General features: G+C 44.1%; 2 protein-coding genes across 3 annotated transcripts; one reads left to right on the plus strand and one right to left on the minus strand.

Annotated features, from left to right (window-relative positions):
* Positions 1–2,967: 2,967 nt before the first annotated feature.
* Positions 2,968–37,962, minus strand: CLIC6 (chloride intracellular channel 6). The gene is made up of 6 exons (XM_009932716.2): positions 36,598–37,962; positions 10,417–10,526; positions 8,731–8,856; positions 7,421–7,527; positions 6,283–6,464; positions 2,968–4,869 (listed from the first exon to the last, which is right to left on the minus strand). The coding sequence occupies exons 1-6, from the start codon at positions 37,960–37,962 to the stop codon at positions 4,708–4,710; spliced, it is 2,052 nt and encodes a 683-aa protein (XP_009931018.2). The 3' UTR covers positions 2,968–4,707.
* Positions 37,963–52,930: 14,968 nt separating this feature from the next.
* RCAN1 (regulator of calcineurin 1) lies at positions 52,931–95,540 on the plus strand. 2 transcript variants are annotated; one of them, XM_075432346.1, is made up of 4 exons: positions 52,931–53,241; positions 88,442–88,615; positions 89,623–89,782; positions 92,781–95,540. In XM_075432346.1, exons 1-4 carry the CDS (start codon positions 52,948–52,950, stop codon positions 92,942–92,944), a joined length of 792 nt encoding a protein of 263 aa, XP_075288461.1. In that variant the 5' UTR covers positions 52,931–52,947; the 3' UTR covers positions 92,945–95,540. The 2 variants fall into 2 exon arrangements, with proteins under 2 accessions (XP_075288461.1, XP_009930970.1); XM_009932668.2 differs by lacking the exon at positions 52,931–53,241 and adding an exon at positions 86,161–86,323.
* Positions 95,541–130,632: the final 35,092 nt, after the last annotated feature.

The following is a 130,632-nucleotide window of genomic DNA, read 5'->3' on the forward strand; positions in this document are numbered from 1 at the left end:
TTTGATTTGATTTCAGCTTGCTTTTGGAAATACTGCATTGAGCGCAAGTAGTGTTTCACCATCCGGTTGATGGGTCATGCTGAAGATTAAGATACTGAAGCCGAGAAAGAAACCTTCAAATCATGAAGAGTTTTCTACACAAGGGGTTGAAGAGTAATTAATAAAGTAACTGTCTGACTATATTTGCCTTGCATACAATAGGTCTTTAAAAGTGACATGCAAAAATTGTATTTAAAATGATAATATAAAAAGCATTTTTTGTACAAGCAACACCAAACAGATGACTACTTGTGCTAATAAGCATTTGGAAATCAGTAGCTTTATCTTCACAAACATGCCTTTAAATAGTGGAACATGATCTCTGTCCTGGCATGGGATCAAGCACTACAAATCTGTGTCTAGATAGTACATCTCACTGCATGTCAAGGCCACTCAGACAGCTGGTGATGCCATTAACACCACAACTTGCTTTCTCCCTTTATCTCATCTGATTTGTTCTCCAGTAAATTGTTTAAAAAAAAAATTTTAAAGGTCTTTTAAAAATAGAATAACTCAAACACGGACAAAGGTATTGTCTTAAAATACTGTTGGATTGTGTGGACACTTTGGCTCACCCCATCCTGGGAAAAACAAAGCGACTTCGGTTTTCTGATAAGCTGGGACATTTCTGTTACATCTCTGCCCACATTTTCTCCCTGTGTGGCCTGGCATATGCAAACACCAACCATAACGTGCTGTTTTAGGTAGCATTATGTGTGCCCAGCAATCCATCATGGAGGGCTGGAGCCATGAACTTTTTTTGCATGAGTAAGAGGAGTAAGGAAACCACAAAACATTAGGTTTCAAAGCTACCAGTGGCCACAAGCATTTAATCTAATATCCTTCCAAGCAATGTCAGATTTTAAGGAAAAAACCCACCTGTTTGCTTTTTCCCTTCACCTGACCATGCTGAAAGCGCAGGCATGTGGTTCTGATGAAGCCTTAGAAAAAGACCTCAGGGCGAGGGAGGTTAAATGAACGATCTAGAGGCAAAAAGAAGTTTTGTGGTGCCTGTAAACCATAAATATGGGCACAGCACAAAGCGGCATGGCGTTTCAGGCAGATGTGTCTCTTGCCCTTTTCAGTTTTTCCCCAGTTCAAGAAAGATGAGGAGCTACTGGAGAGAGTCCATCAGAGGGCTACAAGGATGGTGAGGGGACTGGAGCATCTCTCCTACGAGGAAAGGCTGAGGGAGCTGGGCTTGTTTATCCTGGAGAAAAGAAGGCTGAGAGGGGACCTTATAAATGCTTGTAAATATCTCAAGGGTGGGTGTCAGGAGGATGGGGCCAGGCTCTTTCCAGTGGCTCCCAGCAACAGGACAAGGGACAACAGGCACAAACTGAAGCGCAGGAAGTTCCGTCTGAACATGAGGAAGAACTTCTTCCCTCTGAGGGTGACGGAGCACTGGAACAGGCTGCCCAGGGAGGCTGTGGAGTCTCCTTCTCTGGAGATATTCAAGACCCGCCTGGACGCAGTCCTCTACAGCCTACTGTAGGTGACCCTGCTTCGGCAGGAGGGTTGGACCAGATGACCCACAGAGGTCCCTTCCATCCCCTAACATTCTGTGATTCTGTGATTCTGTGATTCTGTCAGCAAGGACGAGTGGTGTTGGGCTGCCACTGAGCCCTGGGACTCTGGCTTTGAACACGGACACAGGTGCTGCCTTCGTGTTGGGAAAGCAGGTGCGGGCAGGCCATGGGGCGGTTGTTTCCATGGGTCCAGGGGAAGGAAGGCGGTGTGGGTCCTTGCAGAAGAGAAGGGTGATATTTTTTCTAAAGGGCATGTATCTTACTCGCTTCCAGTGTCCCGTGGGCCATCTGCACCCAGATGCCCGACCAGGTAGTCTGTGTGTGAGGTGACAGGCCAGTGCCACTGGCTGTGGAGTCCTGACACAGCTCTTCGGTCCTTCGCTGGTGACAACAAGCTGTTTTCTGGATGTCCCTTTTATAGGCCCTAGGGATCTGTCAGGATCTCTAAGTCACAGGCAAAATTCCTGCTTCCCGTCGTTCCGTCGTTTTCTTTATCAGGACTTTTTATGGCTCTCCTCCTGTTCCTCCTTGTCTCTTTATCTTCGCTTGAGGCTTCAGTTTGTTCTTTGCCTTCTTGCTGTCAGGTCCTTTGAACAAATTTACTGCCACAGTGCCCTGTAGTGACTAACCTATTCCTTTATTTAACCCTTGTTTTTCTGTTTCTTCTAATGCTTTCACATGCACATCTTCATTCATCTTCACCAAACTCAAGACGTGTCTTACAAATACTCTGAGCTATGCCAAAGAGCGTTGCTCTCATCCATGTCCAGGCATGATTTGGAGACAGGCACTGTTCTCCACAGCCAGCATGGCCACCCTTCTTCCAGGAGGTAGAAACGAGCCATACGAATATGAACTGCACATTGCTACGTGCTCTGGGGGCCAGAGAATACCCGAGGCTCTCTGTTGTTTGTTGATGATAAGCAGCCATAACTGTATATATGGTGAGAAGTAAGAGAGGGCCAGAAGTCTCATGCATTTGGATTGCTCCAAGAGCTGCTGAGTGGCGCGGACAGTCCCTGGCTGCTTTGGATCATCCCAAGTGGATCTCCCCAAGACCAAACAGTTACAAATGTGGCCAGCCCCAAACCAGAGTGGATGTGGGACAGTTTGGGCGAGGTAGCTTGGCGGTCAGGGATTACACCCCGGCCCTTTGGGTTTTTATTCAGCAGTAATGGGCACAGCCAGTGTGTATTGCTCCCAAGATCTCACTGCAGGTCTGCAACATACATGATTCCTCCCAAATCAAAGCTGGGTTAAATTTTGCCTCTTTTTTCTTCAAATCCAGGCCATTGTTGAATGCATCATACCAGCAAATTAACAAGGAAATAAAGAAAGAACACTGTTCAAATTACTTATGAATTTGTATATTTTCTATTTAAATTTGTAAGGCATATGAAAAGAGTATACAGATTCATTTTTTATATATTTTATATATATATATATATGTATGTATTTGAAAATACAAAGTAACAGTTAGTAATGAGTGACTATCAACCCCAGCAGGAGTTCACAGTGGAGGGTGGGAGGGGAAAGGTATTGTGTCTGTTTTCTCTAAAGGCAAACTAAAACTGCATATTGAACAATGCTTACAAATAACTGCGATGATAGCACATTTACATGAGAACTGTGTAGTGTGTAAGACGAAGACACCGTGACATGATATATCTGACACCATTACCATTAAGTAATGCTTTGTTAGAAAGCAAGCGCATGTTTGACACGGACAAGGACAAATGACTAGTCTGTAACAGTCTTTTTGTGGATATAGTTGCTAAAAAGGCTATTTTTAGCCATTTTCAGATCTATTTTGTACATACAGGAAGAATTCATCAGAAGGAAATGTCCAGGTGACCCTATGACTAAAGCTTTGCACCCTCTACTCCTACGTGCTTGCTGAGGGCCTGCTCAGCAGAAAGCAGCTGCGGATGTCACGTTTTATAGTCCATACATCTCTAACAGTGCAGTCCCTGATGCCAGGCTAGAGGGTGTTCCTCACAAGCACTGGCTGCCTTGAACAAAGACTCATGCAAGGCTGGAAGGGTTCATCTGATCCAACCCCTGCCTAATGCAGGAGGTAGGTCTGCGTTGTTCCTGATACCTATCTGATCAGCTGTAAAGCTCTCAGCAACGAAGTCCTAACAGCTGCCCTGGAAAAGTCAATATGCTGTAGCTCAACCAGGAAAAGCAAGTATAGACTGACTATTTCTTTCTTAGACCCTCTCCTCCTCTTTGCTTTCCAAAACCAAATGCGAGTCATGGAAGGATAAGAAAGAGAGATCCTACATCAGTAGGACCGCACATCTACATCACCCATTTCTTCTGTCTGCTGTGACAAACAAGTGCCTCCCTCATCAAATATTTATAATCAGACAGTCCACAGGGCAGTGACAGACTGTGCTCCTCTCTTTGGCAGCATCAGGAGGGAAGTTTGATGGGTTATGCGGCCCTGAGAGAGAAGGCAGGAATTTTCATTTATTTATTTAGTTTTAACCCCAAAGAAGACTCACACAATGTGAAAAGGAGTTGTTCTTCATTGACCTGTCCTGCAGGTCTCTAGCACGGAGGAGAAGGTTTCTGAGCCATCAGGTGTGGTCCCACCTCCAGGCTGGCCCCTCTCCTGGGTTAACCAGGGGGCTGCATGGGCACCAGCTGCTGGCTTGCAGCCCTCCGAGGCTTGCAGAGAAGCAAACAGAAACCCTTCTGGTAACTGTGAAGTTTGGCAACAACTGTGAAACAGAGATCAGAGGCAGCAATAATGACAGGTTAAATGTGTGTTAGGAACAGGGCTATTTCTTCTCAAAATTCAGCAATTTAGCATAAGTCACTAGTCTGTAACATTGCTATTATTGTGTGACCTACACTGTCCCCTAAATTCGACATATGCTTTAATATTGACTGATGCCTTTAACTTGCAATGCACAGCAGACATTCATGTGTACAGACATCTGTACAGACACACAAACATACACATACATAATTTAAGAATGAGCAAATAGTGCCATACAATCATTATAAAAGAAGGATTGGCCAATAGCAGAACTTAAAATTACACTGCAGAATGTACGCTGGCTTTTGTTTTTTCCGTCTCAGCTGATGCCCATATCAATCTCAGAAGTAAGAAAGAGGCATTTTCTGTTTACTTCATTCTCTTTGCAACATCCAAATAAGCATATTCAATTTCTTGATCAGCAGGACAAGTATTTGTAAATTCATCTCTTGCGTATGCATTGTTCAAGTATCTTGAAATCCCCGTCATTTCAGGTGGAAAATCAAAATTTCTGTATTTTTTTGCAACAACCTTTTATTAAAAGAAAAAAGAAAAATATCATTACACACATGATCTGGAAAAAAAACCAACCTAAATCTACTTTTTATGCACATTTTTAATTTTCAGTGTGTAAGTCTGTCATCACAAGCAACATAGAGGGAAAGGAGAAGGAAAGACAAAAAACACCCATCAGACAGGGGATGAAGAAAGCTAGCTAACAAGCTAACTTACTTCAAAGGATTTCTTTGGTATAAATATCCTGCTAGAGCTATGCAGAGCTATGTGGACCAGTAGACCACACCTGGAAGAGATGCAGCTCCAAACAGCAAAGGAGCTAGCATAAACCAGAATCAACAGAATAATCTTACAGCAATAAACCAGCCCACACTTGGGTACTTTCACCGAAACAGAAAGGGAAAACCTGAATTAAAACACTAAATTTCAAATGGCTAGGGAAAACAAGTATTGGCCGATTCCTAATCCCTCCCTGTTGGCCAGCAAGGATGGTGCAATGTTCACCCTCCGTCACCCTTCAGACATGCACCCGACTTAAGGCGATTCTCCCTGTCCTGGCTCTGCTGACCCTGCTACCTCTCGCGTGTTGCTGTGCCCGAGCTGTGCATGGGCGTGGGAAAGGGCTCACTCCCTTGCTGCTCTCTCTGGAAAAGGTCCAAGCAGGACATCTCTGGGGAAAAGTCTTCGCTTGAGGAGGTGTCAGGAAGCAATTCAATCCACTCTTGCTCTGACAAAATAGTAGTCAAAAAGGAAACTTTCTGAAGTGACCTTGTTTGTTTGAAAACCAGGTGAATTTCCAGTGCGGCCATTTCTCTTCGAGAGCCTGGTTGGCTTCAGAGTAGCCCAGGGGCAGGCCGTGACAACACCCAGACATCTCGGTCACCGGGACTGTGCGGTGGGTGTGGATGCTCCGCAGCCCTGCAAGAACAGGCTGGGAGCCTTGGCTGGAAGGCAGTGGCTGGTGGCTACGCTGCCAGCGTTACTGGTACCAGTGGTGATATCCAGCAAAGCAAGCGTTTTGGATTAAAGGAAGGCGAGAGACAGGTGCAAATTTCAGCTTTTGCTGGCTGCTTGAATTGGCATGGACAAAATCTTTTAATCTTATTGGTTCATGGCACTTTGCATGTGAAATGCAAATGAAAACACTTCTCAACAGCACTGAATATAGCCCTCATTTAGTATGTGTGAGAGGCTTAGCATGTACAGTCACAGCCCAGATACGAAACCAGATATTCTAACTCCAGAGCCATCAGTCTGAGGCTCTGCTTAGCTGCGCTGTAATGAAACGGCCTCGTGCATTAGCACTCCGTGTCCCTACACAGCTACTGCGCGGCCTCAGAACAGACAAAGGATTCCTCTGCCTTTTAGAAAAGGACTTGAGCTTCTGTGTCGCCCTTCTCTTCAGGAAGCTAAAAACCAAACGCCAACCTTGATTATATGGAGCTTTGGTAGGAGGTTGCAATCCGCTAAGGTGAGCTCATCTCCGTCCAGGAACTTCCGGCTGGAAACAGTGATCTCCTCAGTGCTGTAAGCATCTATTTCATCAGGCAAGGGGCTATTTAAATAGTTGTCCAGCTTCCTCAGGGCTTTAAGCAAAGATTTTTCCAAATCTAGGTTAAGACAATAAAAAGGTCATTCAAGCCTGTACCAACGTCTCTCTGACACCGAGCAGAAAGGCGACTCCGGCATCCTGTCTCCTGGCACCAACCCAGCTCGCAGACCCCCGGCCATGCCAACGCCTGCAATTCCCTTATCCTAAGCTTAAAACTTAATGCTGGGATAAGAGCTCTAAGCAGCTAACGGGGGTTCTGAGAAAAACCAGGCTGGGGCTGCGTTACCAGAAACAGCTCCTCAAACGCCTCTGCGGGGTGTGCTTTTGCAGAGCGGCCCGCCCGAGCAGCCCTGCCTCCACATCAATTCCCGCCTTGGGAGCCCACGGGCGGGACAGCAAGGCTGGGGGCAGCGATGGCGAGCCACCGGCATGCGGCTTTGGGGTGCGCAGGAAACCGGCCCGCGAGTGCCGCGCTTCCGGCTGTGCGCCCAGGAGTGGGGTCGGGGCAGCAGGGGTGGCTGGGGGGTTCGTAGGCTGCTGGTGCCCGTGTGCTGCTGCGGAGAGGGGAGGAGGGAAGAGCAAAGGCAGTGGAGCTGAGAGCTGGAGGACAGAGGAGTTAATACACGGTGGTAGTGAGGGTCCTGCTCTGGAGAGATGTGCCACGGGGCTGGAGTCCTCGCTATTTACAGAAATGGAGGAGGAAAGTAAGGTTCAAGCAGGCTGTGCTTTTAGCAGAGCTGTGGGGAAGGTGCAGTTACAGGCTTGAGAGCTGAAGAAATGAGGAGGAGCTGGAGCTGGTGCTCCCATGCTGACAGTGGTATGTGGGTAAACTAACTTTGGGAATCCTCAAATAAGAGAGTCAATAGGCACAGATTTCCACAGCCTTTCTGCTCTGGAAAATGACTGTTTAACCTAAGCTGTAAATGGGATATCTCCAGCACGGTGTGCTAGAATTGTATAGCTCTAATCTCTTCCAGTAACTACCAGGGCTGACGAGAGCACTGCAGCACATACTTTCATTAGCATCTTTTCTTGGGTTCTTTATGAACGCGGAGAATTTTGCAAACACATCATTTCCTGCAGAGTTAGACTCGGGGTGGTTTGGTGCGAGTTTGGGATACCTGAGGAGTTAAAAGAAACAAAAAGAAGTTACACGACTAGCCTTTATCTTCATCTGCGCTAATTGTTTAATACACATTATTTACACTGCAGCGTGACAACATATGGCCACACCGGCCTCGGAAAGGGAACTACCCTGAACTAAAAATCACTCAGCAAGTGCGCATTTAAATCATAGTTAAACTGTGTGGATGATTTCCTTTTCCCGAGGGAGATGGGAAACGACTGTTATCGCTGCGAAGGCTGCCCGGACATCTCAGCGCCTCTCCCAGGCCTCCTCCTGGGGCTGGAGGCAAGGCTTCCTGCGTGGAGCCTGGCTCCTGCCATGAGGAGGAGCGGAGGGAAAGCCCCTCTTCAGGAGAGCTGGCATGGGCAAGCTCAGAGCAGCCGGTCCAGGGGCAGATAGGAAGGGAAATGTGGAGGGGGGCAGCTGCCTGCCCAGTCTAAGTCAGTTTGGGCTGCTTGGGATGGGAGCGCTGCGGGGGGGGAGACACTATGCTGCTGGGGGTGGGATAGTGGGGTTTGGGGAGAAGTGGGAAGAGCTGCCAGGGTGGGGAAGGACAAGTCCAAAAAACAGACTCCGCTGTGTGCTGAGATAGGTCCCCCCGGCCACTCAAAATGAACCCCAGCACGTCTGCCGTGTGGGAGGCTTTCACTGCCCTTTTCTTCCAGCTACCTCCTCCCCGTAAGCGTAATTATTTGTACAGTGTGAAGAGGGAAACCTCAAACAAACACAAGCGGAGGAAAAGGGGTCAGGTTTCTGCAGCAGCACGCAGGATTCTGCACACAAACGTGTGCTGCGGCAGGGTGGATTTCATGCCTTGGGAACGACCGCAGCGCAGAACACAGCGCGAAGGTGAGGGCGGCGGGACGAGGGCAGCCGGCGTCTCGGGGACACCCCAGGGACACCCCTTGCATGGTGCCAGGCTTCAGGCATTGACGGTTGGACTTGATGATCTTAAGAGGTCTTTTCCAGCCTTAAGGGTTCTATGATTCTGTGATTCAGCACTGTTTGACGCCGGTCGGAGATACCCCTCCCCACAAGCTCCACCACGGGGCGGCTGGACCAGCCCCCCCCCAGCCTCCCACACGCGACCGTAACACGAACACGTGCGGCTCATCGAGGGGCTGACCCGCCAAAACCCGGGGGGGGGTTTGGTCACTGACCCCCGTCGAGGGCCTAAAAGCAGCCAGGAATACAGTACCGGGGCGGCGCTAGCTTTTCTTCCAAGAACTCCTCAATTTTGTTGACATCGGTTTTCACTTCGCCGTCAAATGTCATGAAGGGGGGGTTTGTTCCCGGGGCGAGGTTCTGCAGGTCAGCAGGCTTTCTGAGGGGAGGAAGGAGATGGGGTTAATCACAACAGGAACCACATTTGCAATTTCTACAGCTAATTGCAACAGTTTCACCTTTAAAACAGCAGGCTACTTTACGTCTTTCTTACATGACAAAATTTATCCAGCTGTCTCACACTAGCGGTGTGCAAATCCACTAGCCCGTATCTGAATGTACTCTGAAATGCTTAAAAAACCCCAAAACTTCTGTCTCATGTTACACAGACCTACTGCAAGACAGATTAAAATCTCAACTGCTTCAAAGGAGTCAGCCCACTTTATACTAGTTATTATGGGTTTGCGTGGCAAGGTTTTGGTAGCAGGGGGGCTATAGGGGTGGCTTCTGTGAGAAGCTGCAAGAAGCTTCCCCCATGCCTGGTAGAGCCAGTGCCAGCCAGCTCTAAGATGGACCTGGTGCTGGACAAGGCCGAGCCCATCAGCGATGGTGGTAGCGCCTCTGTGATAACATATCTAAGAAGGGGAAGAAAAAACTGCGGTGAAATGGCAGTCAACAGGGAGGAGTGACACGATGTGAAAGAAACAACTCTGTGGACATCAAGGTCAGTGAAGAAGGAGCGGGAGGAGGTCCAGACAACAGAGCAGAGAGTTTTCCCCTGCGGCCTATGATGAAGACCATGGTGAGGCAGACTGTGCTCCTGCAGCCCATGGAGGTCCACAGTGGAGCAGATATCCACCTGTAGCCTGTGGAAGGGACCCCATGCCGGAGCAGGTGGATGCCTGAAGGAGCTGTGACCCCCGCTGTGACTGCCAGAACCTGTGGACCCATGGAGAGAGGAGCCCACGCCGGAGCAGGTTTGCTGGCAGGGCTTGTGATCCTGTGGGGACCCACGCTGGAGCAGCCTGTTCCTGAAGGACTGCACCCCGTGGGAAGGACCCATGCTGGGGCAGTTCATGAAGAGCTGCAGCCTGTGGGAAGGACCCACACTGGAGAAATTTGTGGAGAACTGTCTCCCGTGAGAGGGACCTCACACTGGAGCAGGGGCAGAGTGTGAGGAGTCCTCCCCCCGAGGGACAAGGAGCGGCAGAGACAACGTGTGATGAACTGACTGTAACCCCCATTCCCCATCCCCCTGTGCCGCTCGGGGGGAGGAGGGAGAGAAACGGGAGTGAAGCTGAGCCCGGGAAGAAGGGAAGGGTGGGGGGAAGGTGTTGTAAGATCTGGATTTATTTCTCACTATCCTCCTCTGATTTGATTGGTGATGAATTAAACTCCCTTTTCTCCCCAAGTTCAGTCTGTAAGTGGTGAGTGAGTGATCTCTCCCTGTCCTTGTCTCGACCCTCGAGCCTTTCACCATATTTCCTCTCCCCTGTCCAGCTGAGGAGGGGAGTGATGGAGCGGTTTTGGTGGGCACCTGGCATTTATCCAGGCTAAACCAAAACAGTAGTGAACCATGAAGAGGAATCAGGAATCCTGACTGTTAACATAATGCTAAGCCACGGTGCGCATTTCAGATTCTATCAGAAGAGAGTCACCCTTTAAAACCACCGTTTTGGAAAAGCTGTTCTGAAAATGAGAACTCCGTTTACAGTCTCACCTTTTTAGATCCACGGTTGTGACATTAAATATGACACCTTTTAGCCACAGAATCATAAAGAGACGCTGAGAGAACGGGCAATTTCCAATACTTTCCCCATCACTGCCAGCCTACAATTAAAAAAAAAAAAAAAGATATACATAGAATCATAGCATGCTTTGGGTTGGAAGGGACCTTTAGAGGTCATCTAGCCCAACCCCCCCTGCAGTCAGCAAAGACATCTTCAACTAGACCAGAGCCCTGTCCAAACTGGTCTGGAACGTTTCCAGGGATGGGGCCTCCACTACTTCTCTGGGCAACCTGTTCCAGTGTTTCACCACTCTCATCATGAAAAATTTCTTCTTTATATCCAGTCTAAATCTACCCTCTCTTAGCCTAAAGCATTGCTCCTTGTCCTATTGCAACAAGCCCTGCTGAAAATATTTTCCCCATCTTTTCTACAGGCCCCCTTCAGGTACTGGAAGGCTGCTATAAGGTCTCCCTGCAGCCTTCTCTTCTCCAGGCTGAACAGCCCCAACTCTCTCAGCCTTTCCTCATACGAGCGGTGCTCCAGCCCTCGGATCATCTCTGTGGCCCTCCTCTGGACCCGCTCCAATAGCTCCATGTCCTTCTTGTGCACGGGGCCTCCAGAGCTGGACGCAGGACTCCAGGTGGGGTCTCACCAGAGCGGAGTAGAGGGGCAGAATCACCTCCCTCGACCTGCTGGCCACGCTGCTTTTGATGCAGCCCAGGATACGGTTGGCTTTCTGGGTTGTGAGCACACATTGGTGGCTCATGTCAAGCTTTTCAATCACCAGTACCCCCAAGTACTTCTCAGCAGGGCTGCTCTCAATCCCCTCATCCCCCAGCCTGTATTGATACTGGGGGTTGCCGTGACCCGTGAGCAGGACCTTGTACTTGGCCTTGTTGAACCTCAGCAGGTTCACACAGGCCCACCTCTCCAGCTTGTCCGGGTCCCTGTGGATAACATCCAGTCCTTCTGGCATGTCAACTGCACCACTCAGCTTGGTGTCACCTGCAAACTTGCTGAGGGTGCACTCAATCCCACTAAGTCATTGATGAAAATGTTAAACAGCACCAGTCCCAGTACGGACCTCTGAGGAACACCACTTATCACCGGCGTCCATTTGGACATCGAGCTGTTGACCACTACGCTCTGGCTGTGATCTTCCAACCAATTCCTTAGCCTCTGAACAGTCCACCCATCAAATCCATACTTTTCCAATCCAGAGAGAAGCATTTTGTGAGGGACGTTGAAGGCTTTACAGAAGTCCAGATAGATCACATCCATAGCTCTTCCCTTGTTCACTCATGCAGTCACTCCATTGTAGAAAGCCTCTGGGTTGATCAGGCAGGACTTGCCCTTGGTGAAGCCACGCTGGCTGTCTCAAATGACATCCCTGTCCTCCATGTGCCTTAGCATAGCTACATAATTCTGTGATGACAGAAAATTTTGATAGTAGATGCAGCAGGAAAGCAGAAAACCCAGATCTGCATGAGTAGGTAAAGCATGTTACTCATCTCTACTAATATATATTTTCATGTGAAGTTTCTTTATATCCTTCTCCAAACATGGACATAGATATGATGAAGAATCCTGTCATCTCGGAGACACAGTTTTTCATTAAAATGCATAAAGAATATTGCTGTAAGTTAGAAAATAAACTTGAAATCACAGCAGTCCTTCCAAAGGAAATAGTCTCCACCTCATTTGTCTATGTGAACATAAATCTACCAAAATCAGTGGGAGATTAAAACAAGTTTAAATCAATTTACAATCACAGGAAACAAGCAGAGAAAGATTTTCCAGCATAAATTAAGATGTAATGTCCAGCGCACTTAAGGGAATAAACAGAATAAATCAAATAATTAGGAGTTTCAAATGAGACAACCGTGGTGGCCACAGAGAAGGAGGGAAGTTCGGTTGTAGCCTTGCTCCAGCTAAACCCACCAGTCTCTGCGCTTTTCTGAACTGAGGACTAACGAAGCACAAGTGCCCTGTCCCCCTTGCAAATCCCTGCTCGTTACAGACCTGAGGCACTCGCTTTTGAGACTGAAGTGTCGCCGTATCCAAGTCACGTAACCTCTCTTTCTGTGCACCCCTGTAATGATGGTCTTTCATTTTTGGCTAAACAAATCACTAGGTGCTACCTTAAAGAACGAGAGGTGCAACTCACCACAGACGTGTTGCTCTGGGGCACTTTGTATTGCATTTTGTTATGAGGCTTCGTTAAAATGAGGCAAAGTCTTGCATAGTTGCTATTGGTTAAGTGAGGCTTCATGCGATATTGTTGGAAGAGAGCAGAGGTCTAATTTTTAAGTCCTTCATATGATTATCTTAAAGCGCAGTTTTAAAACTAAAGATTAAATGTAAGGGTGAAGAAGTAAAAAAACCCAGGTGTCTCATTTACTTAGTCAACAGGTTAGTTCATTAAGGTTTGCAGACCTTATAACCAAACAACACACACTAATGAAACCAGTTCTGCTTGATCTTTCACCTTCCTCAACACTATCAAATGAATCTCAAATATAGTAAGAAGTCCTCCACAAAAAAACATTGCCGTTGGATTGCTTTACAGCGCTCACCTTCACAAAGAGCTCTATGTCTGGAAACGAGCACCTGGTCTGGAGCAGGCAGGTCTCTGCCATGGAGCTTGAGGGATGCAGAAGGAGGGACACTCCTGTGGCTTGATAGATGGTCTAATCCTCCCTGTCAACCCAAAGGATTCTCCTCTGATAACTCTCTGCTGCTTTATGCCTCTGGTACTGCAACAGCCACTGGCTTTCTGGGTGGAGAGAACCAGAACAGCCTATTGCTTCAAACACTGCCAGGGGATGAAAACTTTCAGAAATGCTAAAACAGCTGGACTGCTGTGTTAGAAGTCTTGTTTAGTAGGCGGCAAAAATGAAAGCTGGTCAAAAGCTACTATTGTATTTTCCTTCCTACTCAGGGCACTGCTTTCCAAAGCTGCACAGTTTACAGTGACAAGAAGATAGAAAACTGCTGTGTATTTTGTAAAAATGAGACTACAAATGCTGCTAGCATGTGCTTAAAGCAGAGCGAAATACATGACACCATCATTTTGTCTTATCCTGCCTCTTATCTCAAGTTTTACCCACCCCCCAAGGAAAAAGGGGAGCGAAGGGTGTTACTGTGACCCCTCGGTGCTAGCAACGGGCACCCCCACCCTCTGTCAGTCTGCGGGGAGGGGAGCGGCAGCAGCCTGGGGACATCGCTTCGGACGTGCCGCGTCTGGAGGAGGCAGGCAGGCACATCTGGCTACGAGTTGTCTCCCACCGGCTCCTTTCCAGCTGCCCCTCGCTCCCTGGCAGTGGAGGGGCTGCCGCAGCCGCCCCCCAGCCCAACGCCCTTGCCCAGGCTGGGCTGCCCACAGCCACTGTTCACCCGAGATGGGCGCTCAGGGAAAGCCCTTGAGCGGGACACTGAGCAGACAGCAGCCCAGCCTGGCACCAACCTGTGCTTTGGGGTCTTCAGCAGTTTATTACAGAGGAATTTCAACCATTAAGCTAAGTCAGTGAAGAAATACTCCTGCAGTAACAGGTTGCTATGGTCTGGGGAAAGAAAGAACAAGCGTCCAGAAAAACAGTTCCTACAACTGATTTGATGTTTTCATTCAGCCTTTGACAGGAAAAAGTATGATATCTCAGCAGGGTTCAAGTATTATTTGGAGAACATTCCAGATACCTCTGTGGTCAAGAAGAGCTATGTGATCAAGAGTGACTGCAGGGTGGACTTTTCCGGATCAATTACTATCTTCTGATGGCCACTACATAGTAACATTTTGGCTCCCTCTAACTTTTACTGCTGGAGCTAAGGAAACGCGGTTGTTGCTTCATTTTGTCCCCCACCACGTTGACGACTACATTTCAGGGGGCCAGACGCAGCCCAGCCTGCTCTTCTGGGGAAACACCCTCAGGTAGAGTCAGAGACCCAGGTCAGGACGGATGCGTTACCGTCACAAACGCAGGCACGAAGCAGGCACTGAGTCCCAGTTTGTCCTTAACTGGAATGACATACAGGCAACCTGGAAGGTGAGGGACTGGCAGCCCTGGAAATGTTACAGAAGCAACCTCCTGTCTTGTTTCCAAGTGCAAACTCTTTAATGACCATACCTACTTGGGAGGAAAATTTGCTACAGGACTACTGTTTTTCTATTTTGCAATGGATAAAATAGCAAACAGTGAATCTTTCAGCCTTTTACCTTCACACCTCTCAGTCTGCTAGCAAATTTTCACAAAAAATAAAAGATAACCATTGGAACACTGAGGGATTGAATAAAACAGGGGATTAAGCATCACTGATTACAGCTATGCTCTGCCAAATGTAATGACTGAGATGATTATTTATTTGTTACTTTTTGACTACTTCTGTGGGCTAGTTCTGATGGTGTTAAATGCGCCGAAGAAATCCAAAAGGCATCTGACCTTCACGTACTGTGTTGTCTCCCCTCCCGTGCTGCCTACAAGGAACATTAATGGTGTACCTCTACCTTAGCTGTGTTCCATGCAATGCAGGTACCATGGTCTCTAGAGAAGTGTTGCAATATTTGCCCAGCTTTGCTGTCTCCGGTGGTTATGGTAAGCACTTCTTTTTACAGCAGAAAGCGAATTCACAGAGACTAGGATGTTTCCCCATTTCTAATGTGGCCATGACCCTTCTCACAGGCTGAGGAGGAAATCTTCTGAGCAGTATCCTTGTGAAATCATTGCTGTACTTTATTAATATAAACCTATTCTAAAAGCCCATCCTATCCAGGCTGTGTAGTACATCCTGACGTCTAAGACAGGACCATGTTCCCTAGGGTTGCTGTGCCTTGGTTGATAGTTGGTAGTTAGTCAAAAGCCTCGGCTGCTGAGGTCCTACGGTACAGGAGGCAGCAGCCGTTCAGGTAGGGACAACTGGTGAAGCGGTGAGCCACGTGGACCTTTAGGAAGCTGAAAGCCATTTAGTCTCCAGGGGCTTGAGATCTGGGTGGGAGGTGAAGGGAGGACAATTCCCTAGACTAGCCACGCCAGGGCTGGTGGTGGATACCTCCAGGTTTCCTGCAGTTCTGCAGAGCTGGAGGCACATTACAGTAGCCCACACAATAGCACAAGTAGTTGTTCAACCTTTCCCTACTAGCAGCGAGAGAACCAGAAAAGACTTGCCTGTCCTCATCCTAACACCCACAGAAGGAGGCACAGCTAGGGGCACCGCAGCCTGGGAGCAAGTCTCCCTGTGTTTTTCCCCACAGCACCACTCATTGATGTGTAACTTTGAGCTGCGCTTGGTACACGCGCAGGTTTAATTACACTGCCTCACTTCTGGGCTTAGCAATGATGCAGGGTGAAATCTTAACGCCAGTGAAGTCAGCAGGAGTCTCTTGCTGCCAGTTCCATGGAGGATTGTGTTTCCAGACTGGTCATCATCTGAATAACCAGGCAAATGCTGCTGTCATTGTAGGTAATGCTGCAAGTGGGCGTCCACCGGCAATTGTTGTGACGTTCTCTTAACATCCAGATCTTGTGGGTGAAGTGGGCCAAATCCTCAAAACACAAAGCTGGTTTTTATGCTCTTCTGCTGCTTAAATAGATGGCTAACCAGTGTCTTGAGTAAGTGGCACTTAGGTTTTAATTGTGATCGGTCAGGGGGTCAATATGCTTTTTCTAGTAATACTGGGATTTAATGAGTTCATTTATCAGACAATTAGGACAGCCGTTGCTGCAGAGGAGAAAAGTGTCAGGCTGTGCATAGCAGCTTTCATTCAGAGCCTTCAGAGCCCTAGGCAGTGATCGTATATTGTGACAATATCGACTTATGACAGCTCTCTGTAATCATGTGCCATTACTTAATGGGATTATTAGCCTACACTCCCTATTTTCATTCATTTTTCACTGTTCCACACTCTCTTGGGTCTTTTTTGTTGTTGTTGTCGCTGTTGTTGCGGATCTTACTCAAAGATCTTGAGCAAGGGAAAAGCTCTCCACACCCTTCTTTTCACTCCTGCTTAAGCTCAGAGGTAGAAGCACCATCATGCCCTAGGCTGATTTCACTAGGCAGCAACACCTTATGCAGAAGATATTAAAGAGGGTCCCAAAAGAACTACATTCAGTCTTTGGAGCTGCTGCGGCTTGCCACCTTGATTCAGCAGCTCTGCTTTTCTGAGTGGCCTTGAAGAGGTCATTTGCCTCCACAGCCTCATCCATAGAAAGAGGATAATCACAGTGACTTTACCCAGAAGTCACACACCATATGTCATTCTTAAGGCAGCAGTTTGGGCCCTCCCTGAGCTGGAGTTGCTCTGCCTCTGGAGCTGTTATAAGAATTTATTTTGTAAAGATTTCTGCCCAGACATCTCAGGAATCAGGTTTTTGAAGGTTCTTCTGTTGACCTCAAATGTTCTGTGCCTTCAAAATCATGATGAATTTGCTTTTCCTGGACTTCTTGTTTCCTTCTGAAGGTTAAGCACGGAAGAAACAGTTCAGAAGGAGTAGAGAAAACTTTTTTTATTTGCTTTCATATAATTATATAATCCCTTTGAAGCTACAATAAAAAGGAGAACAAGGAGCTTAACTTTTTTTGCCAAAAACTGCACTCCAATTCCATTTTCTTTCTTCGACACAAGGGAGCTAAGTTACCTCCTTTTCCATATTTATGCTGGCTAAGAGGCAGGTTTATCCAGCAAGTGGAGCAGAACCTCTGCCTACTGGGAGACAGTGAACCTTCCAGTTGGGACCAGCATCGTGGATCTGCCCCTGCCTGTTCTGCTGAGCTAGCTGTCTCAGGCTGAACTGGGACTTTCCTCCAAGTTTCCTGATTCGATTCTCATCTGTCAAGCACTTTTTGTGTGCTCTTCCTTCTCATACCACACCAACAACTCCCCTCTGCTTTTGCACAACACATTTGATCTCCTGTCGAAGGACAGGAACCACAGCAACTGGCTCAAGACTACTGCCTGAAAAACTACAAGGAGCTCGCAAGCTTGGGCCACCTGTGGGAAGCAACTTTAAGGCTGGGTGCGACTTTCAAGACCAACAGCTATTGTGCTTTAATTCCTTCTACAGACTCATTTGTTCTGCACTGCCACGGATTAACTGAGCCCACTGCATTCCTAGCACTGACTCTTGCCCTGACTAAGCCCTGCAATGCCAGCCTGGCTGCAGTGGCTGCTGTGAGTAGCTACCACCGGCTCTGTACACGTAGCGGCAATGCCAGAAAGGCCCCTATAGTAGACAGCTCTGCTTCACGCCCTGCTGCACCGCTGGGACCAGTCACTGAACTTGGCTGCACGACGGCCAGGGAGAAAGGGCAGGGGAGATCCCAGTGCCTCCCCTCTCCTCCTCACTCCTGAGAGGAAATCTCACCACGCTCTGTTTCGCCATGGAGTGCCCAAACCATTTTTTTTAAGAGCATTTTTTGAAGATCACAGGCAGAAACATGTAACGACATTAAGTGTGCTGTGACAGATGTGTTGTTTTAATTTTAAAAGAAAGCATCTACACCTTGAGGATACAAAGTGCGTCTTACATTCTTGATGCCTGCTACAGTAGTCATGCAGATTCCTATAGTATTGCAACACTGAAAAAAAAGCAACATTGGCAATATTACTGCTGTTACGAATGCAATAAAAATACAGTTATAAGTCATTTTCATTCACTGAAGGTAACTATAATGCCCTTAACAACAGATGATATTCTGTGCGAGGCACAGAAGCACCACAGGCATGTCGTCTGGGTCAGCCCATGTTCGAACCAAAGTTTTTTGCGAGGAAGAGACAGATCACCTGGAATTTACCTAAGCACCGTGTTCATTTTGTGGCCTAGGGCTAGGGCATGAACACCCAAACACCGAATTTTAGAGAACTCTTTTGATGCCACCTACTGGGCTTGGAATGGAAATCTTGACTTCTGCTCCTGGGCTGAGCCGCGGCAGCCTCAGACGTTAGCACAGCTCATCAAGAGACGTTCTGCCTCCAAGACGTGTCTGCAGCAAAAGGCCGCGTTTTCTGCTAAGAGCACTCTTGAGAGTACTTGAGATGCTGGTATTGTACTTCCAGGCTAAGTTTTAAGATAAAGCATCTGTAATTTAAAATATATTTTAATGGGCAAAGTAAAAATTTTGCTGCCAATTATTCCAATACTTTAAACAGTCATGTAGCTCTGCCTATCCACTAATATCCAACACTTAAAACAGATGATTCCAGCTGCTGTTTGTCAGCCAAATGGCAGAAATACTCATATTTCAAATGTGGCTTGTAGTTGAGATTGCTGCATATAAATAGTATTTTCAGTACTTGCAAGGGTAGACTCTTGCTGTGTGTGACATTCCAAATAGCGAAGTTCAATGAGAAGGCAGTGTTAAACAGCAACTGGACACTTCTTCAGGTAAAAAAATTAATTTCCACTTTCCTTTTTCTCTTTTTTAAAGCAAAATAAGCACCTTGATATTGAAAGTATGTCATAAGGATTTTTGTTTTAAAAGCAATTTCTCTTATTTTATATTTAGAAATATTAATAACATGTATCTATTGTCTTGAACAGTATTACAGGGTTCAGAGAACACCAAACATACTTAAAGGATTACAACTTTGAACACACAAGTTCAATAACAAACTTTTTGTCCTAAACCCTAATTAAGCTTTCAGGTTAAGGAAGCAACAGTAAACGTAACAAGTATTCTGCTAAAAATAGCTTCTTTCTCTTTTTATGGTGCTAAGACAAAAAAGCACGCAAGGGAAGCAGGGAGCAAGTATACTAAAATGTTTTCTCTAAAGAATGGAGAGGTCGTTTGACTTTTACCGTCCTCTTCCACGGTGTCATTTGTAAGGCCCCTTTTTGCTGCTGAAGCTGGAAGTCTGCCCTTGCTTACTCAGATGCAACTGGGGACAAACCCTGAGCACTCTCCTTCCATACAAACAGCTTCTAGTAGTTGAGTAGCTGCGTCTTTGATCAGAAGAGTGTCCATGGTGAACTCCACCCCTGTAGGAAGCATGGCCCTTTTCCACCTGAGCAGGAAAGAACCCCTTCTCTACCCACCACCCCCTACATAGGAAGGCTCCAGTTAGGGCTCCAAAGACCATCATCACAGCTGCAGCCTTTTGCTACACCATAGACAAGTTCTCACTCTACACAGCCCTACTCAGGCGTGTGTTTGGGTGGTTCAAGATACAGTCTTAGTAGTGAGATCATTCAATGCAAGACTGAAAGGATCCCCATGACTACGCATCCAAACTAAACCATGCCGACGTGTTGCAATAGATCTTACAGGGCACGCAAAACTAGTAATCTGGACGGTCGGCTGAAAAATGCACCCTGGGGCCTCTGGATGTCCTTCTGCCCTTTCTCCCACCCCTCTTTCAAGTCACAATCAGTCAATGCATTTAGGCATGCCTGTAACATTTAAACACGCAAGTTGGCCCACCAACTGCAAATAGAAGGACGGGTCCTTTAAGTTTTGTATCTGCTAAATATCCTCTTGAATGACAACCTGAAATGCAGCTAGTTGTGTTGGCTCAAGTGGATTTAATTTTGTTGTCAGAATAAAACAGACTTTCACTGTAAGTCCTGTGCACTCAGTAGGGGAGGAGAAATGACAAAGCAAATCATCAATTGACTTTACCTCTCAATAATCCAGCCTGCAAATTGAGGCGCTTTGGTAAGAGGATATGTAAAAAAGGGTAGGTGCCCAGATCAGCAAGCTGCACAAAACCTGAAGACGGGTGCAGGCAGAACTGCAGGAAGGAGACTAACAACTCAGTTTGTCTGCACTTGGCTTGACCATGACCTCCTACTGCCCCGGAGGGAAGAGCCTGGTTTTTTCCCAGAAACATGAAGCCCTCTCCATCCAAGTCAAGGGATGCCATGTGCTACATGGAGAGGTAGCAGCGCAGAGTCCCACTGCACAGAACAGAATGCGATTAACCAAAAAGCACGTGTCTTCTAGAGCACCAGGGTGGCTGGAAGTTGTTCAGATCACTGGGTACACTGGTTTTCCTGTTCTCTCCCTCCCCCTCACAAAAATGAAAACGTGCGCTGGTCCAAGAGGGAGCCTTGGAGGTCCTGCCTGGCATTTCAGCAAAATGTTAAGGGCGAGCTTCACTCAGAGAGATGCTGGAGAATTATCTGATGATAACAACCAGACCTGCAGATGGAGCCTGCAACCCAGGAGGCAGGAACGGCGACAGCACCACCAGTGATTTTTGGAACGGACTGAATACCCCACAAACTGATAACCTTCAGTGCTGGGATAATGGGAAAGCAATGAAAATCGGTACGAACTGTTATGTTACACACTGAAGCTGGAAGCCACCTCCCATAGAGTCAGCCAGAAAAAAACAAGTCTCTGGTCAGTAGAGACAGAGAGAGAGAGAGAGAGAGATTCCTAGAGAGAGATTCCTTGAGAATTCATCATCTTATCTCAGGATGACATGCTCTCTGGTAGTGCTGCTTTCTCTGAGTACAGCCCTAAATAGTCCAATGGAGTTTAGGCATCTAATTTAACTGAAGTGAGCTGAATCCCACCCTTGGAGGCTACTTCTCAGCTAGAGATAACTGCTGAAAAAAAAGACCAGTGTGTTACTGTCAGTGTGTCTGACCCAACTGCCCGATGGAGCTGTAGGGAAAAGGTGGTGTTGCCTTAGGTTACACCAAACCTGGCACTCCCACAGAGGCAGGGCAGCATCCAAGACACAGCACAAGACGCTGTACAGGGTCCTGAGGGTGCCTCTGCAAAAATGTGGTCCTCCACCTTTGTGAAAGATTCAGTCAAACTCAGCCCAGTGCTACTAGGATGACACTGCGCATGGGGAACCTATTTCACAACAGAGGGCAGGAAAATCTGTTCCTGTTTGGACTTGCAAAGCAAAGACCAAGGGAAGGTATGATTACTCAGTGCAAGTATCATTTTTTCCCAGATAGCTGGGGGTGATGCTGAAACAAAAACAAATGGGTACAAACTGGCCATGAATGTTTCTAGCTGACAATTAGGAGGGCTCCTAACCACCGCAGCATCGAGGTTTTCCCACAGGATTAACAGGTCTATCAATACGCACGTGCGTATGCAACAGCACAAGAAGAAAAAACACCATTTTCTCTCAGGATGAGATTTGATCCCTTTGAGCAGGGACTTGAACCTGTTCTCTGCTGGGAGGTCCCTTGCAGCCCGTTGTTTCTTTGCCCACAGCACGGGCATCACTCCAAGGACAAGACAATGGCAAGTGCCGTGCTTTGGTATTCCATGCCACTGAACGTGTCCAAGTGAAAACAACGCACGTAGCAAACTCTGGGGCAGTGATGGAAGGGAAAGGTACTGCTCAGAAAACAGCAGCAGCTATCCCCAACAGAGTTTACGTTCTAAAATAACAGAATGATTCCTTGGAAAAAGAAACTGATGATGGATATGGATCATATCATATCATGGACAGATGTACGCTTGCTGACAGCAAGCTCCATCCAGACGCCAGACAGAGTAGGATGCTGTGGGCAACTAAGAGAGCCCATGAGTTAAGACCAGCCAGACAGGAGAAAGTAAATGGTGCCAGAGCTTATCCTCTTCTGCGGAAGAACAGGAAAGCAGTTACCACAAAATGGCATTTTTTTTAAAGTGGCTTGAGCAAATCACTGGAAATCTAAGTGCTGACACTATGTTTGATGGATGCTTACAACTAGGGACAGACACGTGCTAATCTGGGCCAGTATTTATCCACTGGCCAGGTACAATGGCCCAACTTACAGAGGGTAACAAGCAATGAAACGATGGATGGCAACTGGAAAATACCCCCACTCTGCTCAGCCCAGTCGCCTCACACAGCATTGGCAAATGGCAACAAAGTCTGAGCTGCAATGGGACACAAACCTTGAGGCAGCTACGGGATCCAAATGAAACCTGGGATGGTTGCAGCAGCAGCATCCTCTCAGACAGTGAGGGCATTCAAGCAGGTCAGGCCTAATGGAGGCCAGGAGAGCTCAGGAGGTATCTCAGACCCCAGCTGGCCTGATAATGGATAGTCATCAAAAGAAGGTATAGGCATATATGGTACCAGAATGCAGCAACAACAGATAGGGAGACAGTCTCCTACCTGTGAAAGCAGTGCTATTGAAGGGTGGAACACTGATTCAAAGACGAGCATCCCTGGAAGATTATGAATCACCAAAAGGTTGGTGGTAACGAGTGGTAACTTTCAGACAGGTCTAAGTCACTGGAGTGACTGGTCCAGACATCAGGAGGATGCTCTGGGTGCTTGGGGCTGGCTGCTGCTAGGGCGCAGCATGCATGCAGTCCGTCCTCTTGTCGAAGAGCCAGATCAACTGCTGAAACCCATCGGCAGCTGTTTGCACCCATCAGATGCTAATGCCCACCCACACAACGGGCTACGAAGATGAGATCTTAGGAGTCCTGCCTTAAAGTGCGGTCAGGAGGTGGTGCTCCAGGGCGCAGAGCAGCTGCAGAGCAGATGCAAATACAGATCTATCGAAAAGGTGTGGCTAGGGTCTTCAGATAGGAGGATTTCTTAACCCAGCTTTCTTTTCTTGCTCATGGAGACAGGGAAATGTAGACCTTTATAGTAGCATCTAGGCACCATAAATGAAGTACTGTGCAAACACAGAATGAAAAGACTGCTACTAACTTAAAAAACAAACAGAAAACTCATATGTAGACCATTAGCGGGGATGGGGGAATGTCAAAGGATTTTTGGAAGTATTTTTATAAAATGCTGCATAGATTAAGGCTTTTAGCCAAAGCTAGGCCAAAAAGAGATGCCAAGGGAAAGAGAATGAAAGGAAATGAGTGTAGGTGCAAGTGGTAAAAGAAATTAACTTTTCACCTGCATAGCTTGAACTGACCACAGTACACCATTAAACTGGTTTTTGTGTGACCATGCATTATAAGTAGTAGGCTAAAGGTTGAGTTTACCAACCAAGAGGACAACAATTCAGATATATCTGTCTACTGTGGTTTTAATGATGCAGCTGTACATTAGTGGTCATCTCACTACTAGTTATTTAGCTATTATTGCTGATAACAGAAGACGGTCTCTGTCATGGAGCAGGGGTCTTCTGGCACTGAGTATGAGTTCAGGCTGAGCTCCCACCTTGCAGAAAGAACAAAATCCTTGCTACCTCACATTTTAACATCTGAAGCTTGGGCAAGATTTATGTCTCCCGGACTGGCCACCTATTAGCATTTCATAACATCTTCTAACAATTTCATTATTTAGGCTTTTCTCATTCTGTTAGGTTTCTGAAATTATACTATACTGTCTTTCATGTAGTGTGTACATTAACTTACTACGATTATTTTGTTTCATTAGATTTCATAATTCATATGTTCAGTGAGGCTCTTTGCTAGAAATGGTTCTTTGAATGCTCTCGGTCCTCTGTTCATGTTGAGAGATTAACAGTGTGTTGGAGTTTCTTTACGGTGTATTTCCCTTGACCCTGTTTTTATGTAGTGAACAGTGGTCATAGCTTAAAGGGGTTATACACATCTGGAAATTCTAATCCTCTCTAGATGACAGAAAGGAAAAGAAGTTTGAAGCTGCAATTTCCTCCTCTCTCTCCCCTACATGCCAGCAGCCATTCCAGAGCAGAGAAAGCCTCCTTTATTCTAACTTTTTCTGCATTATTTACTTACTCACGGTCTGCTGGGTAAGTAATTATTGCTGAAATTAACTTAATTACTTAGTAAGTAATGAAATACTTTTGATGCATAGTAAGACATTTTCCTTCATTAAGAAGCAACTTTGTAGCAATAAGCTTTTTACCTTTGTCCAGTTACTCTATAAATAATAAGAAACAAAAGGCCCAAACTCACTCCTGTTTCTTAAATACCCATTTACTTTTGATTTCAATATCACAGTCTGCCCAGTACTTCTACTGAGCAGTGGGTCTGCCTGCACCCTGCCCTTCAAATTCTGAGAAAGATTATAAATAAATGAACCATTAAATGATAATTCTGTAAAATGGACAAAACACAAGAGAGTGCAGGTGAAAATTAGAAGGTGCAATATCTTGTAACCCATTTATAGAGGCTATGGTCTTACTAACATTCACTCTCATTTACATTAAAGAATTAAAGATTAAACTTATGTGTGTATGCACTCTTACAAAAGAGAAAAGTAAGCCAGTTCCGCCATGTTACACACACTGCTGTTGCCAGCCTTGGGCAAGGCCCTTTGCGCTACCACAGTTATTTTCAACCCCAGCGGTGGCTCTCCACAGGCCAGTTTAAAGGCAGTCAACAGGTGCTCTTAAAAAATGCCTAAAATCAAACAAAATTACAAAGGGAAAGTGCAAATTACACCTCTCTTTCCTCAGATACCTTACAGCTCCCTATACCAGGTCTGCAAATAAAGCCGCTGTGGCAGCTTTGGTATTTAGCATAACCTGGGAGGGTGCTGAGCCCGGTTTCAGAGTGAAACCATCGGTGCCCCTCATGATGGCAGGCAACTAACTAAACACAGAGGCCGCTCGCATCGAGCCACCTGCCCTCCACAGCACAGTGAGCGTGCGGTTATAATGCAAAAGCAACCAGCTGCCGGGCATCCACTGCTCCGCGGGCTCAGCAATAATTTGCTTAGGGAATTAACAAATGGTTCGGGTAACAAGGCCTGGCCATCCCAGGCAGTGCTGTCTGAAGGAGGCTCCTTGCACGAGCAGGTCCTCTCACACTACGCTGCCGTGAGGGGCAACGGGAAACCGGACGCTCCTGTGGCAACACCAGTGTTTGGGGGACACTGGGAAGAGCCTTCCCAGGGGCTGCTCGGCCTGGAGGGGACATCTTTGTCTCCCACCCCTGCCCCTCAGGGACGCCCAGCCGGGCAGTGGCCGCCAGTGCTTCCCATGCCGCATCTCCCACAGCCGGGCACCGAGCGAGGGGAGCAAGAGCCCTGGTAGAGAGCTGGGCGAAATTCAGCATTTCCCCGGTTTCCATCTCCGGGTCATAGTGCAGCAGTCATGCACAGCCTTCTCTTGGCCAGATACTAAACGTTTTAAGGCAAAGTAAGCGTCCTGTCTACTGTTTGTTAGATGCCTGTCCCCCAGCAACGATACATGAATACAGTAACCCGTTGTGACAGTTTACTTTTTTCCCTAAAATAGCTTGGAAAATTATTTCAACAAATTGTACTTTATCCCAGTCATAACTATCAATGCATTCTTATTTATTTATCTATCTCTTATTTTACAAGGCTTACTTAGACAACGGTGACAAGCAAGCTTCCAGGAACTGCACGGCAAGGAGAACAGAAGCAAGGCAAGGAAAATCAAATGTAAAAATAAATAGGAAAATTAACTTGTGGCTAGCAAACACTGAAAAATTTCAGCTACAGTTTAATAGGTTTCAAATTAATCTTGCCTAATTTAGGAATATCATTCCCCTACACAACTCACTGTCCTATTGCATGAATTATACTTGTTTTAGGTCTCACTCAGAACAGCATTACTTTCAGTCATTGCTATTTGCTTGCTTTTTTAGTACAAAATGATAATGAATTTTATGTGTATTACTTGTGCACAATGACTAAGACTTTTCAAAGCAATGTAAGTAATCATTGCCATGCCTCCAAAATTGAAGCCTTTTTATTTTAATGGGAGATGTGACAAAATCGCTACTGCTTGTAAAAAAAAACAAAAAAAAACCAACAAAAAAAATCAAGTGGTTTATTCAGAAGAGAAGGTTTTAAGCAGAGGCTGCAGAGGTGCCCCCATTCCATTCCCCCTGAAGTGAGGAGACTGAATGCCATCATTCACTTTAACCACAACAGAAACTTGCTGGCTAATTAATAAAAACACACAGCCCTCAAAAAGATCACTCCCTCTAATCCTTACCCACTCTTTAAGATTCAACACTGCTTTCAAAAAACACCTACAGACTAAGAAAACTGAGAGCCTTTTAACTAAACACGGGTGAAAATCAGAGCTGGGAAACGCCGCCCAGTTACAGATTCACTGGCTTAATCTTATACCAACTAGTTCAAAACATGAATTTCCTTCTGTTGTGAATTCTGCCTACAGAGTTCATACCGTCTGTGTTTGTGTTAATGGGAACATTACCAGGTCACAAGCGCACAAGCAGCAAACCAAATGCTATTAGCTATTTATCCTGTTACAAGAATTATGTTTAAATACCTCAATGCTATTTCTAATCCGTATTTAATAACATGGCAAGATGCCACCTGAACATTCTACATGGAGACAAAAATCTTATATCCTTTTTAAATTCTTACAGGGAATTACTTCAACAAAAGAGCATTATGTTCTCGAACACGTTATAGGTCTGGGAAAAACAGATTAACGGGTATTTCAATTGACACATCCTGTTATACACTTCACCATATGATACTTAACCTGTGACACACAGCCGTGCTGTTTCAATCTAAACGCAAAAACTATATGCACATATAAAATGTCCGTGATTTGTGTTGTAAATGAGTAAGTAAATAAACAAGAAATACCCAAATAAATAAGCTATTTGATGCAGCTTCAGGGAGTAAGTCGTTGAAGGCTCGGCGAAGTGATTGAAAAACTGATTTGCCAATGGTATTCCTAATTCTGACTTTTAAATCAAGAGGTGAAAGATGAAAACATTGTTTTTGTGGTTTTTTTTCCCCTCTAATAAATGTGATATTTTGGTCCAAGTAGAAAATAATTCAAATGACCAGGTAAAATATTACATAAAAAACCTGTCAGCTCCAGTAGGAACTGGCAAAGATGTGTCCTGAAGGAGCAGTTAAAAACTGGGCACAAATACCAGCAAAACCCCATTAGCTTGACAGAGACGGGGCTGGGCTCTACTCCCTTCCTGGTATAAATTCAAATTTAAGGCCATTAAACCTGCTTTCCCTACCACCTCACTTCCACTCACAGGCTTCAGGAAACTATGAGAAACACATTATTGCTAATTAAAATACAGTTTTTAAATAAAGATATACTGCATGAATCATACTGCAAACAAATCAGCCCCAGTATTAACAGCTATAACATGGATATTCCTCAAAGCAAGGATCATCCCTGAGGTCCCAGCCCCTGCAGTACTCGTGGCAAAAAGGAGGCTGATGGTTTTGCCAAGGGGCTTGGTAGCGTGTTCGTTTCTGTAGGCAGCATACGCCCCCAGATTTTCAAGTCTTTGGGGTATATTTGGATTCTGTTTTGAGCTTCACTTGCCACCACCATGGAAACAAACTTGATTTTTTACAAAACACTCGGGTTCTGTAATGCTTTTAAAAATAATTTCAGAAATGACTACCAGGTAAATGTCAATGATTCTCCAAGACACAAATGAGATTTGTTTTCTGAAATCTGAGTAAATGTTTAACTTCTTTGCAACCATGCCATTTGAATAGTTTGGGAAAGGGTGTGCATTTCTGACTCCAGTCGCGCTGCAGTTTACTTCGTTCTGTAAAAATTATATTTCTAGTCTATTTTGAATATTCAAATATATGCTAAAATTTCGGTACATGAACAGGGAAAAAATGAGATGGGAAATACCCCCTTTGTGCCTCTGCCTGCCCAGGAGGCTCCGCAACAACCATGTCCCGGCGCATGGCCCACCCGGCAGCCCCCGGCTCCTCGCAGGGAGGGGGCTGTGACGGGCACCCTCCTCCCTGGGAAAAGCCTCCGACGGCCGTGCCGGTGGCAGGCTGCACGAGCTGCCGCTGCATGCTTTGAGAAGCTCAAGATTTTTATGAAGGAATTAGAACACTTTCCTGCTGACAAGGTGGATGTTACTGAAAGCAACTGGAACAGAGTCACTTGACTTGTTCAGGCTTTTATCGGTAAATAATCAGACATTGCAAATGGAAACGCATGCAAGTCCTTATCACAGTGTGACATTTTAATATCTGAGCAAGAAAATAATCATATAACCTTCACACAGCATTCACTTACGCTCCTTGGTCAGAGTCAGAGGAACATGCAATTTCTTACTTTTTAAAAGAAACAGTAGGACCTCTTTAGGGGAGAATTAGCTTTGGCTGAAAAATGAAGACACAGAGAATACAGTCAGCGATGGCACAGGAGTAAGTCTGCATGCTTCACTTCCCCTTGCATAAAAAAAAAGTATACTATTTTCTTTCACTACCTTACTCCCTTTACTGTCTCTGGAAGGGTCTGTCTCTTGCTAAAAAATATACAATTGCCAATTGTATACAATTGCCAAAAGTATACAAATGCCTACTCAAAGCAACTTCACCTGAGATAAGCATTCTAAAAAACTGTGGACGTATTAATAATTTCCATTATCACTTTTGCTTCACAATAATTTAACTTTTAAAAAATAGCCATAAAAATGATTTTGCATGGATCCACACAGTAAAGAGCGTAAGACGGTAAGAAAGGCTAAAACGCAGAGTCCCTGCAATGTCTAACCCTGGCTGGTACTCGTCAAGGTGAAGAGCCCAAAAAGGCAGAATTGTTTGTGGAAGTCGAGCAATCACAAGGCTGCCAAATGCTCTTCCTGCCAACAGGGTGGCAAAGTGCTGGAGAGAACTGGTTTCAAATGCAAGAAGACATGGAAGAAAACACCGGTTTAGTATTAAAGATACCTAATAAATAGATTTTCTTTAATCAACACAAAATGGTTTATTTTTACTATTAGGGATGTTAACAAAACCAAAATCCATATTTTCAGGTGGACTAGGCATGATTTGTAACACCCATGCTGGGAAAGGGACACAATACCTTTTCATCTTGCTAATGCCTGCCACGTTCTGCTTTCTCAAAGCACGTGGGTAACACATCTCTTATTCCACAAGCAATCCCAAAATCCATGGGAACCAGAGGGTACTGAATACCATTCAAAATCTGCCTAGTGTTACGATAGGAAATAACAGCAAATAAACCACACATTGCCTAAACATAAGGTTGCTGGATATGCCTGGCTCCCTGCACTTCATCTTTCTGATGCTGTCTCACTTGGCGGGTAATTATTACATGTTAATAGTGTCAAACAGAGAGCAGGAATAACTCCATAACTCTGTGTCTATGGTACCAGCTCAGGCGAGGGATGCACAGTAATCTTCAACTTATGCCCCAGGTAACATCACAACCTCAGTCACCTGCATCCCACATCAGTGTCCTAAGTACAGCGCTAACGATGCAGCTACTGCTGCCTCCTCCGTTTTGGCAACTGTGCCTAAACCCCTTGTGAATGAATCTAGACCTAACACTGACAAGTAATATTTCCTCAGAAAAGCTCTTGATTTTTATTTAATGAAGACCATTTCCAGAATTTCACCTGAACTTATTAATGAGTATAGTCATATTTTTCAGCTAATTGGCCAAATCCCTTTCCTCCCCTCACCCATACAGTCATTCACCACACTCTAACGTTTTATATTTGTGAATGCCATGAGTCCTGTAGACTGGCTTCTTATTCATCTGTATACAAATATGAATCAAGCTTCGAATTAAACAGACAGCACGAAAATTCCCAGGCACAGCTGCATGGCAATCACCTCCTGCAGCAATCATCAACGTCTCTGAAGAAGGCTGCAGCTTTCCAACAGGATTTATGAAGTGAAGGTTCCCTTCAGACAGAAGGCAGAAAGCAGACAAGGAAAACTTCCATCCTTGCCCCTGGTCTGTGATGACCACAGGTAAGATCAGCCTCCTAATGAAGACAAAACTCAAGGAGCAGAGGCAGTATGGTTGAATTTTGGGCAGCAGGCTAATCTCACGAGAAGTTTCTGCTGGTTTCGGCCAGCAGGAAATATAGGATGTGCCCCAGGAATGAATCAGGAAAGTGTCCCCTGTTTAGCGAAGGGCTTAAACAGCACGTAACTTTAAGCTTATGCTTAAAGTAAAACACATGGTGAGGTGTTTTATTGAATCAATATGCTGAGAGTAAACAAAAATAGGAAAAGATCTAGGAATGTAGCTTTGAAGATGTTTATTTCAAAACTTTTTTTGCCTAAAACAAGCCTGCAAACCACAGATATCTGCAGTCACACTGTGAATAAACAGATGCTTAAGGCTTGTACAATCCTGTGTGCACATGCAGTTTGAGGACTTCCAAAGCACGGACAAAATGAAGACTCCAAGAAGTATGACTAGATCATACCCCCAAAAAAAATTTAAAAAATTAGATGTAACTTCACATTTCCGATCACTTATGTCTACCTGTTGTTTTGTGTCTTTCTGGAACCAGACTTGGCCTGTCAGTTGTCAGAACTGACACTGGCATAAGCAAACAGAGCACGCTATTGCTCTGTTAAGCACCCCTCCAGGAGCAAAGCAGCAAAACTAATTTCGGTGTGGTTTTCAATGCTATTCTTCAGTCAGCAGCTCCAAGGAACCTTGTTTCTTTTTAGCAGTCTAAGCTCTAAAAAGGTGACAACCTGAAGGGCCAGAAAGGAAAGCATGAGAAGTAAAAACAGAAAAAAGATTGCACATTCAAAAAATTTGCATAGCTCTTTCAGAAAAAGAGATTGCTGTCATTGCCTTTCAAATCAAAGTCTCCCAAGCACAGTTTCACCGGAGACTGCTGGAAGCCTACTCAGCAGTCAAAACTGCTGCAGGTGCACCCGGCACGCACAATAACCTGAAGAGGTATGAAAGGAATTTGAATGCCAGTTCCTCTTAAGCTGCATTAGGGAACTTGAAATTGCCATATTCCAGCTGAAAAAAAGAGCAACTGAGAAAAGGCAAATACCCACGGGAAGGGAGCCAGCTTCCTGCTTTGTACGACAAAAGAGGGAACAGGGAACAGAACCACAACGTGTCTTTGAACAAACACACCTCCGCCGAGACGGTACTTTCTGTACGGCTGTATGCAGTCAAAGAATCAAAATCACCGTTCAAACTGCTAATTACCCAGGAGCCAGAAAAGCGAGGCTGTGCCGGTTTCGCTGGGCAGCCCCACAAGGCTCAGTCCTGACCAGCTGCTTTTAATCCATAAATACAAAGCTAGTGTAACTCCACACACACAAATCTTTACTTTCCCCTTCCTGAGGTCATCTAAATACTGGGCTCCTACAGTGCATCTGCACTAAAAAAAGACAGTGAACACCCGTCTACTTGCCTTTTGATACAAGATGTCAGCTGTTCTCCCTACAAATCATACTAAACTAACTGATTTACCGACAGATTGCACCAATGAGCAAAAATCAAGACCTTAAGCACAAATACCTACTCGGTGATTATACTGTAAACATTTACATCCAGCATCAGGTACAGCGCCAGAGTCCACTGAATGGGAATACAGGCTGGGAGGTTTTTCCAGGGATCTGAGCTCCTGCTGCCCACAGACTTCTTACCTACAGCACTCCAAGCCCAGAATTTCAGTTTATGCTTTAAATGTAAGTTATATATAAACCACAGACCCATCACATCACAGAAAATGACATTCTTTTTCGTGCTCTTGTACAAAACAACCATTACCAATTCAGTTGGATGCATTAACTGTGGTGTTTGGAGGCAGAGGCAAGCACCCATTATTCCTATGTCTCTACTCACAGAAAAGTTTTTACTTTCTTGTTACTATCAGCACTTTCAGTGATTCAGCGCAGCTCTAAGTATGTCAAGTCAGTCAAGCACATCTCAGGAACGGTGCAAGCAAACTGCGTATCAGTAAAGTAACCTTGGTCCATGTTAGGAATGAAGTAACTCTCTGAATGAAAATAAATAACTTTGCTTTAGAGTCCAAGAATGTCACAAAACTGAATAAAGCCTAATACTTTTCATTGGATAAAATCTATTATCTTAGGCTCATGGTCAGCTTTTACTATACGCCATTTAACCCAGAAACTAAGCAAGAATTGTTTTCAAAGATGAGCAATCTCAGAGAAGGCCTTGTGCTGAAGCTGGGTTGTTTGGCTGACTGTGTTCAGCACTTACAGATAAATCACTATCCCTAGAAATCTTTGGAATGATGAAATCTGCAGTCATGATTCTGGTGTTTGGGTTTTCTATCTGTAAGAAAATGTAAAATTAATTGGTAAGCAACCTTGGAGGTTTGGGTGTTTTGTTTTTTTTTTTTAATTTAGAAATAAACTCTTAAATCTTACATAAATGTTTAAATTGCTTAAAATTAACTGAGTCATTTTGGTGAGAGTTCTGCTGTATTCAAATAGTAAGATAAATTTATGTAATTTACAGACATCTTCTGACAAATACAGGGCTTTTGCCACAGAAGAAAAGAAAAAAAAAAAGCCTACATATACCATTGACCTTAGAAGACCAGCTAGCAAGCTTCAGCATCCAGAGTGTCCTACCCAAGGTGCCAGACATCCTTAGCTGGATTACCAAAGACTGATCGGAAAGTGTATCTGGATGACCTTTGCAAACACTTGACTTTGAAACACCAGAAACATCAAATATTACTATCTAAAGGAAATTTATGGTACATGTTGTTTCATGGGAAAATTGATATCCACTAGGCACCTAGTCAAACTCTCAAAGCAATTTTGATACAGTTTTGCTCTTACAGCCAAGGAGTCTTACGTAGTTCAGCTTCATTAAGGGCACCATTGAGTTGCTCACAGACACCTGCTGTCTTTGGAGATGCCTTACTGTAGCCTGTCTGGAATCAAGCTCCTGGTCCAGAAGGACATTATCTCTCATAGATGCTGCTAACCCTGCTGAGTGCTAGAGTATCTCAGATAGCACGAGACCTGAACGTTGAACCCTGAGTGTCTGAGTTCAAACTAAACAGCATTGCATAGCAACCCAAATCAGCTTAAAAGCACAATTGCTGGTACCCATGCTTGTGGAGCTAGCAGGAATTTTGTCAGCCACCTCACCGTGGGAGGCACGAGGTGACACGATGTTCACAATATTCAAATACATATACACAAAATTAAATGAACTAATGCAAAGCAGCAGGAAGCAGAAGAGGAAGAAAAAAAAAAACAAAGAACAATCGTGATAAACAACATTAAATACAACACTGCTGTTGTACAGTTACATCTGAAAAGTTTCTTTCTGATGGTGATGCTTCTGTTTGTTTTTCTCAAAATGTTATTACTGAAAGACTACCGAGCACTTTAATATTAGCCAAGTCTAGTGTAATGCTCCCTAGCAGGGAAACTGTGAGGATCATTCAATCACTCGTACTGCATTATTTTCTTGTGAGTTTTCTCCTATCATGGGACTTGCTTTTAACATTTCTCTGTATTTGTATAGTGCTAGCAAGTCCTGGCACAGACCTCCTATCTCTAGCATTGTGCATGCAGGCACAGATAACAGCAGACAACCACCTTGACCACTTACAAGTAAGCCAAAAATCAAGAGGCAGGTAGAGCAAACAGAAATAGGGATGACAAAGAAATTATGGTCACACTGAACAGGACAAACAATGATCTCGGTATTTTAAACAGCCTAATCACTGACCAGTTTCCAGTGGCATTACAAAGGGTGGAGTTTTAAATAGAGGTTTGAAGAAGGTCAGGGAGCTGATGGACAATATACTTCCAAGGAAGGCCCCAGCTGCAAGGGAGAAAGTAGCCAAGGTGCTTGCTCAGAAACGCAGCAGATGGATGAAAGCTGTCAGCGGCACTTGCAAAGCAGAGGTGGTGTCAACATCTCAAAAGCACATAATCGCTTATAGGCAGGCACCGAATAGTGACATAATAGAGCATAAAAAGGGTGGTCACATGCATTAGAAACATGCACGTGAAGGGAAGTGTTTCAGGCTGGAAACAAATGTTGGCATTCAGTTGTATCGTCTTCTCACTTCCTTAACCCTTGAGTGTCAGCCCTTGCGCAGGAAGGAGCATTGTGTCTGTGGACCACATGCTGTCCTCAGATATAGACACTCAATAATCCCCAAACACCAGAGTTCACACTGTCCCACTTTGGAATCCACTCTCCACCTCTTTCCCGTCAAAATACATCAGCACCTATTTAAGTATAGTGTTATGTATGTGCTCTTAAAAACTGCTTTAAGCCACCACAGAGAACTTCCAGTCTCCCCATTTTTATATCCCCTTTCCCACTGCCAAGAGAAGGGTAGAAAGGTAGTGAGCTTGTCTCCAGGCGACAGCAAGAGCAACATGAAGATGAACTCTGAGGACAGCGGGAAAGAGAAGTGCTGCTCATTTCCCAGCACTGTGGCCTGGCACATTCTGGTGAGTGGGGAGATGCTGAGCTCTCTAGTAGGCATTTTCTTCTTGCATGAAACTGAAGGAACTTGTGCCAATCTCAAACTGAGAAAAAAAAAAATCTAGCTCCAGATGAGGTAAAATATTCAGGCTTTATAATACTCCTCTGCTGAAATCATTAGAAGAGCAGCTGTAGTCTTTTCAAGGTGTTCCTAAGTTACTAATCCTAAGTAAATCATGAAAATGTTCCTTCTTCTGTCTTGATTAATTCACAAGTATTTTCAGAAAACATGCTTAATCCTAATATGTGGGGACTACAGAGTCACAACAGATGCTCTTATTATAGTCTGCTCTCTAATTTTGGCCAAGCTCTTCTTCCATAAAGTGTGCACCAAAGCAGTAATTCAGAGGTAGCCTTTATGACTTTAGCCCTCTGGCACTCTCTGGCATTCCCTGGTGGATCTCATAGCATAAAACGACAAGAAGTAAGTTACAAAAGTGTCCCTGCAAAGGGGGCTGTTGATCTGTGAGCCAGAAAGTCCATCCGTCATCTCTGCCAGGCTCAACAGTAACAGCTCCTGCTGTTTGACACAAAATCACCGATTTTGGCTCCGGCGTTACACATCTAGCTACTGTACACCAACCTGATGTACTGAGTTGCCTTGAGACCACAGAATCCATCCCAGCCTGCATTCTAGGGAACTGCTTAAACTGGGGACCAGCTGGGCAGCGTTCACTGACATCAGCCATTATCATTCATCTCTCCACTATGGCGTTACCCAGCACGTCCGACACTGCTATGTGTACGCCTCAGAGCATTCCCCAGCCTTTTTCAGGTAACAACACTTCACAGGAGGCTCAGCCTCGAAAAAAAGGAGCGTGCGCTGAGGTGGGGTAAATCAAGGCATACACATTGCTTCAGCCCTAATTCCCCCTCACCCGGAGGGCTGCCAAGGAGTTTTTCTTGCACGGTTCATTCCGGCTGCTACAGAAGCGGCCTCAGCCAACTCAGGAGGCGCACTGTTTGCCTGGGAGGTACGGCTTGTAGTGAAGAAGGTCCCAAACACCTTCTGCTTCCCTAGTTTTAGTTCCTTAGTTATAGATTTGCTCCGAGAAAAATATCCCACCTGGCTCCATGCTTTATTTTGTCCAGAAAGGTCAGAGAAGAGGGAAGAAAAACACCTTAGGATGGTTTCTAGGCATAGAAATTTCACATCTGGTATTTTGTCTCTGTGGACAGATGCTGTTTCCACACCAAGTCCCACTGATATTTGTGGGATTCCAGGCACAGGCAAGAAAGAAGCTCTAAAGCTCTATACTATAAAATACCAGAAACTAGTTTTAAGACCATCACAATTGTTCTCTTTTTTGTCCATTTCCCTCTAACCTAAAATTTCCCTGCCCAAACCTGCATGAACTGGACAAGGGATGCTACACTGCTGGGCAGTTTGCTGACTCTCTGAATCCAGCCTTGCCAAACTTCAGGGCACTTACCTAAATGTCAACCATAGTTCATGTCGGAAAATCCCAGTATCACATTTTAAATGATATTTTCCAGTTTCTTCCACCTCAGCCTCCATGATGTGCTGTGAGTCCTTCTTACTGTATTCTGAGGATCTTAAAACCCCTTGAGAACTCCTTGTGCCACACAAGTCACTGCGCCAGCGATTCCAAACAGATGCTGCTGGGCCCCAGCCTCATGGTGAGCAGAGCACAGGAGACCCCCAGAGTCCACCAAAACCGAGATCCCTGCACACCCTTTCTGTTTAAACCTAGAGAAACCTCAACCAAAGCAACACCGAGCCCGAGAGGGAAAACTATGGGGGAGACCACCTTGCAGATCAGGTCTGCGCTTCTCTGGGTTCTGGGCTGAGCAGGGTCACCAGCTCCCAGGGCCGAGGAGATGGGCAGTGCTGGCCTTCGGCCACGACATGGGAAGCCCCATCCCATCCCACCTGCTGCCCGCAGAAGGAGCGAGGAGCCAGGGGCAAGTTTATTTTGGGCGTTAATAATCAAATCACCTTAGCCAGGCTGGACTTTTGCCTGCCGGGTTTAAACGTCACCCGTCCCAGAGGCTGCCCAGGACTCCTGGAGGAGGGGAGGGTCGCGAACCCAGATTCCCCCGCAGCCCCTCACACCCTACCTTGACGAAGAGCGAGATGTCGTGTTCCTGCTTCTCTTCATCCTCCTCCTCCTCCTCCTCCGGGGCGGACGGCGAGCCCATCTCGTCCTCCTCGTCCTCCTCCCGGCCCCGCACTCCGTTCAGGCTCCGACCCGCCACGTCCCGCTCGCCGCCCTCGGGGCCCGGGGACCCGCTGCGCGGCCCCGCCGCCGCCGCCCCGCCGCCTTCCCCTGCCCCCGGGGCCGCGCTCCCCGCTCCCGCCACCGCCGGGGCACCGGACCCCCGCTCCGCCCCCGCCGACTCCGCTCCGTTCTCGCCGTCGGAGCCGAACGGAGACCGGCGTCCGCCGTCGGCCTCCCCGCCGGCCGGCACCGCCGCTTCCCCGGGGCTCTCCGCAGCCACCTCGGTCGCCGCCGGGGCCGCCGCCTCCTCGGGCACCGTCCCCGCCGGGGCTGCCTCCCGCGCCGCCTCCTCGGGGTCTGGCCCCGCCGGTGCTGTCGCCGCAGCCTCCTCCGGGTCTGTCCCCGCCGGGACTGCCGGCCTTAGCGGCTCCTCGGGGCCTGGCCCCGCCGGGGCTGTCACCTCCGCCTCTTCGAGGTCCGTCCCCGTCGGTGCTTCCTCCCTCACCGCCTCTTCGGGGTCTGTCCCCGCCGCCTCTTCGGGGTCCGTCCCTGCCGGCGCTGTCCCCGCCGCCTCCTCGGGCTCCGTCCCCGTCGCGGCCATGGCCGCGTCCTCGGCCTCCGTCCCCACCGGGGCTGCCTCCTCGGGTTCCGTCCCCGCCGGGGCCATGGCCGCGTCCTCGGCCTCCGTCCCCACCGGGGCTGCCTCCTCGGGCTCCGTCCCCGCCGGGGCCATAGCCGCCTCCTCGGGCTCCGTCCCCGCCGGGGCCATGGCCGCGTCCTCGGGCTCCGTCTCCACCGGGGCTGCCTCCTCGGGCTCCGTCCCCGACGGGGCCGCCGTCGCGCCCCCGCTGCCTGCCGGCGCGGAGCCCTCGGGCTCGTCTACTCCCTCCGCCGTCTCCCCTCCCGGCAGCCCCTCGCCCGCCGGGCCGCTCCCGCAGGTCTCTCGCCGCTCAGCCCCCGCCGGAGCCTGCTGCCCCTCGCCCGGCCCGCCCGGGGTCTCCGCCGCCCCCCCGGGGGAGCCGCTCGCCGTCCCGCCGCTGTCCCCCGGGGAAGCCGCTGCCGCGCCCGGCTCCTGCCCCGCCGCCGCCTCCCCGCTCAGCCGCGGCGCCTCGCCGGGGGAGGGCCGGTCCGGGGGCTCCGCCGCCCCCTCGGGGGACACCGCGGGTCGCGGCTCCCCCGCCGCCGCTTCCCCATCGCCTCCCTCCCGCGGGAGGTCGCTCCCCGCCGGCGGCCGGGCGCCGGGCTGCCCCGGGCCCTCCGCCATGCCGGCTTCCCCGAAGAGCGCAGCGGGGCGGGCGCGTCCGGACCAGCGGGGACGAGCGGGGACACAGCGGAGCCGCCGCCGCCGCGCCGGGGATCAGCGCCGGGCACCGACGGGGGGGACGGCGGCGCCTGCGCACGGCCGCCCCCGGGCCAGCGGTGTGCGGGGGTGTGCGTGGGAAGGGGTGGCGAGGGGGCGGCAGCCCCGTGTGCACGCGCTGCTCCTCCTCCCGCGGGGCCCTCGCCTCCCCCCCCTCCATCGTCCCCGCCGGGGCTGGCCGGGCGCTCCTGCTGAGCTGCCCGCCCTGCCCGGGCCTCGCCTCCCACCCCGCCGCGCCCCAAACCCGTTCCTGCCCTTGCTTTTCCCCTCGGCCGGTGCTCACGGCGCCCCGGGGGCCCGGCTGCTCCCCCCAGCCACCAGCCCGGCAGCCGCAGGCCCGGGGCCCGCTGGGCAGGGGGGCTGGCACCCACCGGGGGCTTGGGGTTCGCTGACCGCCGCAACGAGGAGAGGGACGGCGTTTTCCAGGTCCGGGTTTACGAAAGGAACAGTCCCGACAGCCTTGCACGGTTTCTTAAAAATGCAGGTCAGCCAGTAACTTCGTCTCAGCAGCTACGTAGTACCTGGGACATATTCCCGAGCTGGCTTTGGGCTGCACCAAACACTGTTAAGAAAGGGAAATGTGTCCTTGCCAACTTGCTAAAGTTGTAACAGGGAACATCCTAACACTCTGTAAAAAAACTATAGTTGCATACTTTTAAGTAGCTTTCACACGGAATCACAGAATGGTGGGATTGGAAGGGACCTCTGTGGGTCATCTAGTCCAACCCCCCTGCCAAAGCAGGGTCACCTACAGCAGGCTGCACAGTACCACGTCCAGGCGGGTCTTGAATATCTCCAGACAAGGAGACTCCACAACCTCCCTGGGCAGCCTGTTCCAGGGCTCCGTCACCCTCAGAGGGCAGAAGTTCTTCCTCATGTTCAGACGGAACTTCCTGTGCCTCAGTTTGTGCCCATTGCCCCTTGTCCTGTCACTGGGCACCGCTGGAAAGAGTCTGGCCCCATCCTCTTGACACCCACTCTTAAGATATTTACAGGCATTTATAAGGTCCGCTCGCAGCCTTCTCTTCTTCAGGCTGAACAAGCCCAGCTCCCTCAGCCTTTCCTCGCAGGAGAGATGCTCCAGTCCCCTCATCATCCTTGTAGCCCTCCGCTGGACTGTCTCCAGTAGCTCCTCATCTTTCTTGAACTGGGGAGCCCAGAACTGGACACAGTACTCCAGATGTGGTCTCAGTAGGGCAGAGTAGAGGGGGAGGATAACCTCCCTTGACCTGCTGCCCACACTTTGCTTAATGCACCCCAGGATGCCATTGGCCTTCTTGGCAGCCAGGGCACACTGCTGTCTCATGGCTAACTTGTCCACCAGCACTCCCAGGTCCCTCTCCACAGAGCTGCTTTCCAGGAGGTCAGTCCCAAGCTTGTACTGGTGCATGGGGTTGTTCCTCCCCAGGTGCAGGACACTGCACTTGCCCTTGTTGAACTTCATCAGGTTCCTCTGCACCCAACTCTCCAGCCTGTCCAGGTCACGCTGAATGGCAGCACAGCTGTGCGGTGTATCAGCCGCTTCTCCCAGTTTTGTCACCAGCAAATTTGGTGAGGTTCACTCTATCCCTTCATCCAAGTCATTGATGAGCAAACTGGACAAGACTGGGCCCAGTACTGAGCCATGGGGAACACCACTAGCCTATGGGCCTCCAGCTGGACTCTGCGCCACTGATCACAGCCCTCTGGGCTCTGCCATTCAGCCACTTCTCAGTCCACCTCACTGTCCACTCATCTAGCCCACAATTCCAGAGTTTCCCTATGAGGATGTTATGGGAGATGTTCTCCAAAGCCTTGCTGAAGTCAAGGTAGACAACATCCACTGGCCTCCCCTCATCTACCTAGCTGGTCATGCCATCATAGCAGGCTGTCATATCAGTCAAGCATGATTTCCCCTGGGTGAATCCATGTTGACTACTCCTGATAACTTTCTTTCCCTCCACTGTTAACTTTTCCTCCTGATAACCTGCTTTTCCTTCATATATGATGATGTCAAACACCATGCACGTCAGTGAGAGTTCGCACTGAAGTGTGATGAGAATCACCGTGTTCTGTACAGAGCAGGCAGCTGGTGTGAAAGAAGTGGTAACTTTCAGTTCAAGTAAGGCAGCTGCAGACTCATCCTGCAGGCTGCCTTCTGTTCCAGATAAAAGACCTCTTTTCACACTGTTGGTAATTTCTCCGGCTTATGGAGGCACTTTACACAAAAAAAAAGACAATCAGCAAGTTCTGGTGTGAGGATACGCTTCAGTAGTTTTGCTTGTAGGCAAGAAGTCATTTTTTAGGACATGCAGTCTGCTCTAGTCCCACTCTTCTAAGAAGTGATTTATGTGAAAGCATTACTTACACTATTTGAATGGAAAACAGTCCTAGTTTTCCAGGTGCAGAGAGAACAGTGGATGGAAAAGTTAGCTGACAGGAGTGAGGTATCATATTTTAAAACCGTGCAGTTAAACAGTTTTATGTCTGTGTATATAAAATCAGTTTTTTATATTTGAGAGTGGAAAGAGCAGGGACAGACTGAATACAGGGTTTTGGAATGGGTGGGAAGGGAGCAGATGCAGCCAACAGGAGATGGGAAATACTACAGAATAAATCATTCCATCAGGTCAAATACCTGCTCTGATAAAAATAAACAAACAGAAAAATAAATGAACAATCCAGCAGCTATTTCTCATAGAATTTATGCTTGTCCAGAGGTGCGTTGCCAGTAAGACAGAAGAACTGGGGCAGTCGTGGTCAGAAGGGATGTTTCTTGAAGATTTAGGAATGGAGGCTCAACGTCTGGCAATGGAGGTCTCGCAGCTGGACCTGTCGTAAGGCATCTATTTCACTTCTCTCTTGTGGGTTCTGATGCATTCTGATAGAATGACACATCTCAGTCATCTTTATTTATACATAGATAATATTGGTTTACTCATCCTAATCCTTGCTGAAGTGTTCTTAACCCTTGGCCTGAAGGCTAGCCACATGCTCCAGGTCCAATACAAGTCCCATCTTACAGAGCTTTCAGATATGAGACAGAGCTGTCTTCAGCTGTGCAGACCGTCCACAAGCACTTCCATGTTGTCTCTTGCCCAGTGGTGGATAGGACTCTGGCTGGAAGGAAGAAGGCTCACCTCGGGTTTTCACGGTGGGAATGAATAGCAAAGCAACATCCATGGCATAAAAGTGGGGGAAATTTGGCAGGACAAATGGTTGCATGTTATAGACACAACCACTGAAGCCAGCTGGCTATGTTTACATGAAAACCGTGTTTGGCTGCATACCATGAGAAACCCTCTCCTGCTCCCAGTCCCCATGAGCTCAGCTTTGCTCAGCTTTGGTGGGTGATGCGCCCCGGCAGATGGGTTCCTTCTCACTGCAGCCCCACGTGGCATAGCCTCCTCTGGCTCACCGGACCTGCCTGCTCTTCAATGCCTCTTCTTTTCAACTGTCCTTTGGATCTGCACCACTTCTCTAAATACCTCCTTTGGGTATCAGTTTCAGTTTTTGATCCGGTTGTGAGTTTCACATGGGACTTGCATCCTGCTGATGTGATGGAACTACACGAGCGGTGATTGTCTCTCACCTATACCTATTCATTGCAGAGCTTATTCATTAGCACCAGTATCCTATTTTTCTTTATTTGCCTATTCCTTGCTCTGTAGCTCTTAGTACAAAACAAGGTGAGGATTCCAAGGCCAGCAAAAAAAAAACCCCAACCCTTTCAGTGATAAACACAGCCTAATTATTAACACTGAGCAATGTTTAAGCATAACAAAAGATTAGCTCTTTAAATACTTATGGGAGTCTGACAAAGGCAGAGCAGAAAAGGACTAACAGCTGACATAGCCACGTTGTTAATTTTTTTTATCACCCTGCTGGGATTCATGCCTTGATGTCCCCGTGCAAGCAAGAGAGACAAAGTAGGAACTCAGAGAGCTGGGAGAATGGGTGAAGAGGGATGGGGTGGGCACACTGAACTGTGAGAGAGCTGGCCAGTCAGCCCAACATTGCTCCTTGTCACTCTTCAGCATCGTGGTTTCACAAAGGCAGTTTTGGAAATACACCATTAAAATGAGATCCGTCCCAGTGAAATCCCAGAGCTTTGGATATCTGTTGTTCTGTGCTCTCTGCATTCATCCCTCTGCCCCTCTGTCTCAATTACTTAATAATTAATCTCTCCTGCTTCACACTCCTCCTGTACGCTACCTTCAAGCTCTTTACACCCCATCTGTTTCTAAAATAGGCCCTCAGCTAATAAATATTATTTTCTCAGTTCGGCTTCAGGAAGGATTACTGCACACCTTCTTCATTTAAAAGATGAGTGCAGGTAATTAAATATCACAGATGTTAGACATTAGTGGACAACATGAAGATCCCTTTATAGTCTTTTAGCGAACAAGTTGTATCCCTGGGGGTTAGCAATTAGGCTGTACTTGCTCGGATTATTGCAACTTCTTTTCCTTCCCTGACTGTACAGGGAGTTGCAGATCAAGGCTGTAGGTTTTGTGGCCTGAGGTAAGGAAAAAATGCCTCTTGCATTACAAGGGTCTCTGAGAAAGCCCTCCCCAGTGTCCAACGCAACTCCTGGGACAGGTGAGCCCCACCGCAAAGGGAGCAGACCGGGGTATTTGTTCATGCCTCCTCAACTCCAGTTCACAGTCCTGTGCGGCGCCAAACACACAAATGCCAAATATTTAATGGTTTGCCCTAAGTGAACTGGGGTAATGGAGCCAGCAAGGCTTTTTTTGTCTCCTACAGAAGCCTGCTCTGCCTGTTCCCTGGTGCCTGCTCTGGCTGAAGCTGTCCTGTTTCAGCAAGCGCCTGCACCTGCTCTTCCCAGCTTTTGCCACATTTCAGAACTGGAGTTACACATCCCCAGGCCAAAAGCTGCCTGCACGTGGTTTGAATTCTGCTTGTTTCTGTCAGACGCTGAGTAACCTGTTTTGTGCTGAACTCAGTGGGAAATAGGGGTGAGCAGAGCCTCCAGAAATCGGGTGGCATTTAATTGGGTTCCCCATCATGGGATGGAGGGAGAGATTTATCACAGTAAACCCAGGTACAAACTGCATGTCTGCAGAGCATAGACCCAACAGAGATCTAGCGAAATGATTCTTCTCATCCCAAGGTAGATGTCTAAAGCAGACCAGATGGTCCTTGACAGAAAATTGCCTATGTCTCTACCCTGACAGTACAAGGACCTGAGGGTGACGGGCTCAGGAGTACATCTCTGCAGAACACATCTAACCTGATATGAGATGAATCCTGTCCCAGGTGATTCCCTTACAGACTGAAATTTGAAAATGGACCGTCAGCAAAATGTGGGCCAAAGCCCAATTACTTTTTCAGCTTTATTGCAGCTGGTGGTTTAACTGGAATCTCCACAAATTACTTGCGGTATAAAACATTATCCCGTATAAGAATATGACTGCCTAGCCCTTTGTGGTAGAAAAAAAGAAACCAAAAACTGTATTAACGTTTGTATATAAGCCAGTTCTGTATTCTCCTATATAAAATATCTTATTTCAACTATGGAAAAGACAAAGTTGCAAGCAAAAAAATGGTATTGGAAGACTATCATTTTTGCTACTTTCAAAACTCTTGCATGTTTGCTATGTTTGTTCCTGGTTTCTTAAACCTCTGGCAAGAGGTCAGCATGGCATTCTGCTGCTTCGTGGTTGAGAGGGTGTTCGGTCCACCCAGATAAAATGAAGAGGGAGAGATGCCTCGCTGAAAATCTCCGTGGCATGTTGCCTGTTGCGGGGGGTGATGCCATCTGTATTTAGTGTTCTGAGCTTCCCAGCACTAAGCTGATTAGGGGCAATCGGCTCCCTTCCCAGCTGCTTAGAGGCAGTCTGCTTGGGAAGAAGGTGGGGATGTAGACATGCAAGGGGGGAAAAAGCCCGGTTGCTGGGCTAGGAAGTACAGAAAGACAAGCTGAAAAGGCAGAGAGGAAGGGTAGATGCACCTTCTTGCCGGATACTACCAGTCCCTCTCTTCCTTCGGTTTGTTATTCAGTTACCCAAAATCCCGGCATCCCACAAAGCTGCAGGCACCAAAGCAGCCTGTACTTAAATTCTGAATGAAGCATTCTGCAGTGTGTTAAAAAAATAGAAGAATATCAGTAACAAATCTTTCAAAAAAATAAACTGTACTGCTTACAATTTTTTTAAAGTACTTAAAATCTGCTCGTTCTCCAAAAGAGTCTTTGACTTTCCTATGCTTATCTTTTATTTTTGTTAAGGAGTACTACTTTAATGAAGCAATAACATCCTCCATGTGCCGCAGGCAAGATAACAAATAGAGTAGTTGTATATATGTATTTTTTAGGTATATAGGTAGTTTTTTATTGTGAAGTATCATATCTAATTCAATAAAACAGTGGTTTGGAATGAACTCTGACAGTTCCTCAGAAGCATCAAGGTCCTAGAAAGTCTGATGGCTGTCCTGGAGGCTCATATCGTCTCATTTGCTAGCTAAATAAGTCCAGCTCAGCATTCACTGAACTCCCTCTCTCCATCACTTTCAAATGCCTTTTAACCATTCCTGTCCCCTGCCTCATGCACCATTGCTGAGGAAAGGGCGTGCACACAGCACTATTTAAAGGACTACCTTGATTTGCACATGATTCAATAGGATTACTGATATGTTTAAAGCTAAGAGTCTTTGCAAGGATCTGGGTCTTATTAAGAAACTGTGATTTCATTATTGTCATCCTCATCATTCGTCCCTCCCTCTATTTTCTGACACATACTCTGACACTGAATTTGGGGCGTGAGTTTTCAAAAGTAACGACCTGCTCCCACTTCAGCTGAATTCTAGCTGCTCAAGGCATCTGAACACGAGTCCTTAAAATAAAAGCTCTTCAGAGAAGAAAACATGCCGCTACTTGTTTTGCAAAGCGCCCTGGACGTATTTATACTCAAAACTAAATGGATAAACTGCATATGGTGTTTCACGTTTTCTGTGTTATAAACGCTGCTTTTCTCACACTGACCTGGTTTACAAAACTGTATATGAAGTCCTAATTAGATCCTTTGGAGCATTTTACTGTGGAACCTGGAAATAACTCAAAGCTTTTTCTAAGGTGCAAGAGATTTTCTTCACTTTTAACACAGTGTTCAAATTTTCTCTCCTCTATTGTTTTAATGCCTATTACATTGAACTGTCATTTATTCTAAATTGGTTCCTATTTTACTGTGCCCGTTGCATGTTGAAATAATTTCTTAAAATACAGTCCTTAATCACAGCTCATTTTATCTTATTCATACTCTTATTTCTGTTTTAAATTTCAGTTTACCTTTCATAGCTCTTAAGAGTTTTTTTTTCCCATGTAAAACAGTCACTTTCTGTACCATTTCCACTTGAACTTGACTTTTAATACAATTCTCTGCAAAACTTGGACAAATTTTTAAATCAGAGTTTTTAAAATAATTACAGATTTTGGGAATAAAACTTAGAATGTTCCAAAATAGTAATTTTTAGAATTACACATAATTTATTCTGCATGGGGCCAGGCCCATTTTTCACTAATATTCATTTTATTTTATTTGCATGCAGGTTATGCCACAATCTCCCTTTCCTTTCCTTTCCTTTCCTTTCCTTTCCTTTCCTTTCCTTTCCTTTCCTTTCCTTTCCTTTCCTTTCCTTTCCTTTCCTTTCCTTTCCTTTCCTTTCCTTTCCTTTCCTTTCCTTTCCTTTCCTTTCCTTTCCTTTCCTTTCCTTTCCTTCTTCCCTTCCCTTCCCTTCCCTCCCCTTCCCTCCCCTTCCCTTCCTTTTTTTCTTTTTTCTCTCTTTTCTTTTCTTTTCTTTTCTTTTCTTTTCTTTTCTTTTCTTTTCTTTTCTTTTCTTTTCTTTTCTTTTCTTTTCTTTTCTTTTCTTTTCTTTTCTTTTCTTTTCTTTTCTTCTTCTCCCCTTCCCTTCCCTTCCCTTCCCTTCCCTTCCCTTCCCTTCCCTTCCCTTCCCTTCCCTTCCCTTCCCTTCCCTTCCCTTCCCTTCCCTTCCCTTCCTTTTTTTCTTTTTTCTTTTTCTTTCTTTTCTTTTCTTTTCTTTTCTTTTCTTTTCTTTTCTTTTCTTTTCTTTTCTTTTCTTTTCTTTTCTTTTCTTTTCTTTTCTTTTCTTTTCTTTTCTTTTCTTTTCTTTTCTTTTCTTTTCTTTTCTTTCCTTTTCTTTTCTTTCCTTTTCTTTTTCTCTTTTATTTAATTTTCTTTCTCTTTTTCTTTCTCTTTTTCTTTTTCTATTTTCTTTTTCCTTTTTTTCTGTGTATCTTTTATTTTTGGTTTTCTCTTTTTCTTTTCCCAGGTTTAGGAAACCAACCTTATTCTTTCTGTTAACAGCTCTGACACAGTTTTTCTTGAAATTGTATTGTGTTTATTGTTTCTTTTCAGAAGTGCTTACCGACAAAACCCATTTGTTCTATAGCACTTGTAAATGAGCTCTATGGTAAATCAGTAACCAGGCTTATTACTGACTGCTCCTGAAATAAATGACTCTTTTACCTCTACCATGTATTACTCTTTTCTCCCTAATTTAGGAGATGACTTACCAGAGCGTAGCTTAAAAATCAGTAAGAGGTACAAGGTAACCTGCTGTGTTACTGTAATGAAAAGCGTATCGTGTGATCTGGGGTGGCATCCAAAGGTGGCAGTGACCTTGAGAGTCCAACCCTGCCAGGCACAGTGCAAATACAGGAAGATGCATTCCAGAGCAACTTACCCTCTGACTGAGAACAGCGGCAGGGAAGGAGCATAGCAAACAGTGGGAGAAGGGGGAGACAGGTATAAAAGAGAAGAGATTGTACTGATAGAGATTTAACAAAGTGACTGATTGGAATCAGTTACATGAGCTTTGTACATTACCTACCACTTCAAAGTCTCCTTAACAAGCCTTAGCTTCCGCACCTCAAGCCTTTTTTTTAGCCTCCTACCTGTGCCCACCCAAGCATGAACACAGCATTGTACTTTTGCATCTGTATTGCTTCCTTGCCCTTCTAGACATACTGGTCTTAATTATACCATGCAGTAATCATGAGGAAAGTTATGGCTTAAAATCCTGTGTGATTAACATTATTATGGCATCTGCACTATTCCTTAAGTTCAGTTTATTAGGGGCAGTTGGTCTGTCTGAGTCTTACTTATCTTAATTGGTATGTCATGTTGGCTTGTTATCCCCATATACCAAGGTAAATAAACCTTAGCTTCACTGTATTTATTTTGATTTAACAGCATTTTGTTTGTATGTTTCTTCTCTGCCCTGGGACAACTCCTACTCTTCCAAATACTAGCAGTTCTTCTGAAAAACACTGCAGATAATCCTACCTCTCCTGTTGGTGCCAGGTCCTTCTACAAAAGACCCGTCTACACAGTATGCGACAGAGAGGCTATCACTCTGCTTTATCATTCTCACTACGGTGATTTTGAGATTAAGAGAATCAGTCTGCGCAAGTTACAGATCCAAAAAAAACTCCAGAGGATGGCATATTGTAGTGGCAAATGCAGTGCACCAAACTGCTATCAGAAATAACCCTTCAGGTTGTGCTGCTAAAGACGTTTTGCTTTGAGAACCAGTCATGAGACATTTTCAGTCAATACAGCTGGAAATAGCTAACGTAGATGGTTGATACGATACAGGTTGTAGCAATTCCTTGAATGCTGTTGGCTAGAAAGACCAAAAAACATACAGAAAAGTGATCTGTACAAATTATTCTAAGCCAACAAAAATATCAGACCTGTGGTAACAGTGTTCTAAGATGTGTGTTTGCCTTGGTAAGGGTTGAGGAAGGCTGTCAAACTGGAGTGAGTGCGCTCGGGACACCTGGTTAGGGTGGTTGCTGCAGCTGTCAGTAGACAGAGGCCAAGCTAAGCAAGCAGCTGTGAAGACAGCAGGCATCCAGGAGGAACGGCAGGGTGGGGGAATGATGCTCCAGAGGTAGGGCAGGAGCTCGGCAGGCAGCACTGGATGGCATCCAGACCCTTGGAAGGCAAGAGTGATGATACTCTGAAAAGGGAATCCCTTGGGAAGTCTGGATTAAGTCAAGGGAAGGAAAGGGAATGTGATGGGGAGAAGTATGGACCAGGGGTGAAATCACTTTCTGCAGCTCTAAGAGGAAAAACACTCTTGAGAGATTTGCAGGACTGGATCTGCTTAGCTGAACAAAAAGAATAGTGAGGAGGTACTCCAACATAAAACATCAAGCACTGAGAGACTTCATATTACAGCAGAGAAAAACATAACAAGAACAAATGGCTATCAGCGAGAACCAGATAAATTTAAGCTAGAAATAAAACATGACTTTAACAATATTTAACATCAGAACAAACTGCTAAGTAAGGCTGGGGATTTTCTCTGTATCTGTTTTCTTTTGTGGGCATGTGCTTTGCTCAAACTGAGTTTAAAGTAAAAGCAGTGAGATTTTGTGTACTTTATATGTCCACTTTAAGATGACTGGCTTGCTTGAAGAGGGTCAGACCTCTCTCTGTCTGTGGGAGGCTTTTTTAAGGGGAACAAGTCAGTCTGTGAGAAATTAACCCAGAGGGTCTGCTTGGCTGACAATAAGCACTTGAAAGAGCTAAACTGAAGACTTTACCAAGTAGGATTTTCAGCAAAACCTCCTAGAAAACAAGGCCTTCAGGATGGCTGTAGGAAATGTAGGAGGTAGAGCTCTTTGGGCAGCCTGGGAAGGAGCCACCACTGTGTGGAAAGGTCCTCCTGGCTCTGCGGAGGATTCTGGAATGGGCATCTCCCCTCCAACAAAAGGACTGGAATGAGCAGTGATTGGCATACTTACGGTACGCCCTTCCACACGGGAGTGAGAACCCCTTCCTCAAACCTTGTTCATAAAGAAGATCCCCGCAAGTCAGTGTTGTCAAACCAGTAAGGCTTTTATGAAGTTTGTATGATCTAACATGAGAAATGAAGTAAATCTCTAAAATGCCGTACCATACACTGGTTTGCCACGCTTGACTATGGGGAAAGTATGAGTATGGATCAAGTTCTTTTGACCATCTTTTCGATTCAACTGGTTAGGTTGCTTTGAGCTTTTAAGCCTGTGAATGTGTTGCACATCTGTTATGGTAAATTTAGGAGGTTATTTGGTTAAGGTTTAAGGAATCAAGATTTTATGTTACATATATATACTCAAATAACTGATAGTACAAATATTTCAATGTCAGTGTAAGGAAGCAACTGAGGACAAGTGCTTTTGTACTTGCAGGATATGGGAGCAATTAAAGAAAATTCATTTTAATGAAAAAACTGCGTTATTGACAGCCAAAATTAATCTTCAACGTTAATATACACATATTTTAGATATGCATATCCTTTGTTAGGGTCTACAGCCAAAGGAACAATTGCAGTACTGTCTTGTGAACAGGCTTCTATGCAGGGACAAAACTCAGTCTTCTGAAGTATTGTCACTGATACCAATGCCATGTGTTTAAACTGCTAACCATGTAGCCATTAAATAGGTGCAATGAACAGCGATTCTGAGGAATATTAAATAAGCTGGTGGTTTAAATGAGTGCTTAGGAAGTGAAGTTGCCCATAGGGCTGCATGTTCAGTCTTTCTCCAAACATTTTCATTTTAAATATAATCAAGTTATGTATGGTTTGATTTTTTTTTTTCTTTCTGGTTAGCTACTTTTCACCTGAGAAGTGAGGATTTCTGTTGCAGATGCATGTAATAAAAGTGGCCCTTTTGAGAGTCTCCGTGCTTTTCTTTCTGCCACTAGATGGTAGTACGTGTTTAAAACATTTCAATGGCACTGTTCATTCACAGTATGCATTCAGCGATTTACCCAAGCAATGTTTTTTTCCTGAGTGTAAAGAAATCATTATCGTTAATCATTGTCACCTACATTGAAAGATATACTCTGCCCCAAAAGCTCGATATTGGGGTGAAGATCTATTTTTTCTTGGCTTAACAGCTTTTCCAGTCAAAAATGTACGTCGCATTCCCTTCATAGATAACAAAAAGGAAGGATGAATCTGTCATTAAACCCTAAGATTAGAGAGATTCAGGCTTAATTTTTCTTCTGAAGTCTATGACTGAACTAACGACGAGGGGTGGAATTCAGAGAAAGGAATGCTTGCTTTCTCTGAATTGTCTGTTTGAACTTCTAAGCTCTGAGGGTGGATAGGTCCTTTGGCTGTGGAGTATGGCAGCGCTTGGTGGAATGTGATAATGACTTCAGTTCAGCTTTAGGCACTATTACAACACAAATATAATTAATAACTTATTTTCACCAACAAATCTAACACCTGAGTTACAACAACCAGCTGGGGGCTGGCTTATGCCATTAGACCAGTAGTGGGGAGATGAATATTTTTCAGTGGCTTTCACAATAGTAAGATGGCAGGCTGCAATTACAGGAGTTTGCTGACAGAAGGCATTGCTTCTTTTAAATACGTGTAACATCAGATTTCCGTTTAGATTCCTCAGGTGGGATTTCCATAGGGAGCTAGAGTTCTTGCTGCAGAGAATACAGACAGATAACTTCTTCTCAAAGAGGCAAGTGTCACCACTTCTGTCAAGAAGCAACTCTGAGATCAAAGAATAAGGTTAAAAATGGCATTATAGCTTGTCTGGAGATTTTAATGCTAATTTAGCATTAAAAAGTTTCAGCTTGTTCACATATGTGATTTTTCTTTCAAGATACCATTTATTTGAATTTTTGTGAAAAGAGGTGTGAGAACATACAGACTTATGTCACTTAGCACAACAAAAACATCCTGTGTCTTAGATGTGAGCTTATTGCTCCAAAAAGAGCCTAAATGGTTCAAAACAGATTAGAGAGTCTGAAGAAACTTCTGACACGAGCAGGGAGAAGGCAAACGATTACCTCCTTACGTGGTATTTTTCTCTTTCTTGTTGTATCCTGTAAGACCTCATTAAAATTGACTGTGACCAGTAATTCATCAGTTTAAAGTCTTTGATCTGTTGGGAAAAAAAGGTCAGCAGTGCTAACTTAAGATAAGGTAACAGTGCTATCTCAAGGAGTGGGGCTGTTGCCCCTGCTGGAAACTTGGCACAGATCAGTAGGTGGTACAGCATCTGCCAAAATTAATTTTTCACCTAGTTTAGTTTTTCATTTTGCTGCATTTTGGAAGAAAAGATCTGTAAGAGTATTTTACTTTGAACACCATTGAAAATACTTGCTGTACCAGAAGAGACCCCTCTTAGCCTCCATCAGTGTGTGCACAGCCTGGTTACAAAATCCCATCCTGTCTTCCGTACAGCAGTGTTTTCCAAGTGTGCACTAACACATGTTATCTACAAAAATACAATTAAAAAATTGTGATCTAGAATACCGGACATAATGAAATGAAACATTTTTTTTTCAGTCTTTGGATAGATGACACCTGATGACAAGATCACCATGCGTGACGAAACATTGTTTTCTAAGTAAGCCCTGGGACTCTGAGCTACAGCATAACTGCCAACTGTCTCCTTATTCATGCCCTTAAGAAGTTTCTTGTGACTGGAAATGAGAATGCGATTAGCCCCTCAGGGGCTTTCTCACGATATGGAGGAACTTCCGTATTTTGCCACCAGTTCTCGTTCTTTACAGGAACTCAAGTACATTTTGCTAGTAGCTGCGTCTTTGGTATGGAACGGGTCTCGGGTGAGAAAACGGGTTTTTGACTGATGGTTCTTTCTGCTTTTCAGGCCTCATTCTTTCTTATGCAGCTCTGCAGGTGTAGAATATTAGGTTAGTACTTTGCCAACTACTGCCCAGCATCCTCTCGCTCCTTACTGCGTTTGGCTATTCTGTGTTATCCTTGTACTAGTATAGGACATTTGAGGTGGATGTGTGAATGTCACAATAACAGAAAAACTGTGACCTCTGAAGCTCACTTTTGGGCCTTCCCCTGGCAGGTGATGCCATGTACATGTACGTAAGAGAAGTGTTTGTCGAGGTCAGTTAGGTCAGACTAACCAGCTAAGCACATTAGGTGAACTTTATTCTTTGACGTAGGAATGCCTGACACAAGCAGCTCCTCGAGTGTAACCAGGGAAGGTGCAGTGCTCCTTTACAGCCTTATTGACACGGGTAAAAAAGAATGGTTTTAAGGAAATGTCTCCTTCATGTCCAAAGTAAGGAGGAAAGGACACAGACATAGCTTTACGTGACACCTTTCACAAATTTTAGTGTCCAAGCACTTTTGGTCTTGGCCCAGCAACAAGATACTTTCAAAAAAAGTACAAAGAAATGGTGAAGATTAGCTGCATCAATTGCCAGCAAGAGGAGCTGCAACTGCCCAAACATCATGGCTTTTTTTTTTCCTTTTCTTCTAAGCTTCCTTTCTGCTGTTTGTTCAGCGAACTCTGCAGAATGTTGGCTTGTCCATGAGGCAGGTAAGAGAATTAAGATGTCCACGACAGCGACTTTCTGGATGATTTGTAAGTGTTGGAGTCAGGGTTTTTTTAATTCATCTGCTTGTTGCATAACACCCCTCGCCCTTTGAATCAAGACGCGCTGTTCCGTGCTCCAGCCGCGCTGTAACGCAGCGGTGCGGCCGCAGCAGGCCTTGGCCAGCCACCTTGGCCTGGGGCTGCGGCGATCACCCGCACCAGGCGTGTGCCCAGCCTCAGCTGCTGAGGTCACCTCGCCCCCACCCCTCCCTGACGGCCGGGCCGGTGCCGCTGCCCCGCGGCTGCCCGCCCCGCGGCCTCCCGCACACCCCGCCCGCCGCCCTCACTCAAGATGGCGGAAGCAGCGCCTCGCTCGGGCGGCCCACCTGTTGCTGCGGCGGCGGCTTCCTATTGGCTCGCATGGCGCCGCGCGGGGGGGTCAGGAAGGCGCCGGTTGAACCGACGCGGGGGTTAAGGGAACAAAAAGGGCTGCGGGGGGTAGGGGGGGGCTGTAAGTTTTGTGGGCGCGCCAAGGCGGGGCGGGGCGCTCGATGTTGCCTCGGCGGCCGCCGGGCCCCGCCCTGCGGGGGCTCCGCTCGCCCCCCGCCATGGAGAGCGGCGGCGGCGGCGGGAGGGGCCCGGCGGGGCAGGAGGAGCCGCCGCCGCCGCCCGGGGAAGCGGAGGAGGAGGCGGCGCCGCCGCCGCTGCTGCCGCCGCCGCCCGAGGCTGAGACGCACTGGAGCTTCGTTGGCGGCGAGATGGAGGCGGTGGCGCTGCGGGACCTGCCCACCGCCACCATCGCCTGCAACCTGGACCCGCGCGTCTTCCAGGACGGACCGTGCCGGGTGAGAGCGGCGGGCAGGGCAGGGGCAGGCCCGCCCCACGCCGGGGGGCCGCGGGCCGGGCCGCGGCGCTGGCTCCCTCTGCCGGCGCGGAGCCGGGGCCGCCGCCGGCTGCGCCTCCGGGGAGCAGCGGGGGCGGGCGCTGCGGGCCAGCGCCGGGAGGCGGCAGGGGGCGGCCCGCCTCCGGCCGGGGTCCGGCCGACGGCTCCCTCAGGAGATGGCGGGGGGGGCTGGCCCGAACCCCTTACTCGAACCCCTGGCTCGGGTCGGCGGGGTGCCTGGACCGGGAGGGGAACGCAAAACTTGCCCTGGCCCGCTCTGTCGGGGGCGTTGCGGTGATGGCTGGGCGAGGAGCCGCGGTCTGTGGGCGGGCAGGCGGCGGGCAGGGCGCACAGGTCTGCGGCGCGGTCCCCAGCGAGCCGGCCGCCGCTTTGCGTGGAAAATAAATCAGAATTTATCAAAAAATAATAAAAATTTTCGTCCTAGAGCAGAGAAGGGCAACAGCAGCTGCCAGGAGAATTAAAGAACGAGCGAGGCTAACTTTCCTCGTGGTGTCCGTAGCTGGTTTTGCTGTCAAGCTCTTATTTTCTGGCGCCTTTGATACTGAAGGAGGTGTTTAGCTTTTAAACAGATTGAAACTGAATGAAATGGACTTGAAAAACTAGGCAATAATTGTGCTGGGTTTAAAATCCTCTTAACATAATTGGCTGTCTCTTTGTGAAAAACAGCTTAGAGTTGTTGTAGTCGCAGTCCAACAGCTCAACCCTGCTAACAGTTATAATGCATTAAAAATGAGCTAGAAATAGGAGATGCAGCTACGTTGTATCCAGTTACTTTCTAAGGTTATATAGCTTTTAAGAGCAATACACTTTCATATCATTCTGGGCACCTTTATTGGGATTTACCCTATTTACTTGAATTCAAGTTCACTCCGAGTATGCTTAGAAAAACACCTACACTCAGTTCTATGTAGCATCGTCAGTTGCATGGAGTAGTAGTATTTTCTCAGATGGATTCTTTTGACCTTGAAGTGCATGTTTTTAAACAGCAGTTAAATGGATGACAAAGTATGCACATAATCCCGTGCAAGACCAGAAGGTATGTGAACACTTAAACCATTTTTCTGTCTTTCTGTTTGGATTCCAAAGAATCCCTGTCTCCAGACACTTAATTTACACCATGACAAAGTCTTATGTATCCTTAACACTACAATAAAAATTTTTTCACTACTTTCTTTTTTCCTTGCCAAGTGCTGCAGCAAGAAGAAAAGCAGATTACTTAACGTAATAACAGATTTATTTGAGGTTAATCATCTTGCCATAAACTGTAGTATCTTAGCCATGGATGACAGCATGTACAATGACTGCAGCATTGCTGTTGCTTTTAAAATTTAAATTCCTAAGGCAAAGAATGGAAGAACTATCTTGAATGAATATGCGTATCAAAGAGGGAAGAAAAGTCTTTCTCAAAGTTTTATAAATAAGGCAAAACAAAAAACAGATGTTGAGGTGCTTGGGACCTGGTGTTTTATGAATGTGGTAGGTGTACACAGACTTTTAATAGATTGGAAAATCAGCTTAGGTTTTTGCTAACTGAATCTTGGCCATGGAAATTAATAGTTTAGCTTATTAACTTAGGCAGTTAATACAGTTATAGCGATGGCAAGAGTTAACTCTTTAAAGCTGGAAATGTACAACAGCTGTGCAGGAAAACAGCAGATTCATGGACTGGATACATTTTTAATGTGTTCTGTTGGCCAAATGTCAGGCAGTTGCAAAGAGAGAAAAGGTGGGATGAGGCACTAAGGCTGGGTCTCGGACTGTGTTGGATGTGTGAAAGGTGGCTTCACCATACTGCTGTTGGATAGTATGGAAAGAACAAGGTTGCATTAAAAGAGGGGAAAAGATGACAGCGTCTTCCATGCATGCATCCAATTTTACCTTAGCATTTACTGCTTCTGGTATCCAAGAAAATGAAGGTGTTTTTTTTTTTCTAGCGTGACAATGTGGTGTCTGAAAATTAATCCAAGATAATTTTTAAATTACTACTGCACTTCATTAGGGAGTTAATTTTAAGAAAATTCACTTAGTTTACTATAGAGTGTGTACAGAAAAATAAAACTTGGTCTTATCAGTGTAGCAAACGGCTGTGTGGATTTTTTTTCTGTGATGATATAGGAATGAGTAAAGGCATTGTAAAATATAACATCACCAGACAGTATTTTATAAATATTCTATGAATTTTGGTGTGTGATGTGTTTTCTTGTGTTTTGTGAATCTGCTGCTTTTTCCAGTGTGTGTGACACTCCTGAAATACCTTGTCTACATAGTTAGTGGGTTTTTCCTCTTCAGTAGGCCCCTTAGTAATCCTGGATTACCCTATTTGAGGAGGGTTGATCCAATCAAAGGTGAGATAGGACAGCTAGGCAATGGCTGACAGCAACTATTTCTATTTTGCCCTCCTCCCCCTTCCCAAACAGTGATTTGCACTTGAAATGCTGGTTAAGTGTTCTTGCTCTTCCTCGTGGTTTGGTTTTTTTTTTTAATTTCTTAAAAATATTGAGATGTTAATGTCACAGTTGAGAAATCTGAAGGAGTTTTGTTGGATTTGCAATCAATCTCTTAAAAATAGCCCATCTTATCAAGTAAGGTAATAGGTCTAGTAAATGACAGTTCTCTACTTTATTCTCGTAAGAAAGAATCTGACTAGCTTAAATACCTCATGGCTAGTTTTTCAATGTTGGTTCCAAAATCTTCCAGAGAACTCTTAAGTACTTACTCTGAAGTTTTTCTGAAGCACAGTAGGAGGAATATCTATAGATTCTGCATCCTTTTTGGTTTCACTGAAGTGCAAGAAGTTATCTTAAATGAAAACCCTTTATCTGATCTTCAGGTTGGCTAATTACCTTGGAGAAATGCCACTGTGATTTCCCAAAATGTCTTCTACCTCTAACCCCCAGTTTTTTGGTAGTTCTAATGTTGGCTCTATGCTTGAGGAATTGTGATAATTTCTTAGAGAAAAGCATATGACATGCAGGTGAGTTTGATCTATTGAAACTGTATTCCGGTGCAGTCATTAAAAAACCCAAAGGTGTCAGTAGCTAATTATCAGCGCCAGCAATTACGCTTTTGCATATTTGTATCCTCCTCAACTGGTGCTCAATTTCTAAGCACCTTTTTATGTCAGTAGAGGACACTTGGGTTTTTTTATAGAACTCGTACTGTCAGATGGCAAGTCCAGTAGGTAATGCGCTTGCTTGTATCTTGTAATCCTGAAGGGATGTGGCATACTTCACTGATGACTTTAAAGTTCTGAGTACAGCCACAGGGGGGCTAAATAACTTCATTTATGCCCTGGTAGTCTCTTGCTAAGTAGGTTACCTAAGTCTAGCTGTCAGGTTTCCATTTCAGTTTAATTGTAGACAAGTATCACTCATTTAATTTGTAAAGAGTAAAAGAGGAACATGAAGAGTATCTAGAAAGAATTCAACTTTGGGTTACTGAGAAAATGATTGTTTTTTAGGGCTAAGAGATAAAAGAATTTTAATGCAGCTAATTTTCCTTAGAATGGGTCGAGTTCCTTAAATTACTTCAAAATATTTACCATTGTCTTAATCTGCTAAATCTTGTGATTTGCTGCAAACTAAGGAATGTAGCAGAAGGTTTCCCGTAATTCATGAAAACTTGCATTCATAGCTAACTCTTGAAAACAGACTGTTATGGTAATAGCTTTTCTCTGGAGCTTGCTGGGGAAAACTTCACTGAAAGTTGGTTTTTTAAAGAAACCTAGCTTGATTGCTTTTAAATGCACTAGAAGTAGGAGCGAGCCAGTCTCCTACAGTAGTCTGTGTCCTCATATAACCTCCAGTGGCACGCAAAAGTAGATCTGGCTGTGGAAGTCTGTGATTATTTACTTAAAAAAAAAAAAAAAAAAAGAAGAGAAAGTTTATAAATGTGCTTGAAGATAAGGCCTAAATAGGGTCAGAAATCTCTGCAGTAGTATAACCAAGGGAAAAAAGCAGTGATGGCAGGTGTATTGCATTTTGTTAATGATTATCATAACTTTAAAATTCTACTCTTCCTTTAGCTTTATATAGTTTCACTACAGAAAAACTTGTTTGTGAACTGATCTGAAAATAAAACCCTTGTTAAAAGAGCCATGCTTTTAGAAAATTTTAATTGACTTACAGCCTACTGGAATAATCATGAGATGTTGAACGTACTTTGTTTTCTTAAATACTTAGAGAATTACTTCTAGTTTACAGGAATTTTGTCAAATTTCTCAGGAGTATTCACAAAACATTCTTTACACAATAGTACTTGGGTTTTCTGGTAATCTCTTCCTGTCTGAGGTCACATGCCTTGTTAATCCTTTTACTTAAAGTTTGTTAATCCTCTTCAATCATATTTAAAAAAATATTTTAAAAGTAAGTTTCAGGAAGGTGAGTGTTTTTATATGTTTGTATTTCTGTGACCAGGGCTCTGGTTTTGGCCAAATGATCCCATAATGGGAGTATAAAAGTTGCTTCATTGTATCTCTACTTTTCTGCTTGTATTTTGAAGGTTTTCATTCTTTTTCTGCAAGTGTTTTTCTCAAATAACTTTTTTGCGACAATGTTCATAGCTCTTTCTATGCTATTGCTTTCCAAAAAAGCCTAGGGTTAAGACTGCTGTTCAAAATCGTATCCCAATAACCTGTTTTTACACTGAACAATAAACTAATTAAGGATGATTTGAAAAAAATCTTCCATTAAGAAAGTTTTTGTAAATAAAACTTCTGGAAGTATTTAGTTCCTGTACTTTCAGATGGTTGAGATTTATTCTGTAGCCATTAACAGGCTAAGGTAAACTTCTGAGTGACTTAGAGTCTGGAAGCCATATGAATATAGTGCTATGGCTGACATAATGATCTTTGATGTTACAGTAGAGCATAATATCATGCTAATGCAGTTTCATAGCTCCTGGGATGCATCCAGTCTAAGTGCGCAAGCAGAACATGTTCATATCTCTGCATCTGAGTACAAACATGAACTCCTGAGAGTCCTTGGGATGCCTAACCTCCTCAGCTTCTGAGGGTCTTTGGAAAAAATCTTTTTTGTCTAAGAAGATGGCATACTTTATGAATAATGTGAAGAGCTCTGACACTTTATACTGTATATGCAGTCTGTATAGTAACCTTAGCAATAGTCATGAAGAGATGAAATATACAGAGGGAGTGAAATAAAGAGTGTTCCTCACTTTGAAGACAAAAGGTACACACTTTATAGACTTAAGGTAAATAGAGATTTTAATGCTTGTAGTTTGCTTGGTGACAATGTTTTTTTTGTCCATTCTTTCTATCCTATGCCTTAATAAGAAAATGGAATTAAAATACGAATACCATTCTATGCATTGTCAAGTATTAAAGTTTTGTTCAGTCTTAGTGTGTCTTTAGTTTAAGGATGATGTCTTCAGTCTTCTCATTTGAGTAGCTTTTTTTGGCCTGTGAGCTGAGTAGGCTTCCTAGTTGCTTCTTCCCAGTTTTCATGTGGGATACAGAGAGGTGATTTGAATAAATTTCAAACAGTTAATTCAATAAAATTCAAATCACAAAGGTGATTTGAATAAGTTTTGAGCTGAATACTCTATTTTCAGCTGGAGAAGAGGGGTCTGAAGAGACTGTACAGTGTGCAACTTTTTGGTCAAGCAGCGCTTGATTGCTTTTTTCGTGTACTTGGACTTTGAGACGTTGAATAGTGGTTTAGGTGGCTTCCTTTAACTGTTGTCCACGTGTAAGTTATACTTCTTGTGAAAGTACAGGTAATACCATGAAACTGTAGTAGAAAGACTGGTTTCACAAGGGGAGGGAAGAACTGTTTTCATTTCTGTAGCTCTTTGTTGTGCTCAAGTCATTTCAGAGTGCGTCATAACTAGTTGAAGTCTTGATAAAATAAGGTGCTAACAGAGAACCCTCATGCTGCAGCTTTGAGCATCGTGGTCTTGTTAAGAGGAGGTATTTGAGAGCAGGTTCAGGTTTACATCACGCTTGGACCCTCTGTCGGTCTCCTAGACTTACTTCTGTGTCAAAAATCCTAGTACTAGTTAAGTCCTCAGGGTGTGCTGATGATTGCATTCTTTGAGCAGACAATACAAATACCTTTAAGTAGAAATAAAATGGAAGAATATAATATGCTGTCATACATATGAGGTGAAAATAAGAGTAAACAACAGTCAAATTTGTCATTGCTTAAACAATTTTGGTAATACTGCACAAGGTGGTTGTTGGGTGACTTAAAATACCTAAAAATAAAAATAAATATTGTAAAATTGTCATTAATAGCATAGATGTTGGAGATATTAACCAAAAAATACTTCTATATGATGCAATGCTCTAATCATTAGCTCAAAGTCATGAAAAAAGATCATAGGCTAGGTCTGCACTACAACAAGATTAAGAGCTTTAATCTTCCTGGAGAATCAAATGGAAACTTGGAAGAACTTTGTCTGGTTTAAATCACTGTGCTCTGGTCACACCGGCAAGTTTAGTATACACTGGAATGTTATGGAGTGCATTTTCTTATATTATTGTCTATCTGTCTTTTTTTAGGAAGAAATTTAGCTTTGTTGTTCATGAATACTGGCACATACATATCTGTGTAAAAAGAAAAATATGAAAATACAGAAAGCTAGATGTGATAGTAACTTGAAATTCATTCCAAACACCTCTTGGAAACATAAGCATTAATAAAATGATTAAGATCAGCAATGACTGAACTGTCCTATGCAGGATAGATTTAAAATGGTAAAAAGACAGTGTTTTCAGCAACAATCATATAGAAAGCTGAATTCTACAGCAGTTTGTTACTGAAAACACTTATTCAGTTGGGTAAGTTTTAAAACACAATGTTTATAAATGTATTTGTAAGTCATATTGGTCAGTAATAAAGAATATGCTTTTTTGTGTCAACGTCAGAAGAACTGAAAATGAAAAATGGTTACACAAAGTTCATATATTGTGCATTAAATAGAACTTACATTGTAGTTTGGGTTTTGTTCTTATTTGTGTGAGAACATACTGGAGATTTGGATGTGTGATTTTGGTTTTATTGGTTTTTTAATGGTGTTCTAACAAAGATGCATCACCTTCCTTAACTGGGGTGTCAGGTAGTTTTAATTTGGTTTGGGTTGTTTTTTTCATCTTGCTCTAAGCAGGTCCAAAGTGTGGTTGTATACTTCAGACTTTCATGGATATGCTTCTCAAGTTAGTGAGGAAAAATTAAGCTTTTGTTGTTACTGTTGCTGTGTCTCAATAAATAATCCAAGAGTTATTTTGACACTGATATGGCAGGCAAAATAAATGTGAAAGAACTAGTGAAGCTAGTTAATGTTTTCTATGTAGTAATTTATAAAAAAAGGTAATATAATTCAGAAGCTCTGGTTTTCACTGAGGCTTCGACTTTGAGAATCAAAAGTCCCACAATAGTGACATGAAGACTGTGGGTGCTGGTCTGAGGGTTTTTTTTGTGGTGGGTCTTTTTTTTTCCCCCTCAAGACTTGATACAGCTGATTATAGAAGTATCTGAATAATGGACCCGACTTGAGACTTTTGTTAATAACAGAAGGACTTCACTTTGTCTGTGACGAGAGGTTTCTAGACACCTCTGGCCTAAAAGCAACTAGGAATGACTTTATAGTTAGTTACAGTTTTTTCCATTCAGGTAGCCAGAACCTGTCCATACCCCCAAGAGAAACTGTATTTTTCAAGTCCGAAGAAACAATTCGTGCAGTATGAATTATTGTAACCTGGTATTTATGAATTTATGAAGGATTTTCAGGCTAGAAGTTTTTTTTCCCCTTAAAAAAAAGTCAGACACCATCAAATTCTACAAAAAAAATTTGAAGTGTAAAGAATTGTCATTTCTGTGAGAGAGGGGACGAGTGGGAATGAGCTACTGTGTAGAATGTTTGTACTCCTGTTTTTCTTATAGGATATGAGAATATGCTGGAAACGCATTAGTGAAGCTGAAATATTCGCTGTCTTCAATGAACCTGAAGTTGGGTCTGAGGTTTAAAATGCCATTTTAATTTTTTTTTGTGTGTGTGTACTGTGCATAATTAAACTGTGGAGGTCATTGGCTTAGAATGTTTGGTAGTCCAGGAGCGTAATATTAAAAAAGGGGTGGGAATGATTCATGAGTAGTGTCTGTCAAGCACAGTGATCAGAGTATAACTTCATCCTCAGAGTTTACAGAGTGTTATTGCCAGGGTTACATGGGAGAAGAGTAGTGTAAATGTACCTGGCTTTATACCTTTGGTCTCTTCCTCCAAGCATTTGCTACTGGCAGAGATAATTAGAATGGTTTTCTTCTTTTCATTAACCATGTGAGTCGTTATTCATTACTAGTCCCACTGATAAAAGCAAAGCCTTCAATACTCATAGTGTGTGCAGTGCATTTCATTTATTAAAATGTAACCTCATTGTCCAAGATAAACTTTTTGCTTCAGTGTGCAGATTTTCAGATAGTTCAGAAGTTAATAGCTGAATGTGAATTGTTTTTCTGTTTTGAGGTGGTTTTTTTTTGGAGTTATTTTGATGTTGGCTGACTTCCTGGAAGGAAAGCACACTCTTAGCTATTGAGCTGAGAGGACATTGCAAACCTAAAAAGTTGGCTTTTAGTTACTTGCTGTTCCTGAAGTACAAAATGTATCACGAAAATGCAACGCAAACATACTGCGAACTCCATAGACTGTGAGACAATATAACTCTCTGATGTAACGGTGGTTTTACTAGCGGTAAATGTGACCAACCTGCCCTATTATGGGGGTGAAGGAGTGAGCTGAAAGTACTGCAATGCTTTTTTCCTGTCTCTATTCAGCCTGGTTGAAGGATGTTTCAGATGGGATAGACTTGAGTCATTTGGCAAACAGTTGGCAGGGAGAACAGTAAGGTACTTTTGGCACTTTTCTCCTGGAAGCTACGTTGTAGTTGCCCTATTGAGAAACTACAACGAACTTTTTTGAGGCATACATAGAAACTGCTGTAAACTGCTGTAAAAGCTTGATGCTGTAATAGGTGTATGTCCAGGGTTTTAGCTCTAAGTACACTGGGTTGCATGTTGGCTTTGAGTGAAGATTATGATGAGATGAGCATTGTTTGTTAAATGGATTGGTATATAGGTGTGTCTGTAAGTATCACATTCTTTTAAAAAAAAAAGTCTTGGTATCCTTAAAATAAAAAGTGGACTTTGAGCTTTAGATCCTGTATAGGCGTGTAAAGCAGAATCACTTCATTTGATTGACAGAATACCATTCTGGAAGCTTCTATGAAGATTTGGGCTTGTTTTCAAAACAAGGGACTGTCTGGATGAAAAGGCCTCAAAAATCAGGATGCTTTCCAAATAAAAACTGGCTGAAAGGCATGGAGAATTGTTTCTGTTTTTCTTAGAGGTACTGTTTCCTTTCTCTGTAGAGATAGGAAGCCAGCATAACTGAGCTGGTGAAGTGCCAGAAGATGCAAGCTGTGTTGTAATAAAATGTTTTTTTTCTCTTTCTGGTCTTGTTGATGAAGAAGCCGTTCATAATCCATATAGTCAGATAAAACATATGTGGGACTTCCAGTGAAAATATGAGAAAGGGAGGGTAACCCAACAAATGTAGATATTATGTTACGAAAGATTTTAAGAACAGCTCCCGTTTCTGGTATTTCTTTATAGAATTTTGATCATTTATTCGTGTCTGGTGGTTTTGCTAGGAAGCTGCAGTGCCAATGCATCCATTGCTATAGAAAACTGAGGCTGCTTTTTGTATAAAAGTGGGAATACATATGTTGCAGACCGGTTTACCCAGCTAAGGGAGGAGGATGAAATTAAATATGGGCAAAAGAAGAAAAGATTAGATAAGAAATAAAATTTACATGTCTTGCAGGTTGTGATATTAAATAATAAGACTTGTTTTCTGGTGTCAAGCAGAACATACGTACTTGTAAACTATTGCAGAGAAAGCTTATGTGCATGGCTTGTGGAAGCGAAAGGGAATCAGTGGGAACTCATGTGAGTGGTCTTTGTCCAGCTTCTGAGGTATGTGGATGCTTCCTTGCAGGATGATTTTTTTTTTTTAATCAATTTCCTGTAGTTAAACTACTTGGCACTTTGGCCATATCACATCAAGCTGATAGCAAAGATCAGTTGGCTAATGGAAACAGTGATTAAGGGCTTGAATTTTCCTGAGGCTCCAGGGTGATAGTGAAACAGCTGCTGTTGCAGGCAGTGGAAAGTATGAATAACTCTTGCCTGGGGTTGTATAACCAAAAGGATAATCGCATCAGAGTCTAGGTTAAATCATTGTGACTTCTATTAAAAACGCTGTTAGCCTGTGTGTTCATGCCTCATTACAGCATATAATTTTGGGACACTAAATAGAGCCCACCTATTAGGCATGAATAAAGCCTTTGCATCAGGACTCAGCTATTTTTCTCTTGAGAAACGGGTGGGGAGAAGGTCATTTGCCTGAGAGGTGTATAATAACTTAGAACAAATTGTAAAAGTTTTTCCTTTGATATGTGCCAAGCAAACTTTAAAAGCAATTTTAGTAACCTAGCGCATAGCAGATTAAGCACAGTAATTCTTCACAGGAGATGATTTCAGGAGAGATTGTTCCTTAATTAACTACTTGAGGTGCAGCTATGTCTCTTGTTTCTTCCTTAGTAAGCTGCCAAAATAATATTGATGAGAACAGACTTCTAGACTGCAATGACGAAGTTTTCATCTCCCCTGCTGGGAAAAAGTGAAAACCAAAAATTTCTGTAGGAAGGGCAGGAGAAGCAGAAGAGAGAATGAAATGCAGAACTACAGTGGTTTTCAGCAATGTTAATTGAAGTATTGTAAGTTCATAAACAAAAAAAAAACGTTGCCTTGAATATTCAGGAAGTTATAATGGTTTCAGGAGTTAGTATCTAATAATGATCTTTTTCCCCTTCAATCAAAACAGATGTGTTCTTGCCAGATAAACAAAGAAATTAAATGCATCCTGAAAGCTCTACTGTTAAGTACCTCAAAAGCTTTAAATGCCGGTGGTTTTTGTTACCAGTAGTGCTTCAACAGCGAAATTACCCTAAGGCATCTCTGATTAGGTCAGATGGTCATGTGTCTCTCTTGCTGGGGTTTTTTAATGCCAAGATATTGCCACTAGCAGTTGAAGTAATTCAGCCCTTGTGTTGCTGTTGTGTGGCTGCTGCAACAACAGGGTTAGTTACATAGGAAGCTTCACAAACTTTGCAGGCGGTTAGGCTATTTGGCTGTTAAAAAGCTGCAGTTGATTTTATTGTAGTATGTTTGCAAATAAAGGTTATATAATTTATCACAGTATCTAGTATGTCACTAACTTGACTGAGAAAATTACAGTATATTAGACATTAACCTTACCAAAAAGGCATGTGACTTAGGACAAAACCCAGGCTCTTCTGTGGCTCTTTTATTATCTTTATTAGTGTATTTTAAAAATGCTTTTGAAATTTCTAGGTGTGCTTAGTATGTTCTTAGAAGTACCATAACTAATTGCAATTGTGTTGTTCTTCTGCTACCCACCCAGAACATTCTTTAAAAATGTTTTGAAACTATCTTCCATTCTTCCTTCCTGAGTCCAGTGGAAAATTTCATTCTTTAAAGTTCACAAAAATACCAACCTGCTTCTGAACAACTCTTGTGGTTTTCTAAAGGCTTCTGTGTTAGAGTATGATTTTTTTTTTTTCTTGACTTTTGTTTTTTGCTTAAACAGAGCATATCAGAAGAGTGGTCAGAAGATGTACACTGTAACTTTTACTTGCCTATGATGATATCTTTCATACTCAAGTTAAACAAATATTGTTGTCACACTCTAAAGAACTTGTCGTCAAAAAAAGGCCCAAAACACATGCTGTTTTCTTACAGTTTAGTCGTTAACTTCCTTCTAGCTTGCACTCCCTCAAGTAGTAGTTTTGGCATTATGTAGTTGCATTTTTTAATGATAATAAATAGTTAATTGTGGAAGTATTTTACATTAAATTTAATCAGGATTATGGCCATATCACAAAAATGATCAGGGGGCTGGAGCACCTCTCCTAGGAGGACAGGCTGAGAGAGCTGGGGCTGTTCAGCCTGGAGAGGAGACAGCTGCGGGGAAACCTTATTGCGGCCTTCCAGTACTTAAAGGGGGGCCTATTGCAAAGATGGGGAAAATCTTTTTAGCAAGGCATGTTGTGACAGGACAAGGAATAATGACTTTAAAGTAAGGGAGGGTAGATTTAGACTGGATATAAGAAAGAAATTTTTTATGATGAGAGTGGTGAAACACTGGAATGGGTTGCCTGGAGAGATGGTAGATGCCCCATCCCTGGAAACATGCAAGGCCAGGTTAGATGGGGCTCTGAGCAACCTGGTCTGGTTGAAGATGTCCCTGCTCACTGCAGGGGGGTTGGGCTAGATGACCTCTAAAGGTCCCTTCCAACCCAAAGCATGCTATGATCTTCACTCAATAGGACAGTGCATGTACCTGTCACAGCTGAAAAAGCACCATAACAATTTAGAAAAATGTTTTGGGGACAGCTCCTGCTTTATTTTTCAGATGTTACAGCTCAAGATCAAAAGGAGAAAGATCACTGAAGTATACATTCATGCTGCAAGTTTTTTTTAAAAGAAAAAAGCCAAGGTATATCTAGATTTAGTTTGACATGTTAACCATCTTTGTCATTTAAACTATAAACTGGGTATCTTAGGTAAAATTTGGCATGTGTATGGAGACTGAATTTTAAATATAAGCTATGTTAAGTGCACCAGAATGATAGCTGACAATGTGCAGCAAAGCCTATCTGTATGAGGAGGAATGCCCCAAGCTCCCACTTTCCTTTTAGAAAACAGAAGTAGCAGAACTGAAAGTGAGATGAGGAGGTTACTCCTGTCGTGTGATAAGGGAAGTGTTGATGAGTTAGGCTACTGTGGAAGGATCCTGGTGACACCAGCCTTGCAATCTTGGAGGAGGCCATTCTTTCCGAGCAGCTGCCCTGCACTCTAGTGCCCTTATCACTCGTAGGGTTTCCGAAGTCTCTGAAATGGGCCAAGTAGATAAGAAGGGTGCAGTTGAATAGCTACTGTGGTTTCTGAGTTGCTTCTAATAGCACAGTTCACAGTTTCTAAGAAACGGACCTCATCACATTGTGCAGCATTCCTGGCATTAGGTTATACGTATGCATGAGCTTGTCCAGTGTTGTCAAACTATCATCGCATTCTGGTGTGAATGAACTGGGTTTGTGTGAGAGCGTTGCCATTGCCCCTTTGTCTCTTACTTTTGTTCCTTCCCTTCCAAAAATGCCAAGCATACTCTTCAAGCTGATGACAATTCTGAGATCTGTGCGTGTTTGCTGGTAACAAAATTGAAATTGCCAGATTCTTTCTTGGGAACCTCTGAAGAGCTGCCTTCTAGATACTGTAAATGACAGCAAATTTTAATTTGCTAGCTGAAAATAATAATACCTAATATATTACCTACTTTAATAAACCTCTGACCCCATAGATGATGCAGTCCTGAAGGTACGTTTGAAGCCTAAAAGACATACAAAACATTTGCTAGTCTAAATGAATTAACCAGTATAAAATTATGTGCAGCTGCTTAATTCTTATACGCTGCTGTGAGTCCATTTTTCCTCTTCATAATGCACAGGAGTTCAGGCATTATAGAACACTGCACTGATTTTGAAGCTTTTATCTCTGAAAATGTTCTGAACTAGCTTTTTATTTAATAGCAGGCTTTCGTTAAATTAAGAATATTTTAGTGACTGTCTCGTGGTAGATTGCTGTAGAAGTCATCTGTACAGGAAGTAATCAGAAATACCGGACAGTCAACCTCCATTGTAATTTGCAATACAGGGGCATTGAAGAAGAGGCTTCTATGACATAGCTGCGACCTGAATTGATGCTGTTTAGAGAGTCCTTTAGTCTGGGAAACAGACTATGACACTGATGTCTGGTTTTTTCAGTGGTGTTTCTTTCCCACAGTTAATCATCTATTAAAGTCATTGTAGTAGATGCATTCTTTTAAATGCCATGGTGAGTAATGAAACAGAAAGCATGTAATGCTTTAAAAAGTAAAGTCTAATATAACTTCTAAATAAATACATTTTAAAAATCCTAGGTTGTAGGAGAATCAGATGGAATGTTAAGAATTAAATTCTGATCACTTAGTGGTTGGTCATAAATCAGAAAGTAGAAGTTACTTAAATCTGTACTGTCTTTGCTTCTGTGTCTCCCTCCTGCAGCTTAGCATTTGGGACATACAATTTAACTGTAATTATGAAGAGGGCAGTTGCCCCATCATCTTATTCTTAAAAATTGCACAAGTATAAGCTTTAAGTACAAGGTAAAGGATCCTGTGAAAGCCAAGTTACAGGAGAACAACACCCGGCAGCAACACTTCAGTGCTTCAAAAGTGCAATGCAATATAGCCACTTTGGGATAAGCTATTGGCAGTTTGAGCTAATGTAGTCCAAAAGCCGAGGCAGTGTCAGCAGAGGAGCCGAGGTTCCTTTCAGACCCCTGTGCACCAGGGCAGGTCGCTGGCAGGAGAAGCCGCTGCTTGGTGTGCTGAGGAATTGGCACAGCACTGGGAACAGTTACGCTGAGCGGTGGTGGAAGGTCAGCTGTGTTCTTTCTGAACAGTTGGACATATCTAATAGGAATAAAGGCTAGGAAGACTGAGAAGTTAGCTGTGTGACAAATCATGAGGGTTTGGGGGGAAATAGTAGTTGGATCTATACACCTAAAACCAAAGAATCACCATAAGCAAATAACTGCTGAAAAGTCTTAATGTGCCAACCCAGCCAGGTTGCCTTAAATCTTAAAGTGAATAATCTTATTTTTTTTAATAGTTTGGATGTGGGACACCAAATTTTACTACTGGACAGATCCGGTTGTATTTATTTTATAGAATGTTTATTTTATATCATCCATATCAAACAGAAAAGGACTTACTGTAGTTGCTACATCCTGCAGTTGCATTTAAGTACAGATGAAACAGTGTGCGGTAGAGCAATTTAAAAAATAATTGTTCCTGTTTAGCAGTGTGGGGTGGTTTGATTGGGTTTTTTTCCTCTCCCCTATAAGGAAGAACATACCCTGGAAAGTTTTGTTATTGCAAGCTGATCTGTCTTTAATGTAACTGGTAGATTCTGAGCCTCAAAACGGATAGCTGACTCTTTCTGGTAGTTGACAATGTATATTCTCTTGTAAATTCACAAGACCATGGTTTCTTAAGGGAGCTGCTGGTAAGATTCGCCCTCCCCTTTCCCTCCACACTTCTTTTTCCAACACACTTAATCTTCTCATGTATTTGGACATTATTGTTTAATCTCTTTCCCTCCTTTCGCACCTCGCTCCCCCCTACTTGTTTTAAGCTTCACTTTTTTGCTGACTGTTCTTGTTAGTGCTTTGCATTGTGTATTGTCTTATTTGAAGACTGTAATTCTTTTGCATTTAAATCTGCAAAAACCTTGTTATAACATTTAGGTTGCATAACGTAGAACTGGAAATGCTTGTTGTAAGCTCTTTTTTGGTCTGCTTGGCAGGTTTGAAATGTCAGCTAAAATCTGAGTTTGCTTTAGGAACAACCAAGGTAGTGCTTTTGTTAGAGGCTTTCGGGATCAAGTGACTTTGAGCAGAAGTGACCCAGTGTGTGGTGGTTAAGAATACAGTGTTTATGAAACTCTGACTTCTAAAAGAGTATCTGTTAACCATGCACAAATGTTTTTATGGAGAACACTTGAGCACATTAGTGTGTGTTCGTTGTAGTCAAACTTGTGAAATAAATTACTTTATCTCCAAGCTTTTTACAGAAGTAGTCTGTCAAAACCAAATTCATCTGGAAAAAATGATAAGCCTTAACTGTTCACATGGGAAAGATGTCTTTATTTCTGTATTTACTTAAAGGCTAAGTATACAATAGCAGTCTTTCCTTTGACTAGGACTTTATTGTTGCAGTGACTTAATGAAGTTCCTCAGAAATACCTTGGAGAGTGGCATTAATAGCAAACAGACTAAGAATAGCTCAGAGCAGTGCCCTGAAGGGAGCTGCCTGCCTCTCTTCCTTGGCTGGAGAAAAGGCTTCATGGTTATGTTTTCCAAAACAAGGTTTGGGGGATTAGGAGAACAAGTAAACAAGAAACTTGAAAGCACTAGGGGAACCTGAGAAATTACATCCATGTTTAATATCACACTGAAATTTCTTTATTATTTAACCCTCATTGGGAAATAAGAACAATTTTATAACACTGGAAACCCATTTTGATAGCAAAGTTTTACTTATATGTGTGATAACTTATGTTTCTAAAAATGGTAAAAACGAATAGAGCATAGAGAGTAAACACTTTAATTTCAGATGGGGACTTAATGGAAGTCCAGCAGAACTTGCCCAAAGCAAGGACTGTAAAGCTCATATCAAAATGAAATTTGTAAGCCATATTCAAGCCATGAGAAATGTGAGCAGTGCTTTGTCAGAGTGTCTGGGGAGGGAGGAATGGGATAATCAATTGCCCTTTTAAGCAGGGAAGAATGTTTGGTGAGGGAAATCAACCTGTCACCCTTGGAAATTGCACAGAGGCAGCAACCCAGATATAAATAATGTGAAACAATGGCACATGCAGTTTCACCATACACAGAGCTTATCTGCGTACTAGACAAAATTAAGTTCCCTTAAATTTCTTAATGAAAATGGGAGGAGAGGAAGGTCCTGGGAACTGCTTTGAAGAGTCATTTGTGTAAGTAGTACCCTCCTGATTTAGGCTTGATCAGACAGAGGGTAACCAGAACTTTGAGTACTGAAGTCAGCCTCCCTGTGCGTGCTGTGTTGAAGTGACACCACACAAGGGCTTTTAGAATTTTGGGCAAGTAGTTTCAGGGAACTTGTGATTATTTCACAGTCCCTCTATGTAAACAAACTTTGTAGTGTTGTGAATTCCAAGAAAAGAAAAGAAAAAAAATAGAAGATGCAACTATTCAGAGAGGCTGTTTCTAGCTTTCCTTACAAAAAACCCCCAAACAACCCTAAACACCCACCCCACCCCCCAATTTCATAGGGCAACTAGGCTGGAGTTCTAGTAAATGGGAATATATAGGAAACGCAGTGAATAATACACATACACTTTGTTTTTTTCATAATATTTTTTGGGAAAAATAAGCATTGAAAATAAGCATTTAGATTTATTTTCAAAATTTTTAAACAAAATCAAATTATACACCTCCCCACTCCCTGTCTTCAGCCTACCATCTTTCCCAGTTTCTTAAGACTTCTGTCTCGGAGGATTTGGCAGAGAGCGTTTACTCAGAGATACTCCTCTTAAGAGGCCGAGTATATTTCTCTCCATGTGCAACATCTTTTTCACCTAAATCTTGAATCATACCGGCATTTATAATTACCACCCTGCTATAAAGAAGCAAGAAGAATTGTTTGGGAAACCCTAGTTCTGTTTGAGTGTGTCTGTAGATTTGGGATTCAGATGTATATACTTGACTGTTCCTTTTCTCTTCCCATGTACACACTGATAGAGGATAAGCATCCTGCTGTTTAAACACAGTAGCCCTTTCTGGGTTAATGGAAAGGGCATTAGGTCTGCTGACAGCTCTGCTCTTTGAGGCTTCTTTTTGCAGGAACTGTTTGTATTTTCACTGGAGCCGAACAGCCTCTGGCTTTCGAGGTTGCCATAAAGTCATATAGCAGTAACCTGTCCTCATAGTTCTACCTTCAGTTGTATTGAGCAAGTAACTTTGCATTTATTGATAGTTTCAGGGCTTTTGTTGTATCATTTTGGCAGCAATGTCTAAACAGTGATCAATCCCTTCTAAAAGGAGCTTACAGATAAGGACTTGATCCTCCTTACATTTACGGAAGTGGCAATGTTACGGCATTAACTGGGAACTGAATGAAGACACAAAATAATGATGTGAGGATCAGGATGGGCAAGAGAGGATAAAATGGACTATTAAAGGATGTACTAAGTCTAGTTACATGTTGAAGTAGAACTGTGTGTAAGCCTGGGAAACTTATTTAGGAAAACAAGCATGTGCATGTTTGCTGTGATAGCAGTTACTCTGGGTATAGGAGTGCATGAGTTAACAAAATCATATTTGATAGAATGAAGTCACTAAAACATGCTGTTTGCTTTTAAAGAGAGCGTCTCAAAGATTCACAATTAGAAACTAGACAATGAGAATATACTACTTTACATACGGTGCAGACTTTGTGAAATGTTTTCCAGGAAAGTTGAGTACAGCCATGAATCACTTATGGAAAACCCAGTGGAATTAATTAGTCAAAGAAATATTTGAGTGACCACCCTTTGCCTTCTGCTATCAGGAAATAGTGCAGCTTTCCATTATTTTATACAAATCATCTGGCATAAATAAGAAAAGCTATAGTTAGAATAGCAAGCAATTACAGTTGCTGCTCTTTCTCATAGCTTCCTAAAAATGCTTATTTTGAAATAAATATTAAATTTAACATCAGACAAAAGGTGTGGATATTTTGGGGGAAATCTTCAAGTTTTTCAGACGCTCAGGGAATTTCTCTACTTTCTTCCTTTAACTTGCTGCTTCTACCTGTGTTTTCCTGCCGGCATAAGTTAAAAGGAGGGGCTGTTTTCACTCTCTCTTCTGAAACTGTTGCTTGTCTTCCCTCCTTTGACTGTCAGGCTTTTACTTTCAGGATAACAGCTAAGTAAAGTCGAAGACTGCACAACTGAAACAATTTAGCAATAGAAATAAAGGCTTCTGCATCGGTACTCCACAAGTTACGTATTTAATAATGTACGTACACTGCAGTATTAATTACTGTTGTCTAGAGAACTGGTGGAAAATGGTATCCTCATATGCAGTAAATTGGCCAAATATTTCTTCACTGGGTGGTAATGAATATATTTTTTTTTCGTTTTATCTGTGTAATTACCAGCCAAGTTCTACAGTCCGTTGTGTTTTTTGCCCATGCAAATGCATTGAAGTGCGTAAACTTTCATGCTTTTTTGCAGTGGCAAGTGTGTTCTGAACAGTGTCAATGATTATGGCATTACAAGACTAAAAAGCTATAACAGAAATGTCAGAAAAAAAGTAGATGGGGTGAGGGAGTACAGCTTTCAAGCTTCCTTGGAGAGAATCCTGCAGTAGTTTTTGTGACATGAGCTGTTGATCCAAAAGCCTTGGGGAGCTCTTGGTGTTTGGGAGTTGCTTGGACTTACTGACACCCTGTCATAGATGTGAAGCTGTGAGTATTGAATGACTGACGAGTCTCACATTTTGCTGTTTCCTCTTCCTTGACAAGAGCTGGTTCTGCCAAAGATGATTGCATCCGAGTTCTTTTAGGGGGCTGCATAGAAAGTTGGTTTGTGTTGTTGTTGGTGTTTTTTTTTTTTTAGTTGGTGGTTTTTGTTTAGTTTGGGGTTTTTTTTTGTGAGCAACAGCTTGTGCATGGATATATTCTTGGATTAGGTCAGTTAGGTCTAGTAGAATAGGTTGAATATTTTGTTAGTTGGTAAGTGAAAGCTGCTGCATTCACTTTTCCTGTGCAGCGAGACTGAACTGTGTCTTGCTAACTTAGTAGGCTATGTTTGAAAGAGGGCAATATAAAGGAATGGTGCTTAGGCAACTTTAACTTTTAATTTCTTTGGAAAGTGGATGGGTGCCTCATTCTCAGTTAAACACATGTGATGAAATTTAATGACAAAAAAGGGCTTTTAAAAGTTAATTCTTAGCCATACAAGATACTGTTGAGCTGAACGCTGTCTTTCCCAGCTCTGTATACAGAACCAAGCTTGAACCTACCACTGCATTTCTCCATCCACTTGGATTCTTTTTTTCTTCTCAATTTTTGTCCACTTTACCGTGCCCCAATAGCCACTTCTTTCTGTCACGTCTGGCCTTTGCACTCTCATTCTTAAAGCCAAAGCATGCATACTGTGCCAAATAGACTTTTCAGATTCACATTGCTTGCTCAGTATGCATTTCAGTCTTTATGTGCAAGTTAGGAGGCGGCCCTTCTAAATTATCCTTAGCCCTCACTCATTCTTAACTTTTATTTTGAGCTCTGGTATCTCCTGGAAAACCAAGACAATTTTTTTCCTAAGGTAACTGCGGGGATTTTTTTTTTTTTTATTTTATTATAGTGTGTGGATTAAGTGAGGCCCTAAAGCTTGCAAATTCCTTTGTACACTAAGCATATTTCACAGATTGTGGAACAAATGTCTGTCTTGCTTTGCATTTGTGTCCTTGGCCGACACCTTCTACAAAGTTCTGAATTCTCCCTTCTTTACGTCCTGCAATGTATGCTGATGCTTGCTCAAGCTTGTCTGGAGGCTCACATAAGCTGCCTGGCTGGCTTCTGCCAGGAGGGACAGCTGACAACTGATTTCTGCATGCTGCTTCCTTGGTCTGCTCTTCTCAGTCCCTGATATTTTTATGCAACTCTATCACAAATGCTGTCCTTTAGCCCTTTATCCCAGTATCATACTTGATGATTGAAACTTGCTTAGAGCTCAAGACGGTCGTTTTTTTGCCTGCTGTCTGATGACTTTGAGAAAACTATCCCTATCACTTTAAGGGACATTTCTCTTCTCTGGATTTATACTTGCATGAAGGAGGTCTTTCAAAGTAAAACACAATAAACAATGCCTTTTTTCACCAGATCGTTCTTTAAAGGATTAAGCAATGTCCTGAGGAGATTATCACGGAATGGTGTCTGAATATAGGGTTATATAGGAATATAGTAATCCTCGGAGTGAACGTAGAGTGCTCCTCAGAAATTCCTAACCTTTTAAGATGCTATTTGCTAATGACTGTTTTCTGCTGTCCAGATGAGAATAAGCTGTATGGGCTTTCTAACGTAATTCCTAGGTTTACAGCAGTCATAAATATTCTTTTCTCTGATTTTGTGTTTTCCAAAGAGATGTCAGCTACTCTGGTTTGTAGCTCCCAAGTGCAGGATGGCTTTGAGGAGTCAGCAGGAAGGAATTCTGCTGCTGGTCAGGCTTTCAGGTGGCATGATGTGGATTGGTGATTGTAGAGTTTTGTGGTTGCTCAGTTCAGGTTAACACCTTTGTTCCAAAATGTCACCTCTTGAGCAAAGTAGAGGAGTTTCTTGGAGGTTTTTCTGTAAGGGGCTCCATTCTTTCCTCAGCAGGTTTATTCATGATCAGCTTAAGGTCATGTAGTTTACAGCTGTTAGAGTGTTTGAATAGCCGCCTCTGTTTCTATAATCTGTCCATACGGACTGACAGAATGTTATGCAGTTCTTATTGTTCTCATTTTGTCTCGTATTAAAAATATTGTTTTCAATGAAACAAACTAAACAGAAGTTGTTTATCTCCTCTAAAATGCTCTCACCATATAAAATCCTAAGATACTTACTTTTTTCCAAGTCCACCGTTCTGTTTAGTCACTACAATTTTGAAAACTTTTGGATGCTAGCTTTTAGCACTTAGAAGTCATTTTTCCAGGTGGAGTTGTGTTTTTAATATGAATAGAAAAATAGTTGCCAGTAAATATACTGTATGAAACATTTATTTCCTTCCAGAATACATGAATGAAGGCAAAATTGTACTTGTTGTCACTTGTTTCCACTTACTACGGATCATTTGAGTAAATTCCTTTCAGGAGTGGAAACATAGTGAAAAAAGACTTTAAATTTTGCGATATGCTTGCCATATTAAAAAGTTTTCTAAATGAGTCTAGTTGGTTACTCAAATATTCTGTAGTGGAATTTCCAAATTACCACTTTTATGTTACCAGTCAGTGACCAGGAATTTAGTGTTTAATGCTTGGAAATGGAAGTGTAAGTCATGGATTTTTCCAAGGAAGGAATAAGCACACTGTAGGTATTTTTTTTTCAGATGGTTTGCTGGAAAACTGTCACACATCGAATCTGTAAATAGCTCTTCTGTCATAGAGTACAGCTCTTTATATTCTGTTTCAACATATGTAGGCTACATAATGCAAGCATGACAACAGTTCATATATTTTAAGCTCCTATTAAAAAAAAAATCTTGTACGAGTCTATTCAGTAAATATGAGTACTTCCCTTCTTGGCAGTGCTTTTGGAATCTGTGTTAAAAAAAAAAATCAGTGGGTTATTTGAATCTTTTTTTAATCACTCAGTGGAGCGATTGTGGAGTGGATAGCTTCTGTGTGGAGAGAAATGGCTGAATTTGCCACTTGGCTTCAGAGAAACTTCACTGACGTCCATAGGTGATGCACACTTCTGTGGTCAAAACTTTGGATTCTTTGGCATTATGGCTTTCTGCTGAGAGAGCATACTGCTTCAGGGTACAGTCTGTAGTTTCAGGCTGCAAATATATGTTTGTAATTGCATTAAGAACTAATTTCAGTAGCGTTTCTTTTTTATTCTCCTTTAGAAACAATAGCAATAGATGAAGGGAACCTTCTGTGGAAGTTTTGTTTTTTTTTTTTTTTTTCTTCTGTCATGTGAAAAGCTGCTGAATTAAGATCAAGAAAGTTAGTAAGTTAACTGGTACTCACTGGACCAAGCCTGGGTTGCAATTCACACGTCTTTATAGGTGAAATTTTTAAGTGAAGGGGGAAGAAATAAGATTGAAACTTTCAAGGATTATTGATTAAACGGTAAGCAAATTTGTCTCACAGGTTTTGGAGATACCTTGAGGAAAAATTTGCTGTTCCAAACCGTTCTCTGCAGGTTTTTTATTCAAAAGAAAGCTCTCCAAAGTGGCTGTAAAGTAGTCGTTGTAGGCAAGCCAGTATGCTACTTCAGCAAATGTCATCAAAGAGTAATAATAGCTCTTGAAGATTTCCAATCAGCTGTATTCCATCTGTGAGGGGGAGTAGTCCATGGAATGACACCTGTGTATTATCTTTGGGTGTAAGACTACACCCAAATTCTCAGAAGTATACCACAGTAACGCTGAAAAACAGCTTCTGGGAGGAGGGACCACCAAGACCAATGGTTTGAGTAAAGGTAGCACCTTGCTGTTATGCTGGGGCAGTAAATAAAATGCTTATTGCATTGATGGCCCAAGCTGCCTTTTTTTACTGTTGTTAGCCTTGAGGAGCATGCATCTGTTCTGGAGAAACTCCAGACTGCAGAATTTCAAGACCTTCTGATGGAATATACAGGTGGAACTGTGTAGTGAATGCTGTTGTATCTTCCCTATTTATTACTGTTTTGTTTAAGTAGTCATGGTGAACTGATTTGATTTCCCTGGTGTGATGATGGAAGATTCATTGCAGCTGAAAAGCTCCAGTTCTGTTCGTGTACAATCAGATAGGAATGATTGGGGTTTGGTTCCTGCCAGCAGACGTCACTTATTTTGAAGCATTTGCTTAGCATGTTATAGGCATGTCATATTGTGATGCCCTCTGAAATCAAGAAATAGAGGTCATGGTGCAAATCATACCAAAACAGGGGTTGGTGGCATGCTCCTAGCAGCTTCCAAAATCATTAGTAGAAATGTCAGCTGGCTTCAGAGTTTTCTTGCATTAAACAGCTTTGGAACTCTGTCTAACCAGTTGATACAAAATACCCATCAAAGACACCCTTGGTTATAGGCGCAGAAACCACTAAAGTATTATCTGACTGTTTCAGAACAAATTTGAAAACAAAACCTTTGTTGCTCAAAGAAAAAAGTAGTTAGGTTTCTTAAATTGGTTTATCTGAAGCTTTAATATACAATGATTCATGCTTTATAATGGTAACTATTTAGAGTTTGAGTAGGGAATAAAGATAAGCTGACACAGATTCATTCCTTCTGCTTTTTCTGCTCATTACCGACCTTTGTACATTCTAGATAATGAAGGAGATAATGATAAAAGTGAGATAAAAATATCATTACTTTTTTGGTCTTTTCAGGAAAGTTTTGATGCGTATGGAAGAGTATTGAACCAAAAATGTCACCTGCCTCTTAATCCTGCTGTGATCATTGGTGTGTGTTTCATAAAGCTAGAGAGTTGGACGAAGATTTTTTTCCTCAAGCTTTTACTCTAACATATTATTATGTATATTTAGAAGACGTAGTCTTTAATACTTGAATCTGGATCATAACCCTGCCCAACCATCTCAAAATGTAGTTTTTAAAACCTCCTGTTTTGTAAAATATGTTGTGTCTTCATCACTGTACATATATATATATATACACACACAAATTCCAGCTCATTGGCTTGGGTTTTTTAAATCATAAACCAAATTTAGGTTCAGTGTTCTGTTAGTCTTTTTCATTTATGTTGTTTGATGCTGCTTCTAGCTCCAGAATGGAAGGCAGGAATTTTGAAAGTGTATGTTTGCTACTGGAACATCTGGATATTGGGGAGCTTTGACCACACTGGCTTCAATTTGATAGGGTTTAAATAAAATACTCTCGTTTGTGGGAGTGGATTGTGACACACTGCTGAATCACTTACTGGGGTCTTTTTCCCACTTGCAGTAAGAGATATTTGGGGAACTTGGTTCCTGTGTGTCTCTGTCTACATCCTTTCTTGTAAGCTGTCACAAAGTGGTTGTCTTTATGCAAGAACTTCCATTCCTCATCACTTCTTGTTTCAGCTGCTGAAGATAGTTCTACTTGCGTCACTCTCAAAGTTTATCTATATCTAGGCTAATACTGAAGGCCCATTTCTCTCAAATTTGGTCTCTGTTCAGTCTTCAGACGTGAATCTTTTAGATACCGGTGTACAAGCCCAGCACCAACATTTCCTCAATGCCCCCTAGCTCAACTTAATGCATGGGCAATGTGCAGAGGCAGCATCGGAGCGCAGTGCTCCAGCTGTGGTAAGGGTCAGAATATGTATGACGTGCTTAAAGAATGCATGAATCCCACTCTAAGCATGTGCCCTGTCCCCTGGACTTCTCCCTCTGCAGAATCTAATTTATAAATAACTTTACAGCTGTTCCCTCTTTTACAAAACAGTGCTCTTCATCTTCGGAAGGTGCCCCGTCACTCAAGAAATAATTATCTGAAGGGCTGTTTTTGTTTTAGTAGCTGATGTGTATAGCATGTCCCTTCTTTGTTTAATTGTTTAATCGTGCAAATCTACCTATCTGGTAATTACTGTCTAGATTTTTTTCCCCACACTGATATTCAAATAAATAACCTTGAAAAGGTCAGACTGTCGATTTTTTTTTTTTTTTTTTATCTTCTTCCTGGTTATAGTGGTACGAAGAATACCTCATGCTTTCTTTATTTCATAGTTACGCAGTGCTTATGGGATGTTACTTTATATCTTGGGGGTTGGGGGGACATTTTTTTAATAAATCACTTCCTTCACTTCTGCTGTAAATAGTTTACAGATGCTTTTTCCATAGTATGCAAAAATGGCCTATTAACACACTTTGGTTTAAAAGCCCTTGTCCTTTTTTAGTTGATAATAAATGTAGATGTTCCTTGGAGAATTTTCCTATTTTTCCCCTTTAATCTCCACTCTGAGGAAAGGATTTATATAGATATCTATATTTATAAAAGCCTTCAACAAGTTTAAGTTAGAAGGGAAGAGTTGTTTAAGGATTTCCTGTCCTTCCCTTTCCATAGTTAGCCTTTTCTAGTGCACCACTTCCATGATGAGTTATAGACTGTGCTGTTGTCCCCGTCACCTTTTCTTTCCCCTTTCCACCTTAAATAGAAATAAATAATCAACACTGCAACTGCATCTGGCCACAGAATTGATCTTGTTTACATTTGCCTCGGTTAAAGATTATCATCTTGGTCTTTGGCTTTTTATTTTGTGAATTTTTTTTTCTTGCAACCTGCCCCTCCCCAGCCCCCAATATGTAATGCATCGAACTATAATATTGCTATATAATAGAATTTTCAGGTGTTTTCATCCACTTTTGAGAAGCATCTTATCTTTTTGAAGGTGGTTGTGTTTATTTGAAATCAAACTCTCTCTCGGTGGTGGGGATGGGTGAAACTTTCATGACTGACCTCCCAAGAACTTTCTTCTTCCACTTTTCAGCCCCACTACTCAATTACTGCAAAAAGACTTGGTGTTTCATGATACGATCTTTCTACTGTAAATATGTTTCCTGTAGATAATTTTGTAATTAAAGTGAATCAGTTACTGAATTTAAACAGAAATAAATACAGGAGAAATATGTGGAGTTTTTTTGAAAACTTTGGTTTGACTGGCATTTATCCTTCTATAATTTTAGGTATATAAAGCTATTTGACTCTCGCATCTTATGCGTGTGCACCATCTTAGTGAAGGTGCAGAATCTTTATTGCTTTTCTGCTTGCTTTTCCATGTTTTGCCTAACGTTGTAGAAAATGGTCACTCATTCCTCTGCTCTGTTTTCAGTTTGGAAGAGGAAAAGGTTTTACTGGAACAGTGATAAGTCTTAAAATAGAGGTGGCACCATACCCCAGATGCGTGGCCTTTAATTTTTGTTGTAAACTGAGTCTAGCCCTGTCTAGCTGCAAGAAGTATCTACTCTAACGTACAAAGTACACTAGTGGTAATTGTGCTGAAGTAGTGCTCTGACAAATACTACTGATGAGTATTCAAGCTTTGTTTCTGAAAAGCTGCTTTTTAGATGTGAAAATACTGTCCAATAGTTCAGAGTTTTATAGCCATTGAATACTTTTTTCAAATGGCACTCCTGTGTAGTACTTGACATAACTTGATGTAGTACAGACAGATAAGCTTTTCTTTTGTGTAGTGTATTATAAGTAATCAGATGCTTAAACTTTGTTAAGACTGCACAGACTTTTGTCTCTTATGACTGGAAATTCAGTGACTAAAATACTTGTAAGCATATGAAATAGTGGATGGTCATGTATTTGCCATTCCACATTATAAACAAAGTTAATGAGAGGAGCTGATGATGACGGTCTTAACTCCATGCTTCATGCCCCTTTTTCCATTTTGTCATTGTGTGGGTGTTACCTTGACTTAATACACCGCACGTAGCTCTGTGTAATCTGGAAAACCAGTTTGTGTACTTGTATTACTGTGCTCTGTGTGATTTCTTTACTGTAAGTAAATTTGCAGCTATTGTGCAGTTTATTACGTAATACTAAAGATTCTTTTGCCTGTTAAAAAGGTTTTTTGTTGCAGGTTATTTCTCTGCTGATGTACTTGGTGTATATACTTATTTCTCTTGTAATATCTTATGATCTGATGAATGTGTAAAATATAAAATCAACGAGTATATGACTTTGAAAAACTGAAAGTTTTTCATAACTACAAAGCAGAAGCAGATGTCCATTAACGTTTTAAGTTGTATGATAATTCTGACTCCCTCTTCTCTCTGTGTTTCTGATCTGGGTTTGCCTGACATGGGAGAAATTTGTATGGCTAAGTTACGGGCTGTGTTGCTGCCTGTCTGCACAAGTAGACATGCATATCCATTCCAGTGTTCTGGATTAGACATCACGGTTGCCAATGGATTGTAAGGATATTGAAGGGAGAAGTATACTCAAGCACGATTGGTCTGCCAGTTAATTTTACTTCTGTCAGACCTGCAGGAAGAAAGCATGTCCAGGTTTCTGTTCAGTCATCTTTGTTTTGGGGGAAATTTTTTGTTGGGGGGGTGGGGGTGATTTGTTTTCGGCTAGTGAAATGAAACTAAGAACTGTGCAGACATTTGCAGGCAAGTGACTTTAACTCACTGCCCTCACTCCTGGCCCTTTGGTTGAGCCAGCCGGCATTGATGTGGCTTCTCTTGCTCATGGAGTAAGCTGCAAAATAAAACAAAGGCCACAACACAAAACTCCACAGAAAAACAACCCACGTCTTGAATCCCAAGGGCAGGGAAAAGACGGTTTTCCGACAGTGGAGAATGTTACCGCTTCCTGATGGCAGTGTTAGTTTGCAGAGCGCTCTTAAAGGCAGTCAAGAAAAAAAACACACCACCAACGTTACGTGCTTATTTTGCCCTTCATATATTAAACTTCCTTATTTTTTCGGTGGGTCTAAGTTCTGGGGATTTTTTGCTTTTACCTGGTTGTGTGCTGAAGCCATGCTCTAAATGAGTGTAAAGTTCTAGAAAGGAACATTTATTAGCTTTCCCCATTCTCTCCTACAGCGTGCCTGTCCCATGCAGACACGCAGCACCCCTGCTCCTGCACTGATGGACCAGTGCCGGCTAGAAGGTCCCGTGAATTTGGGAGCGTGGTAGTGGTCAGAGAGCAGAGCTTGCTGACCGTAGACGTGCATGGATAGCTCTGGAAGCTGTTCATACTTCACTGTCTGCCCCTCCCTCCCCTTTCCCAACTACTAGGAAAATGAAACCAGTAAGCAAGATTATTCGGTCTAGATAACTTCAAGATGTTTATCCCTGTCCTAAGTAAGGGCTAGGGCAAGATAATTAACGTGAAGACAGGAATAGAAACTATATGTTGACAGCAAAAAATCAGCAAGTATATATAGTGGGAGTGCAGGGATTACATTAAGAGCACCCTCCAAGGGCAACTGTAAAAGTCTGCCAGGGATGAGAGAAAAGAATGGGCTATATTGTTCTGATTTATAGCTCATAGGTGATCATTTTATTAGCTTGCAGAATTAACACATTTATTTTCATGTTAATTTGCTTCCTCAGATTGTTACATCTGCTAATGTAGTTATCAGCAATGAACAGTCATTTTTGTGACTTGCTTTTTTTTCTACTTCTGTGGTCTCATTTCCTCCTATTCTGTGCCTTACCTATTTTAGTGCGTGTGGAGATTAAATTAGACCTATTTATGGTATTCAATCATTTTGTGTTCCCACTATTCCATATGCTTTGACTCTTTGTTTCTCCTTTCACCCCCAAAAGTAACCCAAAAATGGTCTCTGTTAAGAAAGATGAAGAGCTACTGGAGAGAGTCCAGCGGAGGGCTACAAGGATGGTGAGGAGACTGGAACATCTCTCCTACGAGGAAAGGCTGAGGGAGCTGGGCTTGTTCAGCCTGAAGAAGAGAAGGCTGAGAGGGGACCTAATATATACTTACAAATATCTCCAGGGTGGGTGTCAGGAGGATGGGGCCAAGCTCTTTTCAGTGGTGCCCAGTGACAGGACAAGGGGCAATGGGCACAAACTGAAGCACAGGAAGTTCCGTCTGAACATGAGGAAGAACTTCTTCCCTCTGAGGGTGGTGGTGCACTGGAACAGGCTGCCCGGGGAGGCTGTGGAGTCTCCTTCTCTGGAGATATTCAAGACCCGCATGGACAAGGTCCTGTGCAGCCTGCTGTAGGTGACCCTGCTTCAGCAGGAGAGTTGGACCAGATGACCCACAGAGGTCCCTTCCAACCCCTACCATTCTGTGATTCTGTGAAATTTCTCTGCCTGGGAAGTGCTACTAGTGGAGGATCTGTCAGGTGCTGTTGATGTTAGGGAGTACTTTAGGTCTTCATTGAGCATCTTAGTTGAACTTTTTAGAGCTCAGCTTTTAAAACTTGAGCCCCAGAATTTGTACCTTTCAAGGGACAGGTGAAACCTGAGAAAGCAGGGCTGACCGTGTTGTCATGTCATACTATTCTTACCCATTTGGTTTCCCTGATGCTTGTTGCCCAAAGTACAGGAGCATCCCATTGCACTGGTGAAGTTTGTGTTCTCTAGTATGAGACATTATCTGGTATCTGGATGACAGCGTCAGTCTTTAAGCAGGTGATCTTGCTCCTGTTATCTTTCTGTAGGTCACTAGGGAGTCTCAAAGAGAAGACAGAAAGCAGCAAACTCTTTAAAGACAAGGGAGGAGAAAAACTGTGCTCTGATAGTATCAGAACGTCAAAACCAGAAGGTTCTGATAGTCTTGCTGTGTTCTTGTTCCAGACAGTTTGTTAGTGTGTGATTAACAAATGTTACAGGACCTGAACACCGTAGAAGAAACACTGCAATGCTGTCAGGGTTTTGTAATGGTGGTTTTGTAACTTTGACTTGGTTTCTACAATAGATCTCAGGGCTCTCAACATAAAGCTTCTGCCTTAAATAACATTTCATTAAATGAAACAGGGATAGTTAGAATTTTTTTTTCTTTTGAGAAAGTAAGTCTGTTTGTTTGTTTGTTTTTTATAATTCAGGTTAGTTTATTTAAACCAGTAACTGAGTCTCTGTAGACTGCATTATGGTTCTAATCCAGCACTGCAGTAAGGATATTAGACCATTTCAAAGTGATTTTTTTTTTTTTACCTTTTTGCCTCCACAATAGTAGTTCTTGGTTTATTCTGTGCTGTGAATAGAGTGTTAGTATGTAAACATCTTTTTTTTGCCTGAGTTGTTTCTTTAAGAGTGACTAGTGATACAACCTTACCAAAAAATAATGATGATGATGTTTAAATGGAACAGACTAGGGCTGTGTTTTTCTTCTTTGTCTTTTGAAATGGATAAAGTAAAAATCTAGTGTGTATCAGTAGAAGACTCAACGTTTACTTAATCTGGAGAACACAGTGTGAAAAAATTGTTTTGTGAGGTGTTAAATGCTCTTAAAAATAGCTTGTTTACAGCTAACAGTAGTGCAGCAGTTTATAGTCCTATTTTAGATGACAAAGTATATTTGTAAGATGGCTGTAGTAAAATTTGTAAAGTCCTTGGGCCTCAGTAATGTGTAGGTAGCTTTGGGGAGAGCTTGAGGATAGCTATCAAAGGTATTTTTAATGTCTTACTTTTATGGGATTGGGTCCTGAAAATGTAGGTCTAGAGTTACAAAGGGATGGAAGTGCCTAGGATCTACCTGCCCCACTTTAAGGTGTGAAGTCCAAAATAGGGCTTTTGAAGACTTCTACGATCACTGGACTGCTAGGAAGCTTTGACACACTTGGCTATATAGATAGGTCTGCAGCTAGGTTACCAAAGGCTTCTTTCTGTTGAGCAGCTCAGACTGCCTCCTGTGTAGGCTCTATGAGGCTCTACAAAAGAAATATTCTTTCCACCTGTCACCCACAGCGATGCTGCAGTCACCTCGGTAGCCTCAGAATATGCCAAGTGACTCTGACTCAGTAGCAGGTTGAAGGAGGGATGTTCTTTACTTTCTTATCAGTAGCTATAGCGTTCACCTACGATACGGAAAGCCTGTTTTCCTTTTATCCTTAGGTGATTCATGGCCATGTTTTCCAGATGAGCATCCTGACCACTGGTTTATGGAGTTATGCTTGGTGCTTCCCCTTCCGAAGTCTTTAAGACACTTGACGACCTAATTCCAGGGCAAGGGCAGGATTCAAGACATACTTGGCATGATTTTCTGTCTGAGCTCAGGTGGTTCACTGCTTGGCATGATGGCTGTTTATGAACCCTCTTGTTAAGTATCCGTGTTTCTGGGTACAGGTAGTGAGCTTGGGAACTCGGACCTGTTCTCACAGGTATGTGTGCCTAGTCCAGATCTCGACAGTGTGGAGTGGCTGGATAGCCACTGCATCCCATCTTCCTTGGAGCTCGGGGAGAGGAAAGGAGCTGCTGTTTCTTCCTGTCTTTCTGTTCGTCAGGCACCCAGTATGTTAGATGCTCCTGTAGCACTGGAGGCTTGTTACCTATTACTTTCTTTCGGAGTTGCGTTTAATCTCATTGGCAGCATCTATACCAGTTGAGTTGTCCTGCAGACCACCTTCTCTTTTCTTGAGCTGAGGTTATTTTTAAGTGGGGACTTCTAAGGACGGGTGCTAGGAAGCTGATCTGAGTAGTCTTTCACGCTAAGGTAACTTTTATACTAAGGTAACTATACATAAACAGCAGAGAGTTTGACTTCTAATCTAGGCATTTTAGCCTGTGGCGCAATAAGCATCCGGAACATTGAACAAGTAAGTAGAGCCCATGGAAACAGAGAAGGCTATTCATGTGAATAGTTACACATCATTAAATATTTATGAAATAAGGTTTTAAACTTAGGACTGTCTGTTTGCAAGTATTTCATAAAACTTGATGCTTCTGTCATAGCCCCATGTTATAATAAACTGAACGCACTTATGATTTTGACTCATTATAAATTTTGATCTAAAGCTGCATAGGAGAGTTCCAAGTAGTTTATAAAAGCTTCGGCTTAAACTTAATGAATTACTTTGAATTGTAATAATTTTTTACATGGTTCTAGATTTTTTTTTTAAAGCCAAACAAACCAAAAAAATAACTGACAAAAAAAACTCTGCCTGTGTCCTGAGCTGCTTTCTAGGAAGTGTTCTGAAACTGGGATACAAATATCTGTAAATGGGAAAATGTCAGAAATGTAGTTTTCATACCTCGTCACTGCCATCAGTAGCTCAAGTTGTCTCTTAAAAGCCTGCCAGCAGATTTCTGATGAAGCTTCTGTTGAAGAAAAAAAAACAAAAACAAAAAACAACAACCCCCAAAACAAAACTAAAAAAACCCCGACAGTCTGAGGCTCAGACTGAGTTTTTAATAAAGTGAGAATGGTAATTAATCCATATAGTTGCTTTGAAGAAAGCTTCAAAATGAGTTCTCACTATAAGAGGGGGGGAAAAGTATTTTCCTAAATCAGTTCCTCCTAATCTCTAAATTTCAGTCTGTGTATTTTTTCCACAAAATTACCAAAAGCTATTGACCCAAGGGATTTGTTTTCCGTTCCGAAGTCTTGAAATTTTCCTCCTGGCTAATTACAGCCTATTACTCTAGACTTTGGTCCTTTAGCAGTAACATTTTCCATCTTAAGATGGGTTGTCCCATTCCAGTGAAGAGCATGTTGTCTGAGCGCTGAATGGAATTACTACCAGTGGAAACTATGCTGCAAGAGGCTCGATAAAGCAGCTGCTGTGCAAACCTCAGCTGTTTTTTCCATCCTCCCGAGCACTGGTAATTAGCATAGGGAAGCTGACTAATGTGCTTACGTCACCTCTTTCCAGTCCCAGCTTACATTTTGTTCCCGACTGCCTCAGAGCATGCAGGACTTTGTTCAGGAATTCGCTGTCACATACAGGATGCTCTGAAACCTTCTTTTTTTTTTTTTTTTTTTTTTTTTTTTTTGTGAGGGGTTGGTCTTGTTTGGCTTATAAACGCTGCCTGCAGGACCAACGGCTTCTTTAAAAGTCATTGGTTTCTGTGGAACAGCAAGTATCTCTTTGGTGAAGCACAAAATGCATTTTAGAAATTTTAACTACAGTTTTAGTTCTCTGATTGCCTGTGTGGCAGACAGTGATGTCTTCAATCAAGCAGAAACAAGGGTATGCTTTATCTTTTGTGTTTTATTTCTGTGAACTACTGGAACACTAAAGTATGTAGGTGCTGTTTCAAATTGTTTAAAATATGGATACTTTGATAGCTTTTTGACTTGTAAGAAAATTGTGATTTGATATCAGGGTCTTGGGTCTTACAAGTCTGCAACAGTCTGCTCTGATATGAATAACTCTTAACTCTGGAAATTATTAGATCTTAAGCTATGTGTTCTTGAAAATGATCAGAAGTTTACCTCCAGACTTCCTTGACTGTCTGTATAGTGTATTCTTCACTGGCATATGCGTTCTCAGCAAATGTTTAGATTATAATTTTGGTAGTAAGATTCACGTATTTGTAGTACACTTTATACTTTTCATGGGATCTTTTTGGCTGACACTGTGGTTAAGAACATAATGTTAAAACTGTAAGTAGTCCTTTCAGATTTACCTTTAGCTGATTAGAATTAATATAATGTAAGCAGTTGAGTTCTGATACAGTGAATCGTAGACTGCTAAGATACCTTAAGGACAAAAATAACATTTTGTTTAGTGTCGTATTGCTAGCGTGACATTTATGACCTCTATAATCACACACATTTTAATAAACTATATATACTGCAGATACTCTGAGTGTAAAAGCTGAATGTGAACTTCAGGATGCAATTTAGTGTGAGTTTCGCTTAGGCTTACTTCTCTGGTTGCATCCAGCTCTCTCTGGAGTACAGGAGGCTAACAGATAGGGGCTTTGTGTGAGGAGGGTTTCCAAGGTGTTTCAGACCTCATTTTGAAGAAGCTTAAGTGTGGCTCAGCAAGAAGCAGGACAGCTCTGATTTTAAAATAACTTTAAAATCTAGTGGTTATGTAAACAGCTGTGATGAGTTTGTGAAGTGGAGCTTTTCAGGAAGGAAAATGAAATTTTGAAGTAATCGCTGCCTTCTTATGTAATCTTTGTTGCTTTTTTTCTACCAGTTCAAAATGTAACAGTAAAAAAACATGAGGCAATGGGATTTTACATATTTGTTTATTTTGGCTTTGTGTTGAACTTCTAGTAAGCTTTTATGAAGAGAAAATATCTGAAAATATCAGAAATCTGAATACTTCATCTATTGCCATCACTGAAATAAGGCTTGTGACTGGTTGCGGTATTCTCAATGTGAGCCTGAAACACTTTACAAGAGCATGGCAGCTTCAGAACCTTCTGCTTCTTTCTGCTGCTTGGCTTTGGCATACTGAAGTAAGAGTGGAAGCACTCTTCATAAATGATATGAAAAATAGCCAAGTCAGGTTTACATAAATGCCATAGGAGCCCAAACCCAAGGTGCGAAATGGAGATAGACAGCTGTTGGTAAAGGTGTTTCAGTCTTTTTGCACAGATAGGCCAGCAAAGTAACTCAGCTGCAGATCTGTGAAGGTATGAGGTTTTGGTCTGGTTCCTACTTTTACCACACAGTCAGAACAGAAAGTGTGTCAAAGGCCCTTCAGCAGCTCTATGGTTAGTACTTCAGATTTTTTAGAAAAGATAATGAGAGCCTTTTTAAAATTTGGTTCCAGAAATAGAAGAGGCAATTAAACTAGAGTTCAGGAATATGTTCATTTTACTAAATGAAAGTAGCAGCTATTAAAACAGGAGATGTTAATGAACTTTATGCATGCTGAGTCACTGAAGAAAATTACATTTAGCTTGCAAATATGCTTTTTTCATTTTTCTCTATTAAAACTGTTGTGTTGGTTTCCTTGAAAATTGCACACTTAGACAAAGGGTTGCTTGGCAGAGTGTTTTCAAGGCATTTGGATATTGATTTTGTAAGACAAGCATTTCTTTTCAGTATCTTACCAATACTGCCATTTCTGTTGTGTCATTAAAGTATAATGTCCAACACTTACTAATGGTAATAATTATTTTTTTTATAAGAAAAAAGCTGCTATAGAGAAAACAAGTGATAGGTTAGGAAAAATCATTATGAGAAAAAGAGAGAAGAAGAAAAAAAAATCTAATCTGTGATAAAGGCATCAATATTCAAGAGTGGTAGTATGCCCCTACTAGTAATTGCAATTTATTTCTGTATTTCTTTAGAGGAAATGTAGAGTGTTGCATATTCACTTTCTTCTCTGGTCCTTTCTTTTCAGGCCAAATTTGAATCGCTGTTTAGAACCTATGACAGAGATACCACCTTTCAGTATTTTAAGAGCTTCAAAAGAGTACGAATAAATTTCAGTAACCCCTTATCTGCAGCAGATGCTAGAATCCAGTTGCACAAGACAGAGTTCCTTGGAAAGGAAATAAAACTGTATTTTGCTCAGGTAAGTGTTTTTGTTACTATCTTTACACGGTTGTAAAGCCTAACTTACTCATGATAAGCTTCCACAGGTCTTCAGTCATGCTGATGAACACTGTTAGTTTTTTTATTTTGTCTAGAGAATCACAGGTTGTTCCAAATCTACATGTATTTGTAGGCTGTTGCATATTTTGCATTTATGTTTCCCTCTGTATTGTTGTGATAACCTTGGGGAAAGGGAGTAGGTGATCATAATCAGCACAGTCAAAGACAGAGTTTAACAGAGTGGGGGAAGCCAAGTGTGCTCTGCCAACAGCACGCACACGCACACACACACGCGTGCTGAAGTAGTATCTGAGGGAGTCCAAGGCGTAGAACTGCACGTTCAGGACTCTACTTGTTGATCCTGCTCTCACTACTGCACATCGTTTGTTTAGCACACGTTTGTACTTGGAGATTGCCATCAGTGCCGCTCTGTAGCTGGCTAGTGTCTGCTGCTGAAGATGTGAAACTCTCAGACTCTGGTAATCTGTGTGCTTTTTGGTAGCTGCTGTGTATTTTCCACCGTAAATTTAATGGGAAAATTAATCTATGTGTGTCTGTTTCAGATGTCCCTAGGGACAGTCCTGAAGGAGCCAGTTTATTTATATACCTTCTAGAATTCTCACCACTCTCACTTGTGGTAATGAGTTTCAACACCATTTGTCATTAGGCCTTAAAGCCCATATCCAGCTTCCTCCTACTTCAGTATTTTAAGGGCAGATATTTTCTGGTGGAAGTTTTTGTAAAAATCCATAATGTGAAGAAGCGGATGTGCATACTTCATTGCATGTTTCATCAGAGTTGACGAATGTGGTGGCTTGTCTGTATTTTGTATACTGGGTCTTTCATATAGCTCTCTTTGGTGATACTGTTACATGCTGCCACCTTGAGTGCCTGTTACAGCATAACATCTATCCAAACCTCAAAATTCCTCATGAATGATATTCATTGATAATAGTGAAACAGCTTTGGCGTTTTTGCTTTTTGCAGACTTTGCACATTGGAAGCTCACATTTGGCGCCACCAAATCCGGACAAACAGTTTCTGATTTCACCTCCTGCCTCTCCACCTGTCGATTGGAAGCAAGTAGAAGATGCTACTCCAGTCATTAACTATGACCTTTTATATGCTATCTCCAAGTTAGGACCAGGTAAGGAGGAGTAGAAACACCAGAAGTTTGGTTGAGTAAAATATTTTTTAAACTTTCTGAATTTCTAGAACTTTTCAAATGAATTACCATTTACTAACTGAATTTGTAATAAGAAGAAAAGCATTAGTAAATGGAAGTTTCTTACACAAACAGTAATTCCACAGGATCATTTGCAGGGCCTGGACCTCCACAATGTGATCTTGTTTTGTGATTTGTAGAGAGCATGAATGTTGCTTCAATAATGTGTTGGCTTGTTCATCAGAATTTCCAAGAAGCGGCTTCCTGAAAATGAAGAGGCAGTTATGTAGTTACATACTTCTTGAAAGGATAGGACAGTCCTGTTTCAGACTGAGACAATGAGCCAGTTAACAGCTGTGTAGCTCTATGCTAGAATTACGTCTGCATCTGAGATAGTAGTACGTGTAGGAGGGGGAATTATCAGTATGAACCTAACTTTATTTTGGAGTTAAGAGGGAGTTGTTTCTGCCGCTACTCACTCCTCCTAATTTTCATTTGCTGCAATTCATTGATTTACTGGAAACTTTGAGATAGCTTCACCCTGGGAAGAAAGAAAGTTTATATCGGGTTCCTCTCCCCCCCCCTCCCCCACTGTCCAAACTAAAGGAGATATTAATAATGTACAATTACCCCTTATTTCTAGTGCTATCCCATAAGTTGTTTGTCATTTCAGCTAAGCATAGTGTGTAGACTCTTTATAGATCTGTTTATTAAAAATAGATAGCACCACAGATAGGAGAAAGTGCTACCTGCTATTTGTGTTTAAATACTACTTTCAGAAATTAAGTTCCACTAAACTGAACAAAATCTTATTTTAAATATAGCTCTGCTGTTCAGTGATCAATGATCATATCCCTTGATGTCACTTTATGCCTCTGTTAAGACAACCCTCTTAATGAGAATTGGTGCAAATTATATTTCCCAAAATCTACAACTCCGATTTAAGCTGTTTGCCACGGTACTATTAAGTTTAGGGGAGAGAAGAAATTACCACATCTAGCAGCAGTATCAAAGAGAATAAATAAAAACTGTAGTCTGAATCATTTTACTGTAGTACTTATATATATACCTGTTTACCTACCATGTTAGTGAACACATCTTGTTATGTCAGTAGTAAGGGGTGGAGAAGAGGGTAGGGCAGGACTTTTCACTCCTGGTGCATCAGCTTTCTATGTAGTAGTTCATGGTTGACTGTGCGCTGCTGATACAGACAGATTCTAGTGAAAATAACATGCATCTCGCAAGCCCCTAGGGAATTCTTACCTGTGAAAATTCAGCCCTTTGCAGTTTGTGGAGGGACAAAAATCTATGCTTATGCTGGCATAAAAATGGGGGTAGATTACTTAATAAATACCGTCTTTTAAATGGTGTGTGAATTATTGTAATGGCAAGAACGATTTATTGGAAAGTTATTACAGTTAGAAGTGGAGGTATGAAATGCTACCACAAGTCATTTTTTTTGTCCAGAAATGTGTAAACTAAACAGATGAGCCTGCATGTAGGTCTTTAAAAGCATCCATCAAGAATACTGCTGACATACTAAATGTTTTTATCAAAGATTTTATTTTCCTGAAGTGAGTTTTTGAAACAACGGTCTCATAAGACTGTGCTTGTCAAATAAAAGTTTTTTGATGAAACATGTGGAATGAATAAATAAATAGCATTACAGCTTACTGATTTCATGAAAGTTCAGGGCTTGCTTCATGGGTGCTGCTTTCTGTACTACAAGCTTTCCTTTTAAGTTTTAGTAACACCAAAATGAAACCTTTAGCTCTTAAAATAAACACTTAAGGGTTTACTAAGCAGTAAAAGTTAATCCTTTTTCCCCTGAAAGTGCTGTTATTGAGATGCCCTGCAGTAAGTTTATTGGCAGATCTGTGATTGCTTTTCCCATGAGATTTTTCATGTATATTGTGAATGTTGAGCCCTATAAAGCTCTGCCTTTTGACTGGGATGTTCTTTGGAACAGGGAGTTGATGACTTGATACCAAGGAGCAAGCAGAGGTTACTCTAGCACAGTGGCCTGTGTGTTTCTGAAGAACTGGAGGAAGAGCCTTTTCCTCTGCGGAACTGCTCTTTGTGCCAGTTGCCCTTCCTAAAGTTCTTGGGGGAAACAGAGCAGAGACCACTTCAGAGCCTTGGCACAGTAGAGTGTGCTGCTTGCTGCAGGTGTTAGCTCTTTTGAACAGCTGATGTGCAGATCACTGTAATGGTCTTAATGGAGACTGTTCTTTCCACTGAGAGGTAGTGAGTATAAAGTAACAAGAAAAAAAGTTAAGGGGAGCTGATCACGGAAGCAGTGAAGTAGTTTGTGCTTTCCCTGATCTAATGTAAGATTAAAATTATTTAACACCTGGTTAGATTTAAAAGGAATTCTTTATATTATGGAGAAAATGGATTTCAGATCAGTGGTCAATATAATTTGTATCGCAGCACTACTGCATACTGGCTGTATTATTATATATGCACAAAGCCTGCTGGCTCTCTCTGCTGCACCATGGAATGCCAGAGCAGTGTTAGAGCAGCACCTTTGTGGTGGGGAGAACCGCATCCAGCTTTCTTAACACTGAAGGCTTTTGGAGGGAAGGAAGATCCTGTGGTTTTGCCGTCATTCAGGAAGACAAAGTACAGTGGACAGATAATCTTGTATGCTTTAAAATGATAAAAACCTGCCAAGAAGACTTATCACTGCTCATTTAGAACGCTGTCTTGAATGCCTAGGGTAATTTACGTAAACTTGCTTTTAAGAGAGCAGCTGAACTACATTGCTTTGAAAACAGAACCTAAATATTTCTGGATGGAAATGTGACTGTTGGCAATGCACCTGCCTGCACCATCTAGTGCGTTGTGGCATCAGGCTTTTGTCACTGGTGTATTACTTAGACATTTTCATGAATTTCTTTCTTTTTAGCAATTTCTTTCATAATTTTCCACAGAATGGATCCTTTTTAACCAGTTTTGCTAATATTTTAACTTTCAGGAGAAAAGTATGAGCTACATGCTGCAACTGACACTACTCCTAGTGTTGTCGTCCACGTGTGTGAGAGTGACCAAGAAAATGATGTGGAAGAAGAAACGAAGAAACCCAAACCAAAAATTATTCAGACAAGAAGGCCAGATTATACTCCTACCCATTTAAGTTGAACTGCTGTTGTTTTTCAAGGGTTACAAGTAGGCATATGCAAGGGAAACATTTACTATGGAAACAGCAGGTCACAGATTTGGTGGCAACAGCAGCAGTTATAGTAGGAGAAATTCCAATATAAGTTTGCTCACAAAAATATAGGAAGTTCCATCCTTATTTTTGATGCTGCGGGTTGATAGATGTCATGAGTGTATTTCCGGCTCACTGGGAAGGAAACATAGGCAGAAGATGACATTTTGAGACATAAGACAAACTAGGTTTATTTTTGGGGGAGTACTGTAGGCTGTTCCACTATAAACCAACTGGGGGAAGCTTTCTTTGTTCTGTCTCACATAAATCCTCAAATTAATAGGCTAATCATTGTGTGGAGTACATAGCGATAACAGAGGTGGTTTTAAAGATTTTACGGTATGGGAATTGTAAACCTTTTTCTTACAATAGATTTTGTGCATGTGTATTCTTGGTCTTCTAATGTAACTTTGCATTATTTTCTATAGTTTTTCACATGTTTCTGGAAATCTGGGAAATTGTTTAAAGTATTTATTATCTCAGCATCCTGGACTTACTACTAGATGTGTATATACATATATATTTATATTTGTTTTTATGGCACTCATTTTCCAGCAGGCATACAACTTCTTCAGCACCTTATTTTGGTGCTGTGAAACTTGTGCTTTTAAAATTTTAACCTTTCAAATGCCTATATAGGGTTTTATCTGGCAAAGTAATGGAAAAATGTGCAATAGGAAAGTTGTTTAAACAAGTTGATTTTAAATTATTTAAGTTTAAATAATTTATATCTTCAATAACGTTTGTTCAGTAACTTTGACTTTCTCATTTGGAAAAAAAGTACTCTTAAATGTATAAATAAAGCTAACGTTGCATATTCACAGCAATGTAATTTTTCAGTGAAAAGAATGATAATGGAAAGATGTGAACTCCACTCAATATGTGAATCTGCGTTCTTGTGAGCAAAGGTTTAACAGTGATGGAAAAATTGCACGCAGTGTGTAGAACAGTGAAGAGAGATGGAGTGCCTTTTCCTCATTCATTCCTGATGTGAACTGTTCTACAAGCTGCACACTTGTATCTTTTTCTACTGGCTTTGTGTGTCCAGAAATATAAAGTTTCTTAGCTTTGCTTCCAAAATAGGCTGGTATTTAGAAATGCTTAATGCCAAGCAATGATGCATACATAAGTAATGGGTATATGTGGGAGAGGCTTTAGGGGTTTTTATATTTTAGTGTTTAAAGACAGTAGCTCATGACATACAAGTTTAGAAGAAGATAGATGGCAGAAGCGTATTTTATTACTTGTTTTTTAAAATGGAGATCCTCACTTTGAAATAGGTTTCAGTATTTTTTTTAAGATATAGTGACTGATATCTGTGGGAAAATATCACTTACAGTTTTAGAAGGGGAAATTTGAAGCTTCTCAAGGTGTTTTTAGAAATCAAAGCATGGTTCTCTGTTGGTTTGCTTTTGCCCCAGTTGATCTGAAAATGAGTTTTCTAGATGGAGTTAATATAAAGAAATCAATTCTGTGCCATCTGAAGCAAACATTGACTTAAATGCCCAGGTTTGCACCTTGTTTTTAAAGAAATAATGTATATTAAAAATGTAAGATGTATAGTGAAGCCATTCCAAGCTGTGGTGCAATGTAAACGCAGTGTTATTGAAGGCCTGACATTATACTAAACAAAACAGAAATTGTTATCCTGTGACTACAGAGAGCAGGAGTATATTGAACTTTAGTAATACTTGCAGTTATGGTCTTGTTTTGATTGGTGTGCCCTGTAAACTGAAACGAACACTGATACTTGTTGTCTCTCTTGGACCTAACTCGAGTGGCTCTCTCTCCATGTTAACAGTGTTAGGAAGAGTGAAAGCCATGCATTGCTGGAGCTGTGTTTTATGGACATAGGGGCGCATAAGGTTTTGTGTTACTGAGGTGTAACAATCAGCTGGATATGTGTACTTCTTATTAACATACAAAAGAAATAAAATGGAGGGAAATTTTGTAGATCTGCCACAACTGCCTTTAAGCCTTTCCAAGATTTTTTCCATGTTTCTCAAATTACTACTGGACTTAGTGTTTCACATAGTTCAGTTTAATATTGTTGGAATAATTCCTGTTCTGTCCTTTTTCAGTCTTTTAACGATTACCAATGAAAGCATTAATTTTGCATTAGAAACCCAGGTAGTCGCTGTTCTGCTTCCTAACGATCCTAAGAAGGCAGTGCTACCTTTCGGTTAAAAAGAATGTTAAATACCAATATGGTTTTCGTCATTTTAGTACATTGACATCTGCCTAAGAAGGTGGGCACTAGAAACCATGGAAATCTTGGGATGGTTACATTGTGTTTCCTCTTCTGAAGGTGATTGTAAACAAAGATTGTGAGACAGTAACTTTCCTGTCTTTCTGGGTGCATATCCTGACTTGTGCCACCTTCTGTTATTACTACAGTGTGCTGCTTGCTTTTACTGTTTGTGTTTTTCTTTTTTAAATGTTCAAATGAATGCTTAGTTGGTATTTTATACAGTTGTATAGTATGGGGCATATTTAAATTAAAATATTTTGTTGTCTTCTTGTAAATGTTGTGGTATTTATGCATTAAACTAGTTAAAGATTTTGCGCCAAAATCTGAACTGTAAGCTTCCAAACAAAAGGTAAGAATACCGTCCCAGGTCACATCCTTACCAACCAAATTAATTTATTCAGAGAAAAGCTTTTCAGTCTTCTGTTTAAGGGACTTGCATGATCTCAATCAAAGTGTGAGAATCTACTAGTGAGCAGAATACAGTCCAGAATATTTCAGTTAAAAACTGCTTCTTCTGTGCCTGAAGTTGACGTGCTTCCTAATGAAGGTGTTAACATCTTACTATTTTATAATAAATCCTGTGCATTCATAATATCCTCACCAGTTTTCTTCTACAATGTGAAAATTCTATTTTTAAAGCTCTTGGAATATGAAAATATCAGCATTTAAATTGCTTTACCTAGGAAGTCTTTGTGTTGCAAAACTTTATGCAAAAAATGCATTGAATGTTTCACTCAGTATGGGTAGAAATCCTGTCAACAGTAGAAAGGAGTTACTGATATTAATGTTCATCATTCTTCTCAGTACTTACAATTGGGAAGTACTGATGTCTGTAAGAAATTGTTCTATACACAGAAGTGGTTTGAAATAGCAAAGTGCTGCTGCTCGTCAATCACAGGCCCATCCAGGGGAATTCCTGCGTAGAGTAACAGAAATAACTTGGTCCTTAAGTGATCTAACAAAAGATAGAAGGTGAAATAGCCATTCCAACTGAGCCATCCTGCTTTACATAAAGACCTCATTTCTTTTTCTTTTTGGAAGCTCATGTTTTAGTATTTTCCCTCTGCATAAGGATAGCACGCGCAATCTCCATAAATCTGCAAGTGATGACTAGCATTTGTCACTTTGAAAGACTTGTTGCCAGCTTAATGATACATGTTCCTGTTGCTGGATTATGCATTACTGTGTTAAGGACCTTACTTGTTACCAAGGTGAATTCAAGAACATGTAAGACTAAAGTTTGTTTCTAATCAGGGTTTTGTTTTTCAGAGCAGGAACAGGTGCACTAACTTTGCTATTTGAAGTACTGGGCAAGTGTGTTAGTTTCTTCTTGTGTAGTACAGACTTGTCAAGGGTGGGGAAGGAATGAACTCCAGCAACTCTCTCTCATACCATTTTAACAGTTAAAGAATGTATTTTGCCCTAGGCATAATCACCTGCCTAGTCAAGTTTTGCTTTGTCACATTAGAAAGAATGCCTTGAGGAAGACAAGTTCTTGAACTTGAAATTGTGATTTCTATCTGTAAAACTTGCATATTCTGGTATGTCCAGAACCCTCTCCCAGTTCCAAACATACAAAATGATAGCAAGGGGTAGACCTTTAGGTGTAGACTTCAGTTGAGAAATTCACTAACCAGGTCTTGGGTTCAGTTGTTGCGCTTCCCCTATCATCTTTGCTTTTATCCTGGCTTGCCCAACACACTTTAGAAACATTTTGCAAAAAATTATAGCACTTAACACATAATCATTTATGCTAGGAAGTTTAAAAAGAAGAAAACAAAACAGCCAATAATAACAAAGATAACACATCCCCCAAGGTACTGTACATTACAGTGCATAAAGCAAGACCACAAAGGTGACTGGCTTGATAAATAGGTGACAGGATGCATCTGGCAGGACTGGATTTATCTTCTCTGGCAAAATTTCCACTGATAAAGTAGGGACTATCGCCCTTGAAACTTTTTGTCACTTACCTGGTCTGTATTTGTGTATCTAAAATTATAGCATCTCTGTCATATTGTTTGAGGGGGGGGTTTTGCCCCTTTTGAGTAACTGGCAATTGTTTTTTACTGTGGTACACTCTATCTGAGGTGTGAGAAGAAATGAAATGATGGGAGTTTAAATATGAAAGGCTTAACAGGTGGAGGAAGAGGCAGAGGCTCCAGGTGGCACTTTGTCACTTCTGGCAGTCCTGTCACCTGTTCTGTTTTGGACTTTCTGCCCCTCAAAGACCAGCTCAAGAAGCTCCAGTTCTTCCTAATGCTGCTTCCTGCTCCCGCCTCTGCCCTATTTCCACAAGATGTCATTCCATATTTCCAAAACATCGAGAGTCTCTAAGGTTTACAAGCATTTCCTAGGTCTTTTTGAAATATTTTTTTTTTCTCTTTTCCAAGGATAGGCACAGCTCACTGTCTGCGGCTTCAGAACTTTGATAGAGGCTTTACAAAGGTTTTGCAAAGGTCTGGTGTGCTGGTCGCACAGCACAGGGGGAGCACTGATGGGAAACTTGTAGTAGTCTTCAGTCCGGTGCTGCTCTTGCTGCTAGATATGGAATCTGTCAATAATTACTTTCATATTTGGAGGGATTATGTATTTATAGCGTGCACTTCGTAGTCTCAATCCTTTTCATGGAGTGTGAACTTAATGGGATGGGGTTTTGGGGGGGGGGGGGGGGGTGTATCTTTGCCCCATCTTGAAATCTTTCTTCCACTTTTTTATTGTCCTTCCTACATATTGGATTTCATTGTGTACCATCAAACATGCAGTTTCTTTATCTCCGTAACTTTTAACTTTATTTGTGTGGACCTGCCTACACTCTGAGTGTGTGCATGTTTTCTAGTCATTGAAGTTGTGCCAGGAATTCATTTTGTTTGTCGTTTCATTACTACCACATCCCGCTTGAATGAAACATCTAAGTGCAACTAAGAACGTTTCACCTAAAGCCCAAGGTGTTATGTCCTTTATTAAAATCCTGATTAAATTATATCTGATTTTCTGTTTGCCCTGTTGCACGTCTCCTACTGTCATTTATACGTGCTTATCCTTTACTTGTTTTGCTGATGCAGGTGGTTGTACTGTGTTCCAATGCTGTGCATCTGTGATTCTGGCCAAGCCAGAGCTCAATCTCTCCAAGCCACTTCATTCAGTATCTCATAGGGTGTGTTGTGATAGGGCTGGGAACGAGTCAGACTCCTGAGTGCGACGCTGCTGCTATCTACCTTTGTCCAAATCTCTGGAAAGTTTGATGGTGTCTGTCCTACTTTTCTACTTCCTGAGTCCAGTGAGAAGCTCGAAGGATAAACAAATGTCCAAAGACCCTAGGGTGTTGGTAGGAGTTTGACTTGTATCTCTGTTTTTTTAACGTGTATCACCTATTAATTATTATTCAATTTATGCTTGTTAGTCAGGATAGACTCCTTATATCTCAGAATACTTGCTTTTGATACTGAGGGTTTTAGTGGCTTCCCAGTGTTTTGCTCACAACTCTGTTGTTTCCAAATCCGTTTTGTTCAGTTTCATAGCTGGAGCCTCGCTATTTGAGTTAAAGATTTTACAAAACAGGGCTTATTGAGGTACTGCAGAAATCTGGAGGAAGAGATAGAAAATATATCTGTGTCTGAGTATTTTTCTGCCACTGAGAGTGATGTCTCTTGACTGATTGGATATTTGGAGTTACTCCAATATCAAGCCTGTAAGAGTGCTAAAGAGAAAAAATACTAGCTCTTAGAGGTCCTTAAAGTGTCATTCAGGTAGACATTACCGTTATTTGATTCTACTTTCCTTTGTGGGAATGTGTTGTGCTTTTTGGGGTGCCTTGGGATGCTCCTAGATTTAGGCATGTTCTGGACCTCCTCTTTGAGCTCTCTGCCTCTGTGCATTTCAGCGGTTGAAAGTTTATACTGCCAGGTCTCTGCCAAAATCCTGTCGTTACCTTCCCCTCTCCTTTATGTCATAAACTTGTCCCCTGATTCTTAAGATTTTTTTCAAACTTTTCTGTAATAGTTCTTTTGAAGGTTTAAAATGCATCTTTCAAAACCTGACAGGCTTTTAAATAAATTTTGGTGAAGTCATCTTGGGGTTGTTTCTTTACAGTGTCTCTGCCTTTTCAGGAAAATTAAATAAAATAATCTGTCTTTCTCATGAAGTGTACCTGTAGTATTCAAAAACTAAACAGAAAATGCTCAGTTTATAGCAAGCGGCTGTTTCTCATTACAGCATTACCAGTCTTTGGGTAATTCTCAAAGGATCTTAGCTTTTAAGCTTTACAGACTTTTATGCTTTTATTTTGTGGTCCAGTGTACAAATGACATTATATATTGTTCTCGTGAGCTGCTAATTCATATCAGGCTGTTTCAGGAGGTCCAAAGAAGTTCTGTAAACAAGAGATCTTGAATTAGGCTGTAGCTTGGAAGTCAGCTTTTGTGTGAGAAAGCTACCGTATTTTTGACTTAAAAAAAAAAAAAATAGTCAAAACCCATTGCTTAGTATACTGGAACTTGGGTTAGAAGAGTCAATCAATGGGAGTGCCTTGGAAAACACGTAATCTTGTATATTGTCTAAAAAGAAATTATGAATCTTTTTTTTTTGTTTTATTTCTAAGATGCAGTTTTCTGAGTTGCTTTATTTTCCCCTATTCCCTCATTCCTCTCCTTTCCGTTAACCCATTTGTGTGCTGTGTGATTTGAACAAGAACTTACATACTAACTTGAATGCAGTTCTCGACAGAATTGTGCATCTACTTTTTTCTTTAGGAGTAGCGGAGACTTGAGTGATTAGAGCCTTAAAGCGTAACTTCATTGTTTAATTTCAGTGAATTGAGAGGTACTTGCGGGTGCCCATAGGTGGAGCTAAATATCAAGCAATGTCATTGCATATTGCTGAATAAAACTAGAAACTCCAAACTCAACCTCCAGCTAAGGCTCTCATCGCAATAGCAGATGTGGAAAAGAAATAATTTCTTAGATTCCGAAAGTAAAGCATTCCTTGTCTCTGATCCCTCTGAATACAGTTGATTTGAAACATACCTGTAACATGTATGAAAACTTGTGGCAAAATACTTTTTAAAGATAAACATGAGCCATTTTAGCAGTAAGTTTGTGTGGCACACTGTGCTCTACTTAATTTCATTGATATCACTCAGGAGAAGAAGTTCACTTATGCAAAATGTTTGAATCGGTCTGCTAAGAAATCTCCATTTTCAGAGCAGGTGGACTACTGGAAGATAGCTAGCAGTTAGTTTCACATCTCAGCTTGTTAGAAGGCCACTAGGATGCAGTACAGGTTTTGAAGAATTTTGTTTCTGTTTGTGCTTTGTCACCTTTAAAAAGCACCTGGAACGTGTACCCGATATTTCATGGCAAGGTTGCTTCCAAGACTGGAGTAACTTTGTGCATCTCTCTCTGGGTGTCCCTGTGTGCAAGTGAGCGTGCGTACTGTGACATGGGGTTAGTCCAAATGATAAAGCGTTTTGTACGAGGGCCGTGTGTGCCGGGCTGTGGTGGCTCAGTGGAGAGGAGTTTTTCGTCACTGGAAAGAAGTCATCAATGGGATGCTCACGTAACAGGAAAAGCGAGGTATAAAAGGCTGGCACGCAGGGCAGGCTTACAGTGTCGGTGAACGCTTTTGATTTTGCAGATGTGTCTGTATCGGTGAAGCTACCTGTTAAAGGTGGGGTATGATTTCATGCCAGAGGATGGTTTCTGTCTGGGATGGTTTCTGTTTGTATCACACCATCGTTTGCTCTACCCGCTGCCCTGGCCTAGCTTTGTGCCGCATAAGTGAGAGTAAAAACCATTAGCGTTACGTAGCCGTTCTACATGTTTAAAGTATTACGAGAACAATTTCGAAGGGGTTTTTTTTGTCAACTTTTCTTAAAGCCATTTGCCTTAAAGGGGCACATAGGACATAGGCACTGAAAATTGGCTGCTTACAAATGCAAAATGGAGTTCAGCTGCGCAGCTCTTTGTGGCACTGTATCAAGTGATGCTAATTCACAGGGTGTATTTGACTTAAACGGATGAGTTCATCCAAAAGCATTGCTTGATGGAAACTACTGTCAGGCTAATACAGAGAGGTCCAGCTACATGAGGTGCCTTCAACAGCAGCAGGGGTTTTTTTGCCTTTTCCAGGACTGGAGCTGAACCATGTTGGATTGAGCCTTTGTTCCAGTAAGCAATGATCGATTTATTGATGTTATTTGAGCTGGGGAAATATATGACTTGGCATAAAGATCAGTTGCACGGCCCTTTGTACCTCTTGTTTTCCACTTTTAAGATTTTGCCCATTCTGTGAAATGAAGTTTAACCACGTTGCCTTGGCACAGCTCGAAGCAGCAAGGTGCTGAGGTGCTTGTTCTACCCTGCAGCGACTGAAATGGTTCGGGTGCTGAAGCACTTCTGTGTAGTAGGCCAGGGGCACTCAACCCGGATTTGGTTGATCCCCTGCTCAGTAAGACGAACAAATCGGCAGTCAGCTGGCACCTCACCAGAGCCAACGTGTGGAGATTTTGTGTGCATTTACTTCTCTCAGAAGTGACAGATTTTTCGGTGTTTGTTAGTATCTTCTCAGTGTTCCTCTGGTATCTTATGTCCCATTCAAATGTTTCAAAAATGCTGTTTCTGATCTCTTGAGAATTGCGGAAACAGACAGCCAGTGAACTCTGAAGGCTGCAAGGAAATTTCTATTCAGTTAAGTCATTAGTTCTCAAAGGTATATTTTTAAATGCTTTGTGTGTACTCTGTACCTCATTCAAAGGAGCGAGAGCACGCAAAGAGAATACACATGCTAATATAGCTCTTGTGAGAGGGAACTGCAGTACCTTCCTTGTTCTGATACTGAAGGTCAAAACTATTGCATGTCATAATGATGCGATATTCTGGCTGAAGGCAAATGGGCTAGTTTGAGATGAAGGACACCTGGAAGGACTCTTACTTCTTGTAAAGGGAGGGGGGGAATCTGGCGGTAAAAGCCTGCCCTGTAATTGCTTTTCCAGTCTGCGCAAGCTGGCTGTGTCTGAAACAAGGTAGCTGCTCACACTGTCTTAACATACACTTCTTAGATATACTAAAGTAATTCTAAAGACTGAAAGGGTCAGGCTTGTATTTCCTCAGCCATGCACAGGATTTCATTCAAAGAGATGGAAAAGGCTTTCAAGAAGAGTTTGTTTGCTGAAGTCCTTTGCTACAGATGTACACAGCGACAGGACAAGGGGCAATGGGCACAAACTGAAGCATAGGAAGTTCCCTCTGAACGCGAGGAAGAACTTCTTCCCTCTGAGGGTGACGGAGCACTGGAACAGGCTGCCCAGGGAGGTGGTGGAGTCGCCTTCTCTGGAGATATTCAAGACCCGCCTGGACAAGGTCCTGTGCAGCCTGCTGTAGGTGACCCTGCTTCGGCAGGGGGGTTGGACCAGATGACCCACAGAGGTCCCTTCCAACCCCTACCATTCTGTGATTCTGTATGTGGATTTTTTTTCATGAAATTTCTTACGCTGAGAATTTATGGAAGAGCAAGTGGCAGTCAGGCTGAGCCAGGGGAAGAGAGGGAGCATGTTCTGATGGAAAGTGGTGTTAAGGGGCAGAGGGAGGATGGAAGGAAACCCTAGGAGCAGGTGAACTGATTGGGGATTGGGAAACTGGGAGGAAGCATGCACAGAGCAGCTGTCACTAGTGTCTTTTTGCTGGTTTCCTGCTGTACCTGGGATGGTTGTATGGTCTGCGACCTGACCTATGACTAGATCCAAGCCACGTCAAGAACTGCAAGGCAGGTGTGTGGCGAAAGGGGAGAGCACAGCGGACACACTGTCCCTATGTCTAGTGTGTTGTGCCTGGATGAGAAGATGGCCTCACCAGACCACACCTGGGACCGCCACCATCATTTCCCCCATCTGGGCTAGTCAGCAGGGTGGCCGAGTGTCAAGCATCTCAGGTCATGCATTGGCATCTGTCACTCTCACTTCTGCCTGCATCCTAACTGGGATTGCCAGCAGCAACTGCAGTTGTTGTGCTTGGTGACGAGAGGGTCACCTCGCACCTTGGAGTGCAAGGCAGCTGGATGCCTGCCCTGGTTCCTTGGCTTGTGCCAGGCCTACATGAAATCATTAGGAATATGAGAGGCAGAAGAGATTCCTGAGGCTGTGATGAGAAATCTGCATATAGGAAGAAACCAAAACAGGGAGATTTTGACCTGGACATAGGAGCGAGCTCAGCTCAGACTTTCTCTCCCACCACTCCTCAGTGCCCTCACATGTGCCTCCTCATGGTGGATACAGCAGTCCTCCAGGTTCTTCACGCCCACTGGCAATATTACTGCTGTAGGGGTCATCACACTGATCCTTTGTGCAATAATAGCTCTAATCCAGCGGCTGGGCCTGTGCCCCTGGCACTTCACCTTCCTCTCCGATACCACGTGCTCCACAGCACCAGGTACCTCTCGACTCCCTGCCTCTTCCTAGTTGTTGAGGTTCACAGAGTAAGCCTGTACTTTCTTATGCTCCAGTTGCATGTCTGTATTTCACTGACCTTCCTTCACCACTTAGACCTGTCCACTTAGTTCAAGTTCAATGGTCTTACCAGTCGTGGTGCTGCTGATCAGGATCTCTGTGTTTCAAGATTCAACCAAGCACAACTGTGGTATTATTTTTAGAAGTATGAGTGAATATAACTTCTTAGATTATTTTTAAAGCTAAGGAATTGGGCATTTTCAGGGAGGTTTTATTATGCTTTAAGGAGAATACACAATTCAGTCTGATAGCAGAGACACGTACACTCATGTTCTGTACTATATAGCTGAGCTCATCTGAAGGTCAGGTGTTGCTGCACCATAAGGAAGTCCACTTAGATGCAGTGTGTTCACAATAAGCAGGGAAAAGCTAACCTAATTAGGGTGGAGGACTGGTGATGTGAGTGGAGACTTCTGCGTGAGATCTCTTGAGGAAATGAGAGATTAAAAACTTCAGGCTCATGAAAATAATGCAGTTTATGCTGTGACAAATCTTCAAGAAGGGACATGGGGCTGTTATCCTGACAGTAAGGTCTTGAATTCATTGGGGTGAGTCACGGCTAGGTATTCATTTTGAAGTCTCAGACGTGCTAAACAATTTATAATATTTTTAAAAAATACTAAAAAGGCACCCTAAGCAGTTTGATGAGTAACCTTGAGTTTTCTAGGTACCTTCAGCTCTGGATACTCTCTCCTTCCAGGGCAGCATTATGGAATGGAAACTTTGACACGACCTTAATTATAGGCTAGTGCTGCTATAATATAGCTCCTGTAGGTAGGTCAAAAGGCTTCCTGAGCACAGCACAGTGTCCCAGCACGTACTTGTCGAGGAGCTGTTCTAATATCTCACTGCTGATTAAGGGGAGTGGTTTAGCAGTCAAAATTTTTGCATGAGACTAAAAAGAAGGTGCAGTACATCATGCTGCCAATCTCTCTGCTAAATTGTGTTGTGTGGGAGAGACATTTAGCAAGAACTTTTCAAGCTTTGTCAACTTGTGGAACCATCCAGGGAAGGCACTAGCACCATTTTGGGGAAGTGTTGTGCTGCTTAGTAGTAGATACCCAACCTTTCCTCTCCATAGACCATGGCAATGAATTAACTCATCCACATGTCCTGTAACTTCCTTCTATTCCTAAAGGTTTCCAAAGGTTTACAGCTCAGTACCTCATCTCTCTGCCCTTACCTCCTTTACACATCTGACACATTGCCAGAGCCCTTCTGGGACTCGTCTGATGCATAGCCCGGTTTCCATGCCACAGAATGTCAATACAGAAACAAGGCGTTGCTGGGTTGTTTTAGGAGGTACGTTGCTTATGAGATATTGGGGTTGCCGAGGGCTGTGGCAGATGTGTGGGCTGCAAGGAGGAGGGAAGGACAACTGCTGAGGTTAAGAGCTGTGATTAATTGTTCACCAAAGTTCATGATGACGTGGTGTGCTTTGCAAACACCAGGCTCCAGGAGGTCTCTGTCTCAAGCAGATCTGAGCTACAGTGGGAGCAGAGAGGACGAGACACCCAGGCATGTGAGAGAAGACACTGAGGAGGCCGGAAAGAAGAAGTCATCGAGCCACAAGCAAGATGTCGATAGAAACGGCCCTAGTCTATGGCTTGGCTCCGAGCTGCCTGGTGTGGAGGAAGCTCTCAGAGCCATTTAAGAGAACGCTTAAAAAATTAAGTCCTACTGGAAATCAATTTCTTGCACCCTAGGGCAGATGAGAATTGACCTAAATTCTGAGGAGTTGTGCCACCTCTGCAGGCTGGATGGCGCAAGGTGGTGGTGAGCGGCGAGAGGGACGGCGTTAGGCAGCGGGTGCCAGAGCTGCTCATTTCCTCGGCAGCAGGTACCTTCTCTTGGCCAGCTCAGTCACGCAGAGCTGCTTGTGTGTCTGAATAGATGCTGACTGTTGGCAGAGAAGGAAATGCACTGAAGAGACGCATTTGCTCTGCTACCCACAGGGTAACTCATTACAGCCCCAGGACACGCTAGTGGAGCTGTCACCTATTGCTTAGAGTGGGAAGCGAGAAGGTTGCCGCTTTGCCACCATTAGTCAATCTGAACTGCAGCACGGTCCCCAGTTGTCATAAACACAAATGCTTCCTCAGCTGACACTGCAAAATCACCGAACCTAGGTCTGGAAATGGGAGGCTTCTGCCTGTGACACCACAGCTTGGCTGGCTCTGAGGCTGCTTGCTATCTGCAGATGCCAGCTATTTTGCTTCCAGAGGTCTCCATTTCCCTGTGCTCCGCTTGATTAGACATTGCCAGATGGCACAGCAAATTCTGCACCAACTCCACAAAGAGGGCTTCAGACAGAAGCCACGTGGAGGGCTTATACTGCAGGTAATCTTGCTGTCTGGCCGGGTACATGGGACTTCCATGAGAAGATGATATGTAGCTGGGTGCAGAAGAGATGCCTGCTAGTGCCTCTAATGAGGGCAAAGGAGAACAGAAAATCAATGTGCAGCTGGGAAGCAAAATGAGGGAGGGAAGCACACACAAGAAATGTCCTGCCATCCTGGAACACTTCTGCCGTTTTATGGGGTTTTTTGGAGCACCGAAAAAATCCAACTGTAGAGTGGGTAATGCATAAGAAAGCAAGTTTCCTTCATGCTTCTGCTTGTGAAACAATTGGTTTAAAAATATCTATTATAGGTAAAAATGATTTTTTACCTTGATGAAGTTTTAAAGTGCTTTTAAAGCATTTGGTAGAAAATGTAGGATGACATTTTGATGCACGTACGAGGTCCGTTCAGAGGTCCACATTCTTTTCAGGCTCTGTGTCCAGTCTGTCCAATCCAGCAGTATTTCAGGGCCTTACCAGAGGCCCATAAAGACCTCAGTAAATCGGCTGCATTAAACACCTGAGCTCATCTACTGTTGAATCATGTCCACACTGGCCATCTTGGCACCACGATGAGCTGGCTCCAGCTTAGTCCAGCCTTTTCGTTTGGGTGAAGTCCAAACCTGTGAGCGTGTGAGCATCCAGCCTCTTGTGATCATTTCCTTTATCAGCAAACCAGACACCCATGATGTGTGTCTTAAAATGGGCATCAAAGCTCTTCGTGGTGCAGCAGATGGATCCTCAAGCACAAACAGCTGCTCACTAATTTTCTTTTTCCATTATCTCCTAAGCAAGCACATAACTTTCCCCTTGGGGAGGTAGGAGGGAGAGGGAGAGTCTGTACGCTTTGCCAGGCCCCTGGCAGGTTTGGATTCCCCAGGTAGCACTTTTAACCCAGCAGGCATCAAGCTCTTGCAACTAGAAGCCACGCTCACAGCTGTTGACACCTTTTTCTGCTAGTGAAATCTGAATTTGACTGCTTGAAAGCCTATTAATTGTAACCCACAGATTTGGAGCTGCAAAGTGCTACTCACTGCCCTTCTCATCAGTGCAATCCAATTCTATGACTATTAAAAATGGAATTAAAAAGATATATGGGTCATTTCACCCAAAGATTTTTTCCAGCTAGGGAAAATCCATTTCCTTTGGTTTCCTAGTGCTTCAAAGGTACCAGGCTAAAGCCACAGAACTTCTGCATTAACTTGTTTTCATCTTTGGCTGCAATGTCCCGACTGCCCAGGTGAAAGAGTGTACCCGGAGCATCTTAATGGGGATTACCTCAGATCTTTGTTTCTTTTTTCTTTTCTATGTAATTATTTGTTGGTCCAGAAAATAGAGCAGAAAAGATGTCCCTGTGCATGTGCAACCAGAGAAATGGTGATAGATGCATGGTTGGAGTCCTTGTTTCCACTGTTTTAACCTCAGTTAACAGCATATTGTCAAACAAACTGAAATGCCAGGGGGTTTTTACTTGAAAGACTGAACAGAAGGCTTTTGTGTTTGGTTTGCTCTGGGTGGAGTTGGGAGGGGTGGGTGGGGGAAGCACATTTCCCCCTCCTTAGCTAAAAAATCCCCAATTATTTGCACTTGTCTTGCTCTGAATACGGCTTGCTTTGGCTGATTGCTGTTTGGGCAGGTAGGTAGGTAAATTCTGACCCAAGTTGAAAGAAAAAGAAAAGCTTTGGTTTGACGCATCTGACTGACATCAGGTGCTCTGCAAAGATGGGGGTCAGTCTGCTGGGTGCCAGGAGGCTGGCCAGTGGGTGCTTGCTGAGGAAGGAGGCATGCCTTCTGGCAGGTGGCACAGGCACACCCAGCTCAGGGTTTTGGAAAAAAACACATCAATCTTTGTATCTTGCAGACTACCGGATCAGTTTGTGGCAGTTTGGTGTAGAGGGCCCTTGAAGTGCCTAGTGTCCTGCCTGGGGTTCCTCTTGCATGAAGAGACCAGAAGGATCGGCTCTGTCCAGAAAGTCTGGTCGTGCCATGTCTCCGTGCTTGACAGTTGTTTTGGTCATGCTGTGACCTTTATTTCAGTGGGAGTCGTGCCTACAGGCAGCAAGGTAGCTCTCACTGGGCCTGTGCTGAATACAACAACTCATAAATGAAATCCACGTAAACATCTGCTCTTTAAATGAATTTTTATAAACTGTAAAATCCGATGATGGTCACGCAGCAGAAAGCAAATCTGTAAACAGGAGGACTAAGTCACGTGAAAGCGCTTGGGCGGAATTGAAGCAGCTCTTTGGGCTGTATTGCCTCAGCACCGGGACGAATGTACGCCAGTTTGACACAGCCTGTGGCGGAAAATATGAAAGGATGAGGTTCTTGCTGTCACCAGCCGTCTTAAATGAGGAGTTATTATCGCAAAGAGAGCATCTGCAGCCTCATTAGTGTGTGTATTTGGTCTTGGCACGAATAGCATTACCCTAAGCAGATGTCCTAGGACGTATATATTCCTTCCAGATATCCAGTGGTTCAGTTTTAAAAACAAAGCATACAGAAAGGTGACCTTAGAAGCAGGCTGAAATATGAATTTTGTACTATTGCAACGTCTAGATAGTGACTTGTGTTGCTACATGACCTGGCACATAGTTTCTTTTTGTTTGTTTAGTTGTGTGGGTTTTTTCAACTGTTTTTTGGGGTGATGTTTTTTCCTACATGTGTGAATATTTGCAAGGTGATTTGACATTGATCTTAGTTAAAAAAAAACAACAAACAAACCTCAAAATAAAACCAACCCAAAACCAACCCAAAAATCAACTTTGTGGAAGTGCGAAAATAACAAAAAACTGCCTTTGCCCAAATGTATGAGAAGTCATAGTCATCTGTTTTTCCCTCTGAGTGTGGATGCTCCTCTCGTTGGTGAGGATGCTGCCGTGGGTTACTGCGGTGCTGCCTGGGAGCAGCGATGGCAGAAGGTGATGCAGGGATCTCTGGATCCAGCAGAAGCAGGCGGGCACGGGGCTCCCCTGAGCATCAGGGACTGAAAGATCCAGCAGTGCCTCTGCAGCCCTTCCCACCTGAAGTCCTGTGCATGCTGGAGAGGAGGTGGAGGCGGAACAGGTTTCCCTGGCCAGGAATCTGCCCTTCAACAACTGTTGGGATACTCTTGTCTCCCAGAGACAAAGCCACCTCTGCCTAGATTCAGCTGTGCTGCTGTGGGAAGGGGGGATCTCTGGGCATCCCCTGTTCATGGAGGGCATGTTTTGCGGTGCAGAGGGACTCATGTGCACGAGTAAAGAGCCTCGAGGTACATCTGGTGACGGGGCACAGAGAATGGGGAGAATCACTGATTTTGTTGGCTGGGTGTGGAGTGAGGAGCTGTGGGGCTGCCTGCACAGGGACCCTGGTCCCACCTGTGTGTTTAAATGTTGCAGGTTTAATTAAAAAGTGTTGATATCTTGGCTGTTTTTCCATATGCCAGATAGGTACTTGCTCTGTCATTGTTACAGAAAGGAACTGGGTCAATCTGAGTTTTGTTTCTCGGTACTTTTAAGCAATTTTGATGTCCTGGTTTATTCACTAGTGTGATGCAGCATCATTCAGATCACAAACACCTATTGATATAACTGTGTGCGTGACTTTTTGGGTGAGATTCAAAAGAAAACAAGCCATGGGAACATTTTTGTCTTCTGTGGAAACATTAGTGGTTAATTTTGAACTTGAGATGCAGTGACAAGACGAAATCGGGTGTGATAGAGTAAGCAAAACCAACATTTTCATGTTACTGCTTTGTCCTAGAAAGCTTTACTTGAAGGTACACTTTTCTCTTTGACATTTTTTCCAATACATTTTCTCTTCTCCAACAATTAAATCATGGCTGTCAACGTGTTTAATTAATTTGCCATCAGAAGCCTTATTACATTTTGTGAAGAATGAGAAACGCTAAAGATATTAAATATCAGCGTTGCTAGAGCAGAGCTATCCCTGATGCCGCAGCGTGGGTACATGGTTAAGGACAGACAGGCAAGCGGCAATGCACAGCAAATACCCCATTTCTCCTTCTCGACATCGCTGGGTGAGACCTGCTGCTTCTGGTGCTGGGCCAGGAGGGACAAGGGCAATCACAGGGCCACCCACCTCTGGTTGCACAATGGCGATGGTACTAAGCCTTCGAGAGGGACAGGACGGTGGTGGCTGAGCTGGTGAGAGCGGCCTGCAGCCAGAACTGGAAGCAGGGTGGCCACAGGCACCCCACAATGCATGGCCTCGGGGTCAGCCTGGTCTGCCCCATGCATCGGGGGCTTCGTGATTCTTCCCTAATGCTCACCGTGGAGGGGATCCCAAACCTCTTTGATTTTTCCCATCAATGTGCCACAGAGGAAAACTTCCCAGAGAAGTCAAGCAGCTGTTGGGGCAGTGTAGGACAGGACAGGCAGCTGGAGATTCAGCCTGCAAGGCTCTGCAATACTCAAACCAAGCGCTTTTTGTTCAGGTAGAACACCCAAGACTAAGACGCTCAGACATTTGAGTAGTTTCTAGTGGTCCCAGCTGACCAGAGCATTCCCGTGACACTCGCAGGTAGCGAATCGCTGATGGTTTAAACTTCTGAACAGGCAAGAATCCTGCTTAATTTCTTTAAAAGCATTTGGGATAAAAGATGATGCCAAATGGAGGTTTTTGGCATGAGTGTATCTGGTCACAACACCAGAAAAAAAACATCCTCTTGGTGAGATCTACTGGAAACTATTTGGATGGTAAATTTGTTGCATTGATATGTTTTGAGTAACAGTTGGTGTTTGGAAACTAAGCTTTCCAAACAAAAGGAATAATGTACTGTATCTGCCACAAGAGCTGAACAACAGGAATTCACATTTTCCATTTCCTAGTGTGGAACAAAGTAGGCTTAAAATTCGTAAATTTATTAGTCATTGCATTATGAATGGCATGGACAAGTAATGCCACTGCTTGGGGAAAATGCTTGTTATAAATATATACATTTTTCTAAATAAAACAGACCTGCTGCTTGGCACATGGATTTCACTTTAGTAAGATGGAGCATTTAGCATCTTGTACTTGAGCGACTTCATTTCTGTGTGACAGAGGATTTGGGCTCGGCTGACTGACAGAAGTCAGCGACAAGGAGCCCCTGGGCTTTGCTGGGCTGTGACGTATCCGCAAAAGGCATTGCGAGCTGAGCCCAGGGTGCCACGCTGCTGCCCGGGATGGCTTGCCGGGAAGGTAACAGAGCTCAAATGTATTGATAGCGCTGGTGCTTCTGCCATGATACTTTGTCAAAACCCACGTGTTTTGTACCAGTTTGGGATTTCAGTGAAAGAACTCCTCTCCCATAGTAAGTTTGGGTCTTCCAAAGCGTTTTTATCTGGATCTGAAACTGTATTTTTAGCTATCAGCTTTTCATTTAATGGCAGCCCGTTCTCTGAGGACATTTGCTTTTCAGTAATGAGAAGGCACAGGATCAGCCAGGAATCTGTAAAAGCAGGACAGTAGTTTGTTAAAACATCTCGGTAATGACATCCAACTGTTCTACAAGCATTGTAATTAAGGTCACCTCACCATTTGCTTGCGGTGGTGTTATCCACGGACTGTGGGCGAGTATGGCTTATCGCAGGCAGCAAGCGAAGTATAGGCAACAGAGGTTGCTTCTTCAGCCCCGACTGAGAACCAGCATGGGCTTCAGCCTTGCTTTTTCACTGAGAAAGAAGGGAAATTATGAGTTTAGCAACAGTCCCTTATTTAAAGCAAGAGGAATGCGTGGCAGCCTGATTTAAGGAGGGACAGTTTCACTCCGAGTCTAGCCTATTGTTCTGAGTGGGAAGGAATTCAAGAAAACTGGGAAGGCTTGTTTGCCAAGGAGGAAAAGAAATGCCTAAAGTAACAAAAATATGCAGTGTGTGGAGAAAATATCTCCATGTGTGCATTTGGAAAGTGTATAGGTGTCTGAACACACCTATAAGAAGCTGAGGTGCAGCGGGCGCGCGTTGGGGAGCGTGCCGGGGGCAGCGTCTTGCCTCCCGAGCCACAGCACCCACGCATGGCTGGTGGCCCCCCCACAGAGCTGCATCCTCATTCTTCCCTGCACGCCCATCTTTGGCTTGGGTTTACTAGAATTTCTCGCAGATGGAACTTTTATAGATGGTGAAAGCAGGACAGAGCTTTCATCTTCCAGAAATTCCCCTGTTGAAGGACGGTAGCACAAGCAGATTCATGCTTTCTTGCCAGTCTAGGAGCTGGTGGTGTAGAATAAAAATGTTTCACGGCTCTTACAAAACCATCAGATTATGTGGGTGTGACTTTCACGATCACAACTCTCAGCCAGTCCTCTGAACTTCAGAGACCTGGCTCCTTCTCCTGAGCTTTCTGCTCGACTCACACAACTGACACATTTCTGTCTCCCATTCTTTTACATCTGAAAAAAAAAAAATAAGTAGGGCAATATGCTGAGGGGCTGGGTTTTAGGGCTGGCAGTATATAGATACTGTGAATCATCAAGGCATTTATTTCAGTGGACCGGTATAAAACTCTTGGGGCACACTTCAATATTACTCTCCCCATCGCTGCCTTTGACTACTCGCCGTGTGAGCCATTAGCTTATATGTTCTCCTGCTCTGCCTTTTTCAGTAGCCTTGGGTTCATGTCAACAGACAACTGACAATAGAAGTTTGACTGGAGCGCTGACAGCCTTTCTACTGCAATTAATCTCTTCCTGCGTGCGTCCGAGGTTCGCTTTTAGCAATGTCATTAGGTGGAGCTACAGCCTCTGGCACTTCTGGGAGGCTCTGTCTCTGTCATTCATTAAACACACTGAAGGTGGATGATAACTTCAAAATCAATTAATTGTTATCATCATCGCCTCTAGTTACATCACACCTATCGTCTGCGAGAGGTTTTCTAGGTAAGCGAAAGATGAGGTCCCTGCTGTGAGGAAGTTACAGTCAACACACGATGCTGATACAGATAAGGAAGAGAAGGAGTTGCCTTGAAGAACAGAGCAGCCCAGCAGTAAACCCTGTGTGTTAGGCTTTGTTTCGCTGCTCTCCTCTTCACCCGGCTGTTGCAGGCCCTGCTCTGAGGTAAGGATTTAAGTGCTGATTAATTGAATTTGCATAACCTCAGCCCAAGGCAAGTCTAGTTAAGCCTCAGGCTTGCAGGCAGGCTGCTTCCCCTCAGGCTGGCACGGCCAGCTCCTAATCCCCGTGCATCGCTGTCATGCATTCGTGCACTCGTGCAGTCTGCAGGCAGGTTGGGACACTCACTCCAGGTAGGTATTAAACAAGAGCTGATTTTATTTGAAAGGGAGGAGAATTAGTTATTGATTTTTTCTTAAAAATTGGATTTTTTTGGTCCACCAGTTTTGCAGAGAGCTGCTGCTCAAGCCTCTGCAGCACGTGTGTCTCCTCCAGACCAGAGAACACACTGGTTGGCAGCCGTGTTAGCACAGCTGATGGTGCTCAGGCAACAGGCACGGTGCGAGATGCTCTATGGGATGGGTCTGACCTCAGCACCGGCTGCAACAGTGGTGCTGCTGTACAAAAGTCTGTGGCCATGGTTTTCCATTTTCAATGCATTTACAGTCCAGAGGTACTGCGTGATACTGAATGAGTGGGCTCAGCGCCATGGCGAAGCAGCAACTCACAACCAGAGTTATGCTTATCCAATGCGTTTGTTTTTCTACACATATTTTTGGTTAGGGAAATGCCTTGATCATTTTAACATGCTCTCAATTCACGTAGATGACGATTGTCTCTAATTGCAGCAAGGCCCAGGCAGTTGTCTAAAAACATGTGGTGCTATGCAAGAAGCGTCTGCTGCAGCCGTGGCTGCTGGTAGCTGACAGGCCGTGCCAAAGGCTGCTTAGCTTGACACTAGGTTCTTACCGGTGTTCCCTAGACGTGTGTGCTCTGGCCGCTCAAAATACCGGGTTGAATGGAATCGATCAGTTATGGCTGTTTGCATGTAGGAGCTGGTCAACATTTCCAGGAAGAAAAGAATCACAGCCTGTACTTTTGCTTGAAGGTATTTCAGGTGCCGAGTGCCCTGTCTGATATTCACGTGCTCTGTGTCATCTCATGCCCTTTTGCTTTTTCTCCCGTGAAATGTGTGTGTCAAAGCAAAGAGGAACCTGGCAGAAAATGCTGGCTCCAGGTACAGTAAAACCACTCTTAAGCTGACTCTTCTGTACTTTCTGTGCCTAAGCCTCAGGATTTCATTTCCTTCTGTTGGCTGTGATCAGAGAAGAAAGATGTCCTGTGTGTACTAACCTCATGTACTAATCAAGGAATGATCTTGCCCTTTGGTTTATAAAGCTACAAGCAAGTTGTTACACAGCCCAAGCAGCCATCTAATATACAGGGCCCTGTGGCATTGCTTCTGTTGAAGAAAATATGGGTGATGTGGATCATGCTTGCCTTTGATCTCTGGTTTAGTTTACAAATATGGAAAGCCTTTCCTCCTTGACCCGCAGAATGATTGAGCAGCAGGCAGTTTTCTTGCTCACCACTTCCAAATCACAGAGACAAGGAAGCCTGAGCCATGGCGTGAGAGGTACCGATGGCCAGCAGGGTCCCAGGATGGCCAGAGGGTCCGGCTCGCCCGAGGCAGAGAAGGGCAGGACAGGAGCCAGAGAGCAGGCACTATGTGTTTCTGTTGTGCAGACCCTTGTTGGGATGAGGGCAGCCGGGTTTTGTTCTGGCCGAGCTGTCAGGGTGTGGTGATGAAGAGATCTGCTCCACTGCCTTGTCCTTGTCAGACTGACCTGATTCCTCTGCCGCTGCTCGGGAAGGTGTTTTGGGAGCAACTGCAAAAGCTCTGGCTGTGCCCTCAAGGCAATATGTGACATTTCACTTTCCTTCCATCAAACCAGGAGGAAATTTACTCATGCTAACACGGTTAAATCCATGCAAAATTGGGGTAAGTAGAGATGAGATGCTCAGGGCAGTGCAAACCCATGCCAGTGCTTTGGCAAACGCTGCAGGACCATAGCTGTGCACCTGGAGAAAGCACGTCCCAGGGGCAGCCCTGGCCCTTTCACTCCACCATCGGTCAGTGGACCAGAAACACAAAGGATCTCGGAGGTTTCTGAAGGGTGGCAATTCGCTCATACTGCTCGCATCTGGCGTTTGCTCAAGGGGAAAAAGAGCACAGCAGGAAGCGGCTGCTTGGGAAGAAAAGCTGACCTGTGCCTCACTGTCAAACAGGCAGCTTCCTTAGAGGTAGAAAAGAGAAAAAATAAATCAGGACTAGCGCTGCCTGTGAAAGACTTCCTTGATAATGCAGGCGAGGTTGGATCTTACATGATGTGCAAGCACACAGGAAGCTGTGGGTTGCACGGGCAAGAGAGTGAGTGTATAGCTTTCATTATTTTAGCTAAATTATTGGATAGCTTTCATTATTTTAGCTAAATTATTGGATAGCTTTCGTTATTTTAGCTAAATTAATGGAAAGGTATTGTTTTACTTTTGCTTCTCAGTATACAAGGTTTCCCTTCCCCCAGGACCTGGGTCTTCTCCTGAATGGGTGCATTTTTGAGAACATCCTTCCTAGTGCCTGGAGAGCCCTCCTCTCCCAGCCTAACCTAGCAATTTAGTGCAAATTCCTGGGAGATTAGAGGGCACATTTCCACAGCTCATTCCTTCTGTACTGTTGGGGGATCTTTGATCTTTCTTTCCTCTGGTAAGACTGCCAGCAAAATTGGTTTCTGAGTATAAAACTTCTCTGCTTCTTGGTGTATTAGGAGATCTGCTGATAAAAATGCGGATATAAAAATCTCTCTGAGGTGTTTGGATTCAGTGGAGGAAAAGCCAAAGGTTCAATATTATTTTTCCTTAAGCAATGTACTGCCAAATGAGAACAATGCATACCTGTCAAGTTTTCAATAATTTAAACATTGGGAGGATGAATAAACCTCCAACAATGTGGTGATGGTCTGGTGGCTTCCAAAACCCTTCCTGCCTGATGCCGCGGCTCTTCGTGGGTCACTGCCAGTACAAACCCTTTGCTGCCCATGTAGGTTTTGGGGTTTGGGATGGGTTGGTTTGTTTGAGATCCCTTTGAGCTTTAATGACTGTGTGCTTTTCAATACTGGGGATCTTGTTTGATTAGATGTGCTTTGTGAGTATAACCTTTGAATTTTGCCACCTGATTGAGCTGGGATTGTGGTTCATCAGGCCCACATTTCCCACCTCAAGATGAAGGGAGGGAAGCTGACACTGCGGAGGGATGAGGTGGTGAAGGGGGGCATCATCTGGGTACCCCTTGCTCAACCAGGGGTGCTGCTGTGCTGTAGGGAGAGGGGGCACAAACCACTGGCCACTCTCCTGTAACACCGATACACTGCGTCCTTTTAGGTGCTAAGCTGGGGTTGTGATGGGCATTGCACAATGCCTGACAACCTCTGGCTGACTGATGCAGCAGCAGCAGAGGTTGCGCAGTGAGTTACAGATATACATAAGCAGGTAGCAGATTAAATATAAGCAGGGGGTGGGGCTGGTTTTTTATTTTTTTTGCACTGTCTTGTCCTTACGTGACTGGGTGGAACAAGTGACAATGAATCCTGCTCCGTCATATGCTCTCGTTTGGTACTTGGTGCGTCCTGAAACCTGCATCTCTGAGGTTCGGAAAAATGCCATTTCGATTTCCTAATAGAATCTGACACAGATTTCGACTTCTGTGTACTGCAAAGGAGGATAAAGTTTACAGTACTTTCCACTTGCTAATTACTGTTAGCATGACACCAGCGTCAAAGTATGGAGGGGTCTGTGGTGCTTTTCCACTGCACTGTTTTCATAGGCTTTTTCTCATAATGTTTTATTTTTATGAGTATACATCTTTTGCAATTCCACCTGGTTTAAGTGAGATCTTCAGACGGCATCTTTAAATCCTCACTCAAAATATGTCTGAAGTGCTATTTTAGTCTACTCTGCTTGAGATAATCCTTCCTTTTGAAAGATGCGTGTAGCCTCACCTTTTCGTAAACCATGACAGCAAAGAAATACCTAATCCCCCTTGGACATCCTGGGGGAGAAGTGTGGAGACACTCAAGCGGATGGCTCCTTCTAGCTGTGCACAGCCGGTGCAGACCTCCATGATGCTCATCCTCACCTTCCTCCACAGCAGAAGAGAACAGGGCCTTCTAGCACACTCAGACATTGGTCCAAGTGAGTGCCACCCTGGAGGTGCCCAGTTGGCAGCTTCCTGAGGAGATCTGCTGCAGAGCACGCTGGAATGGATCAGGAGGCACACTCCCGGGGAGAATACGGCTGAGCTTGGGATCCAGAGTCTCATCCATTTTCCCTCTGCCTAAATACTGGAGGTATTCCAGCCTGACGGGCATTTGCAGGATACACCTCCTAATTCAGGCCAGGTAGGACTGAACTTCTTGTAAAACATCTTTTTGGCTGCTTGCATTTAACTTGCTGGTGGTGGCATCGACAGGTTACAGCACTTATACAGGGAATGGAAGACAAGAATTTGGTTGCATCCTCAAAAGATTGCCAACTGTATCATCTGCTTTCAGGGCAGAGCCTTGTAGGCTGGTCTGGGGGTGCCCTAGCAGCTCCTCAGCAGCTCAGACTTTTGTCACTCTGCTGAATCCAAAAACTGAGGCAAATGCCAGATTTCAAGTCTCTCCCCTCCTAGGACAGGGTCCTCGTCTGCAGCTTGCAGAGTAGGACACCCTCTTTACCCCGCTGTGGGGCTAGGGGACGACGTGACCCAGCCTCAGCAGCAGAGAGCACCGTGTGCATGGCAAGACCAGCAGCCTGCTCTGTGGGGCCATGTTGTAGGAGGGGACAGGCAAAGGCTTGAAGTGCTTTGGGCCAAGGAGCTGCTTGTCCTGGGGCCTCCCTCATCTCTAAGGCTTTGAGTGATGGACGTCAGGCCAGAGGTTTGGCCAACTCTCCCAGGCATCCTCGAGCATGGTGGGCTAATGTGTGGAGGACATGGGTGGGGAGCTCAGAGGCATGCATGGCTCCAAGGGACACTGCCAGCCGGGTGACCCTCGCTGGGAACACATGCAGGGGGTGGCTGGGGGACTGGCAGGAGCAAAGAATCCAACTGCTGTGGGCCATTCTGGGTGTGCATGCATGCCCCTGCTATGGCATGAATGAGCAGGTTAGGCCAAGCACCTCAGGGCTTAGGCAGCAACTAACCTATTTTTTTTTTTATTGCAATTTTGGGTGGGTTTGGGCAACATGCCAAGATCACTCAGGAAACCTGTGAAGGGTTAAGGGGCTCTCAGTCCCAACCCAGTATTTTAAGGAGTGGAATATTCTGAAGGAGGTAGAACTGAACAATCTCTGCAAAGGATTTTTTTTTTTTTTGTCTCCCAAATGGGTACATGAGTGAAACAAAGAAATCCCTGCCTGCACGTGTGCTGGGGATGTGTCAGTGGTATCATCTTGGTGGTGGGAAGGGGTCTCCCACCATAGATGTTTGCAAGCTCAAAGACGTGTGCTGAGAAAGGATGAGCCGAAAATGGGTGTTCTGCAGGAGGGAGCCCCGGACATCTCCTCCGAGGGATACGTGCAGAGAGGAGATGGGTCAGACACAGGCAATGCCGTCGCCCCTAGGCCATGTCTGGCTTGCTGCCATAACACTCCTGAAGGGTAAGGAGCTGACAGTACAGGCACAGGCAGAGCGCGGGGCAGGCTGGCCCAATCTCCAGATCAACTGTGGACCTGATCTTTGCGAGGCACCGCTGGGAAACGCCTGCCTCCCCCTCTGCACCGTGCCTTCCCTCGCCTCATCCCGAGGAACTAGTGCATTCGTGTCAGAAATGAATGGTCACAACTTTGCAAACCTTTTAGGCAGCATCCATGCCCTAACTGGAGGGGGAACCAGCCCCTGGGCAGCAACCGCCTGCCAGCGTAAGGAACGCGCAGGGCTGGTGTGGGCGCAGTGGGCAGGGGTGCTGTTAGCCGGGCACACACGCCTGAGACAGCTTTGGGTGAGGGGGGAGATGCTCCAGAGCAGACTCGGCCCCTGATTTATCCTTGCATGGAACAAAGCTGGAGAAACGTAGAAAAACCAGTTCAAGCATACCTTAGAGCAAAAAACCTGCCTGTATCGCTGCTCCTTCTCAAGGGAACGCGTGCTAGCTGTCCCTCCCCTTCATTAATGCGGCTTTTTAATCTATGGAGACTGGGGCAGCGATGCATGCAGGCAGGCTCTGTCCTCCTGGGACCAGGAAGGAAGAAATGCGATGGCTCTGTCATGACCTGACCCGGGCTCCTGTTCCACTGCTTGGAGCAAAACTTGGCCCCCTCTCCTTGGGCTGGCTCCAGGGTGAGGGGAGGACTGGCAGATTGTTACCCAAGGAAACAGCATCTTTAAAAAAACCTTTTCACAGGACTGACTGTTTGTAGGGGAGTGTGGTGTGTAAAGAAAAAAAAAAACAACAACTCTGTTTTATATTTACCAGACTGTACCCATTTGAAGAAAAAATTGGCCACCGTTTGCTAAAAAAGGGAATCGACTGCTTTGTGAGCAATGCGCCCTGCTGCTGCGTGCCATGGGCCAGTGCTGCTGGTGGCTGTTGAGCTGTGGCCACCTGCGTACCCAGCATCCAGCCGAGACCGTTTAATGTGATTACTGTTCTCCTGTCCCAGGAAGTGCTCATTCCCTGGCAAGACCAGGGCAATTGTGAAACAACATCTCTAGCCAGTAGGAACGCGTCCGGGAATTTTATGGCTGTCTCCATGTACCCGTGGAGCGTGACTGTGATTTTTTTTTTTTTTTTTAATGAGGTTCTGCTTATTGTTAGGTAACCATGTTGCTTTCCACATGTGTTTGCAGCAGTGCCTGGGGAACCGAGTGGTGGGGCCAGTACAGCCGTGCTGCATGGTGGTGAGACAAGGAGTCGGTCCTTTCCTTGCAGGCACCGTGCTGCAGGTCACCCGAAATGCTACTACTGGAAAGGGGCAGGAGCCACAGTACAGTTACTGCAGGAGCTGATCACCACAGCTTGCTCTCAGGAGATGTAGTCTGGAGTGGGTGTGAATTTGCAGCTGATGGTATAGCCTTCCTGTGGTGCCTGGTGAAGGGTCAGAAGAAACTGCAGCATCGGTCACCGCTAAACCAAATTTCCTCTGTCTCGTCATTAAAGCAATGAGTGCTTGCTGATTGGGGATGACTCATCTGAGTCATCATCATAAAAATATAACACTCCAGCCTTTGTGCCTCTGCCGGCATCTATGAATTACTCTTCAGTATGGGAATTGCATTTACCCTTGTTATGGGAGTCGGAAGCATCTCCATCCAGTGTCTCTTCCAAACGCTGCATGTGTCAGCACATTTTTAATTTAACATTGTGGGATTTTTTCAGTCTAAATTGTATTTCAATGGCAGGCTGCAAATTAGAAGCCAGTTTCCCCAGCTGCTGTAAATCCACACAGCTCTTTACTTTGATGCAACGCCACCGACTTGTGCCAGCTGCATCTCTGACCTGTGGCATTGCTCCTACTGCTGTGGCAAGCGAACCTTTACTGTGCGGTTGCATAATAGCAGAGGTTGTGCAAATGCAGGGGAGCAGGTGGTCCACATCCTTACTATTGGGAATTGGATGTGCTTGCATTAGTGCTGGGATATCAGCAAGTGAATTAGTTTCACCCTCTTGGCCGGGTTCGCTAAACGTTATGTGCGATTCCGAGCACTTTCAGTTTTGACTATCCAACTCAACCTTTGTTTGCAGATAGCCAGTGCTGTGGTTTTCCTGAAAGCCCATCCTTCGTAAGACAATATGGATAACCCTCGAATCCGAAATCACTTCTACAGAGTTTGGGCTGAATTGGAGGTCACGTCCCAAAGGGGCTGGCCAATACCTTTAGCCATAGAGCCATTTGGTGTGAAGGTGTTCTTGAGATGGTGGACAGAGCTGGAGAAGGGTTTGAAGCCCCAGTTGTCCTCCCTTCCCCTTGGCTTGGCCAGAAGGAAGCAGAGGCGAGCAGGCAGCCACAACCTGCTGCCTGCCATGAGCTGAGCCCAGCTCAGGTCACTGTGGCACCAGAGGAGACGAAAGGCACCTTCTGAGTTATTTCTCCCTCCCCCTGGGCTGCACCAAGCAGCCCTTTTGTTTCTTGCCTGGGAGCCCAGAAAAAGTCTGCAAGTAAGGATTTGCAGAACTTTCTGGTGATTTCCCCTGATTTTAAGGGATCAGTATGATATGTATGGGAAAGTGCCAGAGATAATGGTCTCCTAGGCAGAAACATGTTAGATTTCATCTACTTATGTGCAAGAGCCAAAGCAGTCACCTTTCTAAGAAAGAGCGACAATTCATTGAAAGAATATACTATGTTTTCTACTCCCCATATCTACTTCAGTATTTCTTTCTTCAAAACAACACTAAAACCAATTTAAGAACAAAAGACCTCCCCACCTCGACCAGGAATATAGTTTCTGGAGATCTTCAGACTCCTGTGCTTGTGAACTATTCCTTATCACCTTCCAGATAAAACCTGCATTTGTTCTTTCACAGGTCCTGTCACTCTACATGTCGTCATTGTACTGAACAAAATGAACACTTTGGCTACTGACAGATCCGGGAGGGCAAAGAAACTCCTTTCCTGGAATGGTTTCATAGTGCTGTGCCTAGCCTTTGTATATTGCCATTGCTATATGAAAACAATAATCTCCCTGTCAGGCACATTCCCAGGTCCCACCAAAGTCAAATAGAAGTTACATAAAATATACATAAAAATAAACAAACCCGCTCTTGCTGAATGAAGACCTAATCCTCCTCTTAGCTGCAGTGGAGGCACGCTGGTGTGATGGCAGGGGAAGTGAGATCCCACACAGACCCTGAGATCTCTTGAAAATAATCCTTGCTTTAGTTTGCACAGCCCCACAATTTAGCCCCCTCTGGAGCTCCATCAACTGGAGCAGTTTCACCAGAGGTTACCCCAGTGCTCGGTGGTGTGGTGGAAGGAAGGGGTTAGTCACTGTGTTCATATTTTTCTTCCCCATCACAGGATGTCAGCCTGTGGGATCCTGTTCACGGGTCTCATGCTGATTTTTGGAATATGACTGCGAATACCAATTTTCTGTGATATATCAAGAAGAAAGCAAATCCCAGAGGCACAATGGTGTTTCTAGAGGGTCACAGGGAGACTCGCTCCTCATCCCCCTGGAGAAGGGGTTCACTCCCTGCCAGGCACCCATCACATCCCTTACTGGGTAGGTAACTGCCCTGCTGCGTTTGGGATGGTAGGTTGATACCCCACGGCTTCGCCTGCCCACGTGGTGGCAGGGGACCCATCACCCACTGGCTGCTGCTCCCCGGGGCACACTCCCACCTTCCCCAGGGAAGGTTTGTCTGCTTGTTTCAGCGTGGGTTTGGTGACGTTGCCCCGGTGTGGGTTTAGACGATGCTGCTTCAGCACAGCTCAGGTGCTCTCCACTGCCCATCATCCTTCGTGCCACTGGAGAGCCCTGCCTTGGGGGCAGATGTCCAGAAACAGGGCCGTTGCCGCCAAGCCTTGCCTGAAAGCGCCTTCCTCAGGTGCCAGTGCCCAGCCTGCCGCATGTCCCAGCGGCTCCCTCCTTGCCCCTGCCTTTCTCCCAGAGGAAGGGAACGGCTGCCAGGTCCGCACCAAAACGATGCCCCTGTTTCCCATCACCTTCCAGGGTACTGAGCCTTGGAAAGGGGGAAGGCTGGGCCAGGAATTGAAATTATCTCATTTTGTCCTAGATTTACTCCACGAGGAGGAAGCAGGGCCTGACTGCTTGCTCTCTGCTGTCACTGACTGTGCACGCTCTCCTCCCCTCCTCTTCCCTCATCACCTCTTGGACTCTCTCCAGGCTTGAGGCAGCAACTTTCAGCGTGCTCAAGCTGTCCTGAAGCGGAGTGGGGTGCATGCCTTCACTGCCCTAACCCTATTTTTGACCTTTCTGCATTGCCAGAGGATTTAATTGATATGACTATCAAGCAGTGCACTGCTTTTCTAACTAGCCACAACCCATCCCTACAGCAGCTTCTTCTCCCAGTCATGCTCTAGCATTCAGTTAAACCCATGGGACACCCTTCTGTGATTTGGATGAGATCACACAGCCACGCACAGGATTTCTTCTTATTCTGGTGTTTTGGTGGCCGTGCTCAGACTCAAGCTGGTGCCGCTGGTCTTCTGGAGAAGGGAAACACATTCCCGAGCACTGGGGGAGCAGTCCTGCACTGCCAGCAACTCCTCCTCTGAACTTGGGCTACCCCTTCAACTTTTCCATGTTCCTTGGCCCTAGAAACATTGTGCCTCGTGGCAGGCATTAAAATGAAGCTAAAAGGTCTCAAAGTGGAATGCTCTGTGGGTGCTAGTGGGTGCATGAAAGCAAGCTCAAGACCTGGCTCAAGGCTTCCCAGAAGCAAAGTGAAACTTACTTTTGCTGCTCTCGAGGAGAGAAACCGAGCCCCCAGCAGTGCACAGGAGCTGGACCAGAAGCACACCAGATTTTTCCAGGACTATAGGCACAGCTCTGGACAGTCACCGGCACTGGCCACCCCTTCCTCCAGAGAACTCTGCTGTTGCCAGTATCTCCCTGCTTGGATCCAGCCTGGGAAATTATCCTGTCTTGTTAACAGCCTGCTCCCTCATTTGGATGCAGCAATGTCACGGGCAATGAAAACATGGGCTACATCCCTCACTCCACCAAAACCATGGAATAAAGCTCCTGGAAGTGGGCATATGAGAAAATATCAAGATAATGTTTTCATCCATTCATTTCAGTACTGCAGTCACCCTCTAAATTCCCCCTTCTGGCAGCCATCCTAGCAACAGCACCTGGTAGAGCCAAGGAGCATCAGCCGAGGAGGGGTCAGCCCCGTCCCCTCTTGCTGCAGGCTATTGAGGGTCTCGGGCAGGCAACTGCTAGGGGCCATGCCACACACCGGTGCGGATCTGCCACAGCCCCAGGGATGCTGAGGGCATGTTATCCCACATCACCGGCATCCTCTGAATGAGTTTAAATGCAGCTGCCCTGCAAAGCTAATAAATTAATTTTATAGCTTCTGGGTGGGCATTAATGAACCCTCCCTTTGGCTAACTGGTGACTACAGACACTTCTTTCTTGAATGGAAAATAGGTTTTCAGGTTTTGGGGGGCTTTTTTTCTTTTTAGGTGACAGATAGGAGTTAGCCAATGACCCCTGTAGCAAGGTGTTTGTGTTGGCTTCGAGGGGCAGCCCTGAAAACGGGTCCCCCCTTCCTCCTCAGCCCAAAGGCTGTAATGTCACCGGAAGATGGACATCAGCTTACATCGTCACAGCTCCTAATCCCAGGGGACTTTGCTGACGCTACTGCTGTTTCTGAAAATTCCTCCATATGTGCCTACCTGCACGGCTTTTGTCCCTTGGACACAGGGGGCACAGCGTGTTTGTTGGGGTGCGAGGGCAGCGGGGAGGTGTGTGTCGGGGTGCGAGGGCAGCAGGACTGGTGATGCCCCGACACCCCGGTGTGCCCCAACGCCCCACTGCCCGCATGCAGTTCCCCACGCCCTCCCAGCACCTCCCACCCGTGCCCCCAGGGCTGGGACCAGCACCCACAGCCCGCGGGGAGGCCGGCCAACGGCACCCACGCCACGGGCTCCTGCCCTCCCCCAGCGTGGCGAGCCTGGGTGTTTCCCTGTGTGCCTCTTACCTTTCGCACTGATCCCGGGGACGGAGGACAGTGACAGCCGGGAGCCAGCCTCTGCCCGCTCACGCCCCAGGGGTATTACCCCAGGGGATTTCCAAGGCTCGCACCTTCCCAATTCTCTTTCCCCAGGAGGGGCTGGAGCCCTGCACCCAGCTGTGCTTTGCTGCCAGGTCTGTACCGGCGCTGGGCGCAGAGGGGCTGGGGACGAGGGCTGGGGGTGGCAGAGAACTGGGAGGCTGCGAGAGCCGCGGGCTGCTGAGCCGCGGAGCTGAACTGATGGAGGAGAAGCGGGAGCCGGGGCTCTGCCTGCCAGGTTTTGTTTGCTGTTACAGCCGTGCCAGTGTTTGCTTGCTCTCTCAGGCTGGGTGCGAGCCCAAGGCAGTTGCATCTGGGAGGATAAGCTTGGTTGCATACGGTTTGGGGGGGGGGATTGCTGGGTTTTCCGCTTCAAAATAGCGTGATACATATACAGTGTGTGTAAGAGGACTAAATGTCTGTCTTGTGATCAGACAAAACTAGTGCTTTTGGGAAGAAATGAGTGTACCCCACTGTATGTGTGTTGCTTTTTAGAGTAGCAGAAGGACCCAAAGTGTTGCTCAGGTGATGGATGGCCCTAGGACTGATTGAGAGAGGCTACGGGTTTGCTAGAGGAGGGTGGGGACTGTGGAAGGTGCGTGCATCTTTCCTGTAACTGCAAACCTATCCGTATAACCCTGCTTGCTTCTGGGCTGTGCTGTTTTCCCACCTCTGACAGGACCGCAGCATCCTGGATCCTGCAACGTTGCAAAATTTCCAGGAGCTGGAGGGAGGAGATGGGTCTATCTTGTGCAACGCTCTGGCCTCCAGAAAGTTGTCTGACCTACTCATCCGCATAACGAATAGCAAGGGAAATGAGCCAGGGAGGTCAGTAGATCCAGTGTTTTATACTGATGGAGAAGCATGTCGCTGGCAGAAAATGTGGGGAGGTGGGCAATCTGCTGTGCTAACTTTCGCTATTAGCATAGCACAGGCTTTTTTTGTGTGTCACCAGTTCATGAGAAGTTGCTAGAGTACCATAGTTTCTATAGGTGTGTATTCATCTGGGCTCTGTCGGTTTCTGGTGCTTGGTTACTGACTCTTTTGGCAGCAATATGAGAGAGAGATTGTTGGAGATGTTTGCTTAGTATGAATTAGAATAGAAGTCCTTTGATTTGTGAGAGCTCAGAAAATCGTATTAGGATATGAGCATCTGTAATTTAACATCCACCTCTGTTCACGTGATAAATATCACATTTTAACCTTAGCAGGGAAGTAAAGTACAGCCAGCCAAAGCAAATCAGTTAGCCCACCTCATGCTCGAGGACAAAGTTCCCATCAAGTTCCAAAGCCAAGGAACCCATCCTCTAGGGACATTACATGATAGAAAAATGCCTCTTTTCTTTTTAAACCCTGGCAGTCGACTGGGACCCAGCAACATCTCGCAGCGTGTGCTTCGCTGAAGCTCGGCTGTTGGAAACAAGCCCCACTCCGAGAGGGGCGGGCAGGACCATGCTGGAGATGCAGTGGGTGCAACCCTCCGGCTCGTGGAGCAGCCTCCAGCCTGCTTTTGAGCAGACAGACCCGTCCTGCTTTGCCCTTGCTGAAAATCAGCCAGGTGCGTGTTGGTTCTGACATTTATAATGTAGACAGAAGCAATAATATATGCCAGATGCTCTGCAGCTGCAAATCGCTCTATCTGAACTCAATTTACAGCTCTGTGGCGATAACCCCGTCCCAGTCTTGCCTCCCCAGCAGCGGCAGCTGCGACTGCCTCAGCACCCAGGCAGGCACAGCGCGATCTCCAGCAGCTCAGCTTGGCCTCCCTTCACACCCAACCGGGGTCAGACTCCACACCACGCAGGCAGTCTCACGGGCTTGCATTTTGCAGCTCTAGCACTCCATAGCCATAAGCATTTGGATGTTCAAGAGATTATGATTAGGAGTAGGTCTGTCATGGCATGGTCATGCTGGAGAGACGTGGCCTCACCCGTGCTCAGGAATGGCTTCTGATGTGGCAGACAGACACGATGCATGTGCAGCCTGTCCACACTTGCCCATGCATCTCCATCCTCCAGTCCCACAGCATGTCGTGCTTCATACCTCCAGGAGTAACTGGGTCTTCCCTGAGCTCGGCTGTCACAGCCCTCCATCATGTGCAGCCTTTTTAAACTGAAGGGCCTTGGTGGCTTAAATATTTCTTCCCTAATTACCCCTGTTAACTGTTAAAGTGTAGTTTTGACAGATGCCCTCTGCCAGAGATCCCTCAACCTTTTCCTTCGGGAGGTGTATCCCCGGGTCAGTGCTGCCTTCAGATGCTTTTCCTCCCTCCGTGGGCTGTAGAAACTGTAGGCCATAGCCGTTGGACCACAGAGACGTTTATGGTGTAGATCTGTTTCCTGAAGTCCCGCTTTTGGCTGTTCCTCAACTCCAGAAACCTACCTGTGGCATCTTGCCTACCATCCTACACCCACGATCTCCATGAAGATATCACTCATAGGAGGTCCGTCTCCACCTCCCACAAGAAATCCATGACACGAGAGAGAGAGGGCAAGCAGCAGATGACAGTGAGGAAAGGGACAAGGCTCAGTGAGTGGGGGCCAGGTCCAGTGGTGCTGCTTGGTGCCACGGACCATGGCTGATGGGACAGGGATTCAGTGTTCATTGCTGACACCTGATGGAAGATGAGTTTGGGCAATGCCAACAGTACACCTGCACTGCTGGGAAAGCCATGTGTTGGAAAGCAACCTGTGCTGAGCCCGTTGCTTTTGCTTTGGAGATCTGGCACCTGTATTTAGTGTAATGGATGGAGAAGCAATAATGCACCTGAGAGCAGGATGTAGCCCAGGCTGCTGGCAACCTTAGGGAATTCTCTCTGCATCACCGGCCAGTGAAAAAGTTGCTGAACTGTTCAGTTTTGCCTCAGGTCTTTTTTAACATGGGCAGTTCACTTCTCAGTGCTTGCGCCTCCCCAGAAAGGTAGGAGGGGTGACCCCCCAGCATGCACCGAAACCTCCAGTGGGATGGTGTGGGATGGGGACCACCACCCCAGGTGCTTTCCAGGACGAAAACCAGGATGCTGATTTTGGGCTGGGCATGATTTTACTCAGAGCTCCTCAGGGGAGCCCCACGAGGGGTCTGATCAAGATTTGCAGCCCATCAGCAGTCATCTGGGGAGAGCAGTACGGACCAGAAAGCCATTCCAGTTACAGTCAAAACAGAGAGCTTTTGGGACAGTGAGATGCGACCATCTGTCATGGAGTAGGCCAATGACAGATATGGCTCTTCCCAGTCCTGCGTACTCCAGCTCTAAACTGGTCCTGGTATGGATTTCAGTGGAGTTGCACAGAGCTTGTGCAGTGGTGGGTGAGGCCTTTAGGCTTGTTAAAATTTCAGGAGGAGATTTTCTGGGGAACAGGAGTGTCCCCCTTCCCTCCCTTAACCTCTTCTGTTATTGCCATCTGATGTGGTTACGGAGATGGGTCTGCTCAGCTCGCTGCCGGCTTCCAGCCCAGCTGGCATGCAAGCATCCCAAAAAAGTGGGCAACCTTGCAACCCTCAGAAAGCTCCCAAATGAATATAGGGAGGTAGTGAGGATATCCAGACCCAAAATGTCAATTCATCAGCACCTAAAGTGTCTTCAGTGCTACTGATAATTATTACAAGAAATGATTGCCTGTCTTTCCGGAAGAAGTTGAGAGATCCAGTAAAATTCTTCTTTGTTTGGTCTTAAAGTTATTTCAATGATTTGTTAGCAGTTTTACATTTTACAGTGTTGACACGTTCTACGTGCTTAGGAGGAGTAATCTCAGATGAAGGTTTAAACTTCTTTTTCTCTTCCTTTCCTTTTTAAAGGATCTGAAAACAGCTGTGAAATGTGAATAGATTTTAACTATGAAGCCCAAGCTGCCAAGATGTTATTTCCTGTAGCTTTGATTCATGCAACTGAAGAAATAAATTGGATCAAAACATTGTTTTGTACCCGCAATTTTTGCCTCCCTCTGCCACCCCCCAGGCTGAGCTTTATTTAAAACCAAAATACCAAGGCATACTCTCACATGAGCTCATTTTTCTTGCTGTCGAGGCACCTCATTGCAGGAACCGCTTCCTTGGATCAGGGTGAGTCTGAGCCCAAGCAGCCTGACCTGGGGTGCCAGTGGTCACCCACTCACCAAGGGAAGCAGCGTGGTGTTACCTGCTGTGGCCTGGTGCCACCTGCACCCCAGGGTTTTACGGTGAGGAGAACAGGGCTTCCTCCACAGAATTTGCCATCCTGGGCCGAGCGTCTGACTTTCAGTGAGACCCGGCCCCAAATCCATGACTGCACAGCTTGGAAGTCTAGCAAAAGGGTTCAGACTAAACATCATCACGTGTTGTTGCATTAGCAATCAATTTATATGAGTATGTCTGATCGTATTCGTGTCTGCATTAATTATGTATTTCATTAGGCTGCCAACAGCACCCGCTAGCACAGGACACACCAAGTAAATAACTGCTCTTCCAATGTGGGACGGCAGGCCATAAGATCAGTGTCCTCTTCTCGCTTCCTCTGTCTCAGCATCTCCTTTTACAGTATTTACGCCACAGCAAGGCACAGCCAATTCAAAGAAGCCTCCAGACACTTGTCATCTGCTGCAGTGCCATTACCGGCAGCTGGAGGCTGTGTGCACAGCTGAACTCCCTCCTGTGCAGAGGTCCTACACAACATCTATGCATCATTAATGTCGCCCAGACGGAGGGCTGTAATTGCTGCCTAGGCCTTCTGGTGGCTTTCTGTCCAAGGGTTCATTTCATTCTTGATATCTTACAAATGATTGTAATATAGTACCTCTTAAAAAAAACCAGAACAACAACAGGTAAGTATGCTAGAGAAGCTTTTGCTAACATGCTGGCCTGCTCTCGCAGATTTAAAACTGTAGAAAGCACTGACAGCCATCTTGCGTGATTACAAGATTGTTGTCACAGAAGTCACCTTGAATAACAGTACCTCATTCAGATGTGCTAAGGGCAAAACCAGAGGGAGACTGTTGTCTTAATTTTCTAGAGACATTTAAATTAGGCATTGTAGTGAGATTGTCAGTCATGTTACCTGGCTGCTGAGGCTTTGGGACTGCAGTGCTGATAGGATTGCTCTTATTAACTGATTTAGAGGTGACATTGGAAAGGGGACAAGGACCTTTCAGCTTCTAGTGTAAGAATGTCGATGCAGAGCGCCATGGCTAGGAGGCTTTGGGCATCCAGGTGCTTCTTGGTGTGACCGTCTCCTGCCCTGCTCCTGACCTGCAGTGATGCCAGTGGAAGTCCTCCTAACCAGACAATAAAACACCGGTTGCATAGAAATATAGTTTGGAGGGGAAAGCAATAAACTGCCTGGGGAAGGACTGCTAGCCTGTAGGAGGGAGGATGGAGAAAATTTTCCTTTCCACTGCTGGGTAGGCAGTTACTACAGACTCCTTCTGCGTCCACTCCCTGGGCAAATGCCCACTGGGAAGTTGCATTAAATTAGTGTGGGATACATTTCTGTCAGAGGTTTGGTTGCTCGGTTTTGCATGGTGTCTATCATTATAAGAGCTGCAGAGAAAGGCAAGACTCCTCAACGGGGTTGGACAGGAGGAGCTTGCTGTGGGTACTGAGTGATTTCCACTCACTGAATATCAGGTACAGAAGTATTGTTTCCAAATTCAACCCTTAAGCTGAAAGCAGAGGAGAGAGGACCGAGGGAAGCCATGATCACAATCTTCAAAGCTAGAAGCAGTTGCTGTGGAGTGGCAGTGAGAGACTCTTCATGCCTGTGGGGCGCAGGGGAGAAGTCACGGGCTTTAAACAGCAGCATGGGAGGCCTGGGTGAGGTATCTGGGTGGGTGTCCAATGGCCGGGGCAGCTGCACACTGTGACAGACCATCTGTGAAGGCTGAGGAGGTTTTGCAAGGC

This window comes from Opisthocomus hoazin, chromosome 1 (genome assembly GCF_030867145.1).
Source record: "Opisthocomus hoazin isolate bOpiHoa1 chromosome 1, bOpiHoa1.hap1, whole genome shotgun sequence".
NCBI classification, from domain to species: domain Eukaryota; kingdom Metazoa; phylum Chordata; class Aves; order Opisthocomiformes; family Opisthocomidae; genus Opisthocomus; species Opisthocomus hoazin.

Bases quoted from the DNA above. Each gene is read 5' to 3' on its own strand.
- CLIC6 (XM_009932716.2), bottom strand. From the start codon at position 37,962: ATGGCGGAGGGCCCGGGGCAGCCCGGCGCCCGGCCGCCGGCGGGGAGC. The intron at 7,528-8,730 runs GTACTGTATTCC...TTAACTCCTCAG, and splicing joins GAAAAGCTAGCGCCGCCCCG to GTATCCCAAACTCGCACCAA. The intron at 4,870-6,282 runs GTTGGCGTTTGG...TTTTAATAAAAG, and splicing joins CAAAGCTCCATATAATCAAG to GTTGTTGCAAAAAAATACAG.
- RCAN1 (XM_075432346.1), top strand. From the start codon at position 52,948: ATGTTGCCTCGGCGGCCGCCGGGCCCCGCCCTGCGGGGGCTCCGCTCG. The intron at 88,616-89,622 runs GTAAGTGTTTTT...TGCTTTTTGCAG, and splicing joins TAAAACTGTATTTTGCTCAG to ACTTTGCACATTGGAAGCTC. The intron at 89,783-92,780 runs GTAAGGAGGAGT...TTTAACTTTCAG, and splicing joins TATCTCCAAGTTAGGACCAG to GAGAAAAGTATGAGCTACAT.